Raw genomic sequence first — 144,179 nt, forward strand, 5'->3', positions numbered from 1 at the left:
TCCTTTCTACTTTCAAGGGCAGATGAGCAAAACCTGACTACATGGGGTTAGGTCATGATCTGCAGGCCTCTGGAAGATGGGCTACTCTATTCATCCCCCGAGTGGTAGGTTAAGGGAAGAGCTTTTCTGTACATTCTCATCTTCTTGATGGGGAGCAACCTGAACAGCTGATAAGCATTCAAAGTCTTTCTCTGTGCGAATCTGAGCTTCAGAGGCAGCTCAGGGCATAATGCACCTGCTGCTGAGATGTGCATGAAACCTACCTAAAGGTCATATGGTCCACCTCTATTAAAACGTACCACTTGACTAATGTACTTCCTGCATGCACAGAACCTGTAGTCAAATGTGTGAAATAGTTTGTTAGTTTGAGTAATGGGTTAAGTAGTCAAGGTTACCCATAGAGGATCGAACTAGAGTAGTGCATGGAATGATTTCCTTGAGAGCATAAGACTAATCCCAATAACCAACAACAACCACTGAAATAATGACTAACTTTTGAATCCTAGGCAGTGTGCTACTCATGGTAAAGCACTTCAATTCTATGTGATGGGTACTAATGCATGCATTGCGCCACTTTGTAACACTTTGTGCTACATCATGCCTGCTCTAGGAATAACATATGGAAAGAGGGCATTCCCCCATTAGTGGGGCTGAAAAAATGGCACAAAGAAATCAAAGAGATTTCTTTGCATAATTTTTTTCGGCCCTTTTAATGTGCTAAAAGGAGGCACACCATTGTTTTTAATGGGCCTCAATGGGCTTTGCAGGATTAGCGTCAACATTTTTTACGTTAATCCTGCAAAGCTTCAAACTAGCGTCAAAAATGTTGACACTAGTTTCCCTAACTACCACCATGGTGCACCGAATCTTGGATATGCCGCACACATGGTGGCGTTAGGGGTGAGTGCTAAGGGGCGCAAGGAAAGACACGCTGCACTAGGTGCAGAGCCACTTTCCCTAAATCAGGCCTGTTGTTTGGTTAAATTTCCGCATTCTGCATAAGCTTTTTATTCTTTACAAAAGTTTGTAATGGAAAGTGAGTTTTGGTGAGGGACAATTGTAGCACTAGCATCACCCCAGCAAACCATGGGCCTGATTTAAGAAAAGTGGCGCTGCACCCAGAGCAGCAACACTTTTCTTACACTCCTTAGCGCCCCCTAACTCCACCATGTGTAAGCTCTACCTAAGATACTGCACACCATGGCAGTAGTTAGGGGAAGTAGTGTCAAACTGCTTTACGCTAGTTCGGAGCTTTGAAGGATTAGCGTAAAAAATGTTGATGCTAATCCTGCAATGCTCATTGAGGCCCTTTGTAAACAATGGTGTGCCTCATTTTAATGCCTACTCTGAGCAGGCGTTAAAAGTGCCGGAAAGAATGACGCAAAGAAATCTCTTAGATTTCTGTGCGCCATTTTGTTGGCCCCCCTAAAGGGGGAACGCCTCCTTTGCATACATTACTCCTGGCGCAGGCATAATGTAGCGCAAAGGGTTACAAAGTGCCGCAATGTATGCATTGTGCCACTTTGTACATTTGGAGCAGCGATTTAGGCCTCATTGGACCACATTAGCATAAAAAAATGATGCTAATGTGGGGCAAGGAGGTGCTAGGGGCTCCTAAATCTGCCCCCTTCATTTCTAAAATGTAACCTTTAGCTGTCACATCTACCCAGTCCACTATTGTTTTTTCAAATAAAATGTGAACACCAGATAGAGCATCTCTACTGCCACTATCAATCACAAGCTAAGAGTTTGTATAACTATTGAATAGCACTGCAAAGAATACTCCAGGCAGAGCTGTTTCTCACACCAACACCCACAGTGGACAAGAATAAAATTTGAGATCCACCAGGAGGTAGTGTTAGCAGTTTTACACCATTCCTTTTACCCTCTGCCAATTCCACTTAAGTAGACTCTGACATTCACATCACTCCTCCTATAGGATTCTATTCTAAACAAGTTACACCTCATCATGGTTGCAACCCACACTGCTACCACAACATTGTTCCAGTGTGAGGTGGATCCATATGCTGTGGTGATTAGGAGAGTTTTTCCTCAAAATTCCCTTTTATTAGGGCATAACTATGTAATGTCACTAAAGTAAGGTGTCACAAAAATGCTGCAAAAAATCAATAATATGCAGCAAAACTTCAATTTGTATCCTGGGCGGTCCACCCAATAGCACTTTTTGCTTTATGGCACTATTTTTACTTGGAACTTTGAAATATTTGTAATATTTCCAGGTCTACTTTTTGGATTTCTTTCCTGTTCTCCTTGTTTTATTTAATACATTCAGATATATGTTTCTAAACTGGTGTGGAATCTTTGGTGTGGTGTTTTCACTGTTTTACCTTTTTAAATTGCATAAATACATTACTTATTGCCTCTAACTTAAGCTGGACTGCTTTGTGCCAAGCTATCAGAGGGTATGCACAAATTAATTTAGGATTTGCTTGAGCCTTACCCTTGGAAGGATTGTGATTACTGCTTGAGCAGAGCTCACATCCTAGTCCTTCAACAACCCCAATTTCTAACCAAAATGGAAGATTTCTGGGCTAAGATATCTCTCTTCCCAGCTTCCAGAAATGGATTTAGCTGTAAAAATAAAACCCTTTCTTCAATGCAGTTTATGCAATTTTCTAAGTAGTGCTCAATATTTTCTATTTTTCTGACTTCTACCTACTTGCAGTCTGTGGGAGAAAGAGATTTGAAACCGAGTGGTGAGCCAAGAAAACTATACTTTTCTGAAAGGTAGACAAAATTATGAGTTCAGCAAAGGAACACTTAGCGGTTCACTTATGGTTTTCCCAAAGAATGGTGGAATATAGACAAACGTACAAGTTAGGCTCGAAAAATAAAAATGGTTGAGAATTTTTTCATCTGTAACTTTTGGCACTGAAGGCCGATTTATAAAAGTAATACTGTGTTATATCCATCAGACCATTCTGGTTGCATCAAATGCACAGTGTTTGTCAAGAAAAACATTCAATACTCAGATACTCAAAGTTATCAATCAAGCTATGGCTAAGAATTATTTTCCTTTTGTTTTGGTCATGTAACAATTCATAAGGTACACTGCAATGAATTAAAAATGGGTATTAAGGAAATATAAACCTGCCCAAGAATATGATTTCAGGAATAGGGCTTTTCACACTATTCCTACCTTTGGAATTTAAAAATGTTAAGAAATTCAATGTATAACAAAAAATGTTATACTATTTGGTGTTTCCACACCTGTGCCAATAAAAACAGTACCTAATTTGTGCCTGGGCCTAGTTCATAGGACAAGAACTGCCAAAAACGTCCCTTGGCAACGATACAATTTTACATTTCAATTTCATCAGTTTTTCAAATGAGAGTAGCTGCTGGATTTGGGCTGGAGGTTACCAACACCCAAGGTCGTCTATCAGTCTCAGGAATGTATGAAAACTAAACACCCATTGGAGCCCAATAGGATATGGCTGATGTGGATCGCACTGCATTTTATTACTCAGAATGCTCTGCAAACATCCATGTTTGGCTGAAATCACTGAATTTCCTCACATGTTTGTGCTGGAAATTTTCGGAATCTGTGGGGATCAACAAAACCCCTATCACCTAGCCTTCCAACACTTGTCCTAATAACAACTGTATCCCAGATGTGTGAGTGGGCTTCTTGCATGGGACAAGGAAGGCCCAAAAAACACTGGAAATTTCTCATTTTTTTATTTCAATTTCATCGAGTTTTTGGATGGGAATAAGCTGCAATATTTTGGTCAAGGGTGGAGGTACCAAAGGACACCAACCAATCCCAAACATTTCTGAAAACTAGTCCCCAGGGAAAGTCTCTGGTGGGTTGTGTGTGAGGATGCTACCAAATGTTCACACCGCGAATGCTGTACAAATGCAAAAAAAGGCTAAAAAAACAAACATCTTCTCAACTTCTATGGTAGCCAGTTGCAGTATTTGGGCTTGGTGTTAACAGTATTATAATTATGTGATCCCTGTATTATGGATAAAGTAGCCCCCACCAAAAACCAAAGTGAAAAAATCCAAGAAACCCTCAAATTTGTGTCATAGTGGCATCAACAAGAATTAAAAACACTAAGAGGCTCTTGAAAGGCTTTGGAGAAACAACTGACTCTCACTCCTCCCACATATGCCTAATATTATAAACTCACAATTACCTGAACAAATATATACCCAAGCCCTACACCATGCAAACTTTGTTTTCCTTAAAATTGAAATAGCACCAGATTGATCAAGTGAACACGTTCAGGTCACATAAAACACAAGCCAAAGAATCTGCCCACCAGAGTTCACTGAAGCAAATATAATGCTTTACACGACCGCTTCTTAAACATAAAACATGGGATTGATGTAAAAGGAGCCAAACTCACACCATTGCTGGATACAGAAAGTTGATGGTGTACCCATAGAAAATCCTTTAGTAACTTTGAAGACTTTCAACCCCATTACCTCTAGTACATTATAAAAGTAAGCTTTAACACTAAGGGCCTCATTTACAAGGCCTTTGCACCACTGTTGCATCTTTTTTTTTTACACAGCGGTGGCGCTAGCAGTGCTTTACACCAGTGGTTCCCAACCTTTGACTTTTGTGGACACAAACCTGATCATTATTACCCAGAGATTCCCACTGAATCCTTATTAGAATCCAGGGACCGCCCAATGAGTCGTTACTGAAAGCCAGGGACCTAATCTGTTTATATTATTTAATTTTCTAAGCACTCGTGGACCCCCTGACACAGCTTTGTGGACCCCCATGGGTCCCTGGACCACAGGTTGGGAACCACTGCTTTACACTGCTCAAGATTTACAAACCGACGCATTGGTCTCAGTGCGTCATCTTCTAAACCCTTGTGTCCCATTATAACTGCGTAAGAAAGAGAGAGAGGGCTGCTTACTATAAGGGGATGGGACACCCACGTGAACTAAAGGAAATAAACATTCCTGTTCCAACCCTGGGGTATTGGAATGTGGCATGGCCCATGACTATAAGTTAAAATGAACCTGTAAATGGTTATTATTAGAGAAGGAGAATTGCTTTGATCAAGGCTGTTGGCGCATATTGATTTTTTTCTAGAACTAAAAGAGGTGCACGAATGTTCACGAATAAATGGAGGGCATAGTTAATGACTAAATTAAATGACTGAAATGAGAAAGGAAAATACCCCATGGTTGGAACAGGATTGAAAATGTCCTGGAAAACTATGATTGTGACCGGGAGAATTATTTGGTTGTGTTCTGTAGAACGTGGTGACTATCATTGAATACCACTGAAACGCATTAATTTAAAAATAACACTGAATCCGTTTGGTAGCTTGTTGTTGTAGATAGAAAAAGTTTTTTTCCAATAATGTGCTTAAAAATTGGACTGATCAGTGGTGAAAATATATTTCTGTGTTTGTCTCCTGGCTAGATTGGTTTTGATTAAAAAAGGGGGGATTGCAATTTCCTCTGTGGATGTATGTTTTTTTTCTTAATAGGTTGAGTTAAAAATAATGTTTTATGATGCACTATATCAGTGATATTACCTCTGATTATTAACCACTAAAAAAATGGTTTTGCATATTTTTGAAAATAATTTGTTAGCCTTGTATTGTGGTACTGCATGAAAGTTCATTTTTGTAGAATATGATTTGTGTTGAGTGTGTGATTGAGTGACATTGTGGATTAGCTTTACCTAGGAGAAGATTTATTTCTATTAGTTCACGTTATACCTGTGCCAAGTATAATGTATGCAGGGTAGGTGTTCCTGTGGGAAAAGTCATGCAGAACTGTTGCAGTGAAATTTACATTTCACTGCATCATTCTGCAACTTCACTGCATCAGAACTTTACCACCTGCTCAGAGCAGGCATAAAATTGATGCAGGACTTTTCTCTATGGGGGCTTCCCCGCACTGCTGGTGTAGTGTCATTTTTTTTTATGCTAGCCCAGTAATGCGTGAATTTAGACCCAACAGAATACTCAGAATTTCTGACGCATCTGTGAAAACATGTGCCATGGAGCTCTGCATTGTAAATACTGTGCATCCATGGCATCGTTAGGGGATCATAGGGCAGAACAAAAAACCTGAAGCATCGGGCTGATGCGTCAGATTCTTGTAAATGAGGCCCCAAGCCTTCACACTTCTCATCACGTCCCATCCTATACTGTCTCAACATGGAACACCCCAGATCCTCTTTCTATTGTTACAAATCATAATCTCCTCACTGAGCCAAGGCTCTATCCTAGAATCACTTGTGGTGGACCACGTTCGTCCACTTTTTGAGAAATCTAATGATGCCTAGGACATGCTGGAAAACTACAAGCCCATCACAGGCCCGTCTTGTTCACCAAGATTCTATGAAGATGTGTTACCAGCCACCTAGAAGGGTACACTAGTAAAATTAATCTCAAGGGGACTTACACTCTGGGTTCACTTCTGGCTACAGCATCCAAACCTGAAATCTTAAAATGTTCTATTACACAAGCACAATCATGCTTCCTGGTCCTCTTAGACCTTTAATAGCTTTGAAACCGTCAACCAACAAATACTCTGAAACAAATAGTGTTCGTTTGTGACCTGTCTGAACAAATAGTGTTCATACAGGTCACATTGCATCACAAACCGATGTACTTTTAAAAGCCCTCGAGGGTACCCCCTCAACTCCCTATATTTTCAATCTTTGATCGATGAGACAAAGGAAGGAAATTATTTTCACCAATATGTTCTGTTGCAGCCAACTTTGATTATTTGCCCATAAAATACGTATTATTCAACGGAGGACATTTTAACTTGAAAATATTCCATGCAACGCCATTAGAGCGTTCATTTACCCTCAGTTATGCACACATTTATCCACCCACAATCATCTGGCAACCCACCCTTCTACTCGTACATTCTCACACATGCATCTATCTATTTGACCTTCTTACCACATGTATCCATCCCTCAGCATACATTTACTCACACCTATATAGGCTTCTATACATTCACATGTCAACTATCTACCAGCACTCAAGCACATATCTATCCACCCACATATTCATCCATCATGCCACAACCTTTCATACATTCATCCATACTTTGACCAATTCGGCTGTGCAACTTCACACATTAATCTAACCTCCCATCATTACATGCACCCCGTCATCCAAGCATCTATTCATCACACAGTCAGCAATCATTTCACTCATTTATCAACCATAATCTACCTGTGTCTTTATATGCCCATATATGTGTTGACTGACTGTAAGCGCATCTGTAAGAGCATTGTCTGTGTGAAGCTACTTTAATCTTGGCGTGCACTTTGGGCATGTGGCAACACAGTCGCAAAAGAAGGGCAGCTGGGGTTCCTTTCCCTGTGCTCCACACTGACCTGTGCTTTCATGATGCAAGCAACATGCCCTCATCACAAGGTACATTAAATAATGTGGGCCTGATTTAGAGTTTGGTGGAGAGAGCACTCTGTTACAACTGCGACAGAGTGCCCTCTCTTTCCAACCATCGATCAGGCACCTGATTTACAGGCTGGTAGACCTTCTGTATCTTCAGCTGTGGCGCTGATATAGTGCTCAGAAGGCACGATGGAGTACAGGCCATCAGAGATTAGTCAATTTGACTGCCCACCCAATTAAGTGTGGGTGACTGAGTGGCCAGTTTTCATTGTCTGTCAGTGGCCAGTATGGGTATTTTCTATTTGAGCATTCAAACATATCATTAGCCTCATACAAAATAAGCAAAGAACATACATAGTTTTGGAGATCTCCGGACCATTCTCTCCCTTGGGCCTTGATATTCCAACTTAAATCCCACCCTAAAACCCCACTCTAGCACCTTCACCAACTCTCTGGATAAAAACAACTCATGTGCAAGCATTAGTGCATTAATTGGTAAAAACACACTTTGCTTTAGGTTGCTGCTAACCTCTGCTTTGTCTTTTGGTGCCACTGTCACCCTGTGGCAATCTGGCCAACGCTCTGCATGACCGGATACTTACCTTTGCATTTTGTGCATTTGTATCTAATGTTATAGCACACACTAGCACAATATTTCCTATTGTGCCCCCAGCCAGCCCCTCGATTCTCTTGGCAACTCCACACCCCAATTTGGGTGAGACAGCCCAGAAAAGTCTGGCACTGAATGGGGAACCAATTAGCAATAGGAATGATAGGTGCAGGCTGTGCAGGCACCATCCTTTGTAACCACAGGCTGTTTTATTTTAATTCTACAGTAGGTGCTACGTTTGAATTTGCTGCCAGGGTTGGTAACAAACCTATAAAGCCCCTACTCGAGGTATACAGGCGTAAATGGGTTCCAGTTTTGTTGTATAGGGCCCCACTCTGGGGTTATATAGAAAATAGGACCCCTGTGACTGAGGAAAACCATTTTTGTAGAAGGCTTTTAAGGGTGGGTCAAAATACTTCTGGGTTTTGTTTGCACCTTGAGTTGGATTTGGATTTCATAGAAGACACTATTAAATTAGCTCCTGTTTTATTGTGGATTTCAATATGGACGAATTAATCTGCACACCTAAACAGGGAAATCCTGCGTGATTGTTTGCAATGCGATCCCGCTGAGGAAATTCCCTAGCTGACATATGTAAGAAATGTTGTTAATGCTTTGGGGTGTCCAGACATCTTTGATGCTCCAGAGTGTTTATCTAGAGTGGACAAAAGGTGAGTAATGGAGATTTTTTTTTAAATGGTAATGGCCAAGAGGGATGAGACGGAGCTAAGAAAGAAATCAGTGAGAGATTTTATTATGATAAAGATGGGGGGTGGGCCCAGAGACCTCCCTCTTGGAGATCAAAAATGTATGGGAAAGGACCCTCATCACGCGTTTTTGTTTGGGGGTGATCAGAACTAATCTGTGCTTCCTGTTAGGGCAGTTTGATCAGAACACCGTAAAACTGTGTCCGTGTGATGGTGTTTCCCTGCAGACCCTAATGCACTTTATTATGTTTTGTGAGCTATATGCACCTTTTAGGAAACAATATTTAGTCCCCCTTTTGAGGGACAGGGGTTTTGTGCAATACCCTCCAGCTTTTTTATGGTTATGTATGACTTCGGAGGCGATGGTGTGGCGAGGGATTGGTTCTTTTCTAAAGGGAGCAATAACTTGGTGGAATAGTGTACATTTTTAATTATGGTGTAGTGTCTATACAAATTTTTATTGTAAGCATGGTGCCATCAATTTTAAGTTTTAATATGTTGTCATACTTGGGGGGTTGCAAGGTCTAAGAGACTGTCATGTGTTGTGTATTTTTTGACCCGTTAAATGAGTCTAACAACCGGTAAAGAGCTTTATTGTTAAAATTCAGAGTTGGCACTATATGTTTTATGCTATTTTTTGGTTATGGGATCCTTGGAGGGTGAAGTGTGTTTGTGACAATGTGTCTTCCCAATTCTTTTGTACTTTTTGGTATTTTGTAAGCTGTATGAATCTCTTAGAGTTCAATACTTATTGCCTCTTGTTAAAACTCAAAGTTTTAAACAATGTAAAGCTGTTTTTCGATTTTAGAAATTGTAGTTTTCTTAAAGCAGTTGTATATTATCACAAAAGTTTTTACTTTTAGATCATATTTTTGTATTTATTATTGTTCACCCATATAGTATTTCCTACGTGTCTTTTATACATTGTGTATATTTTTTATTATGATTGTCTTCGACATTTGAATAAAGAAGAAATTGAAATTAACCACAGCTCACTTTTCACCTTACCCACTGCTTCTCTGTATGAACACTCAGCTACATACTAATCTAACGATGCTCCCTTACCAAAATCCAACAGTGCTTTTCATAACACATACATGTTCCTAAAAGTCACCAGACATCTGTTGCTGTGCTTCTCACAGTAGATGAATGCATAAAGTAAAAGGGCAAACATCCATGTCTTGATATACAAAATACACCCAGAGCATGGCCAAGGGCGCTTAACAGTAAACACCAAAATGTTGGTCCATTGATTGACGAAAACAGTGAGATTGAGTAGTAAGGTGTCAAGTATTAATTACACAGATAAAAGGCAGCCAACACGTGTTTCATCTATGACGACTTTTTCGAGGTTGCAAAATCAGTATTGCAAACAAACATTTACTTCATAGATATATCAAACACAACACCATAATAAAAACAACCTGCCCAAGTGTGCAATTGGTGGGAATGAGCACAAAACAATGTATATGCAGCAGAAAGCCAACAGTTTGCTGGCTGTTGTTGCTTCACAAGACGTGCTTCATGCAGAGAGTACAGGGAAACACCAGTTTGAAAACAGCAAAAAACGTGGAAGGATGAACCAGTCCACAAGGAAATGCCAGAAATGAGCAGAGGCAAAAAGACTAATGCCAGATAAGTATTATATTGCCCAGAAGTAGACAAACCAAACAACAATGGTTGGTATATGCAGGGTCAAATATAACTGCCTGGGTAATGCTGAAAATGTAACTCTACAAATGTGTGTTATGGGCTAGGGTCCTAATTGGTAAACGCAAGCTCTTGCCAGGCTATAAACTGGGCATGATGACCAGTGGAAGAAAAAAGTCATTAGTGCGAAGGTAGGTGAGGTATACAGAAACAACTGGAGTGATTTCAGAGTCAAGGGAATGTTCATAAATTATGGGAAAAGTTAGCTGCTTTGGGAAGCAGTCAATGTAGTATAGACAGGGAAACCATGATACGTTACAGAGCTATTTTATAAGTAAAGTTGAAATTAGGTTCGAATATTGTCTAAGTGATGCACCAAGGACTGAGAACAAAAAGGACGATGGCTGGAGTTACCGATAGAATCCATGTGTGCTGTTGGCGGCGAAGGTCTAACCTGCACCAACACTTCGGAACGCTTTAATAGCATGTGGAGTAAACAAAGCCTTTGTCTTAATGCATGTTTTGTGGTTTATCTGCACTCCCTTCTATTAAGGGTATACTTATACTGACAATCATGACTACATTCAACGACGACAAAGATATACGTTTGGAGGAACTGTTCCGGGAAAATAACTGTACGTACTGATCTGGTTTTCATGAATAAAAATGAAGGGTTAAAACAAAAATTCATTAGATGAGAAAAACAAAAAAAAACAAGAGTTGTCACGATGGTTGGATGCTGCTATTCTTAAAAAGTATATAGAGTTAAGACAGGCGCCCAGAGGCCTTAGAATCATCTGCATGCTATTTTCACACAGGTGTTTCCTTGCACTGTCTCAACGAAGCACCTCTTGTGATGCAACAACAACCAGCTAACTGTTGACTTTTTGCCATATATAGGTCGCTTTGTGCTTATTTCCACCAATTGCACACCTGGGTTCAGATTTTTTGTTATATTGTTGTGTTGGAAATACCTATAAACTAAATAAATGTTTGTTTGCAATATTTATTTTGCAGTCTTAAAAAAGTCATCATAGACGAAATACATGTTGGCTGCCTTTCATCTGTGGAATAAATACTTGACATCTTACTACAAAATCTCATTGTTTTTGTCAATCAATGGACCAACTTTTTGGTCTTTACTTTGCCCATGTTCCGGGTGTATTTTGTGTGTTACAGTTGTGTGGGAGTTTCTCTCACATATAATCAACACTATTACATAGTATCTTCACCTGTTGAGCATACTGTATGTACCTTTCTGCATACTTTCCCTACTTCACGGGAAGTGCGGTAATTCTTAGACCACTGCTGCTATACCTTTGTCTTATCCATGTCTTAATGATAACAGGCACTCAGTGGGCCTAGCCATTAGCCACTCTTCCTCTTTGGACCCTGCTTTCACATGAATATCCTTATAAAGTAGCTTAATGTTTATACATTCCCCTTTTCAAATGTTGTCCTGAGATCCCAGTGGATGGCGCAATCTAGATTTCGTCTTTTACACATCATCATTGCCCATAATACGCATTTACATTTGACATTATCTTTATTGTGTGCCTTGATAATATAAACGTAGATGGATGTTAAAACTCATTAATGTAATGTAGTCACTGAAAGATTTAAGTTTTATAACCTGCATACTAATGTCCATATAAGTGCTTACATGTATTCATTATTCAAGTTTTGCATTTATTCTTTAAGATGTGTTTATTGAAGTAAATTGTATTCCTCTTTTCCACATACGGTTATGTTTAACCCCTCCCATGCCCCGGACGAGCTGGTCTCGCCCAGGCACACGGTTGACGTGTGCCTGGGATGAGACCAGCTCATCCTGCACAGGGCCAACAGGGGAAGCGCTAGCGCTCCACCAGTGGGCGCCCCAACCACACCCCTCTGTCAGGAATGAAAGGGGAATCGCTTCCCCTTTCACCCCCGACCTCCCCCCCACAATCCCCCGTGACGCCTGGTGACATCAGCACTCAAATTGCACGCTGACCTCATCAGAGGTCACCTCAGATCGCACTGGAAGCTTGCTTCCAGCCCAATCCCGGAAGAGAAATGCTTTTTCCGGCCTTTCCTTTCCTTACTTGACTCTCACAGCATTTCTGCAGCCCGATCGTGATCGGGCAGCAGAAAAGCCCACTAGACACCAGGGATTTTTTGTTGTTGTAAATTTCAGTAAGGGGAGCTGCCCCTTGGGCAAGGGCCGCTCCTCGGGGGCAAATGATTTCTAGGCCATTTTTGCCCCCTCGAGGGCGATCATTAGGCCGATCTGCCCCCAGGGGGGGCAGAAAACCACTAGACACCAGGGATAATTTTTTTGTGTTTCTTTTTATTTTTTTATGTTTGGGTAGTGACCCCTTAGGCAAGGGTCACTCCCGGGAGGCCAAATTATTATTAGGTCATTTCTGCCCCCCCTGCGGGCAGATCGGCCTTGCGATCTGCCCCCAGGGGGGGGCAGAAACCACTAGACACCTGGGATTATATATTTTATTCATACTTGTCCATAAGGGGAGCGCCCCCTTGGGCAAGGGCCGCTCCCCAGGAGGGCAAATGATTTTTAGGCCATTTCTGCCCCCCTCTGAAGGCAGAAAACCACTAGACACCAGGGATAATTTTTGATGTTGTTTATTTTTTATTTTTTTATGTTTGGGGAGCGACCCCTTAGGCAAGGGTCACTCCCGGGGGGTCAAATTATTATTAGGCCATTTCTCCCCCCTGGGGGGCAGATCGGCCTAATATAATTAGGCCGATCTGCCCCCAGGGGGACAGAAACCACTAGACACCGGGGATTATTTATTTAATTCATACTTGCGCATAGGGGGAGCGGCCCCTTGGGCAAGGGCCGCTCCCCAGGGGGCCAAATTATTTTTAGGCCATTTCAGCCCCCCCCCCCGGGTGCAGATCGGCCAAATATAATTAGGCCGGTCTGCCCCCAGTGGGAGCAGAAAACCACTAGACACCAGGGGTATATTTTTTTGTTTATTTAAAAAATGTTATGTGTGGGGAGCGACACCTTAGACAAGGGTCCCTCCTGGGTGGCCTAATATAATTAGGCCGATCTGCACTAGACACCAGGGATAATTTTTTGCTGTTGTTTATTTTAATTTTTTTATGTTTGGGGAGCGACCCCTTAGTCAAGGGTCGCTCCCGGGGGGTCAAACTATTATTAGGCCATTTCTCCCCCCGCGGGCAAATATACTAGACAGCAGGGATTATTTATTTTAATCATACTTGCACATAAGGGGAGCGGCCCCTTGGGCAAGGGCCGCTCCTCGGGGGCAAATGATTTCTAGGCCATTTTTGCCCCCTCGAGGGCGATCATTAGGCCGATCTGCCCCCAGGGGGGGCAGAAAACCACTAGACACCAGGGATAATTTTTTGTGTTTCTTTTTATTTTTTTATGTTTGGGTAGTGACCCCTTAGGCAAGGGTCACTCCCGGGAGGCCAAATTATTATTAGGTCATTTCTGCCCCCCCCTGCGGGCAGATCGGCCTTGCGATCTGCCCCCAGGGGGGGCAGAAACCACTAGACACCTGGGATTATATATTTTATTCATACTTGTGCATAAGGGGAGCGCCCCCTTGGGCAAGGGCCGCTCCCCAGGAGGGCAAATGATTTTTAGGCCATTTCTGCCCCCCTCTGAAGGCAGAAAACCACTAGACACCAGGGATAATTTTTGATGTTGTTTATTTTATTTTTTTTAATGTTTGGGGAGCGACCCCTTAGGCAAGGGTCACTCCCGGGGGGTCAAATTATTATTAGGCCATTTCTCCCCCCTGGGGGGCAGATCTGCCTAATATAATTAGGCCGATCTGCCCCCAGGGGGACAGAAACCACTAGACACCGTGGATTATTTATTTAATTCATACTTGCGCTTAGGGGGAGCGGCCCCTTGGGCAAGGGCCGCTCCCCAGGGGGCCAAATAATTTTTAGGCCATTTCAGCCCCCCCCCCGGGTGCAGATCGGCCAAATATAATTAGGCCGGTCTGCCCCCAGTGGGAGCAGAAAACCACTAGACACCAGGGGTATATTTTTTTGTTTATTTAAAAAATGTTATGTGTGGGAAGCGACACCTTAGACAAGGGTCCCTCCTGGGTGGCCTAATATAATTAGGCCGATCTGCACTAGACACCAGGGATAATTTTTTGCTGTTGTTTATTTTAATTTTTTTATGTTTGGGGAGCGACCCCTTAGTCAAGGGTCGCTCCCGGGGGGTCAAACTATTATTAGGCCATTTCTCCCCCCGCGGGCAAATATACTAGACAGCAGGGATTATTTATTTTAATCATACTTGCGCATAAGGGGAGCGGCCCCTTGGGCAAGGGCCGCTCCCCAGGGGGCCAAATTATTTTTAGGCCATTTCTGCTCCCCGGGTGCAGAGTGACCTGATATAAATTAGGCCGATCTTCCCCCAGGGGGGCAGAAACTACAAGACACTAAGGATTTTTTTTATTTTTATACTAACACATAAGGGGAGCTGCCCCTATGGCAAGGGCCACTCCCCAAGGGGGGGCAAAATATTTTTAGGCCTTTCCTGGCCCCTCTGAAGGCAGATCAGCCTAATATAATTAGGCGGATCTGCCCCCAGGGGGGGGCAGAAACCTCTAGACACCAGGGATATATCTATATTTGTATTTACTTTATGTTTTTAAGTATGGGGAGCAACCTCTTGGTCGCTCCCCTGGGGGGGAAATTATATTTAGGCCATTTCTGCCCTCCTTGGGGGCAGATCGGCCTATTTTTGTTAGGCCAATCTGCCCTCAAGGGGGGTAAAAACCTCTAGACAGCATGGATTGGTGTGTGTATGTATGTGTTTTGTTTGGGGGGCAGCCCCTTGGGCAAGGGTCGCTCCCCATGGGGCCACATTACTGTTGGCCATAACTGCCCCCCTTGGGGGTAGATTGGCCTATTTCTGGAAGGCCCACCTGCCCCCAATGGGGGCAGAAAACCCACCAGAGACCAGGGAAGATTTTTTTTCAAAATAAGAGGTTGGGGGTATGGCCATACCCCCACCCCAAATAAATGGGACCAAAGTTGTTCTGCCTACCAGTGGGCAGATGGGGCAATTACCCCGGATCCACTCCCCGCGGGGGGGGGCAGAACGCCTACTTGATTTCAAGGAATAAAAAAATTAAAAAAATAGTGGGGGGGTGGTTACCAACCAGTATGGGCCTGGTTATGCCCCCACCCGAACTGAAGGGGTTAACAGTCTTTCAGCTCTCCCCCGCACACTAAAACATCTTATCCCATAGCAAGCAAGAAGACACTTGATTATGTTAGTTTTTTGGTTTACATTTGAGCCATGAGAGCTTGGTAACTCGCAAAATCGTCCCACCTGGAATGATGAGGGCTGCACTTTTTTGGGGGGGACACTGTCATGTAGAAAAATCCACTAGCCCTAGACACATCTGAAAACTAAACATCTGGTTGATTGCAGGGTGGTGTGCTTCACATGCGCCCCGCACCATTTCCTTACCCACAATGCCCTGCAAACCTGCAACTTTCCTGGAAAGCACACATTATTCCCACATTTTTGGGATGGAACCTTCCAAAATCTGCAGGAATCCATAAAATTGCTATCACCCAGCATTGTCTCATCTATACTGATAAAAATTCTGCTGCACTTGTCAGCCTAAAAATGTTTTTTTTCAAACTGTCCTTTTGGACCCACTTTGGTTCACCCTCAATTTCAACATGTTGTTGGCTCTTCCCTGTCACAAGCACTTGGCCCACCTACACGAGTGAGGTATCATCTTTACCGGGACACTGAGGGGAACGTTGGGTGGTAGGAAATTTGTCCCGGTGCAGTGATCCCACAAAGAAATGGGAAAAATTAGATTTTTTGAGCTAAATTTGAGGTTTGCTGAGGATTCTGGGTAAGAAAACATTGGGGCATCCACGCAAGTCACACTTCCCTGGACTTCCTCGGTTGTCTAGTTTTCAGAAATGTCTGGGTTTGGTAGGTTTCCCTAGATGGCTTCTGAGCCCAGGACCAAAAACGCAGGTGCCCCTCCCCCGCAAAAACAGGTACTTTTGTATTTGATAATGTTGATGTGTCCAGATAGTGTTTTGGGGCATTTCCTGTTGCGAGCACAAGACCTACCCACACAAGTGAGGTACTTTTTTTATCAGGAGACTTGGGGGAAGGCTGGGTGGAAGGAAATTTGTGGCTCCTCTCAGATTCCAGAACTTTCCGTCACCGAAATGTGAGGCAAAAGTGTTTATTTAGGCAAATGTTGAGGTTTGCAAAGGATTCTGGGTAATAGAACATGGTGAGAGCCTCACAAATCACCCCATCTTGGATTCCCCTAGGTCTCTAGTTTTAAAAAATGCACAGGTTTGGTAGGTTTCCCTAGGTGCCGGCTGAGCTAGAGGCCAAAATCCACAGGTAGGCACTTTGCAAAAAACACCTCCTTTTTCTTTGGGAAAATGTGATTTGTCCACATTGTGTTTTAGGGAATTTCCTGTGGCGGGCACTAGGCCTACCCACACAAGTGAGGTATAATTTTTATCGGGAGACTTGGAGGAATGCTGGGTGGAAGGAAATTTGTAGCTCCTCTCAGATTCCAGAACTTTCTGTCACCGAAATGTGAGGAAAAAGTGTTTTTTTAGCCACATTTTGAGGTTTGCAAAGGATTCTGGGTAACAAAACCTGATGAGAGCCCCACAAGTCACCCCATCTTGGATTCCCCTAGGTCTCTAGTTTAAAAAAATGCACAGGTTTGGTAGGTTTCCCTAGGTGCCAGCTGAGCTAGAGGCCAAAATCCACAGGTAGGCACTTTGCAAAGAACACCTCTGTTTTCTTTGAAAAAATGTGATGTGTGCACGTTGTGTTTTGGGGTATTTCCTGTCGTGGGCACTAGGCCTACCCACACAAGTGAGGTATCATTTTTATCGGAAGACTTGGGGGAACACTGGGTGGATGGAAATTTGTGGCTCCTCTCAGATTCCAGAACTTTCTTTCACCGAAATGTGAGGAAAAAGTGTTTTTTTAGCCAAATTTTGAGGTTTGCAAAGTATTCTGGGTAACAGAACCTGGTGAGAGCTCCACAAGTCACCCCATCTTGGATTCCCCTAGGTCACTAGTTTTAAAAAATACACAGGTTTGGTAAGTTTCTCTAGGTGCCGGCTGAGCTAGAGGCCAAAATCCACAGGTAGGCACTTTGCAAAAAACACCTATGTTTTCTTTGGAAAAATGTGATGTGTGTAAGTTGTGTTTTGGGGCATTTCCTGTCACGGGCTCTAGGCCTACCCACGCAAGTGAGGTATCTTTTTTATCGGGAGACTTGGGGGAACGCTGGGTGGAAGGAAATTTGTGGCTCCTCTCAGATTCATGAACTTTCTGTCACCGCAATGTGAGGAAAAAGTGTTTTTATAGCCGAATTTTGAGGTTTGCAAAGGATTCTGGGTAACAGAACCTGGTGAGAGCCCCACAAGTCATCCCATCTTGAATTTCCCTAGGTCTCTAGTTTTAAAAAATGCACAGGTTTGCTAGGTTTCCCTAGGTGCCGGCTGAGCAAGAGGCCAAAATCCACAGGTAGGCACTTTTAAAAAAAGACCTCTGTTTTCTTTTGAAAAATGTGATGTGTCCACGTTGTGTTTTGGGGTATTTCCTGTCGCAGGCACTAGGCCTACCCACACAAATGAGGTATCATTTTTATCGGGAGACTGGGGGGAATGCTGAGTGGAAGGAAATTTGTGGCTCCTCTCGGATTCCAGAACTTTCTGTCACCGAAATCTAAGGAAAAGGTGTTTTTTTAGTCAAATGTTAAGGTTTGCAAAGGATTCTGGGTAACAGAACCTGGTGAAAGCCCCACAAGTCACCCTATCTTCAATTCCCCTAGGTCTCTAGTTTTCTAAAATGCACAGGTTTTGTAGGTTTCCCTAGATGCAGGCTTAGCTAGAGGCCAAAATCCATAGGTAGGCACTTTGCAAAAAACACCTCTGTTTTCTTTGGGAAAATGTGATGTGTCTACATTGTGTTTTGGGGCATTTCCTGTCGCAGGCACTAGGCCTACCCACACAAGTGAGGTACCATTTTTATCGGAGGACTTGGGGGAACATAGAATAGCAAAACAAGTGTTATTGCCCCTCGTCTTTCTCTACATTTTTGCCTTCCAAATATAAGACAGTGTGTAAAAATGACATCTATTTGAGAAATGCCCTGTAATTCACATGCTAGTATGGGTACCCTGGAATTCAGAGATGTGCAAATAACCACTGCTCCACAACACCTTATCTTGTGCCCATTTTGGAAATAGAAAGGTTTTCTTGATACCTATTTTTCACTCTTTATGTTTCAGCAAATTAATTGCTATATACTCGGTATGGAATGAAAACCCACTGCAAGGTGCAGCTCATTTATTGGCTCTGGGCACCTAGGGTTCTTCATGAACCTACAAGCCTTATATATCCCTGCAACTAGAAGAGTCCAGCAGACATAACGGTATATTGATTAAAAAAATCGGACATTGCAGGAAAATGTTACAGAGTAAAACATAGAGAAAAATGGCTATTTTGTTCACCTCAATTTCAATATTTTTTCATTTCAGTTGTTATTTTCTGTAGGAAACCCTTGAAGGATCCACACAAATTACACATTGCTGAATTCAGAATAGTCTTCTTTTTAGAAATGTTTAGGTTTCTGGGATCCAGCATTGGTTTCACACCCATTTCTGTCACTGACTGGAAGGAGGCTTAAAGCACAAAAATCATAAAAATGGGGTATGTCCCAGTAAAATGCCAACATTGTGTGTGAAAATTGGGTTTTCAGATTCAAGTCTGCCTTTTCCTGAAAGCTGGGAAGCTGGTAATTTTAACACAGCAAACCCTTTGTTGATGCCATTTTCAGGGGAAAAAACACAAGCCTTCTTCTGCAGCCCTTTTTTCCCATGTTTTAAAAAAAAACTAAATTTTCACTGTATTTTGCCTAATTTCTTGGTCTCCTTCAGGAGAACCGACAAAGTCTGGGTACCTCTAGAATCCCTAGGATGTTGGAAAAAAGGGTGCAAATTTGGCGTGGATAGCTTATGTGGACAAAAAGTTCTGAGGGCCTAAGCGCGCCCTGCCCCAAATAGCCGAAAAAAGGCCTGGCACCTGAGGGGGGAAAGGCCTGGCAGCGAAGGGGTTAATCTAAAAGTTAATGTATGCATATATAACCATGTATTCCAGATGCATCTTAAATTTTTAGTTAAAGTAAGGCTAGCCTAACTGACTGAAACCCTTAATTCTAAGTTGTGTTTTGCCTGGATAGTTTCCAGGTGTGTTTCAAGGCTTTGTTAGGTAGTGAAAAGGAGTATTGTCTTACGTATTAGTTTTGTTGATAGTAATTTCTGAGAGAATAAATCTTGGCAGGAGACTTTAAGAGGTAATGAGCAGCTGAGGCCTCCTATTCATCATGTTCCAGGAATGCAGGATGTCCAAGGTCGTAGTAATTGTCCGAGATCTGTGGGATGAAAAACATAGGTGGTCTTGCAAATGTAGAAGATGGATCTGAAGCCAATTGGCCCTTGAAGGGGAAGAAACCGGTAACTTTCATGTTGAAGTTTCTGTTAGTTCTAATCAATGCGGCTGTTAGAAGTTAGGGCAGACTTCCCTTGTACGTTGAGGGGTACAGATCTCTCTGCTTCCCTTCTTCTTGCAAGTGTGAAGCTTTACTCTAAATACTTAGGCCCTTATTACAAGTATGGTGTGAGCGTACCGCCAAGGTGGAGTAAGCGGACACACCGCCACGGGCCAGGCGATGAAGACCGCCATATCACAAGTACAGGGAAGGCACCTGCAGAACACAGCAAAGTTACTGTTCGTATCGCCACAGCGGATGGGCTGGTCTGGCAGGCAGCAGCCATCTCCAGGCCAGTGGTCAGGCAGTATCCCACGACAATATTACGAGGTTGCACAACCTCACCAAAAGCGTGGCAGAAACTAACAATATAAAAGGGAACAGCTACCTTTGGGAACACAGGCACATCCGTAGACAACATGGCATGCAAAATGAAACTCCTGCCAATACTCTTCGTCGCCATGCAACTCCCAGACCAGCGAAGACAACCAAGACACCAACCGTAAGTACACTAGCCCAGCACACACTATAGGGAACGACGTTACTACACAAACACAACACACACACGACACAGGAAGCCACGCCCACACACACATGCAAACACCCATACCAACACACATACACACATACATACATGCTAATACCCACAACCACCACACATACATGTGGAAGGAAAGCCAGGACTAGGTAGTTACCATCGACATCAACGGTGTTGTGCCGCATATATATTAAAAATAAAAAAATTGGGTAGAAAACTATGAACATACAGGCCCAAGGGCCAGTCCAAAGGTCCAACAGTGCTCCAGTACACTGGGCACAAGATGACACCCCCCAACTTGACTCCTGACTGCAAAGTGCAGGCCTCCACAGGGCAGGGGCATCAATGAGGTATGCAGGCACCTCAGGGGTGGGGTGTGGGGCTTTGGGCTTGGAGGCGGGGTCCTTTGGTCTGGGCTTGGAGGGGGGTCCTTGGGCTTGCGGAGTGAGTGGGCTTTGCCTTAGAAGTGGATGGAGTGGGCTTGGCCTTGGGAGTGGAGGGACGGGGCTTGGCCTTGGAAGTGGAGGCAGTGGCCATGTGCATAGATCTGGCAGGAAGAGCAGTGGACGTGACAGGGGTGGAAGTGGCAGGTGGTGGAGGGGCATGGCCAGCGGTAGTGGTGGACAGGGAGGCGGAAGGCAGGGGCTTTGGAAGGGAACGAGGGCACTTGGGGGAACAGGGACTGGGTTAGTGTTGGGGAACAGGGAAGACTCATGGAGGAAACGTTTTATGGGGACACAAAGGAGATCAAGGTAAGGACGTTTGGGAGTGGAGGGATGGGGTATGGTTGTGAGGTGTGTACGTGTAGGTGCCTTGGGTGCAGGTGCGTTGGTGGATGAAATGTGTGTGCTGGGGGACTGTTGGGTGGGTGAGTCGGGCATTTGGATGTACTGGGAGGAGGTGGGAAGGAGATGGAGGGAGATGGCAGGGGGGACTTGTGAGTGTATGTTGGGATGGTGTCTGCAGGTAGGGTGGATGTGCTGCATGTGAGGGTGTTGACAGTTGTGGTGTCGGTACCAGTGGTGTATGGGGTGCTTGAATGGGGGTTAGACAATGTGGTGATGGTGGCAGTGAGGGCACATGTGGCTGGATCACTGACTGATGTGGTGCTGACTGCAGGTGTGAGGGGTATACTGACTGTGAGGGGGAGGTGGTGGGGGAGTCAATGCAGGGTGTGGATGTTGTCATGTCTGCATGTGTCTGTTGTGTATGTGTATGGTGGTGGTGTTGTTTGTGGTGCATATGTCTGTCCTTGCTACTGTGTCTGTGGTTGTGGATGCACGTGGGTCAGTAGGTATGCCATGGATGGGTGAGGGGAGAGGGATGTGAGTATGGGAACAGTTAGGTGGAGGGGGGAGGAAGTAGAAGGGACACTGGCTAGCATCAACGAGGAGGCTAGGACTTGAAACGATCTCTGTAGGCCAGACAAGGCACCGTGAATGGCATTCAGGATAGTTGTCTGCCCCACAGAGATGGACCACAGGTCATCAATAGCCTCCTAAATGAGGGCAGCAGGGCTGACTTGGACAGGGGCAGAGGTGCCTGCAGCGAAGGAGATGCCTACCCTCTTGGGTGAGCGAGCATGGGCAACTGGGTGGGGAGCTACAGGGAGGGTGGTGCTGGTAAGGGGGGTGGCGGACAAGGATGTTGCTGGGATGGGCCCAGATGGGTCTGCCACCCCCAGGGAGCGTCCATCGGAGGAGGAATCTGAAGATGCAGTCGTCGATCCCGTCTCCCTCATGGCACACCCCTCACCCTCCGTCCCACTGGTCCCCTCGGCTCTACTGGTCTCAGCCTCCTGTGTCCCATGGGCTGCAGCTTCCCCACAAGCCGGTGCCCCTTCTACTTCACCTGATGATTCTGATGCACACAAAGACAGAGAAGGACAGGTAGTGAGGGAGAGAGATAGACAGGGTGCAATCGGTCAATGCCAGCACAACAGTGACAGAGGATAGAACATCAGCATTTGATGCCATGCCACGATACGCTATGCCCATCCCTGCATATCCTACAACTAGGGTACACCATGGGGGCAACCACAACAATGCACATGTCAACCACTGATGGTCTGATTGCATACCAACCACACCTGTCCTGTATCTGCCAACTACCCATGGCCATTGAGACAGGCATGTAAAGGACTGCACATCCAAACGAATCCTGCACGGATAGTTGGCAGGCCTACTTGGCTATTGTCAAGTAGCACTGTGACCACTCGGCGAACCCACTCCACTACACATGCAGTGCCTGCCAGCTGATTGAGGTCCCTAGATCCACCATTGGCACAGTGGTTGGCAAGGACTCACAATGGCCTGACTCCCCAGGTTCAATCATCCTGTTGCCATGAGCTGGCAAGCACTTCTAGCTAGTAGGTGCCCACACAGTTCCAACATTGGAGAAGTCTGCCCCGCTACCACTGACTGCATGGCATTACCCACACCTGTGATGCCAGTCATACCCAGATGGACACTATCCATACTGGACATCATTATCCCAAGCACCCATACCACAGCTACCCAGTGGTGCCAACCCAGAGCCACCATGGCAAGACATGTTGCAAGTGAGAGTGAGTACATACCCCCATGTGGCTGCTGTGCTGCCCTCAAGCACCCATCCACCTCAGGGTAGGCCACTGCCAATATGCAGGCCATTATGGGGGCCAGGTCCGACGGGAACCCCTCCCTCATTGGGAGGACATCCACAGCTGGGCCTCTGCAGTCTTCTGGGCCCAGCATCTCAGGTCCTCCCACTGCTTTCTGCAGTGGGTGCTCCACCGGGCATGGACCCCTAGGGTCTGCACTTGTTTGGCGATGGCACTCCAAATCCCCTTCTTCCGATGGGTGCTGACCTGCACATGTGACACAGACAGAAGGACACAGTCATGTAGAGTAGCATCCCTGGGACAGCAGTGGACAGCACACATCACACTTCCACACCCACATGTCATCACCCAACATAGCTATAGGCCCCTTATCCATGTCCATGTTCCAGACACACTGCCACTTACCAAGGTCCCCATCCCTATGCGCCCAACTCGCATACAGGACAATGACATTGGGCTCACCTGCTGCTCTGGTGCCCCATACAACTGTCCATACAGGGGCAAGACCCAGTCCACGAGTTGCTCCAACTCTTCCTGGCTGAAGGCTGCGGCCCTGTCTCCTGCAGGATGTAGCATCTTGGCAACCAGAAAAAGAACACAGCAGCACCGCAGTGGAGGTCTTCAGTGCACAAGATTCAGGAGTCAAGTGATCATGTGCAAATGAAATGGCGGTCACGGCCGCCGCGGACATCACTGTCACCACCGGCAGCAATCACCATTGGCTCTTGCCTCCCTTGGGCAACAGTGTTGACCGATGCTGAGTTGCACTGTGGTTGTAACCGCCTACCGCCATGATGAGTTACGCCAGCGGGATGATCTCACTTCCACTTGTCCCATGTATGCAGACAGGCGGCCTACATTTTACATGTCCAATGTGTAATGTGTGTGTAAGTTTGTGCGTCGTAGGTGACAAGTTGCTGTACTGTTGCCAAATCAACATCATCAACACAGTCTATGGTGCACGACATAATTCCAACTCTCCCCTGTTCCCAGGTACGATGTAAGGTTGAGGATGAGGAATGCACTGGTGTACAGGCTCCTAGTCGACCTTGCCACCCTGGAGGAGCGTCACATCATCCAGATCTATCGCCTGAACCGTGTGACCATCATGGAACTGGTGGCCCAGTTGGAGCCAGATCTGTTGCCAGCCATTTGTCAACCCAATGCCATCCCTCCCACAGTGCAGGTGTTGTCAGTCCTCCACTACCTTGCATCAGGCTCTTTCCAGGTCACAGTGGGCCTGGCAGCTGGGATGTTAGAGCTCATGTTTCGCAACATCCTGAGGGATATGCTATGTGCCCTGCACAAACATATGTGCAGCTTCATCCGGTTCCCCCAACTTGCAGAATTGCCCACTGTCAAGGCTGCGTTCTATGGTGTGGCACAAGTCCCTCATGTAATTGGGGTCGTTGATAGCACCCACATTGCCCTGGTGCCACCCAGGAGGAATTAACAGGTCTATAGGAGCCGCAAAAACTTCCATTCAGTAAATGTGCAGGTGGTGTGTCTTGCGGACCAGTACATCTCACAGGTGGTGGCCAGGCACCTAGGCTCTGTGCATGATTTCTACATCCTGCAGAACAGCAGTGTCCCACACATTATGGCGCCACTCCAGAGGGACCGGACCTGGCTCATCAGTATGTGCCCCTCAGCTCTCTGCACTCTTGTGCCCCTGCCCTGTAGCATCACCCGTAGTGCTGTTTTGAGTGGGACCATTGGATTGGTATGTGTTGTTTTTGTGTGTTGGCACTAGATATATGGACGTGGACCGGACTGGCAAATCTGCCTTGGATACCTGTTCCTACAGTGAATTTGTGTTGAGTTGGCAACTGTGACTCCTACAGTAATTTTTGTCTCTGTCTTGCTCTACTTTCAGGACATTGTAGTGGTGAACTCTGGTCCCTGCCTTGCCTAGGGACCATATCTCCAGCCACTGGCTGCTCCACGATTGATCTCCCTGCATTTTGCTCCCACCTCTGTCAACCTCCTATGCATGTGCTGGGCGATGGGTTGCCATTTGCACATGCCTTGTCAGTTCCATTCGTACTCATGACAATAAAAAACGTAGGCAGTGACAGTGCTCAATTGGTGTTTATTTGGGATTGACAAGTGAAAGGGATGATGAGTGGGGTTATAGCAGCTGAGATCATCAGAGTGGTGAGGCCAGCTGTGGGTAGCTCAGGTCCAGTCTGCTGGCCATTGGAAAACAGAGATATGAGAGTGGACAGTTGACACAGTGTCTCAGTCACACACAAGGGAGAATGACCAGGAGAGAGTCACTTTCTGGCGGCGGTCTGGGCATCATGTCCGGCTGAATGTCTAGTTGGATGTCCTCGCTTGGGTGGGGGTTCCTCAGCTACAGGGGTAGGGGTGCTGGTGTCATGTGAGTCCTGTGTTGGGGCCTTCTTGCCACTGGCTGCCGCTGACGTAGAGGGCTCTGATGGAATGTGGCCAGTGGAAGGGGCCTGCTGGTTGGTGGTGGACTCACGCTTGCCGGTGGTCAGGTCCTTCAGCACCCCTGCTATGGAGGCCATGGTGCCATTGTGGGCCTGCCACTGCTGCATGGCCTCCTGGTGGTATGCCCCGTGCAGCCTCTGGGTCTTCTGCATGGTAGTGAGGATCTGGGCCACTGTGTCCTGGGTCTGCTGATATACACCCAGGACTAGGTTGAGGGCCTGCTGGGCAGTCAGTTGGTATGGCTGCCCAGAGCCTTGGACCACGGTTCCCCTCCCACTACCCTTGGCCTCCTGTGTCTGTGCCCCTGGCACAGTGTGCCCACTCCCAGTAGCAGCCGGGCCTTCGTTGTCTGGGGTGTGTGCCCTTGACTCTGGCCCCTGTACTATGGGGCACACCTCTGATTGTGATGTCCATGGGGCACTGGTTTGGGGTTCAGGAGCTGGCTGTGGTGTTGCCACATGGGTAGGGGTGTCCGGTGTGTCCAGGGTGGGTCTGCCATCGGTGGACTGTCCAGTGGCCCCAGATGGTCCAGGCAAGTCTTCCTCATCCAGACATCCAGTGGGGCTTTCATCCTGGGGAGGGCTGTCTGCACCTGGCATCCTCTGCAGGGTGGCAGTGGCAAGGGTACCTGAGGATGGAAATGGTAGATATTAGTAGTAAGTGTAGTTGTTATGCCCCTGTTGTGATGCATGCAGTGGCTCGACTTGCTTCCCAGTGATGGCAATGACAGCTGCTGCACTACAGACATTGATTTTGTGTAAGGGTTTGTGGCATGGTTTCCATGTATGGTCTTCCATGCAGTAGTTCCACTGTGCAGTGGATCTCTGGTGTGTTCCTGCGTGGGTTGTGCTGGATTGTGGGAGTTTTAGTTTTTCACATTGTGGTTGTCATCCATGCATTAGGAGTGTGTCGGTACGGATGTTGGGAATGGGGTAGTGTGACATGCAGAGGAGGGTGTGGGGTGTTTGTGATGGGTGCAGTGGGGTGGGTGTGGTGGGTTGGGGAGTGGTGGGTGGTGTGGCAGGGGTGGTTGGTGCTTGGGGTCTATTGATGACTTACCAGTGTCAAGCCCTCCACTGATGCAAGTCAGGCCCTCAGGTTGCATGATGTCCAGTACCGTCTCCTCCCAGGATGTCAACTGGAGGGGAGGAGGTGGGGGCCCACCGCCGGTCTTGTTGATGGCTATTTGATGCCTCGACGCCATGGAATGGACCTACCCCTGAGGTTGTTCCACCTCTTCCTGATGTTCTCCCTTGTGCGTGGGTAGGTGCAGACTGTGTTGACCCTGTCGACGATCTTCTGCCATAACTCCGTCTTCTTGGCTATCAATGTCTGCTGTACCTGGACTCCCATGATCTGTGGCTCTACTCTGACGATCTCATCCACCATGACTGCAACTCATTCTTGGTGAATCGTGGCTGCTTCTGACGTGACATGTTGTGGGGTGGGTATGTGGTATGCGTCTCGGGTGCAATGCAGGGTGTGTGGGGATGTGGGGTGTTTGGCTGTGGGTGCTGGTGTGCTGTGGTGTTGATTCGTGCAATGTGCGCTGTGTGATATGTGTTTGTTGTGTTTGGGGTGTGCTTTGCGCCTAGTGTGTCTGTGGCTGTTCGTAATTGTCACAAGGGATTGTGGGTGTGTGTGTGGGGGTGTTATATAGTGGTGTGTTCAGGTGTGCGTGGTGTGTGTATGAGTTTCAGGTGTAGGATATTCGAACTGCCAATGTGGTGTTGGCTTCTTTCAGCAGTGCCTTGTTCCGCTGCGGTGCAGAAAGCCATCTGTTTCTGCCATGCATGTTCCGCTGTTCTAGAGGTTGCCTCTTAATATGGAGATCGGAATGGTCTCAGCGTGGCGGGCCACCAGTTGCTCAGTCACTCTTTCGCCATGAGTTGGCCTGGCGGTGTTGGTTTTGTTTCTGTTTTTGGGCGGGTTGTGCTTTGTAACTCTTAATGCGGCGGTCGCTATACCGCCGCCACTGGCAGTACAGTGCCGCCATTTTGCACGGCGGTCTTGCCTGAAAGCTGCCAAACTCATAATGAGGACCTTATTCCTTCTTTTGGAGGACTTCTACTGAAGCCTTCGCTATGCTGACACCTTCCCACATTTCCACATTTCTGAACTCCATTCCAGCCATCCTTATCCTTGACTTAGAATTCTGACTAGATGATTTAAAATTATTTCATGTTCAGAAGACAGAGCAGTGATTTATTTATGGAACACCTATTTCTAATTCTATTTCTGTATTGGTGTGTTTGTTATAGCTTTGTATCGTAATTTGATGAGACCACACCAATTGCGATATTTCAGCTTGCCAGCTGTAATTCTGTAACTTTTCAACAGTTCCTAGACTTGCATGTACATTGGATTGATTATTGATTGGAAATAAATTACTTAGCTTCAATTTATGATTGTTGGTCCTTATAGTGTGGCCAAATGGGCTTCACAGAAACCTAAATCATTTAATATTGCTGATTCTCTCATTGTCTCCGCCAATGTAAAAAGATCTGTACGGTGAGAAATTAAAAACACCATTTATGCACGCTCACACCAGTGACATTGAGATACCAATAGACTTCTTGCAGAGGTCCAACCCTCATCCTTACTCCCTTCTAATTTATCTATCCCTTTCCATTTCTCATTTCCTGAATCTTCCTTGGTGTCAGTTCTCTTATCTACAACTTTTTCATCACCCAGCTTTTAACTATGTCCATGCTGTACCACTGCCTGTTTCCTTTGCTATGTCTGAAATCTTACCCTCCCCCATGCCTACTCACATAAATCTCACTGCATCACCTTTAAATTGCTTCCCACCCATATCCCATACAGTCCAACACCTTCCTGCGTGGGTTGTGCTGGATTGTGGGAGTTGTAGTTTTTCACATTGTGGTTGTCATCCATGCATTAGGAGTGTGCCGGTACGGATGATGGGAATGGGGTAGTGTGACATGCAGAGGAGGGTGTGGGGTGTTTGTGATGGGTGCAGTGGGGTGGGTGTGCTGGGTTGGGGAGTGGTGGGTGGTGTGGCAGGGGTGGTTGGTGCTTTGGGTCTATTGATGACTTACCAGTGTCAAGCCCTCCACTAATGCCAGTCAGGCCCTCAGGTCTTATTTGAACTCTGGCCTGCTTGTTTGCAGGCTTCTTCTTCTCATTATCAGCCCTTTCCTACATTGTGTTAATTCAGTCTGTTCCTGAAAGTCAATAAAACATCTCCCTGTTATCCTGTTGTGTGTTGCCACTTTCTTCCAACAACTACCAATTCTTCTGCTCATGCAAGCTTTTCACTCCCTTTTCAGATTATTTCACAATCTCCCATTCCTCCGCACCATTCATCTCTTCCTCATAATCCAACTTCATCCATACCAACCAGATCCCAATCCATGTAATTTCTATTTGGACTAAACATTTCACCATCACCAGCACATCATCATCAACATCCAGAACTTTTGCATTACAAGATGACAATGTCAATGATGGACTGGAACCTGATTCTATCGATGTCAGAAAAGCCACAGAGGATGCTTCCCTGACTTTAGGCCGCAGTCCACAAACCATTCAAAACTCCTCCTGCACCTGGAAGATATCCTGAGTCTTCTCTGCGAGGATCATAAGCCTATTCACCTCTAGGTTACTCCTGCCTCTAGGTTTTTCATTCATGTGGGCGTCACAAGCCTCTCCATATTTATCATTCACAGCTAGCCCACTCTCATCCTCATCTGCAACACATAAACACCTGACCCATTGCCTCAAACATCTCACCTCTGCTCTCTTCCCATACTACATCGGGCCAGCCCCTCTCCAAATACCATCCTCACATGTTCGTCCCTATCCGACACATCAGTGTTAACCCTGGTCTACTTCAGAAAGCAATGCTGAACATCATCCCAATGTTCCTTCAAGCCAGAAAGTGGCAAAAACACACCCTGCACATTTATAATAGTAATACCTTGAGAATCTGTTAGAAATTGGGTCTCTAGTTGAAGAGGCATGTACCCTGTAAAAGTAGGGACCACAATCCAAGCAGGGTAAGCTAGTTACACACCATAAATGAACCTGTGCTCACTCTTTGGTAGCTTGACACAGAGTAGGAAGGCTTAACTTAGATGGGAATGTGTAAAGTATTTGAGCAACACTTAGAAAAGTAAAACAGTATAACAGTAAATACACCAACTGGTGCTTTCTAGTCAACCTAGACTGGGGTAAATCCAAAGTTCAGGCTGTCTGTGTTGGAGCACGGACTGGCTACAGGGACCAACCTTTTCCTGCTGAAACAGTGCCTTATGTGGAAGGTTGCATCGACGTCAAGGATCTGATGCGAGGAGCAGAAGGGATGATGCAAATGTGCTGCATCTGTTCAGAACCACGCAGTCAGAGATGCATCACTGAGGAGCTGTACAGTCATTAATGCGATGTCCTCAAGTAGCTGTGGGGCATCTAAACCTTTGCGATCAAGGTTATGCATCATTGCTGAGACATGCAGGCGTCAATGCAATGTCCTCAAGCATCAATGAGGATTCAAAACCTTTGAGATAAAGGCAATGCATCACAGTCGAGCCACAGAGCTGACAATGCGAAGGAGATGTGCTGATTCCGAGCTGCACAGTTTGTGCTGCGATGGCTTTGTCCTCAGTGGCAGCGAAGATGTGTCGCCCTCAAGGAGAGATGCAGAGGTTCCGATCGCGCAGTGACGGCGATGTGTGGATTTCTGAAAAAGCGAGCTGCGGACCCACTTCCAAGGGTCCACGACTGGCCACGACTGGCTCGGTACCATTTGGCAGGGTAGGACTCACAATTGGCAGAGTCCAGAAAATGTAGCAGAGCTGAATTAAGTTTTTGATGTCCCTGAGGCTTCAGAACAGGAGGCAAGCCAACAAGCCCTTGGAATCACTTTGGCTCTGGGAATGTTGAAATGCAGGTTCAGTCCTTCTCATTCCCAGGCAAGGAGGAAACAGGCAGCAGGGCAGGCACAGCAAAGCAGGAGTCCAGTAAAGCCCAGCAGAGTTCCAGCACAGTGAAAGTCCCTTCAGCAGCACAGCAGTTCTTCTTCCTGGCAAAATGTCCCCAGGTCCAGATGTGTACTGATTTAGTAGGGTCAGAAGTCCAGTTCGTATACCCAGTGGTGCCTTTGAAGTGGGGGAGATTTCAAAGAGAAGCCTTTGAAGTCCACAAAGTCCCTGTCCTTCTTGCCCTGGCTGCAGACACACTTCAGGGGGTTATGCAAACTGTTGAGAAGGCTCTGGACCCAGCTCATTCAGGTGTAAGTGTTAGCTGCCCCCTCTGATCCTGCCCAGAATGCACCATCAACATGCAGATGGCCACTCAGTTGCACTTACGCTCCCTTTGTGTGTGGCTGTCTCGATGAAATGCACAAGAACCCAGCTGTCACCCACCCAGACATGTATTCCGAGACTGGCAGAATGCACTAAGGGCCATATGTACAAACACATTTTCCCACTGACACAGAATGGTAAAAACCCTTTGATACATCTGGCCCTAAATGATTTAAATTAGGAAAATGCCGACTTTCCAAAAGTGGCATTTTCAGAATTACAATTTAAAATCAGACTTCACCATATGTTGTGATTTTAAATTGTGAATCCAGAGACACCAAACTTGGGGTCCCATCTCTTCCCCATTGGAAAGTACCCTTATAAAATGCAATAAGGCAATCCCCATGTTAACCTACTGGAGATATAAGGTTTTCATTACTTGGGCATGTAAAGCTTAAAAGTACATGTCCAACTTATTAAACACACTGCACCCTACCCTTGGGGTGAATTATATGTATTAAAAAGGAAGGTTTGGGCCTAGCAAGTGGGTTGATTTGCCAGGTCGACATGGCAGTTCAAACCTGCACACACAGGCTCTGCTATGCAGACCTGAGTCCTATTTAAAGGGCTACTGAAGTGGGTGGCACAATCAGTGCTGCATGCCCACCAGTAGAATTTAATTTACATGCCCTGGGCACATCTAGTCCACTGTACTAAGGATTTACAAGTAAATTAAATATGCCAATTGTGGATAAGCCAGTTCTATCATGTTATATGGAAAGAGCACATGCACTTTATCAATAGTCAGTTTTGGTCAAGGGCGCAGAGTCCTAAAGCCGGCAAAACCTAACTCAGCAAACAGGAGGTCAGAAGGCAAAAGGTTTAGGGGATACCACTCTAAGGATGCCAGGTCTAAGAGAAGCCAAAAGATTACAGAGTGCTTTACTGCTCACACTCCCTAATCTGCCGATCCATGCCCGCCTTTTATCTTTGGTGGAGGAGCGCCATCCACCACATAAGCAACAAATGCCAACTCCACATCCCTCCACGCTACACCACGCATGCACTCTGGAACCACGCACTGTAACTGTGGCCAAAGAATTTGGAGCTGAGGCATCCCTTCTCAATCACCTGGGCTGTGACCTGCACTTCAGGCTTATTCACACCGCTTCTAACTTCATCTGGGGATACTGCTCTCTTTCCCCTGCCAAACCATTCGGTTCTACTGATGGAGGCACCTGTGGCAAGCCTCAGTGGCCCCCACACTGGCTTTATCTGCCTAGCAAAATATGTAACGGTTTCAGTTCCTGAGACCACAGCCTCTTCAAACCTTCTATAAAAGCCGCACTTTGGGTTTCAACTTAGTAGGCCCGAGGGCAAATTCTCTAACTTTGTCCCTATCTTGTGGGGGCGGGGGGGGGCTAAAGCAGCCACCACAGCTCCATTGGCTTTCTTTTAGGCCTGACGAGTACAAGCCACACTTGTTCTAATTTACCCTGACTGATTTGTGCAAAAACGTGTACGACATGCCACCAGCTCTCCATTGTTAACAGCAATGAAATACAGTATACCACAAAACATGTCACTCAGCCTACCCTAACTAAATAAATAATCTGCCCATCCAGGAGAAGTGAAGAATCCGGCAGAAAAGACCACCCTTCACCCTGACTTTACCCTCAAACACCCTGAGGCTACAGCGAGTCAGCTGGAAGCCCCAGTGTGAGATGCCCTTAAGACTCTACTTCCCCTGGGGGCTCGTTTTTCGAGACAAGACGGTATTTGTTATTATCTGACTTTGTTACAGATAGAATAGAAGGAAACAGAGAAAGCAGGACGGAGTTTGAGACATGAAAACAGTGACAACAGGAGAAAGCATGGATGAAAGAGAATCTTCAGGAATTAAATAAAAAGAGTAAGATGGTGGGAGAAGAGTGAAATGAACGGTAGGAAAGTCTTGATTTTCGACAAATGCAATTCAGCAATTGTATTGACCCATCTGACAAACATAACGCCTCTGTCGACTTTAATGGGGTCACCCGCTTTTATTACCGTCAAAAGATATATTTCTCCAGTCACCCTAATAGGATCACCCTCTTAAACACATGAATTCACCCGCATTTGCGAGTGGGGAGGGATAGTTATGAATTAAGCACTAAACGTATTCTTCACAGTGCGAAGGCATTAAAGAGACAGGAGTCTCCCGGCACTGCGTACTACCCCTCCTTCACATTAAGAAGGGCTCGGAAAGAGACAGAGGACTGCTGTCCTGAATTCTTCGGTTCAATGGGTGTCTAACAGCGAGGGTGTCCCCGAAAGAGAAGAAGGCCTGCAAATGATGCACAGCGCAATCCCCTGTCACTATTACTAATGGCTGCACCACACCATCATGACTTGCGGTCCCCGACATCTTAAAGGACACTGCAGGTTAGTGCTGCCAGTTCTCCAGCTAATCGACCTTCAGACTGATTTAGTTGACATTGAACCGTGAGAAGAATTGTCAGCTAAGGACTCAGACACCAGCAGAATTATAATTCAGTACCCCTATTGTTGGTTTATAATGTTTTATTCAGTAAAAAGAGAGGATCAAAATAAAAAAGTCTTTGTTCATTGGAAGGAATTACTTTTGTAAATAATAACCTGCACAGAATTAACTGCTTTCAGTGCATGCCTACCTGTTTGATACACTCTATAAAAATACACAAAAATGAATTATTACTGCCCTCAGGACAAGCGAACGTGGTACACCGTGTACTGGAAGAATCTATCTATAGCCTCCCTGCACGATTGCTTAGGGACTCATGTTAATTCATTTCGAAAGCGCTGCACATCGCATTTGGACCATTACAGGGCCTACTACATGTACATTCGAGTTCTCCGGATTATTTCCTAATAGGGTTGAAGCATGCTGTTCCTAGCACTATTTAGGTCCTTACTGCAGATTGCCACGGTTTAAGGGCCATAAATACCACACCTGGCGTTACTGAGACTCGTGGTGCTGGTAACGCTGGGTCTCCTCAACACCCTATAGCCAAGTATGCAAGGACAAGAGGGAATCGGTTGTTTCTGTACCAGTTTCAGTTCGTAAATCTGAAATTCGAGACTCTTTTTTGCCAGGCTCAAAGTCGTCCACGTATGACCAGCAACATGTATGTGGGAGATGGGAAACGTGTTAATAATGCACTCGGGAGTTCCGGGTATAGTCACACCGCAAACTTGTGTTACCCAGTTGTGCCAGGAAATGGTGTTACCAGCGCCTTCAGGAATTGTGTGCCACTCATAATGCGGTCCTGTGACTTTAAAGCGGTTTAGTTTGATGTGTTCTGGTCCCACCCAAAGTAGGAACTCAACTGTCACAATAGATTGAGCGCAGCCAGGGGCTGTATTGCAGTTTCATACTTCATTACAAATATTTCAGTATAGGCATCGTGTGATATACACATTATTTGTCACTATGCCACAATAAATAAATACATCTTCGTGCTATATGGCTTCATTGACTCAACTATACCCAATAACCAGCTCCTCATTGCAGCTCAGCCGTTCAACCTGAAAACGTTTGAAAAGATGGTCAGAGTTCGGCGACAGGGCCGCATGTCCATATGCATCCTTGACAAATGTTGCGCTAGCCTCTGCCCACAGCAAGGAACAGGTACTGCACTCATATCTTTGTTGGACAACATAGTTTAGTTTAGTTTATGTGTTTTGTAAGGGACTGCATTCACCCTAAAGAAGTATTAGGTCGCTAAGAAACTAACTCAGACCTCGAAAGACATTACAACCGAGAAGAAACCCTAAAAGAACAGCTAGAAATGAGATCTAAACAACCATCTTCATCTCCTTCCTCAATCTCTAGGAGATCTAAAACTGAGATAGGGCGACCCTCGAAAGATTTAAAGGGGACTTTAGAAAAAAGAAGAGAAATTTGTTCTGTGACCTTTGTGATCTCTTTGGCTTATAAAGACTGAGGGCCTCATTTAGGCCTAAAAGATAAGTTACTCCGTCACAACGGTGACTGATATCCCATCCGCTGAAATAGGAATCCCTTTATATCCTATGGGATTTATATGTCAGCGGACCGGATATCCATCACCGTTGTGACAGAGTAACTCGTCCGCCAGGATCTAAATCAGGCCTTGAGTCAGGAGCTAAAATAGCACCCGATGAACAAAAGATGGCTCTGTGCTCCAGGCACAGAGACTTACAGAGAATGCTGGTATGAACAGACAACAAAAGTAAGGATGTCAGCACTAGAGTTATGTTATCGCTCATATTCAATCTAAACACCAATTTAGCAGCATTATTTTGAATGAATTGCAACGTGAATTAAAAACTCTGGGACACCAAGGTGGATTGCATTATAATAATCAAAATGTAATGAAACAAAGGCAATTATAATCTGGAATGGGAACAGATATAAGATACTCTACCAAGAGCGTAATTGAAAATAGCAACGCTTTGTCACTGCATTTAATTGATCTATCAGAGACTGTTGAATCCATTTTCATGCCTGAGTGTTTTACTCCACTAGACAATATTGTGTCGATGGTCAACACAGAAGACACTGATCCCTCACCTTCCTGGTACTCTTAGACGTATGAGCAGCTTTTGACAAGGTACACCACAATATACTTCTTCATTGCCTGCAGACAATACACAAGGCATCAGTCCCTGCTTTACAATGGTTTCAAATATTTGTGTCAAACCAAGCACAGAGCATGCATGGCAAGATTTATCTCAACCCTCATATTACACTGTGCTGCAACCAAATATGAAAGATGAATATCAAAAACAATGTCAGTCATCAATGTTTTGGAACATCGTATTTGAATCAATAGTGGAGAGGAACAGAGGGGAGATGACAATAAGTCTGCAGGAAGAGGAGCATGATTAGGATAGCAATGGTTTGTGCAGAATTAGTAGTAGTTAGTAGTAGACTAGAGCTGGCAAAAGGTTTGTTGTATCAGTGGGTCTCAGGCAGTAGTAACTGTTTTGTAGCAGACTTGTGGTTTAAGCAGCTTTATTTTAGCAGTAAGCTGAAGATGGAAGTATGTTTGTATGGCAGCAGGCTAGAGGTAGCAGTGGGTTTGTGAAGCAGAAGGCTCGGAGTATCAGTAGCTTTGTTGTAGCTGTAGGCAGCAAGAGCGAAAAAGGAAGTAATTCACTAGACAAACAAGTGGCAGTAGACTTTGGAGCTTCAGGGCTACAGGAAAACAGGTGTGAAGTGACTGTAAAGGCTGGATAACTCTCTTACTCTTGGTGTTCAGGTGCCAGTTTCTGGGAAGAGTGTTTTAAGGACATGGGCAAGTGGGAAGCACTATTCTTTCCATGCACATGGAGTGAAGAAGGTGTACTCTTGACATCACTGCTATTGCATGAAGGGAGATGACCTCGCTGATCCTTCTGCTAGAAGAGAACCAAGATCACTACCTGCAAGGCATAAAAGAGATAGGGATAAATGGGTGGGCCCTCACTGCTGCAGGGTACATCTGCCATTGGTCCTCTTGCTACGATGCAACCACTGGCAATGGTTCTCTTCCTTATGACACTGACACTTAGGGGCAGATAAAAGAGCCCCTTGTGCCCCCTTGTGACACATTAGCTTCATTTATGTTAACCCTAATGTGGCCCAATGAGGCCAAAATCACTACACCAAATTTTCAAAGTGGAGCAAGACATGCTTTGCGCCACTTTGTAACCCTTTGCGCTACATTATGCTTGCGCCAGGCATAATGTATGCAAAGGGGACATTCCCCCTTTAGGGGGGCTGACAAAATGGCACAAAGAAATATATGAGATTTTTTTTTCATAATTTTTTCAGCACTTGTAATGCCTGCTCAGGGCAGGCATTAAAAGAAGTCACATAATTGTTCACAATGGGCCTCAATGGGCTTTGCAGGATTAGTGTCAAACATTTTTGGCGTTAATCCTGCAAAGCTCTGAACTAGCATAAAAAATGTTGTCCCTAGTTCTCTAACTACCGCCATGGTGCGCCCTATCCTATATACAGTGCACACATGGTGGTGTAAGGGGGGGGTAAGGGGCGCAATAAAAGTAGTGCTACACTGGGTGCAGCAACACTTTTCTTAAATCTGGCCCTTAGAGACCTCTTGTTAGAAATGGGGTCTCTAGTTGGCAATCAGCTTACACCCTGTCCAAGTAGGAACCCTCTCTCTAGTCAGGGTAAGGGGGTCACACTCCTAAAATAAGCCCTGCTTATTCCCTTGGTAGCTTGGCAAGAGCAGTCAGGCTTATCCCAGAGGCAATATGTAAAGTGTTTGTACCCACACATACAGTAACAGAGTGAAACCACTACAAATGGACACCACAACAGTTTAGAAAAATAGCCAATATTTATCTAACTAAAACAAGATAAAAATGACAAAAAGCCAACATACAAAAGCAAAAATATGATTTTTTAAAGATTAAGGGGGTTTTTCTAACTTTGGAGGAGTGTTAATCCGTCCCAAAAGTGACGGTAAAGTGACGGATATACCACCAGCCGTATTACGAGTTCCATAGGATATAGGGGGTCATTCAGACCTTGGCGGACGGCGGAGGCCGTCCGCCAAGGTACCGCCGACAAATGACCGCACCGCGGTCAAAAGACCGCGGCGGCCATTCAAACATTTCCGCTGGGCCGGCGGGCGCTCTCCAAAAGAGCGCCCGCCGGCCCAGCGGAAATGCCCCTGCAACGAGGACGCCGGCTCAGAATTGAGCCGGCGTAGTTGCAGGGGTGCGACGGGTGCAGTTGCACCCGTCGCGTATTTCAGTGTCTGCAAAGCAGACACTGAAATACTTTGTGGGGCCCTCTTACGGGGGCCCCTGCAGTGCCCATGCCATTGGCATGGGCACTGCAGGGGCCCCCAGGGGCCCCGCGGCACCCCCTACCGCCATCCTGTTCATGGCGGGTTTCCCGCCATGAACAGGATGGCGGTAGGGGGTGTCTGAATCCACATGGTGGCGGAGCGCGCTCCGCCGCCATGGAGGATTCAATGGGGCAGCGGTAAACCGGCGGGAGACCGCCGGTTTACCCTTTCTGACCGCGGCTGAACCGCAGCGGTCAGAATGCCCTTGGGAGCACCGCCAGCCTGTTGGCGGTGCTCCCGTGGTCGGTGACCCTGGCGGTCACCGGCCGCCAGGGTTAGAATGACCCCCATAATGGACTCGTAATACGGCTGGTGGTAAATCCGTCACTTTTCCGTCACTTTTGGGACGGATTAACACCTCCTCCAAAGTTAGAATAACCCCCTAAATCCCAATAAAGTGCTTAGAAACACAATAGTTTCAACTGGTGCACATCACGGCGTCATGACGGAGTCGTTCCCAACAGTCCGACGCCACTCGTGAGGCAGTACGGTGCCTGTCACAGAGTCGCACTGACCCCAGCTACGGTACTTTAGAAATGAGGCAGAGTCAAAGATGTGGCACGGAGTCGGGTAGGTGAGGCGTCGCTGGAGCCAGTGCAAAGTCAGTTCCATGCTGCTGTTCAGGAGGTGAGGCGTCAGTTCCTTACGGAGGTGAGGCATCGGTTCCTTGTTGGGGCAGTGGAAGTGAGGCTGTGTAGGTGATGAAGCGTTGGTTTCTGACAATCCGGTGGGATTGATGAGTCCAGCGGGTCAAGTCGTAATGAGGTGACTTCACAAGGTCGCGGTCACACCACGGGGCTGCAGGTGCAGCGGCGGAGTCGGGTGTCAAGGACGTAGGTATCACCCACTTGGGACTCAGGATGTCGCAGGACTTCAGAGGTGCTGTGGCGGCATCAAGCAAGCAACACTGGGCAGCTTTGGTCGTCGTCTTTGTAGTTAAGCGGGGACCACGGTTGCAGGAGCAGGCAGCAGCGCAGAGTCGAGCAGCGGTGCTGGTTCTGGAGTCGTACGGAGTCGATGTGCCTGGATCTTCTAATTTTTATGCCAGCTTTCCCTCCCAAGGGCCTAGCAACTGCAGTGAGCACCACCTGGTGAGTCAGGGTCCTCAGCAGGGAAACCCAGAGGCTGGTAGGTGAAAGTTTTGCTGTCCCTGGGACTTCTTAGCAGGAGGCAAGCTCAGTCCAAGCCCTTGGAGAAACGTCACAAGTAGAATGCACAGCAAAGTCCAGTCTTTGTCCTCTCCAAAGAAGAAGCAGCAACTGCAGGCCAGCCCAGCAAGACACACACATCAAAGAGGCAGTACTCCTCCTCAAAGCGTTTCAGCTCTTTTACTTGGCTGAGTCTCCTCCTGATCCAGAAGTGTTCTAAAAGTCTGGGGTTTTGGGTCCAAAAACTATACTCATTTCTGCCTTTGAAGTAGGCAAACTTCAAGGGAAAGTCTTTGTAGTGCACAATACCCTGCCTTTTCTGCCCTTGTCCCAGACACACTCTAGGGGGATGTAGACTGCATTGTGTAAGGACAGGCACAGCCCTATTCAGGTGCAAGTGTCAGCTCCTCCAACCACTGTAGCCCAGGAAAACACACCAGGATATGCAGGGAAACACCTCAGCTTCCTTTGTTTGACTGTCTAAAATGAATTCACAACCAGCCCAACTGTCATCCTGACCCAGATGTGCATTCCACAGCCAGGCAGAGACACAGAATGGTTAAGCAAGAAAATGCCCACTTTCTAAACATGGCATTTTCAAACACACAAGTTAAACTACCTTCACTAAAAGATGTATTTTCAAACTGTGAGTTCAGAGACCCCAAACTCCTCATCTCTATCTGCTCCCAATGGGAAATTACACTTGAGAGCTATTTCAAGGCAATCCCATGTTAACCTATGGGAGGGATAGGCCTTTGCAATAGTGAAAACTGAATTGGCAGTATTTCACTATCAGGACATGTAATACACACCAGTACAAGTCCTGCCTTTTAAATACACTGCACCCTACCCATCGGGCTACCTTGGGCCTACCTTAGGGTGCCTTACATGTACTAAAAGAGAATGTTTGGGCCTGGCAAGTGGGTGGACTTGTTAGCTCGACATGGCAGTCTAAAACTGCACACACATACACTGCAATGGCAGGTCTAAGACATGTTTACAAGGTTATTCATGTGGGTGGCACAATCAGTGCTTCAGGCCCACTAGTAGCATTTGATTTACAGACCCTGGGAACACAGGGTGCACTATATTAGGGACTTACTAGTAAATCAACTATGCCAATCATGAATACCCAATCATAATCACAATTCACACAGGGAGCACTAGCACTTTAGCACTGATCCACAGTGGTTAAGTGTCCAGAGAACCAAAACCAGCGAAAACTTAATCCAGCACACAGTCAAAAGAAAAGGAGGCAGAGGCAAAAAGACAGGGAGAAACCATGCCAAGGTTGCCAGGTCTAACACCTCTTCTCTCCCATACCGTTCAAGCCCCGCCCGGAAACTCTGCAGTCCCGTAAGACTTCAGAATGTCAAAACTTTTGTTCATCTGTTTAACACCTCTGTTCTATAGGTCTGCTCTGGTTTTACCATATTCATATCCACATCTGTGCCATCTGCACCCCAGCTAGCCAGCCTAGCATGTTAACCACTCAACACTGGCATCTTCTGTGACATGCATGCTTTGGCTAAAATTTTATTTTGAATAGAATTAACACATACACGATGCTAAACAGAGCAAGTGTTGATCAACTTTTCTGAGAAAAAGCTATTTTACCCCAAAATATGGTGGAAACACAGCTCCAGAACTGCTTTGCCTCACGTAGCGAAAAATTATCAAGAACATGTACAATGGGTAATTCAGGACGAGAAGAGCAGAGACACCGGTTAACACCAATTTAGCCTTTACCTACTAAAATGATGCGAAGCAGCCTGAATGAGCATCAATGCAAAATAAAAGCAGTGGTAAACACTTTACGTTCTTTAAAAAAAAAAAAAGAATAAAAACATCAGAAAACACATCCTATCACCATAATAAAATCCAAAATATAGGATGTCATATGCAGACGGTGACTCCTGCAAATAGTTTAGGATGCTGACAGTAGAAGGGACACCTCTACAAAATAAGTTCTGAGGCTGAGGAGAATAAAGCAAGTGGCTGCCATGTCGCCGATGAAAGAAATGCTTAAGGTGTCAGAGAAGGAGAATTTTAAAAAACTGTGTTTTCGATGTTAGCAGAATCAAAGGTCCACGCATTATACTCAAAACCAGGCTCCCCTACGAAAGACGTCTGTGTAGTAAAAGTCTGAAGTTGCCCACAGTGATTCATAAATAACTGATTTGCATTTTTCACACGTCAGTTTAATTGTGTAGCTTTACGCATTTACATTGTAGAAGGATACCACATGAAATCATTACAAATTAAACAGGGCTTTTTAAGATGAATATACTAGGAACATAAAACAATTTAACTTTCTGTTGTGACCCTTATATTCCGTGCTTCATTTAGGCTTGATAAGCAGACATGTGGCTCCTCCATGTAATCACTGGCAGCCCCCGGATCCTCCTCTAATATTACATACTGACAATCACCCTAAAGTGCAGTTGTTGGATCACATTATCCGTGGCAGCGGGAGTGCCATATAGTGTGCCAGTGGTGAGCGTGGTAGACAATCTTGGTAATGGTGACAAACAGATCAATATTTATGATCAATACCTAATACCACATTCCTGAGTTGTTCTTCAATGACCTATCAATCAGTTCTCCAACCTGCCTGTCTCTGGGGGGTCAACTCAACACTCAAACCCATTACAATACCAGAGTAGAACTCAAGTGATGTAAAAAAAGAGAAAATCAGGCAACAAGCCACCTTAAACCACACACCAAGCTGTAGTACAATATCGCAAGATTCATTTGTTCACTTATACATTTCATAAAGATGATGAAAACACATTTTTGGAGCATTATTGACCTCTTGGTCCGTACGTGCGCGGGCCAAGCTTGTACCAAACAGCACCACTTGTACATCAAAACAAATATAAAGCCTGAATTAAGGTTTGACAGATGTCAGAATAGCAAAGGACATCCCGATGGTACTCCACCTGTCAAATTTAACGATGACCCCCATCAGGTTCCTTTCAATCCCTGTTTCTCTGAGCGTGTGTGGTTCATTAACATTTTTTTGTAGTCCCTCACAGAAGGTTTGTCCTGACAGTGAGAACAAGAAACAAAGACATTGCACCAACCACTATAAATAGGACAGGGCAGTGTAATGTCCTTCCCCTGATGTCCTCCTAATCCCGGAAGAAGTATTTAATACCTAAGCTCCACCTGTCTATAAATGAGGCAGGCAGACCAAGAATTAGGTGGGATGGGTACTCCAAACATGCACACTAAAATGGAGGGTTCCTAGTTTGATTATTGTGAGAAGTATCAAGGGGTTTTGTACCACAATCAAAGCATATTTTATCATGCTTAGATGCACATTGGTGAAATGAAACATACTTACAGACTTTCCTGGGCACACATTGTAGGAAATTGCCATCTTTCTTGGCATGTTACCCCCATTTTTACCTTTATGTCAGTATGTTTTTGCCTGTCTCACTGGGATCCTGCTGGTCAGGACCCTAGTGCTCATAGTTTGTGGTCTAATGTGTGTGTTGTCAGCAGCTCAATCCCAGGAAGGCAGAACAATGCATCTCCTTTAGGAGAGGGGTGTTACACCCTCTCCCTTTGGAAATAGGTGTTACAGGCATGAGAGGGCTTTCCTCCCAGAGCCTCTGGAAGTGCTTTGAATGGCACAGATGGTGCCTTCCTTGCATAATCCAGTCTACACCAGTTCATGGACCCCCAGTCCCTACTCTGGCACGAAACTGGACAAAGAAAAGGTGAGTGACCACTCCCCTGTCCATCACCACCCCACGAGTGGTGCCCAGAGCTCCTCCAGAGTGTCCCTGGGTTCTTCCATCTTCTTTTCAGGATGGTCAGGGAACTCTGGGAGTATCTGAGGGACCAGTGCCAGCAGGTGACATCAGAAACCCCTCCTGATAAGTCCATACCTGGTTAGGTGACCAATCCCCCTCTGAGGGCTATTTAGGGTCTCTCCTGTGGGTGTTTCCTCAGATTCAGATTGCAAGACTCCAGCAAGACTCCTCTGCAACCTCTGCTTCACCTTCTACAGTCCTATCAACCGCAGAACTGCTCCAGGAACTCTACAACTGCGACAAAGTACCCAAGAAGGCTACTGCAACCCTGTAACTTCAGCTCCTGCCAGCAACTGCAACAGTTTCCAAGTTGTGCATGCTCTGAGAACTGCCTGTCTTCATCCTGCACCAGAAGGACCGAAGGAATCTCCTGTGGAGTGCTTCAGCAGGCACCTCTCTGCAGCGACAACCGGTATTCTGGGACTCCTCTCCTGTCAATAAGCATAATCCCTGCAACACAGGTCATGGACGAAAGTGATCCTGACTGTCCAAAGGTCCAGCTGTTCAAACTTGGTGGAGATAATGGCTTGCCTCCCTGAGCCAGACAGTACCCCTGTGCACCACATGTTTTGCAGCTCCTAGAACTTCGGTGCGCCTCTTTCAGAAATCCTTTGTGCACAGCGTAGCCCAGGTCCCAAGCACTCTGTCCTGTGATGCTCAGCCTCCTGAGTTGTTCTCCGGCGGTGTGGGATCCCTTTGTGTAGTGCTGCAATGGCCGTGTTCTGCAACTCCTTTGTCCCCATGTCCTAGGACTTCTTTAGGTGCTGCCTGCTCTTCTGAGGGCTCTCTACAGTGCTGAGAGCCCCCTCTGTCTCCTCAGTCCAAGCTGAGACCCCCCAGGTCCCTCCTGGGCCCAGGTAGCACCTTTTCCCACCAACCCCAACATTTGCATGAGCCAAGCCTTGTTGGCAGAATCTAACGACGAAAACCAGCCTGCATACAACTCAACGTGGGGCATCTCTTGCATCAAGGAGAAACCCGCAGCTGTCTTCTTTGTTGCATTTCTGACTTTTTCTTCCAACCGGAGGATCCACTTTTGCACCTTCATCCGGGTTAGCAGGAGCTGCTGTTCTTCTTGGACTCTTCATCTGTTCTTGGACTTGGTCTCCTCTCTCCACAGGTCTTCAGGTCCAGGAATCCATCATTGGTGTCTTGCAGTCTTGCTTGGTTTTTGAATACTTCTTTATCATGACTTCTAGTGTGTTCTGAGGAAACACATGTAGGAGGCTGACCTGGCTTATAGTGGGTACCAGATGGCACTTACACCTTGTGTCAGGTCCAGTTATCCCTTATTAGTAGCTATAGCTGAGCAACTTAGGCCGAACTAGGAGACATGCAAAGCTCCTACCGTACCACTTGTATCATATAGCACTCTACCATAAGAATCACAAAACTCAGAGTTACTAAAAATAAAGGCACTTTATTTTATTGACAATGTGCCAAAAATATGTCAGAGGATATACTCCCTTAGGAGGTAAGTAAAATACACAAAATATACACACAAACCAAAATCATGTAAGTAAACAGTTAGAAAAGTAGTGCAAACACTGTAGAATACAATAGGATGCACTAGGCCTAGGGTCAACATAAACCATATACAAAGAAAGTGGAATGCGAACCACTTAGGGACCCCAGGCCTAGTGTAGTGTGTAGAGGGTCACTGGGAGTGTAAGAAAACAGTAAGGGTGTCCAAGATACCCCACCCTAAGACCCTGAAAAGTAGGAGTAAAGTTACCCTACTTCCCCCAAAACACACCAAAATTGTGCTGGGAGATTCTGCAAAGACAACAACTGGCTGCAAAGAACTGAAGATGGATTCCTGGACCTGAGGACCTGTAAAGGAAGGGGACCAAGTCCAAGAGTCATGAAGGTGTCCGGGGAGGAAGGAGCCCACTAAACCCCGGATGAAGGTACAAAAGGGCTGCATCCGAGTGGAAGAAGCTGAAGATTCTGCAACAACGGAAGATGCCAGGATGCCAGGATCTTCTCCTTTGCACAGAAGATGTCCCATGGCGTGCTGCAGGATGTAGAGTTGTTTCCACGCAGAAAGACCGCAAACAAGCCTTGCTAGCTGCAAAGGTCAGGGTTGAAGAAAGAAGAAAACGGGTGCTGCCCGGGCCCAGGAAGGGCCAGGAGGTCGCCCCTTGGAGGAGGAGACAGGGGGGGGTGCTCAGCAGCACAGAGAGCCCACGCAAACGCAGGCAGCACCCACAGAAGCACATGAACCGGCATTCAAGAAATCTGAGCACAGCAGTCGTCTCAACACTACAAAGGAGGGTCCCACGAAGTTGGTGGCCCACTCAGTGAGTTGAGCAATGCAGGACGGAGTGAAAGGGACCTGGGCTATGCTGTGCACGAAGGATTCCTTGCAAAAGTGCACATAAGCCCTAGCAGCTGCAGATCATGCAGTACACAGGATTACTGTCTGGCGTGTGGAAGCAAGGACTTAACTCCACCAAATTTGGACAGAAGGACCACTGGACTGTCGGAGTCACTTGGATCCAGCTCCTGTGTTCCAGGGGCCACGCTCGTCAAGATGAGAGGGGACCCAGAGGACCAGTGATGCAAAAGGTTGGTGCCTGTGTTAGCAGGGGGAAGATTCCGTCGACCCACAGGAGATTTCTTCTTGGCTTCTAGTGCAGGGTGAAGGCAGACAGCCCTCAGAGCATGCACCACCAGGAAACAGTTGAGAAAGTCAGCAGGATAAGGCGCTACAATTTTGCTGGCCGTCATCTTGCAACTTTGTTGCAGTTTTGCAGGCATCCTGGAGCAGTCAGTGATCGATCCTTGGCAGAAGTCGAAGAGGGAGATGCAGAGGAACTCTGGTGAGCTCTTGCATTCGTTATCTGAACAGAAACCCACAGGAGAGACCCTAGCACTGGCCACTCAGAAGCCTCCATTGTGCCCTCACACCTCTGTATTCAAGATGGCAGAGGTCTGAGACACACTGGAGGAGCTCTGGGCACCACCCCTGGGGTGGTGATGGACATGGGAGTGGTCACTCCCCTTTCCTTTGTCCAGTTTTGCGCCAGAGCAGGGGCTGGGGGATCCCTGAACCAGTGTAGACTGGCTTATGCAAGGAGGGCACCATCTGTGCCCTTAAAAGCATTTCCAGAGGCTGAGGGAGGCTACTCCTCCCCAGCCCTTAACACCTATTTCCAAAGGGAGAGGGTGTGCCACCCTTTCTCAGAGGAAATCCTTTGTTCTGCCTTCCTGGGACTGTGTTGCCCAGACCCCAGGAGGACAGAAGCCTGTCTGTGGATTGGCAGCAGTGGTAGCTGCCGTGAAAACCCCAGAGAGCTAGTTTGGCAGTACCCGGGGTCCATGCTGGAGCCCCGGGGATGCATGGGATTGGCACCCCAATACCAGATTTGGCATGGGCGGACAATTCCATGATCTTAGACATGTTACATGACCATATTCGGAGATATCATTGTGAAGCTCCATATAGGTATTGACCTATATGTAGTGCACGTGTGTAATGGTGTCCCCGCACTCACAAAGCCCTGGGAAATGGCCCTGAAATATGTAGGGGCACCTTGGCTAGTACCAGGGTGCCCTCACACTTAGTAACATGGCACCTGACTTTCACTAAGTGACGGTTAGACAAATAGGTGACTTATAAGTTACTGAAGTGCAGTGCAAAATGGCTGTGAAATAACGTGGACGTTATTTCACTCAGGCTGCAGTGGCAGTCCTATGTAAGATTTGTCTGAGTTCCCTGCGGGTGGCAAAAGAAATGCTGCAGCCCATAGGGATCTCCTGGAATCCCAATACCCTGGGTACCTTGGTACCATATACTAGGGAATTATAAGGGTGTTCCAGTGTGCCAATCAGAATTGATAAAAATGGTCACTAGCCTGCAGTGACAATTTTAAAAGCAGAGAGAGCATTAGAACTGAGGTTCTGGTTAGCAGAGCCTCAGTGACACAGTTAGGCACCACACAGGGAACACATTTAGGCCACAAACTATGAGCACTGGGGTCCTGGCTAGCAGGATACCAGTGAGACAGGCAAAAACAAACTGACACACAAGTAAAAATAGGGAGAACATGCCAGGCAAGATGGTACTTTCTTACAACTCTGTACTTTACTCCTGTTTTCCTGGGCTCTGGGGTGGGGTACTCTACTTACCTCTGGTGTTTTCTTACACTCCCAGCACCCCTCTACACACGCGTAAGTGGGAAACTGACTTTCGCATTCCACTATTTTAGTCTTTGGTTTGTGTTGCCCCAGGCCCATTCTAGCCTATGGTGATTTTCACTATTTACACTATTTTGTGACTGTGTACATACCTGATTTTGGTTACTAGTGTATATTTTATGTGTATTACTTACCTCCTAAGGGAGTATAGCCTCTAAGATATGTTGGCCTTGTGTCACTAAAATAAAGTACATTTATTTTTGGTAACACTGAGTATTGTCTTTCTTGTGTATGAGTACTGTGTGACTACAGTGGTACTGCCAGAGCTTTGCATGTCTCTTAGTTCAGCCTTGGCTGCTGTGCCTACAGCTACCTCTAGACAGCCTTGCTTATAGACACTGACTACATTTCACTAATAAGGGATAACTGGACCTGGTACAGGTTTTACGTGCCATAGGTACCCACTACAAACCAGGCTAGCCTCCTACAGGTGGTTATAAGGGGACATTGCATTGGACACACACAGTGGGGATCAGGAAGGAGCTAGAATCAGACCTCACCTGCTTAGAGACTGAGCTGCGTAGGTGGGAGTCAAAACTGGGTACAGACGAAGGGGCCGCATCACGCCTAGCTAAGGCGCTCAAGACCCACACTGAAACCTTAGAATGCCTCCGCTGTCAGGACTACAGGACGTACTGGACCGGCAGCATGCAGAAGGCAGGGCCGGGAGGCTACTGGCATTGCTGGTTAGACCAGAGTGCAGGGCACGCCGATCACCCATTTGACATCTCAAACCGGGACTCCACTATACTCCCCAACAGATATTAACAAAGAGTTTCAATCTTACTACACAAGCCTGTATGGAACACCAGAGTGGAGGGATCCGGACTTACCTGGTGGGCATGCATTTGGTGACGGTCTTGGAACATGATGGGGAGGAAGTGGGGGCACAGTTGGGCAAACAGGAAGTGGGAACTGCCATCTCAGCCCAGGCAATGGGGAAAACTCTGGGTACTGATGGACTCCCACCGGAACTCTATCAGAGGTTTGCCAGGTTTCTGATACCCCGGATGGTAGCGCTATACACAGAGTCTCATGAGATGGGTGAATTACCGTCATCGACCAAGGGTAAGCGGGCGGGTTTGACAGTGGCTGATTACTGCCCCCTCCATGCTCAATACCGATATCAAGGTGCTGACTAGGACCCCTGCAACAAGGCTGCTCCCCCACATGCAGACCCTTATTTACATGAACCGGAATCGGTTTATACCCATGCGTAGCACATCACATAACTTACGAAGACTATATTCTCTCCTTCATGAAGACCCACAGAACTTGGAGCTAAAGGCTACAATAGTGTTGGTGGACCTTGATAAAGCCTTTGACACTGTGTGATGGGACTATCTGGTGGGTGTGATGCTGCGGATGGGGCTGGGCAGCGATAGATGCAATGGGTTAATCTGCTGTACGCTCTGCCTATCCCAACAGTAAAGAAGGGACGCACAATCTCAAGCAGCTATGATATTTCCAGGGGAACCAGACAGGGCTGTCCCCTCTTGCCCCTTTTATTTGCCCTCACGATTGAGCCCCTGGCAGTGAGGTTCCGAGCGAAAGCTGGAGAATTGGGAGAGATCAAACAACGAAAACCACACATCATCTTCCTTTACGCAGACGACCTCCTCATTTATTTATGTGACAGGAACACAGTGCTCCTGAGGGTGCTGCAGACATTGGAGGATTTTGGTCACCTCTCAGGCCTGCGCCTCAACCGGCACAAGACGTGTGTTTTCCCGATGGTGGTGGGGGCACCACGCCTGCTTTCCTGTCCTGAGAATGTCCAGTGGGTTCCCCGTACTTTTAAATACCTGACTATCCAGATCAATCGTGATCTGAATGGCCTGCATGAGGGCAATATGGGAGGGGCATACTGGACTCTGAAGGTTGTGGTAGCCTTCTGGCGATCGCTGAAACTCCCTATCATGGCTCGGATAGCCCTGTCCAAAATGGTGATGCTCCCCAGACTTCTTTACTACTTCGCCAACTTGCCATTGCTCATCCTTGCAGCCTGGTTCCACACCCTGTATAAGCTTTTGCAGGAGCTAATATGGGACAGGGGATGGCAGAGAGTGGCACTGGTGACGTTCCGCTTGCCATGGGAATGAGGGGACTCAGAGTGCCTGACTTCGAACTGTATCACATGGTGGCCCAGCTCCAGTGGCTGGCAGATGGCTCCACGGGCTGGACTCAAGTATGATCTACTTAGACGAAGCCCATATTCAAGAGGCAGTTATACTGGCTGGCCTTTTACAGGGGAGACGTCCTCCCCGGGATTTAACCTATTGGTGGGAGTGGCTCTGGCAGCCTGGCACAGAGCCCTCCACCGAACACACACGACAAATCCATACGCCTCTGCCCTCCCGCTGGTGGGCCTCCTACATGGTGCCCTTTGTACTTCATTTACTGCGTGACAGCTACAACACTGGACAGAGGCCGGGATAGAAACGATGGGGGACCTGTTCCAAGAGGGGATATTGATCCCGTTTGGTGACCTAACAGATCAGATGGACCTGCCTGACGGTCAAGTCCTAAACTATGATGCTATCATACGAGCCCTGAGAGATATGTGGGGGAGGGAAGCGAGGAACCTGCAGCAACAGCGTTCTTACAGTCTATGATGACATTGAGATGCGGTTCCCACCCGGTGACATGGTTCTAAAGTGCTCTGAACAGGACATGGGCCGCTCTTTGGGAGTACTGAGGGGTAGGTGGGAAACGGACCTTGGTAGGCAGTTGATGGTAGCTGAGTGGACTCGGACCCTGGTTTACCCATACAAAATCTCTCTTAACACCCGCTTGTTGTATATACAGTCTAATTACGTACATAGGACGTACCTTACCCCTCACAGTATCAACCAGATATACGGCACGACATCAGGGGCCTGTCCCCGATGCTGACTTTTGCCATATGACTTGGGGATGCCCAGAATTGCAGTGTTTCTGGAGGAGGTGATTGATCGGCTCACTGTGGCCCGTCTGTCTGCTTACTGGGAATCTTTGATAGGCCTCTTCCAAAAAAGGTGGGGAATAGATTTGTTGACCTGGCACTCGGACTGGCACGTAGGAGGGTGGTGATGGCCTGGAAGTCTACCACGGGGACAAGACTGAGCACATGGGTGGCAGATGTTACACGTTGGGCTAGGGCAGAGGAGTGGGCCCTCCAGAGGGATGAGAAAGAGACAGATAGCCCCCCTGTGGGTGGTAGTGGTGGGAATGTGGGAAACGCTTGAGGCCACCCTCCACCAACCTGCAAATGTGATCAGGGAAGCTAGGATCGCGATTTTACCAGACACCTGGGATCCCAGATGAGGGTGCGAGTGGCCCACGGACTGCTGGCCCGTCCGCCCCATGCCTCTTCCTCCCCTCCACCCCCAGCCAGGCCCGCAGACCACGTGATCTGGACATATCACTGGGCAAGTTGTAATGTTTCACTATATAAAGATTGTTCACTTCAGCACTTGAATTAGTTAGGCACCTGAGATCCTCGAGTCGAAGCTGATGGTGTACAGCCACTTGGCCTCCTGAACACACCGCACGAACCAGAGATCCATTGATAACTCACACTGTGCTTGTTTGTTATATATGCAAGAAGCCAGACGAGGGTTACTCAGCAGTGTGGGAAGCAAACTGAAGGACAACAGTGTATGATGATTAAGTAATACCTGCATGAACATGTGACCTATGAGACTTTAACAGTAAAGATGACCTGTGACTTAGATGATGTACCAACCGAAATAGCAATAAATAAATATGTTAAAATAAATACACACAATAGTCAAGAAATGAGACACACGACTCAAAAGGAGATCCACACCAATTTATAAAAATAGCAAGTATTTTTATATATGTTTAGGCATCAGAGAAAAATTGTTCAGGTAAGCACACTTCTAAATAGGAATTCTTTTCACTTTAAAAAGTGGACACAGTGCAAGTTTTTAGTTCTGCAATGTTATCCAATAGGAGGATAAACAAGTTCTGCAAACAGGTAGAGTACAGCGAGTTACAAGACCAATTTCCAGGAGTTAAGGTGGGTAGTGAGCAAGGTCCAAGGCAGCACCATCAGTACACCTCCGGCGGCAGGGGGCAGCCAGGTGCAGGGTGTAAAACAGTGTTGGGTGCCGAATGTGTTTCAATGGAGATCGGTCACTGTGAAAAGAGGCTGCAGGCTCTAGCCAGGAGGCCAGTCAGACTAAGCCAACAGCGAGGCTCGGGCCTCACGATGCTTGGGAACAGGTAGGCACCTTTGCTCCTCTTCTCCACGGCTCAGGGGCAATGGTGCAAAGGTATCCTTAGGTGTCGGGTTCTTCTTACCGGAGCAGTGGCGTTAGAGGGGGATTGTGTGCAGAGGCTGCAGGTGCTTTCCGGGAGTCCAGGAGGGGTGAAACCACAATGTACTCAGACTCTGGAGGGCTGGGGAACCTTATTGGCACAAGTGGTCCACTTCAACTTGGGTCAGAGCTGGCGGGTGAATTGGTGACTTCAGGTGTCCGGTTTGGCGGGTCCAGAGGCTTCACAGTCCATTCTTAGGAGTTTGCTGGAGAACTGGTGCGCTGTTCACGGGAGGTCTTCAGTCTTTTTCAAAGGCAGGCAGTCCTCCCATATTCCGGAGACATAGCTGCAGGACAAGTCAAAGTTGGTGCAGATTTTCCAAGAGGGATGAAGACAGGCCAGTGGGGTTGGTACCAGGTCAGCTGCTTCCTTTCTCCTCTTCGTTTTTTGCAGGTCTTCAGTGTCTTTGGTCTTCTTAGGTCGTCAGGATCTGCTTCTGTAGTGCCAGGAGCAGTCCTAAATACTGAATGTAGGGACGTTTCAGGGAGTGTAGAGTAGAAGCTAATAGGCGACTTAACCTTGGGGTCACTACACCCCCTATGTGACCATTTCCTGTGGTCACATAGGGGGTGCCATCCCCATTCCTAGGTATGCCATCACAAAGATAGCTACCTCTAAAATTCCGTGTCCACCTTGCAGTAGCCCACATTAGGGATGATATTAGCCTAGAGGTGGCACACCAATCTGACTAGCTAATTTTCCTGCCTGCCCAGGTGCCAAGTGAGCTCTGGATGAGGGGGGTGGCATCCTCTCCTGTGAGGGGAGCCCGATATGCATTTCACCGGGAAGGGTAATCAGCAGGTCATCCTGTGCGAAGGAGGGTTACTCCCTCTTCCCAGCCTGGCTCTTTTTCTGGGCCACCTGAGAGCAGAAGGCTCTCACCCTAGAGAGCCAGAACCGTGTCTCGGGTGGCCAGGCTGGCAGAAACCAGTCTCCAAGCACACCAGAGTTTCAGGGGCACCTACAAGGTGCCCTTTGGGTGCATGTATTGATACATCCATCACTAGAATCAGTGTGGGCTTATCAATACGAGGTGTTTGATACCAACCATCCACACCTTCAGTGGGGTCATCATGTAGCTGGGGAACTTGTATTGACCAGTGTCCAGCACATGCTTTAAAAATGGCTTCCCTGGCCACTTACTATGTCAGAGAATTGACAAAAGACATAGCAGGGGCATATCTGCTTGGGCCGATATGCCCTTACATGTAACATAATGGACCCTGCCTTAGGACTGTAAGTCCTGCTGTGGGGGTGATTTGAATTGTATTGTATTGTAATCGTATTTATATAGCGCTTACTACCCCTGACGAGGCGTCGAAGCACTTTTTGGTGAGTTGCACGCTACTCTGGAACCCAACAAGAATTAGTGATGGATTAGTATCGGGAAATAATGAATACAGTTTTAGTATTATTATGAGTTAATTTGAGCCACGGATATGAGAGTTTGTTAGTTAGATTGACTGGAGTAATGGAGGGGTGGAGGAGGAGAGAAATCCAGAAGTGTTAATTGGGAGTATATCCTTCATTTACTCATCCCAAAGGCTTGGGATGAGTAAAGGGGGATGGAGGAGGGAAGAGTATGTGGAAGGGTTAGGGAGAGCATAGTAGCAGGGTGAGATAAATGCGGGAGAATTTAGAAGGGTTGTGTGGGAGGTCACAGTAGTAGAGTGAGGTTTGGTGAGTTAGATGTGGAAGCGGAGGGAAGAGCTGGCAGAGTTATTTAGGAGATGAAAGTAGTAGAAAGGATTTGGGATGAGTCAGAGTGAGAATGGAGGATAGTTTGATAGAGACATGACATATGATGATGGGTAGATAAGTGTGATAAGATGAGAGCAGGAATTCATAGATATCTAGTATAACAACCCACCCAAGAGCCATGCAATGACCCACGAACATGCCAAGCACAGAAACAACATATACACATACAAACATATATATATACACACATACATACTCACACACACATGAATACACACACATATGCACATACAATACATAATTAGAACCATGGGTAAAATATACTTAGTCAAACAGGTTTAAAGAGTGTTTGTGTATTTTATTGTCATGACATAGTAGCGATACATGTTTTCTAAAGAAACTATACATAACTAGAAATATAAACATAATCTGAAAAAAATATTTATCAACATAGGCATATGCAGTTCATAGTTGTTTGAATATGGTGGTTATGAAGTAAAGAGTCAAGTCTTGAGTAGTTTTCTGAAGACAAGAAAGTTATCTGTGTCTCTTATAGTTGGGGGTAATAAATTCCATCGTTTGGCTGCTTGAACGGAGAAGGATGTACCACCTATAGTCTTTTTCTTGTATGGGGGTGTTCTAAGGCAGGGTGCCAATCTTGAGTGGAGGTTTCTTTGTTGGATGTATTTGGTTATTTTGTTTCTGATAAAAAGTGGTCCTGTTCCATGTATAGCTTTGTGGGTGATACAAAGCAGCTTGAAAGTGCATCTTCTGGCAACGGGTAACCAGTGTAGTGCTCTCAAGGCAGGGGAGATGTGGGCTTGCGGCTTTACATGTAATAGTAGCCTGGCTGCAGAATTCTGGATATAGATAGAGATGATCCATGGTAGAGGCCATTGGCATAATCCAGTTTGGATAGTACAAGCGAGATAGTAGCTTGCACCTTGTGTGGAAATCCGAGGTGGGGGAAAGATGCATCGTAAAGTCTTCAAGGTGATGAAGCTTGTTCGTGCTAATTTGTCCACTTGGGCATTCATGGTTAACTTGGAATCCATGGTGATTCCTAGGTTTTTAACTTCCTTGGATAATTGAGGAGGTGGTCCGAGATCGTCAGGCCAGACGCACAGAGGGTCATAATTTTTCCAGTCACCACATATGAGTATTTCTGTTTTGGAGGTATTTAGTTTGAGATAGCTCCAGGTCATCCACTGATCAATTGCTCTGAGGCAACTGAAGATTTGAGAGTTTTCAATGTTTTTGGGGCATTCTAATTTAAGTAGTATTTGTGTGTCATCTGCATAGTTGTAGCATGTGAGATGGAACTCATTGATCAGGTCTGGTAAAGATATCATGTAGATGTTGAAAAGCAAAGGTGAGATGATTGACTCTTGGGGGACCCCTGCTTTTGTGAGGTAGGGTTCGGACGAGAAGGGGGGCGAGTGGATGATATTCGATCTTTTTTTAAGATAGGAAGTAATCCAGTCGTGAGCAATCCCTTGTATGCCGGCTTCATGGAGTCTTTGAAATAGGGTGTCATGGTCAACCGTATCAAAGGCAGCTGAGAGGTCCAAGAGAAGTAGTGCAGCAACTCCATTTCAGTCAACTGTGTTTTTATGATCATCCCAGATTGCTATGAGTGCAGTTTCAGTGTTTCTTCCTGGGCGGAATCCAGTTTGGAAGTCTGAAAGTATAGAATTGTCTTCAATGAATTGTGACATCTGGGCGAATGCTGCTCTTTCTATCAATTTTCCCAGAAAGGTCCATTTGTGATTGGTAGGTAGCTGTTGGGGTCTTGCGGGTCTAGGTTTGTTTTCTTTAATAAAGGTTGTATGTATGCCTTTTTCAGGTCTACAGGAAAAGTTCCTGAAGTTAAAGAGTTGTTGATGATTCTTCTTACAGGTGTGGCAGCAGAAGTAGATAGAAGAATGTTCTTGAAGATTTGAGGTGGGCAAGGGTCAGAAGGGCAACCAGAAGGTCTGCTTGCTTTGACTTTTTTTTTTTTTTTTTTTTAGGTGGGGAGCGACCCCTTAGGCAAGGGTCGCTCCCCTAGGGGGCAAATTATATTTTATTTTGATGAGGCCAATCTGCCCCCAAGGGGGGCAGAAACCACTAGACACCAGGGAGTTTTTTTTGTTTTCGTGAATTTCACGCAAGGGGAGCGACCCCTTAGGCAAGGGTCGCTCCCTGGTGGGGGGCGGGAATTATTTTAGGCCATTTCTGCCCCCCTGGGGGGTAGTTCAGCCTATTTTGATTAGGCCGATCTGCCCCCAGGGGGGGCAGAAACCAGTAGGCACCAGGGATTTTTTTGTTTTACAGATGGGGCGCAACCCCTTGGAAAAGGGTCGCTCCCCTGGAGGGGAAAATTGTATTTAGGCCATTTCTGCCCCCTTTGGGGGCAGATCGGCCGATTTTTGCTACGCCAATCTGCCCCCAAGGGGGGCAGAAACCACTAGGCAACAGGGATTTTTTTTTTGCCGCCAATGTCACACAGGGACAGATCGGCCTATTGTTATTAGGCCGATCTGCCCCCCTTGGGGCCGGCTGAGCTAGAGGCCAAAATCCACAGGTAGGCACTTTGCAAAAAACACCTCTGTTTTCTGTGAAAAAATGTGATGTGTCCACGTTGCGTTTTGGGCCATTTCCTTTCGTGGGCGCTAGGCCTACCCACACAAGTGAGGTACCATTTTTATCGAGAGACTTGAGGGAACGCTGGGTGGAAGGAAATTTGTGGCTCCTCTCAGATTCCAGAACTTTCTGTCACCGAAATGTGAGGAAAATGTGTGTTTTTAGCCACTTTTTGAGGTTTGCAAAGGATTCTGGGTAACAGAACCTGGTCAGAGCCCCATAAGTCACCCCATCTTGGATTCCCCTAGGTCTCTAGTTTTCAAAAATGCACAGGTTTGGTAGGTTTCCCTAGGTGCCTGCTGAGCTAGAGGCCAAAATCTACAGCTAGGCACTTTGCAAAAAACACCTCTGTTTTCTTTAAAAAAAATGTGATGTGTCGACGTTGCGTTTTGGGGCATTTCCTGTCGCGGGCGCTAGGCCTACCCAGACAAGTGATGTATGATTTTTATCGGGAGACTTGGGGGAACGCTGGGTGGAAGGAAATTTGTGGCTCCTCTCTGATTCCAGAACTTTCTGTCACCGAAGTGTGAGGAAAATGTGCTTTTTTAGCCAAATTTTGAGGTTTGCAAAGGATTCTGGGTAACAGAACCTGGTCAGAGCCCCACAAGTCACCCCTTCTTGGATTTCCCTAGGTCTCTAGTTTAAAAAAATGCACAGGTTTGGTAGGTTTCCATAGGTGCCGGCTGAGCTAGAGGCCAAAATCTACAGGTAGGCACTTTGCAAAAAACACCTCTAGTTTTCTTTCAAAAAATGTGATGTGTCCACGTTGCGTTTTGGGCCATTTCCTTTCGTGGGCGCTAGGCCTACCCACACAAGTGAGGTACCATTTTTATCGAGAGACTTGAGGGAACGCTGGGTGGAAGGAAATTTGTGGCTCCTCTCAGATTCCAGAACTTTCTGTCACCGAAATGTGAGGAAAATGTGTGTTTTTAGCCACTTTTTGAGGTTTGCAAAGGATTCTGGGTAACAGAACCTGGTCAGAGCCCCATAAGTCACCCCATCTTGGATTCCCCTAGGTCTCTAGTTTTCAAAAATGCACAGGTTTGGTAGGTTTCCCTAGGTGCCTGCTGAGCTAGAGGCCAAAATCTACAGGTAGGCACTTTGCAAAAAACACCTCTGTTTTCTTTAAAAAAAATGTGATGTGTCGACGTTGCGTTTTGGGGCATTTCCTGTCGCGGGCGCTAGGCCTACCCAGACAAGTGAGGTATCATTTTTATCGGGAGACTTGGGGGAACGCTGGGTGGAAGGAAATTTGTGGCTCCTCTCTGATTCCAGAACTTTCTGTCACCGAAGTGTGAGGAAAATGTGCTTTTTTAGCCAAATTTTGAGGTTTGCAAAGGATTCTGGGTAACAGAACCTGGTCAGAGCCCCACAAGTCACCCCTTCTTGGATTTCCCTAGGTCTCTAGTTTTAAAAAATGCACAGGTTTGGTAGGTTTCCATAGGTGCCGGCTGAGCTAGAGGCCAAAATCTACAGGTAGGCACTTTGCAAAAAACACCTCTAGTTTTCTTTCAAAAAATGTGATGTGTCCATGTTGCGTTTTGGGGCATTTCCTGTCGCGGGCGCTAGGCCTACCCACACAAGTGAGGTATTATTTTTATCGGGAGACTTGGGGGAACACTGGGTGGAAGGAAATTTGAAGCTCCTCTCTGATTCCAGAACTTTCTGTCACCAAAATGTGAGGAAAATGTGTTTTTTTAGCCAAATTTTGAGGTATGCAAAGGATTCTGGGTAACAGAACGTGGTCAGAGCCCCACAAGTCACCCCATCTTGGATTCCCCTAGGTCTCTAGTTTTAAAAAATGCACAGGTTTGGTAGGTTTCCTTAGGTGCCGGGTGAGCTAGAGGCCAAAATCTACAGGTACACACTTTGCAAAAAACACCTTTCTTTAAAACAATTTGATGTGTCCAAGTTACGTTTTGGGGCGTTTCCTGTCACAGGCGCTAGGCCTACCCACACAAGGGAGGTAGCATTTTTATCGGGAGACTTGGGGGAACATAGATTAGCAAAACAAGTGTTGTTGCCCCTTGTCTTTCTCTACATTTGTTCCTTCCAAATATAAGAAAGTGTGTAAAAAAGACATCTATTTGAGAAATGGCCTGTAATTCACATGCTAGTATGGTCACCCCGGAATTCAGAGATGTGCAAATAACTACTGCTCCTCAACACCTTATCTTGTGCCCATTTTGGAAATACAAAGGTTTTCCTGAATTGCTGTATACCCGGTATAGAATGAAAACGCACTGCAGGGTGCAGCTCATTTATTGGCTCTGGGTACCTAGGGTTCTTGATGAAACAACAAGCCCTATATATCCCCACAACCAGAGGAGTCCAGCAGATGTAACAGTATATTGCTTTCAAAAATCTGACATTGCAGGAAAAAGTTACAGAGTAAAACGTAGAGAAAAATTGATGTTTTTTTCACCTCAATTTCAATATTTTTCTTTTTCAGTTGTTATTTTCTGTAGGAAACCCTTGTAGGATCTACACAAATGACCGCTTGCTGAATTTAGAATTTTGTCTACTTTTCAGAAATGTTTAGGTTTCTGGGATCCAGCATTGGTTTCACACCCATTTCTGTCAATGACTGGAAGGAGGCTGAAAGCACAACATTTTTTTAAAATGGGGTATGTCCCATTAAAATGCCAAATTTGTGTTGAAAAATTGGGTCTTCTGATTCAAGTCTGCCTGTTCCTTCCTGAAAGCTGTGAAGCTGGTGATTTTAGCACCGCAAACCCTTTGTTGATGCCATTTTCATGGAAAAAACCACAAGCCTTCTTCTGCAGCAACTTTTTCCCATTTTAAAAAAGAATATGAAATTTTCACTGTATTTTGGCTAATTTCTTGGCCTCCGTCAGGGGAACCCACAAAGTCTGGGTACCTCTAGAATCCCTAGGATGTTGGAAAAAAAGGTCACAAATTTGGCTTGGCTAGCTTATGTGGACAAAAAGTTATGAGGGCCTAAGCGCGAACTGCCCCAAATAGACAAAAAAAGGCCTGGCACAGGAGGGGGAAAAGGCCGGGCAGTGAAGGGGTTAAATAGGAGTCCAATGTGTCTGCCTTGGTTGTGTAGTGAGTTGCCAATTTGTTTGTGAAATCTTGAGTAGTGGTATGACTTCCTACCATGCATGTAGGTTTTCGAAATTCATTGAGAATTTTATAAAATTCCTTGGTTGTAGATTGAGCATTTTGAATTAGTAGCACTTTTTTTTTTAGCTTTTTTGATTGATGATTTGTATATCCTGTTAAGTTTGTGTAGCTTCAGTTTGTCTTGACTGTTGTTTGTTTTGAGCCAGGTCCACTTCAACTTTGTGATTTGTTTCTTTATCTTTTTAAGTTCTGTGTTTCTCCAAGGTGTTGGTTTTCTTTTGTTGTGTTTAGTTTTTCTGAGTGGTATTAGGATATCAAATGCTTCCTGTAGCCACTCATAAAGTTTTGGCACAGAATTAATTGTATCTAGATCTGTGTTGGCTGTTAGTGGTGTTTCTAAGCCATCCAAATTGAGTTTGCTCCATGGTCACACAGTCACGGCAAAACCTAATAAAAAAAAACATCACTTTAAAAGAGGCCAGGCTGCCTGAAACACAGAGAGTCCACAGTAAAACAGACACAGGTAGCTGAAATAAACACTTTTGAACAAATAAAACTATTTACCCAGAAAAAATCTCAGAGCTCCTTACCTAGGTCTTTTTGCAATCCTTGAACACTGGGCTGTATCAGAACACAGGGGAGATGCTCAGAGGCTCACAAAATGGAGGTGGCTGTCTTGGGCTTCCCTCCACAAACTTAAGGGGCCAGAGCAGGTGTGGGGGGCATGTCTCAGGTGCAGCAGGAACTCAGGGAGCCAATCAGCTAAGTCCAGTCCCTGTGGTCAGGGGGAAAGGCAACTGCTGTTCTATTCAGAATCTCCTTGGATACAGACAGGCTGAATCCACACTTCCAAGCTAGCAGAGTCTACTTTCTCCGTAAGGGAGAGATTGTTTAAGAAACAAATACTGGAATACTGCTGGGCGCGCACTCTAAAATCAGGCTTTTTTAAAGGCAAAAATACAGGGGGGCAGACAGTTTTTAAGCACAATTTAAATCACAGAAACAGATTAAAACAGTCTCCTAAAAACACACTCTGCAAGATGTATGGAGCCTTTCTACTTAGAAGAGAAAAAGGGGGGGGGGTGCCACAAACTAGCAAGGCAATTCACACAGTTACTGCAAAAACGAATAAAAAAAAAACACCACTTTAAAAGAGGTCAGGCTGCCTGAAACACAGAGAGTCCACAGTAAAACAGACACAGGTAGCTGAAATAAACACTTTTGAACAAATAATACTATTTACCCAAAAGAAATCTCAGGGCTCCTTACCTAGGTCTTTTTGCAATCCCTGAACACTGGGCTGTATCAGGACACAGGGGAGATGCTCAGAGGCTCACAAAATGGAGGTGGCTGTCTTGGGCTTCCCTCCACAAACTTAAGGGGCTAGAGCAGGTGTGGGGTGCGGGTCTCAGGTGCAGCAGGGACTCAGGGAGCCAATCAGCTAAGTCCTGTCCCTGTGGTCAGGGGGAAAGGCAACTGCTGCTCTATTCAGAATCTCCTTGGATACAGACAGAGCTTGCAGAGTCTACTTTCCAGGTAAGGGAGAGATTGTTTAAGAAACAAACACTGGAATACTGCTGGGTGCGCACTCTGAAATCGGGCTTTTTTAAAGGCAAAAATACATGGGGGAAGACAGTTTTTAAGCACAATTTAAGTCACAGAAACAGATTAAAACAGTCTCCTAAAAACACACTCTGCAAGATGTATGTAGTCTTTCTACTTAGAAGCGAAAAAGGAGGGATGGGGGGTGTGCCACAAACTAGCAAGGCAATTCACACAGTCACGGCAAAAACAAATAAAAAAAAACACCACTTTAAAAGAGGCCAAGCTGCCTTAAACACAGAGAGTCCACAGTAAAAGAGACACAGGTAGCTGAAATAAACACTTTTGAACAAATAATACTATGTACCCAGAAAAAATCTCAGGGCTCCTTACCTAGGTCTTTTTGCAATCCTTGAACACTGGGCTGTATCAGGACACAGGGGAGATGCTCAGAGGCTCACAAAATGGAGGTGGCTGTCTTGGGCTTCCCTCCACAAACTTAAGGGGCCAGAGCAGGTGTGGGGGGGCGGATCTCAGGTGCAGCAGGGACTCAGGGAGCCAATCAGCTAAGTCCAGTCCCTGTGGTCAGGGGGTAAGGCAACTGCTGTTCTATTCAGAATCTCCTTGGATACAGACAGGCTGGATCCACACTTCCAAGCTAGCAGAGACTACTTTCCAGGTAAGGGAGAGATTGTTTAAGAAACAAACACTGGAAAACTGCTGGGCGGGCACTCTGAAATTTGGCTTTTTTAAAGGCAAAAATACAGGGGGGCAGACAGTTTTTAAGCACAATTTAAATCACAGAAACAGATTAAAACAGTCTCCTAAAAACACACTCTGCAAGATGTATGTAGCCTTTCTACTTAGAAGAGAACAAAGGGGGATGGGGGGGAGGGGCTGCACAAACTAGCAGGTAATTCACACAGTCATGGCAAAAAAAAAAAAACAAAAAAAAAACACCACTTTAAAAGAGGCCAGGCTGCCTGAAACACAGAGAGTCCACAGTAAAACAGACACAGGTAGCTGAAATAAACACTTTTGAACAAATAATACTATGTTCCCAGAAAAAATCTCAGGGCTCCTTACCTAGGTCTTATTGCAACCCTTGAACACTGGGCTGTATCGGGACACAGGGGAGATGCTCAGAGGCTCACAAAATGGAGGTGGCTGTCTTGGGCTTCCCTCCACAAACTTAAGGGGCCAGAGCTGGTATGGGGGCGGGTCTCAGGTGCAGCAGGGACTCAGGGAGCCAATCAGCTAAGTCCAGTCCCTGTGGTCAGGGGGAAAGGCAACTGTTGCTCTATTCAGAATATCCTTGGATACAGACAGGCTGAATCCACACTTCCAAGCTAGCAGAGTCTACTTTCCAGGTAAGGGAGAGATTGTTTAAGAAACAAACATTGGAATACTGCTTGGCGCGCACTCTGAAATCGTGCTTTTTTAAAGGCACAAATACAGGGGGGCAGACAGTTTTTAAGCACAATTTAAATCGCAGAAACAGATTAAAGCAGTCTCCTAAAAACACACTCTGCAAGATGTATGTAGCCTTTCTACTTAGAAGAGAAAAAGGGGGGTGAGGGGGTGTGTGCCACAAACTAGCAAGGCAAGTCACACAGTCACGGCAAAAGCGAATTAAACAAAAAAACACCACTTTAAAAGAGGCCAGGCTGCCTGAACCACCGAGAGTCCACAGTAAAACAGACACAGGTAGCTGAAATAAACACTTTTGAACAAATAATACTATTTACCCAGAAAAAATCTCAGGGCTCCTTACCTAGGTCTTTTTGCAATCCTTGAACACTGGGCTGTATCAGGACACAGGGGAGATGCTCAGAGGCTCACAAAATGGAGGTGGCTGTCTTGGGCTTCCCTCCACAAACTTAAGGGGCCAGAGCAGGTGTGGGGGGCGGGTCTCAGGTGCAGCAGGAACTCAGGGAGCCAATCAGCTAAGTCCTGTCCCTGTGGTCAGGGGGAAAGGCAACTGCTGCTCTATTCAGAATTTCCTTGGATACAGACAGGCTGAATCCACACTTCCAAGCTAGCACCGTCTACTTTCCAGGTAAGGGAGGGATTGTTTAAGAAACAAACACTGGAATACTGCTGGGCGTGCACTCTAAAATCAGGCTTTTTTAAAGGCAAAAATACAGGGGGGGCAGACAGTTTTTAAGCACAATTTAAATCACAGAAACAGATTAAAACAGTCTCCTAAAAACACACTCTGCAAGATGTATGGAGCCTTTCTACTTAGAAGAGAAAAAGGGGGGGGGGGGTGCCACAAACTAGCAAGGCAATTCACACAGTTACTGCAAAAACAAATAAAAAAAAAACACCACTTTAAAAGAGGTCAGGCTGCCTGAAACACAGAGAGTCCACAGTAAAACAGACACAGGTAGCTGAAATAAACACTTTTGAACAAATAATACTATTTACCCAAAAGAAGTCTCAGGGCTCCTTACCTAGGTCTTTTTGCAATCCCTGAACACTGGGCTGTATCAGGACACAGGGGAGATGCTCAGAGGCTCACAAAATGGAGGTGGCTGTCTTGGGCTTCCCTCCACAAACTTAAGGGGCTAGAGCAGGTGTGGGGTGCGGGTCTCAGGTGCAGCAGGGACTCAGGGAGCCAATCAGCTAAGTCCTGTCCCTGTGGTCAGGGGGAAAGGCAACTGCTGCTCTATTCAGAATCTCCTTGGATACAGACAGAGCTTGCAGAGTCTACTTTCCAGGTAAGGGAGAGATTGTTTAAGAAACAAACACTGGAATACTGCTGGGTGCGCACTCTGAAATCGGGCTTTTTTAAAGGCAAAAATACATGGGGGAAGACAGTTTTTAAGCACAATTTAAGTCACAGAAACAGATTAAAACAGTCTCCTAAAAACACACTCTGCAAGATGTATGTAGTCTTTCTACTTAGAAGCGAAAAAGGAGGGATGGGGGGTGTGCCACAAACTAGCAAGGCAATTCACACAGTCACGGCAAAAACAAATAAAAAAAAACACCACTTTAAAAGAGGCCAAGCTGCCTTAAACACAGAGAGTCCACAGTAAAAGAGACACAGGTAGCTGAAATAAACACTTTTGAACAAATAATACTATGTACCCAGAAAAAATCTCAGGGCTCCTTACCTAGGTCTTTTTGCAATCCTTGAACACTGGGCTGTATCAGGACACAGGGGAGATGCTCAGAGGCTCACAAAATGGAGGTGGCTGTCTTGGGCTTCCCTCCACAAACTTAAGGGGCCAGAGCAGGTGTGGGGGGGCGGATCTCAGGTGCAGCAGGGACTCAGGGAGCCAATCAGCTAAGTCCAGTCCCTGTGGTCAGGGGGTAAGGCAACTGCTGTTCTATTCAGAATCTCCTTGGATACAGACAGGCTGGATCCACACTTCCAAGCCAGCAGAGACTACTTTCCAGGTAAGGGAGAGATTGTTTAAGAAACAAACACTGGAAAACTGCTGGGCGGGCACTCTGAAATTTGGCTTTTTTAAAGGCAAAAATACAGGGGGGCAGACAGTTTTTAAGCACAATTTAAATCACAGAAACAGATTAAAACAGTCTCCTAAAAACACACTCTGCAAGATGTATGTAGCCTTTCTACTTAGAAGAGAACAAAGGGGGATGGGGAGGAGGGGCTGCACAAACTAGCAGGTAATTCACACAGTCATGGCAAAAAAAAAAAAAAAACACTTTAAAAGAGGCCAGGCTGCCTGAAACAAAGAGAGTCCACAGTAAAACAGACACAGGTAGCTGAAATAAACACTTTTGAACAAATAATACTATGTACCCAGAAAAAATCTCAGGGCTCCTTACCTAGGTCTTATTGCAACCCTTGAACACTGGGCTGTATCGGGACACAGGGGAGATGCTCAGAGGCTCACAAAATGGAGGTGGCTGTCTTGGGCTTCCCTCCACAAACTTAAGGGGCCAGAGCTGGTATGGGGGCGGGTCTCAGGTGCAGCAGGGACTCAGGGAGCCAATCAGCTAAGTCCAGTCCCTGTGGTCAGGGGGAAAGGCAACTGCTGCTCTATTCAGAATATCCTTGGATACAGACAGGCTGAATCCACACTTCCAAGCTAGCAGAGTCTACTTTCCAGGTAAGGGAGAGATTGTTTAAGAAACAAACATTGGAATACTGCTTGTCGCGCACTCTGAAATCGTGCTTTTTTAAAGGCACAAATACAGGGGGGCAGACAGTTTTTAAGCACAATTTAAATCGCAGAAACAGATTAAAGCAGTCTCCTAAAAACACACTCTGCAAGATGTATGTAGCCTTTCTACTTAGAAGAGAAAAAGGGGGGTGAGGGGGTGTGTGCCACAAACTAGCAAGGCAAGTCACACAGTCACGGCAAAAGCGAATTAAACAAAAAAACACCACTTTAAAAGAGGCCAGGCTGCCTGAACCACCGAGAGTCCACAGTAAAACAGACACAGGTAGCTGAAATAAACACTTTTGAACAAATAATACTATTTACCCAGAAAAAATCTCAGGGCTCCTTACCTAGGTCTTTTTGCAATCCTTGAACACTGGGCTGTATCAGGACACAGGGGAGATGCTCAGAGGCTCACAAAATGGAGGTGGCTGTCTTGGGCTTCCCTCCACAAACTTAAGGGGCCAGAGCAGGTGTGGGGGGCGGGTCTCAGGTGCAGCAGGAACTCAGGGAGCCAATCAGCTAAGTCCTGTCCCTGTGGTCAGGGGGAAAGGCAACTGCTGCTCTATTCAGAATTTCCTTGGATACAGACAGGCTGAATCCACACTTCCAAGCTAGCACCGTCTACTTTCCAGTTAAGGGAGGGATTGTTTAAGAAACAAACACTGGAATACTGCTGGGCGTGCACTCTAAAATCAGGCTTTTTTAAAGGCAAAAATACAGGGGGGGCAGACAGTTTTTAAGCACAATTTAAATCACAGAAACAGATTAAAACAGTCTCCTAAAAACACACTCTGCAAGATGTATGTAGCCTTTCTACTTAGAAGAGAAAAGGGGGGGGAGGGGTTGCCACAAACTAGCAAGGCAATTCACACAGTCACCGCAAAAACTAATTTAAAAAAAACACCACTTTAAAAGAGGCCAGGCTGCCTGAAACACAGAGAGTCCACAGTAAAACAGACAAAGGTAGCTGAAATAAACACCTTTGAACAAATAATACTATTTAACCAGAAAAAATCTCAGGTCTCCTTACCTAGGTCTTTTTGCAATCCTTGAACACTGGGCTGTGTCAGGACACAGGGGAGATGCTCAGAGGCTCACAAAATGGAGGTGCAAGCAGTGTTAGGGGACATGGCACACAAGCTGTGTGCCATGACGTGTTTTCACTTTTGTCTGCACCAAGACACAGAGCCTGCAATGGCAGCCTATCATGTGCTTGGTAAGGGGTTCCATAGGGTGGCACAATTTGTGCTGCAGACCTTAGTGACCCTCTTTAGCACCTCAGACCCTAGGTACCAGGGATACAGTTTACTAGGGACTTACAGAGGGTGCTAAAGGATTTGCCAATTGGGGAACTAATTGGAAAGTTTAGGGAAAGAGATCCGCACTGGGGTCCTGGTTAGCAGGAACCCAATGCACTTTAAGTTGAAATCTCATCAGATACCAGGCAAAAGTGAGGAACAACCATGCCAAAATGAGGCACTCTCCTACACTACTTCTCAAAATGAAAAGCTGCGGCTAACCTGGAAAACATTCCCACAAGACAAAGAATCCAACACCCTCAGTCTCATGGCTGGAGTAATCACCCCAAAAAAAAAAATGCTTCTAGGTAAGGAACTGAAAGTACACTGTCTCCAGAAGTTCAATTGGATGGTGCCTTCATGCCTAGATGGGCACAATTAAATTCAAATTTGGGACAAGATCATCCTGTGAGAACAGGACATGTCAAATCTTTTCAGAAGGTGTAAAGCTTAGGGTTCCAAAGCCTCTGCTGCTTCCTAGTTCCTAAAAGATTCATAAGTTAAAACCTTTTTGGAGGAGTAGCATAATGAGAACCTCTTCCCAAGCCTTGGGATCAATTCCTCTCTCAAACATACCACTTCTGGAAAGTATCCAGAAGATGAGAATAAGATAAAAGAGTACATTGTCTTCTAGAAGCCTGCACCGCATTCACCAATTCCCTGGGTAAAGCCTTATCCTATAATTCTATCCTTTCAACCTCCAAATAGACAAGCGGAGGCAAGGCAGAGCTGAAAGAAAGAAGATGGGGAGAGGAGAAGGAAAGGTAGAAATTAACCACTTTGTCACCTCTGTATCAGACAAAAAGAGGAGCTCCGTTTTATTGGGATAAGCTGGAACAATCAAAGTCACTAGGGCTCTCTCCCTCCTAATATTTGTCAGAACCATTGGAATGGGAGGAAAAGAGGGAAGGAATAAGGAAGACTCTTCAGCTTGGAACAGGATAGATCATCTAATCCCAGGTTCCCACCTTTTCAAGCAGGAACAAAGCCAGAGAGGGAAAATGTTCACCTGATTTAAAAGGAAGTCTATCTCTGTTGCACTCTATCAGTTGGACATTTTAAAGAAGACTTCTGGAGTAAGGCAGTGATGTTGGGTTGATGGAAAAACCCTTCTTAGCTTGTCAGATGTTACACTGTGTACCCCTTGATATGAATTTCTCTGAGGGAGATCAAATGCAGTTTGGCCCATCGGAAACCTTGACAACAATGTCTGACAGATCCCAGGAGTGAATTATCCCTGCACTCTGTTGATATATGATATGGCCATCAAATTGTTTGTTCTTACATTCTTACAACATTAATTGAACCTCTGATTAGCTGTGTGAACGCCAGAAGACCTCTCCTGATTACTGCCAATTCCCTCTGGTTTAGAGAGTGTTTAGGAGACTAACTAGCCAGACTAACTAGCCAGGAGAGTTCAGGACCTCATAGTGGCTCCCAACCCAGATCACGTATGTCTGGTGTAATGATCTGAGGAATAGGTGACACAAGAGGAGTTTCAACTTGAAGATGATGGTATAGCATCCACCAGTGAAGGTACTTTTGTATTACTGGATTCCCTTTGTTCATCCAACAAAGTATATTGCAGCATTTGCTCTACACTAAGCAGAACCCTGCAAAGGTAATTTGGAACAAATACAGAAAGGACTGACAGGCATTCTGAGTTAATGACCTTTTTATCTATTTATGGGAAGATGGAAGAGGGATTTGATTTTAAGATAGAAGTAGAGCAGGGAACTGCTTGTCTAGGCTAGGAGGACTTTTGTCCTAGTAATAATTACTGGAACAAGGAAGTGGGACTAGAAGATAATGAAGGTGTGCACTTTTATATCAACTACATAAAGTCTGAAGCATGGGCCCTGATTTTTTCTTTTTTCTTCCATGTGAAAGGAAATGTAAAAGATACACTAATGTAAAGGATTCACTTAACAGTTGTATGTATTTCTCTCTGCCGTCTTCCCATCATCCTTTAATAAACTTCTCTTGTTGAAAAGCTGCCTTCTGTACCTCATCCCTACTAAGTAGCCTTTGCCAGTTTGGCTGGCTATTTCAAACCCATTTTACCTAAAAAGTAATTGGAGGAACATAGTCATTCACATAGCAATGAGGGACAGAGATACATGATGTCATCAGTATTCTGTCACTTACAACCTAGGGGTGTGCCTCTCTCAAATCTATGTGCAGTGTTGAGCATGCGCTACAGGAAAGGTCTGAAACTCTATTGTGTCCTTGTTATTGGCATTTCCTAGGATGTGTTACTTTGGTTAAAGAAAAGGCTCTGCGGCATATGACAGTCGCTTCTCATACAGCAATCAAGCTGCTAGGCTGTCTTCTGTGTTCTTAATTCATGCTGCATTACAGCCCAGAACTTGAAGATGAAACACCATTGATAAAATACGTGCATCTTGTACTCTCATCTATACTTCACCAGACATTGTCAATAATTTTGCTGCACACCTCTATGAACTTGTAAGTGCTGCACAAGGCATGAAGAAACAACTGCATGCAAAGGTGTGCCTCAGCAAGACTCAGACACCTTATGCTTAGGGAGTCAGGCTAAAATACTCATGCTAGGCTACACATTTGAAATATCAACCTTAACGACCTCAAACTTTGAATAATCTTCTGGTAAACACAGAATCAGTGATTTAAATCTCAAGGCCAATCATCCAACTTATGACTCCCACCATCAAGCAGTCTATCTGCACCCACTATGCACCTACCGTACCCTTCCCTAGCGTAGAAGTGTGCCCACACATGGTGAGAAGTTGTACATATCACCCATAATGATCAGACTGGTTTCACCAAAGTATTTAACTATTTAACACCAAATCTTGATCAGGTATCTTACACAGATGCCACAGTGATGAGCAACTCAGTTTCATCCAGTTTGCTTTGTGTGCCAGGATTTCTAGATACTCTTCATGGGTAGCAAAACTGGCGTGAATGGCCCAACTCAAAACGGCTAACATCATTGAAAGAGTCTAAAAACTGCAACCTGTGGCCTCTGTAAACACAGAGGCCAGAGAACCAAAACAACCTGATCAAGTATGTATCTGTGTGCATATGCACCTACCTATCCCATTAAGTGTGAATCCCATTTAACACTCCTAGTTGATGATCAGGTTGGTAAGTTATTGACACCTGCTAGTTCTCAGGCATCTTCTTGGACATCGCCTCAAGATATCATCAGATATGTTTTGAATGTGAGTCGAGCTACAGCACTAAGGGCCAGATGTAGCAAAATTACATTTTGCGAATTGCAAATTGCGAGTACTAGCGACTCGCAATTTGCAAGTCGCAAAATGTCATGCAGAAAGGTGTCTCAGACACCTTCTGCGAGTCGGTATGGGGTCGCAAAGACCCACCTCATTAATATTAATGAGGTGGGTCGCAAATTGCGGCCCCATACCGACTATGGGCACTCGCTAACATGGAGGCCTGCTGTAGTCAGCAGGCCTCCATGTTAGCGACCTGCTTTTAAATAAAGCAGTTTTTTTTTTTTTTTAAATGTAGCCCGTTTTCCCTAAGGGAAAACGAGCTGCATTTCAAAAAATCCGAAACCTTTTGTTTCGGTTTTTTCAGGGCAGGGAGTGGTCCCTTGGACCACTCCCTGCCCTGAAAAAATGTTTTGGGGTCCATTCACAAAGGGAAAGGGGTCCCATGGGGACCCCTTCCCGTTTGCGAATGGGTTACCATCCACTTCAAGTGGATGGTAACTGCGACTCCATTTGCGACCGCATACGCGGTCACAAATGGAATTGCATACCATTGCGAATCGCAAATAGGAAGGGAACACCCCTTCCTATTTGCGATTCGGAAATGCATTTTGCGAGTCGGATCCGACTCGCAAAATGCATTTCAACATAGCAAAGTGGCTTTTGCGAGTCGCAAACGGCGTTTTTCGCCGTTTGCGACTCGCAAAACCCTTGCTACATCTGGCCCATGATTCTCAACACACAGTGGACTTTGAAGTCACAAGACAGTACAATTTGACAACTCCAGTGCTGACAAAGATTTCAAAACTGCATCAGAGAGGTCCTATCATAGCTGCGTGTTTTTATTAATGTCAATTCCTTGTTTAAGCCAAGATCTTTGAAAAACGTAACTCCTACCAGCAGGTCACCCTCCAGTGCCTACCAGACTGCGACCTTACTTTGATCAAGAAAAAACACAGTGTTGATTTCTCCGACTACCATTCCTGTTTAGCCCTTGATTCTATTGAAATGAAATATATTGCTCAATCGTTATTGAAATCTGAAGGATGTAGCTTTCTGGGAATGCTTACATACTAAGGTAACTTAATCAGAAATATCACTGCTGACACCAAACCAAAATCCACATCAGCTTGGTAGTAATGGGTAAGCATGAAAAGGCCGTTTAGGTGACCAAAGGTTTCATTTCAGAAGCTACCATATTGCAATACTTCAGCCCTTACAAAGAAGCAGAACTGTTTGTTGATCTAGTCCTAGAGGGCCTAAAGCCGAGGGGTATTCACCTATTGAGAAAGAGGACACAGTCAAATACTGGCTGTGCAAGCATATGCACCTCTTCCGACTAAGCATATTTTCAAGTACCAAATGATCATAAACCTCTAGCACCCTTATTCTAAGGGTCATCATCTATACTTCCATCACAAATTGAAAAGCAAATCCTGCTTCTTCAGGAATGTTCAGGTACCGTAACCTACCGATCAGAATCTCATTAGACTTTCTGTCTTGGAACTCTCAGCTTGTCACTGAAAAGGACAATGAAACAACAGAAGAAACAGAGGAGTAGATCTGTTTGGTGTTGGAGAGATCATGACCATTGCTGATAATCCTGTTTGACATTGAATTCGATGTCACAGCGAATGACTACATTTAGATTCCAATCCATGCTACAGAAAGCAACTCACTCGTCATTCCTTCGACTTTAAACACTGGAATCATGTGGCTAACGAATGCTGTTAATCAGCTGTGATTAAAACCAAAACAAGAATAAGCAGCAAACAACGTGTTTCTGGAACTGAATGACATAGCTGTGGTCATGATCAGAGAGTGTGGGGTGTGCAAAGCCTCCACACTACCCGAACCTCTGGTCTTTATTGCCACAGAGGCCATCTTTGCTAATTTAAATATCCAAACCACAGCAGACTTTGGTTGTCTTTTCAATGGAAGACCTTGCCTAGTTGTCTTTCATAACTAATCCAAGTGCCCTGAAATGGAGGCGGCATCAACCACACTGGCAGGTGAAGTCATCCCAGAACTCAGGATGGTTCTTGTCATCTCGCAAATTGTTGAAAGAACTACACACTAAAAATGAGCCTCCGTTTGATAGGCAAGAATTTGAAGACTTCCTCAAATCAAAATAAGGCAGACCTCGCTTCCTGGTGCACCAGGCTAATGGTGAAGCCGAAAAATGAGTTCAGAATGTTAACAAGTTCTTTGCATTGCCCATCAACAAGACACAACTCTGAGTGGACCCTGTACTTATTCTTCAGAGAGCACCGACAGACTACCCAACTTAACCACTGACCCCTTCCTGCCCAAATTTGATTTGAAAGGGCTGTGGTTGACACTGTACAACATCATCCTTCATGGATTCCTACGCCTCCAAACAATTAAACTACGTTGTGACACCAACCTAGGAGACCCAGTGCTGTAAGAGATATACATCTAGGGAGCAAATTCAGGCCCCTTTTGAAATTCAACATGGACTATGTCAGTATTTAAAGGAACTCTTGTGACAGTGCAAAGGAAATGTATCCTTCTTCAAAAGGTTTCTTGCACCCAGGGAGCCACTCGATTCGAGAAACTATCAAGTTTAGCTCACTCGTGATGAGCACATTTCCCACACTCATTCAGAAACACTACTGGCCTCTTCTGATCTATTGTAAACAGGCCTGAGCCTCTCTCTTTATACACCAAAGGCTGCTGAGAGAACCTGATTCCCTAAATTTGAGATCCCCTGCGAACTTCAGACTCTAAGCCCATTGCCGCTGTCCATGCCTCATTATTCAGGAAAGCCCAGATACAATCAGGGGTCTCATCTAATGCCTTACCAGAGATATTGTGACTGTATGTGCTAAACTGAGGAACTGTTTTTCAGAGTTATCTTGTGCTTTACTTTTTTCCTCACATTTTTTACTGTAGTGCTTCTCTTTCTTTATATTGAGGAGGGAATTAGCTTTGGTAGGAGGTAGGACACCCTACAGTGTCCTCTTTGTTAGTTTTTGTGATGACAATGATTAAATATAAGGCTCTGGCACATGTGCTAGGCTCTTAGTTCAGAGAGGTCAAAGTGAGACCCTTTCTCTGTTTAATTTGCAAGGCCTGCATCACAGGCCAGACCTTGCAGACACATTTCTAATAGTCCTGGTTTAGTGCCTAACATTCTGTTATTTGCAGTTTTGATTTCACCAAGAGAAATTCAAGGCTTCAAGTATCAAAATACAAAAGAAAAACACAGTAAATGCAGTGGGAATTGGAATAACGTGACACCTCAACTTTCCCTTGAGTTAATCAAAATCATAGAGATCCCCAGCTGTCACATATCAGGCATGAGTAGTTGTATGCATGTATTTGTTAGGGGCGATGCTGACACCTAGAAAGGGTATTCTAGTGTTAGAGAGGGAGCTGGTGTTACACAACAAGCTACAGAGTTTACAAACGTTTAGTGAAAAGCAAGATTGTCTGACCAATCTGTTACAGTCTCCTAAGGGTTTTTGGTATAATGCCCTTTATTAGGGAAAAATGTTCTTCACCATGAACATTCCAGCCTCGTGTATGTTGCTTGGGGTAGCTCAAAGTCCAATGGGTGCCAAGGAAAATGTGGGCGGGTGAGATGGCTACATACTCTTCTTTGATAGGACCATTGACCCAGGCCTCATACAGGAGGACTCAATAGAATACACCTTTAAAAGGGGTTGGGTTGAGAGTGCATGAAAAAAATATTCAATTGACTAGTGACAGGCATCTATTGACTGTATTATTGGAGCAGGGCAGGATCTAGGATTTGTGTGGCCTAGGACAGAATAGAAACAGACAGAGGGGGTGATTCTAACCCTGGCGGTCGGTGTTAAAGCGGCGGCCAACCCGCCAACAGGCTGGCGGTAAAAAATATGGGATTCTGACCCTGGCGGGAACCGCCAACACAGACAGCCACTTTAACACTCCGACCGCACGGCGGTACAAACAAACAGCGCGGCGGTCACCGCCAACAGCCAGGCGGCAGCCAATGTACCGCCCACACTATTCCAACTCACCAATCCGCCACCTTTTCCGGTGCGGGAGCACCGCCGATAAAAACACGGCGGAAACAGACTACGGACGGGAAAACACTCACCACTACGCACTCCAGGAGGAAGGAGGACAGCATGGAACCCGAATTAAACATCCTACCTGCTCTCGTCTACCTTCTCATCTACCACGAGTACGAAGTCCGGCGCAGACGAAAACGGTGAGTACTGCACCTACGACACACGGGAGGGGGAGGACGAAAGGTTACGGGCACACACATACGCGACCCCCCCCCCCCCCCAACTATGTACACACCAATGCAGAGCAACAAGTCACAGTGACACCACCCAAACACCCCTGAAAAATGCTAGGACATAATCAAATTTGGAATAAATATTTATGTACCAAAAAGCTCCAGAAAATTATCGTACAACCATGAAAGATATTCACAACAAAACTAATGACATACACATCAGTGTATAACTGAAGTACCAAGTCCTGCACATCCTACGAATTCATCATGTCCGTGGGCCAAAGTCTTGAGAAATAAGGGCAAAGCCCACACAGGAGACCTGAGTCCTTTGGAGAGAACACTGCAGGGGCATCAGATGTAAAAACTACAGGCACCTCAGGGGGAAGGGAAGGGGGGGGCACCACAGCCACATGAGTCCACGACGCCAGATCCACGAGGAGCCACCATGCCCACTGTACCATCCTGGGGAGTGCAAAGCCACAGTCTCTCAATGTCTCTACAGTGGGTGGGCTGCCCACTGTACCATCCTGGGGAGTGCAAAGCCACAGTCTCTCAATGTCTCTACAGTGGGTGGGCTGCCCACTGTACCATCCTGGGGAGTGCAAAGCCACAGTCTCTCAATGTCTCTACAGTGGGTGGGCTGCCCACTGGACCATCCTGGGGAGTGCAAAGCCACAGTCCATCAGGTGGATGACAGTCTCCACTGGTCAAGGAGGAGGCATGGTGGGCACAGTGAACCATAAACAGTGATTGAGACAGCGGTGCCCAGCGGAGCGGTGCTTGAGAAGAAGGGCCCAGCGGAGCGGTGCTTGAGACGGCGGTGCCCAGCGGAGCGGTGCATGACAGGAAGGGCCCAGCGGAGCGGTGCTTGAGATGAAGGGCCCAGCGGAGCGGTGCTTGAGAAGAAGGGCCCAGCGGAGCGGTGCTTGAGACGGCGGTGCCCAGCGGAGCGGTGCTTGAGATGAAGGGCCCAGCGGAGCGGTGCTTGAGAAGAAGGGCCCAGCGGAGCGGTGCTTGAGACGGCGGTGCCCAGCGGAGCGGTGCATGACAGGAAGGGCCCAGCGGAGCGGTGCTTGAGACGGCGGTGCCCAGCGGAGCGGTGCTTGAGACGGCGGTGCCCAGCGGAGCGGTGCTTGAGATGAAGGGCCCAGCGGAGCGGTGCTTGAGACGCCGGTGCCCAGCGGAGCGGTGGAGAGACAGCGGTGCCCAGCGGAGCGGTGCTTGAGAAGAAGGGCCCAGCGGAGCGGTGCTTGAGAAGAAGGGCCCAGCGGAGCGGTGCTTAAGACGGCGGTGCCCAGCGGAGCGGTGCTTGAGATGAAGGGCCCAGCGGAGCGGTGCTTGAGAAGAAGGGCCCAGCGGAGCGGTGCTTGAGACGGCGGTGCCCAGCGGAGCGGTGCATGACAGGAAGGGCCCAGCGGAGCGGTGCTTGAGACGGCGGTGCCCAGCGGAGCGGTGCTTGAGACGGCGGTGCCCAGCGGAGCGGTGCTTGAGATGAAGGGCCCAGCGGAGCGGTGCTTGAGACGGCGGTGCCCAGCGGAGCGGTGGAGAGACAGCGGTGCCCAGCGGAGCAGTGCTTGAGAAGAAGGGCCCAGCGGAGCGGTGCTTGAGAAGAAGGGCCCAGCGGAGCGGTGCTTGAGACGGCGGTGCCCAGCGGAGCGGTGCTTGAGATGAAGGGCCCAGCGGAGCGGTGCTTGAGAAGAAGGGCCCAGCGGAGCGGTGCTTGAGACGGCGGTGCCCAGCGGAGCGGTGCATGACAGGAAGGGCCCAGCGGAGCGGTGCTTGAGACGGCGGTGCCCAGCGGTGCCCAGCGGAGCGGTGCTTGAGACGGCGGTGCCCAGCGGAGCGGTGCTTGAGATGAAGGGCCCAGCGGAGCGGTGCTTGAGACGGCGGGGCCCTGTTCAGCGGTGCCTATCTCCACGGCGGGGCCCTGTTTAGCGGTGCCCTTCTGCACCGCGGGCCCTGTTCAGCGGTGCCTATCTCCACGGCGGGGCCCTGTTCAGCGGTGCTCATCTGCCCCGCGGGCCCTGTTCAGCGGTGCTCTTCTGCACCGCGGGCCCTGTTCAGCGGTGCCTATCTCCACGGCGGGGCCCTGGTCAGCGGTGCTCTTCTGCACCGCGGGCCCTGTTCAGCGGTGCCTATCTCCACGGCGGGGCCCTGTTCAGCGGTGCTCTTCTGCCCTGCGGGCCCGGTTCAGCGGTGCTCATCCAGCAGGTCAAGGGAGCCAGACCTGGCCTGGACTCCCGGCTCAGTCGCCCTCGGACCGTGACGTTTCTGGACCCTTCGGGGACGGACTCCTGGCCTCCTTAGTGTCCTCCTTCCCAGCTGGGATGTGGCATGTGGGGTCCACCTTCTCCGCGCTCCTGCTGCCCTTCCGCTCCTTTGATGGGGCTCTCGGGCCCTTGCCTCCCCTAGATGGTGTGGGTGGTGAAGTGGCCGCACATTGCTCCTTGGGGGCAGCCCTGTCGGTCCTCGCACGGCGGCCCTTATTTTTGCGGGTCCTCTTGCCGGGGGGGGGGCTGGACGTGTCCTTGCTGCTGATGGATGTGTCACTGCTGGCAAAGGGTGGGCTCCAGAGCCCATGCACAACAGTGACACCCGAAGCTGGGCTGGTGGTGGCTGCGGTGCTCTTGGGACTCTTTGAAGATGGATGGGGGAGCTCATCAGGGGGAAAGAGGTCAATGTTAGCCAGGAAAAGTTTTTTAGGGCCAAGGTAAAAGGTAGGAGAAGTGGAGATGGAAGTGGAGGTAGAGGAGGTGGTTGTAGGAGAGTCAGGTGTGCTGTCATTGGGTGAAGGTGCTGGTGCTGTAGGCTGTCGTGAGGTGGATGGCTGTTGGGTGGGTGGCTGCCTGCGTTTGTGTGTCTTGGAAGAGGGGGTGACAGACACAGTGGGAGAGGACACAGGGGACGTGTAAATGGCAGTGGGGGTGGTGACTGCACGAGTGTGGACTGTACTGGAGGGTTAGGTGGTGATGGAAGCACTGGCTGATGTTGGGGTGCATGCAGGTGTGAGTGTAGACGTCACAGGGAGGGAGGAGGGAGACGAGGAGGAGGGGGACACAGGGGTGGCAGTGGCTGTTGGCATGTCTGCATCTGGGTGTTGCTTGGGTGAGTGTTTGTGGGATCTGTGGTGCTTGTGTTTGGATGAGCTGCTCTTGGGTGTTGAGGTGTGTGCAGGCTGGTCTGATGGTGTGGATGGGATAGGCTGAGGGACAGGAGACAGAGAAAGGCTGGAGGCAGTAAGAAGAGGGAGGCTGGAAACAGGGACAATGGCTGCCGTCAGTGCTGAGGCCAGAGCAGTGAACGCTCGTTGATGGGCAGCCTGACCCGAATGAATGCCCTCCAGGTACGCATTGGTCTGTTGCACCTCCCTTTGCACACCCTGGATGGCATTCAAAAGGTTCGTCTGCCCAACAATGAGCATCCTTACCAGGTCAATGAGCTCCGCACTGAGGGCAGCAGGGGCAACAGGGGCAGGGGCTGAGGTGCCTGGGGCGAAGGAGACGCGCGCCTTCCTGGGCGAACCGGCACGGAGCGAAGACTGAGGGGCTGCTGGGAGGGAGGGGCTGGTGCGCTGGGTGGCGGCTGTACCTGTAGAGGCGGGGGGCACGGATGTTGCCGCCACCGCTAGGGAGCTCCCGTCCGAGGAGGTGTCGCTTTCGCTGCTCTCACCAGCGGTCCCCGTCGTGGTGCTCCCCTCGCCCTCCGGATCACTGGTGCCCTCGGTGTCTGTTCCTGGGTCCACCGGGGCCTTGTGTCCTGCAGCTCCCTCGTGCTCCGATGCCAAATCTCCTCCGCCTGATGATGCTAATGCACACATGCACAAGAAGATGAAGAGAAAGGGTGGGGGGAGAAAAAAGAAGACCAGGTTGAGTGCATGCAATGTCAACACCGTTGGCGGAGAGGACAGACACAGGAGCCTAATGCACTAAGCCGCGCATTCGGGGTACACTACTCAGTACTACTGACTAGGACAACAGGCCAAGAGACGTCAAACGCGCACATGGGAGATGCTGTACCTTCAATGGCTGTACTTGTCACCCTACCGAGGTGGGGGCCGGGGGCACAGGGCCATGCCTAAGGGAGAGGACTACACTACAGAAAGCGCCCTGGCCTAATGTCACCCACAGCCCTCCTCCCCCACCCAGACGCCTTCACTGCGCAGAAAGATAGGAGAATGTGCTGATACTCACCCCCTTGTGTCTGCTGTGATGTCTTAAAGCGCCCATCCAATTCTGGGTAAGCCACCGCCAGGATCCGGGACATCAGGGGGGTCATGGTGCGACTGGCACCCCTCCTAGGTTGGGAGGCCATCCCCAGCAGTGTTTCTGCGGTCTTCCTTGTTCCGCGGCGGATGTCCTCGCACCTCTTGCGGCAGTGGGTGCCCCGTCTGTTGTGGACCCCCAAGTTCCGGACTTCCTTGGCGATGGCACGCCAAATCTCGATCTTCTGATGGGCGCTGACCTATTTGACATGTACAGGGTGGAAAGGAGGAATTCATCAATGACCTGCATGTTAGATGTGATTGGCCCCCCCCACCAACTTTGCCATATGGCACATGCTCTTATCTGTCGGGCGTTGCACTCCTCATTCGCCCCCCACCCCACCAACTTACATCCACCCCAATCCACACAGGCATAGCCCATCCCATGTGCACCCGGTGTACTCACTTGTTGGTCTGGAGGACCGTAGAGTACCGCATACTGGGGGAGGACCCCATCCACGAGCTTCTCCAACTCTTCAGACGTGAAGGCAGGGGCCCTTTCCCCAGTCGCAGCAGCCATTGTATCTTCCAGACCGAGGTCACAGCAGCACTTGCAGTATAGGTCCTCTCCTGTGGATGATCAGGTCTCGAGTGATTAAGCAGAAAGAAAATGGCGGTCACGCCCGGGGCGGTGCGTACCGCGACCGCCGGCGCACTTCGTCATTGCCTCCTGAAACCCATAGGCTTCAATGTTAACCAATGCGGCTTTGCGCCGCGGTCTTCGACCGCCTACCGCCACGGTGTGCCCCGCAAGCGCATTGACCTCACATCCCATAGTCCCACTTCACAGGTCAGGCAGCCGCCATTTCAAGGGCCTACATGGCTTAATTTTGAATGCGACACACAGGCCTAGGCCTTGCATTGCCACACATACACGCCTTTCAACCCATTGCCATTCTTCAACTGTGCAAGCTGTCTGTACGTACCTGTGGTTTGGCTGACTCTGTGCTCCATGTTGTCCTTCCTAGGCACCGTCCGCTGGGACTTGCGATGAGAAGGAGGAATCCTCGCGTGTACCGACCACTGGTGGACCTGTCGACAATGGAAGAACGCCACATCATACTACGATACCGACTTGACCGAGCCACTATCCATGAACTGTGTGCCCAGCTGGAGCCAGCCCTGATGTCCCCCATCCGCCAACCCACAGGGATTCCCCCTCTGGTGCAGGTTTTGTCAGTCCTCCATTTTTTGGCAAGTGGGTCATTCCAGACCACAGTGGCCATGTCATCTGGAATGTCTCAGCCTATGTTTTCAAAGATTTTGAGTAGAGTGTTGTCTGCCCTGATGAAACTCATGCGGAGCTACATCATTTTCCCAGAAGAGGGTGACTTGCCTACAGTGAAGGGTGATTTCTATGCCCTTGGACATATCCCCAACATCATTGGTGCCATTGATGGGACCCATGTGGCCTTGGTACCCCCAAAAGACGATGAGCAGGTGTACCGAAACAGAAAAAGTTATCATTCGATGAATGTCCAGGTGGTCTGTTTGGCTGACCAGTACATCTCCCATGTAAATGCCAAGTTCCCAGGGTCAGTGCATGACACGTATGTGATGCGAAATAGCAGCATCCCCTATGTGATGGAGCAGCTACAGAGACAACGTGTGTGGCTAATAGGTGACTCTGGTTACCCCAACCTGCCTTGGCTACTGACCCCAGTAAGGAATCCCCGGACCAGGGCAGAGGAACGGTACAATGAGGCCCATGGGCGAACTAGGAGGATCATCGAAAGGACCTTTGGCCTCCTGAAGGCCAGGTTTAGGTGCCTGCATATGACTGGGGGATCCCTGATGTACTCACCAAAGAAGGTGTGCCACATCATCGTGGCCTGCTGTATGCTTCACAATCTGGCATTGCGACGTCAGGTCCCTTTCCTGCAGGAGGATGGTGCAGATGGTGGTGTTGAAGTAGCTGTGGAGCCTGCGGAGAGTGAAGAGGAGGAAGACTCAGAGGACGACACAGACAACAGGGACAGAGTAATAGCACAGTATTTCCAGTAGCACACAGGTAATGATCACCCATGCCATTTTACATTTCCTGAAAGCCTCCTGCATCTCAACTTTGTCGGTTTCCCCCCAGACCTATGGACATGATGTTTGAATTTCCCTTCCCTTTTCTGTGCTGTATGAGCCACTGCGTGACCTCGGCTTGGTTGGCCCATGGACTAATGCTAAGTTACCTCGGTATGTGTAATTCACAATGTTCACAATACGTAATTGATATGTAATGTGTCATACATTTGTAAATAAGACAGCCAGAGTCCTGATTGATTTCAGTGCAATGTGTGATTTATTATTAGTGCATAGATATTGGTACATGATGGTGAAACAGTGATGGGTGGGGGTGGAGTAATGTCCATGGCGGAGTCCAGTTCTCAGTCTCACAGGTGCATTGTCCATACGCCTGTGGCAGGATGGAGCAGGGGCAGTTCAAGGTTTGACAGGGTGGCCATGTGGGACAGTGGGAGGACTTCAGGGGGTATGTGATGCTGGCGGGGGACTTGACATCCTACTCTGTCGTTTTTTTTGATCTCAGGCTCCTTTTGCGGGGCGGTTGTTGTTCAGCAGGAGGTGGGGTTCTGGGGGGCTGTCGTTGTGGTGGGGCCTCCTGTCCACTAGCGCCGGCGGAGGTGGTAGGCTGTTCCTGTTCCTGGGTAGTGACAGGGGCCCGGTGTGATGCCACATGGTCCCGAAACGTGTCCTCTATGCGGTTCAGGGCCTGGACTATGCTCCCCATAGCGGTAGAGATGTTGGTTAGTTGGTCGCTGAACCCCATGTAGCGTTGCTCCTGCTGTGCCTGGATCTCCTGGAACCTGGCCAGTACCGTCGCCATCGTCTCTTGTGAGTGGTGGTAGGCAGCCATGATGGTGGTGAGGGCCTCTTGGAGAGTGGGTTCCCTGGGCCTCTCCTCCCCCCCCTGTCGCACAGCAGCCCTCCGAGTTGCCCTGTTTCCCTGGGCCTCTGTCCCCTGGACGGTGTGCCCACTCCCACTGCCCCCAGGTCCCTGTTGTTGTTGGGTTGGTGGGTTACCCTGGGGGCCCTGTAGTGGTAGACACACCGCTGCTTGACCTGTCCTAGAGACAGAGGCATGGGCCCGCTGGGTGGGAGCTGTGCGGTTGTTCCCAGAGGGGGTTGGGTCTGCAGTGGCCTGTGTCTGGGTGAGGGGAACCGACTGCCCAGAGGTCCCCGATGGTCCGGGCTGGTCGTCAGGTTCCAGGTCGACAGAGCTGCTGTCATCACTAGTGGCCTGTTCCGGGGGTGGGATGGACATTTCTGGTCCCTCCTGACCGGTGTGTTGTCGTTCGGGTCCTGCATGGGGTAAGAGGGTATGGTTTTTGGTTCTGTGTGTGCATTAGCTTGCGTTTTATGGGTGCCCTTGTCCCCCAGTGCTGGCATTCCCTTGGGGGAGGTGTTGTGAGGGTGTTTTGTGGGGGGGGTGATGGGTATGTGCAGTGGCCATGCTTAGGTGATGGGTGTCCATAGTTTGGGGGTGGCATGCAGGGGTTGGTGTTGGGTGGGTTGTGCTGGGGAGACATTCTCAGGGAGGATGTGTGCTGGGGGGGTTGGGGGTGAGGGTGGGGGTTAGCATGCTGGGGGTGGGGTGAAGTGGTTGGCCTTGTACTTACCAGAGTCCATTCCTCCGTGTACTCCAGCGAGGCCATCAGGATGCAGGATGTTGAGTACCTCCTGCTCCCATGTTGTGAATTCGGGTGGAGTGGGTGGGGTCCCCCGCCAGTCTTCTGCACTGCGATGTTGTGTCGCGAGACCATCAAGCGCACCTTCCCCCGTAGGTCGTTCCATCGTTTGCGGATGTCCTCTCTATTTCTGGGATGCTGTCCCACCGTGTTGACCCTGTCCACGAAGCGCTGCCAGAGCTCCGCCTTCCTCGCTATGGTGGTGTGCTGGACCTGTGAGCCGAAGAGCTGGGGTTCCACTCTTATGATCTCCTCCACCATGACCCGGAGTTCTTGGTCCGAAAAGCGTGGGTGCCTTTGTGGTGCCATGGGGTGGTGTGTATGAGGTGTGGGGTGGTGTATGTGATGATGTGTGTGTTGGTGTGTGGTGCTTTGTGCTTCTATGTGGTGTGTGTGATGTTGCGGTGTGCCTCTGTGTGTCTGGCTATCTATTCTCTGATGTGTGTCTCTCTCTCCTTCGTCTCTGGTTTTTGTTGGTAGGGGTTTGTGGGTGATGTGGGTGTGTGTTTTATATGGTATTGGATGTGTGGGAGTGGTGTGTGTATGGGTTTCAGGTGTGTGCCTTTCAAATTGTCCAATGTGGTAGGGGTTTGTAAAGGTGTGTGTATTTTGACCGCGGCGGGGTCTACCGCCAATGGAATACCGCGGTTGAATGACCGCCGCGTGGATTTGCGGGTCATAACGGGATGGGCGTATTTCTGTTAGCGTGGCGGTGGAGGTTTGGTCTTCTCCAGTTTACTGCTGGCCGCTGATGTGGCGGACTGCAGTGGAGGGCGGATTTTCGGAGGTTTTGCAGTTGTGGGTCAGAATGTCCGTGGCGGCTGACCGCGGCCGCGGCGGTATTGTGGCGGCCTTCTGACCGGCGGTAAGCGGCTTTTACCGCCGAGGTCAGAATGACCCCCAGAAGAGTCCTTATAAAATGTAACATAATGGGAAGTGACATCACAGGAAGTGACATCAATTGAACATTAATTTTCTGACATTGTTGAAACAGCTTTGCAAGAAGCTACTTGGCTATTGTGGATATCACCAAAATGTCTAAAATTATTGAGAATAATGCTCATAAAATAAGTTAATCAATTTTGGAGCTGTGTTAAGTGGAAATACATTTCACCAATTAAAGTGGCTGAAAAAGAGTAGGTCTTGGTCCCTCTAAAACTGATATGATTAGGTGTGGCCAAAATGGTGGATGAGTGAGTCATGCCTCGTGCTCCTCCACCCACCTGCCGGCCATTAACTGGCATAGCAGGGTCCGAGCTGCCAATTCGAACCTCCCGGGCACTGGGAAGCCTGTGAAACCCCTGGTCCTGTGGCACCCGGGAACTCGGGCACCTGAACGAGCAGTGCACTGTTGGAGTGCGAGCCACGTGGCTGGCAAGATGGCGGACACATACATCAGACGGCCCTGCTGAGATGCCTGGAAGCAACGTAGGCGTAAAGGAGTTGTGAGTGGAGGATCCCTCTCCCCTGAGCTCAAAAGAGTGGAGTGGACAATCTGGCCCACAATGATTGACTGCCAAATGATGTAACAGCGGCCTTGCGGGGAGCTCACACTATACAGGCGGTGGCAATGGCCCAGAGGGGCCTGAGGTGCATTGGCTAGAGCCGCAGTGAGCACATGGCTCAGGTGTTTTGGAGTCAGGATTAGAATGGCGGCTCCCACTGGGGACACTGAATAAGACTGCTTCTGCTCAGAATCAGCCATCGGGGTCTCTTGCCACTGCTCCTAGCACAATCCACACCCAGTGCAGAAATTGGCAGAGAGATGGGTGGCCCCTTCTACTGAGGGGAAGGAGTCCTCGCTGTTAATTTGCAATGCTGCACCAGCAACTGCATTGGCTCAGCTTGGAATGATATCAGCAACCAATGTAAATACCCCCTGGTACGCAACGGGGTTTCAGCCTGGAAGTGGTACAGCTCATGTGGGGGTCATGCAGCGCTTCCTGAGTACCCAGTCTCCATGTCAGCAAGATGGACGGGGGAGGGCAGACATGTGAGAGTTCCTCACTCAGAGGAGGCTAGACCAGCCTCTGCCCACAGCATTACTGCCCTAACTAACCACAACCTCAGTGTAGGGTAGATCACAGAGACCTTGAGGGACCGTTGGAACAGATGGCTGTTAATGACTGCAGCCTGCATTTGCTGTGCAGCATAGGCCCTGAAGCTTGGATACTGATGAGTGCCTGTGCACAATGGCCTCCACTAAGTGCAAAAAAGGATCAGACAGTCTGAGACATTCTTATAAGATCTATGAATGCGCAGGAAAAAAAGGGTCCTTCATCACAAAAGAACCTACCATCTAAGGATCAGAATGATGACCAGGCACCATTAACAGAGTGTTCATGGAATCCCTCTTAGAGTCATTGAGACTGGACCTCCAAGCCATGAAAGGGACCTCTGGTCAGAATTGCGAGAGTTGCAACAAGATCTGAGCACTTTGGGAGATAGGGGTTCCGCCTTGGGGGATGCTAAAATGGCAAGAGGTGAGGAGCTTGAGCATTTACAACAAGAAGTGCTATACCTCCAGGAGCTGCAGGCAGAAATCCAGGTGCACACCGAGGACCCCGGAAACTGTTCGTGCAGTAATAATCAGAGGACACCAGGACCATTCAACTCGATAGAGCTCTCAGAGTTGGCCCCACACTTACATACACAAGCCATGTCATACTGCATAAGGTTGGGACCCAACATGTCTAATAATTTCTTGGACATTAAAATAATCAGCCGAAGCTAAAACCACTCATCTAAATGATTGGTGGTTTTGTCTGTGCTTGAGCAATTTAAGGGTGATATATGCTTCTTACAAGAGATGCACCGCTAACCAAAGGATGAGCATAAAAGGAAATCCAGATGATTCCCTCAGCAGTTTGATCAGAGGGGGCTGCTAAGTGTGAGAGGACAACAATACTTATATCTCAGTCCTTTGGGGGGTAATAGAAAAAAGTTGGGGAAAGCAGGGACTACAGGCTGGCTTACATTGTTAAAATGGGTGACCATTCCCTCATACTAGTGACAATCCATGCCCCCAATGAGCATCAAGGGCTTCCTTCTTCATGTTCTCCAGACGAGGACATCCTGGTGGGTGGGTACCTTAATCTAGTTATAAACAATAACTTAGTCTAAGATTGTCTGCTTATGGATGGATTAAAGAGGACTAGTGGACTCCAGGAGACTTTCCCATCCTGCCTAGAGGGGCTATACCTTCTATTTGGTGGCTCAGAAAACTTATGCATGTATAGATTTCTTCTTGGGTACTCCCACTTCACAATCCCAAACTCATAGCATGGACATTGATCCCATGGCATTGTCTGACCATGCTCAGTCTCCTTGACACTCAGACTAGACTGGAAGGGGAAGACCGAAGGCTTGTGGAGGCTGCAAGGTCACAATATTCATCACCCCACACATGCTCAAGCAATCACTCAGCCCTCGAGGCATACATCCAGAATAATGACACTGGGGAGGTGGAGTTGGCCTCTCTATGGGAAGCCCTAAAGGTGGTGATCAGGGAGGTGCTGATAGCAATATCAGCAAATGATAATCAAATTTGGTGGGACAAAACGGCACAATTAGAAGACAAAAAGTCAACTCCCTCCGACTTCCCTTCGAGCCTGTGAGGGGACTATAACAAACGCTGGCAATCAGTGGGTTGATGAACCCGGGATTATTCCATTTGATAACCTAAAGGAGGGGCCAACTGCATGCAACATCTGCAAGCGTGCCATTGGGTGATGCTTCTCTCTGTTAAGTTGCATGCCCTCCGCACGTTAACACCATTCAAGAAGTAGCTGCTATTGAAGGATAAAGATAACCGCCTAATTTCTGAGCAGTACACCCTGTTAGGACACTTTCCATTTTGGCCCTGGAGCAACAGTCAGGAGTGCTGGGAGGTGGAAATAGGGAGATTCTTATCACACCAAGACTGTGAGGCCATGTTCTATAAAGCACACCATATGCCACGTAATATGGCAAGCACAGAGGCAGCTGTTGAAATACTTGCATACTGATATTGGACACCTGCTAGAATGCAAAAATGGTGTCCAGAGTGTGTTGAGGAGTGCTAGAGAAGGTGCCTCAAACTAACTTGGTTCTGTGGAAAGGTCCTTGAGGATAGAGACTTGGGGCCTCATTACGACCCTGGCGGCTGGCGATAAGCTGGCGGTAACACCGCCAACATGCTGGAGGTGTTCCGCCAGCTATTATGACCGTGGCGCAATAGCCACGGCCATACAGCCAGCACCTCCACTATAACGCCAGGCGAATCACCAGGGCAGCGGTGCAAGCGTTGATTATGAGTCCCCGACCACCAGCCTGGCCACGGCGGTAAACACTGCCATGGAAAGGCTGGCGGTAAGGGGGACTTGAGGTGCCCCTGGGGGCCACTGCACTGCCCATGCTCTTGGCATGGGCAGTGCAGGGCCCCCCAGGCATAGCCCTGCCTCGCATTTCACTGCCCTAATTTCAGGCAGTGAAATGCCTGACGGGTGCTACTGCACCCGCTGCACATCAGCATTGCCGCCGGCTCTATTACGAGCCGGCAGCAATGTTGATGTGACTTTTCCGCTGGGCCAGCAGACTGTAACACTGTTACCGTCCGCTGGCCCAGCGGAAAAGTCATAATAGGGAGCCAGGAATACCGCCGGCACTGGCGGTCTTCTGGCTCCCACAGCCTTGGCGGTCTTTTTATAAGACCGCAGAGGTTGTAATAAGAGCCATGGTCTTCAACACAAAAAATCCCCCCTTTCCAGCACATGTATCTCTCAGGCTGCCTAATCCCCTCACATATCTCTTGAAGTCCATGAGGGGCAAACAAATGGCCCTAGCAATGAGGGTACCACACCACACTATCCTCTCACATCTGGGGTCAGATAGGATTCCAGACTATACATCCTGGCTCCACTAGATGTGGCATCTTTTGGGCATAGGGTAACTGACACTGACAGTGGAGCACAGTTTGGAGTACTATGAAGATCTGTGGGCGCCCTTTAAACGATTATCGCTAAAATTCAACTAGCTAACATGGCCTAAATACCTACAACTGTTGCATTTGGTAACCCTTCCAGAGAGGGACACTGTAGCTGATGCGGAGCAGACCAGGATGGCAGTGATAATGCACATAACTACTCCAATGTTCACTATTGGTTTCCAGGTTAGTGCATAATTAAAATTCCAAGTCAAATTGTTCCAGAGCTATTCAGTGGGACTATTTCTCCCTCCATGATGTACTCTTCTTTTTAATTCCTCCCCAGCCTCTAAACGTATCTTGCAGATCCTACCCCTCTTATATCAATCTTTCTTCTAGCTTTGTCCCTTCTTTTTCTGGTTATGCCCTTCTTATATACACCTCTCTCCTCCATACTTTACACTTCACCTCTGAACTGGTTGTAGCTGTTCTCTTCCTTTACATCCACCTTTCCCCTTCCACCTTCCCACTCCCTGAAAGATTTTTACATTTTTGCATGGATCCTGCCCTCCTAAAATTTCTCCCTTGTGCATGCTATTAGAGGTTGGTGAGTAACTGAAATCTGAAACCAGAGGCCTGACTATGCTTAGCTCAAGGTTCTTGTGAAGCTTCAAGCCTAAAATGATGCCTACTTTCACAGGAGGCGATGTGGCCCAGTAGCCATAGCTGACCACCATGCATCATGGGAAGCCAGGCTAAAATTCCAGCCTCGGATTAGCATCCACTGAATCCAGGCAAACCCCTGTGCCAGAAAAAAAACACTTAACTTAATGCCTCTTGTGAAGTGCTATTATGCCCATGGCAAAGGTTTGCAGTATGTAAAACTGCCAAAACTACAATGTGGACCCCACAGCCACAGGGAATGACATCACCCCCTTCCAAGAACTATGTGACACCCTTGATGACTTCTTCTGCGACAAGATCTCAGCCTTTTATGAGAACTTCAAACCCAACCCTCCACCACTGACAAAATCAGCCTACTCACACCCTTGAACATAAACCCCGAAAACCTGCCCATCTGTTGGGACCCTCTCACATCTCAAACCACAATCTCCATAATGAATTCCGTACACTCGGAGCACCCATGGACCCATGTCCCTACCACATCTTCAACCTCAGTAGCAAGATGATTGACAACAAGCTCAAGAAAGTCCTGAAGGCCTCCATTACCACGGGCTCATTCCCTGAGGACTGTCCCTTCTAGAAGAAACCATCTGTTGACCCATCAGATCAGAAGAACTACTGGCCCACCTCCCTGCTCCCCTTTCCGGCAAAGGTTCTCGAAAAGGCAATCAACCAGCAACTCACCGAACACCTGGAACACTACAACCTTCTAGACCCCTCTCAATCCAGATTCCGAGCCAACCACAGCACCAAGACAGCCAAGATCACAGGTACCGACAATATCAGTGCCCTCCAAGACCACAGCAAAGCAGCATCCCTCATCCTCCTGGACCTTTCAGCCGCCTTCAACACTGTCTCCAAACACAACTTGATTAACAAACTCCACCAAATCGGAATCCAGAAAGATGCCCCCAAATGGATCGCCTCATACCTCACTGGAAGAACCCAGAGAAACTGTCTCCCACCATTCACTTCGGAACCCAAGAAGAGGCATCCCACAAGGATTGTCCTTCAGTCCCACCCTCTTTAACACATACATGAACCCCCTCGCCAACACCGTCAGATCAAACAGACTCAACATCAACTCTTATGCCAATGACATCCTCTCACTGTCAGAAGACCCTTCCACCACCAGAGCCAACTTTCTCAGATGTATTGTAAACATCACTGACAGGATGAAATACAACTGTCTCAAGCTCAACACAGACAACATGGAAGCCCTCATCTTTGAAAACAACACCTCGCCATAGATGGATGCCTGAGTGAAAGGATGAAAGGATGAGTGAAATGGAGGCTGAATGGATCGATGCATAAAACAAGGAATGTAAGGATTGATGAGTGAAAGAATGGACGGAAAAGTGAAAGGGAGAATGAGTGGATAGAGTGAGGGTGGATGGATGGAAGTAGTGAAAGGGTGGATGGATGGATGAGTGAAATGATGGATAGATATGTGAAAGGATGGATGTAAGGATGGATAAAATGGTGGGCATAGGGATGTGTGAGTAGATGGATCAATGGATGAGTTTGGAGATGGATGGTTGGAGGGATGGAAGGATGAAAGGGTGAAAGACTGACTGATGGATGAAAGAATGAATGGATGACATAATGTAAAGGTGAAATGGTGGGTAACAGTGAGTGGATAAAAGGACAAATAGATAGATGCGTGGTTTTAAGAGACAAGAGAGCTCCACTGAAGAGGGCTGCTTCCTCGGTGCTATAGGAGATTTGGTTCAAAGTGGGGGGTATTTAAATTTCCTGGCTACTCCCTTGGCAGTCACTGAAGTCCTATTTCTGTATCAATGGCCTCTGCCTGTTGCTGTTTTTGGTTTTGAAAATCTGGTCTTTAGGTTATGTGGCATAAATGCCTGGATGTATGTGTAAGAATAGTTTTAGCTGTCTTCCAGAAACTGCATCATCAATAGCTTACAGAGATAGGGCCATATGTGAGCTCCGTCAGACATTGCCTGTTGCAAGTGTCATTCAGCCCATATACAACAATTGTTGGGAGTTGCAACTATCATTCATAACGTTTTTCCCTCTTAATCTTCCATTTCATCTGTACAGCAAGTGTATACTCATTGTTTTCATGCTGATTGGACATCAGAGGAGCTCACCTAAAATCACCTACACAGTCATTCCCCCAAGAAGATGTCATGGACTACACCACTTCGGCACTCCATGGGGCTACTTTGTGCAGGGCAAGCAGGGAGGCCAACAAAGCTGTGCCCTACTGCATGATTTTCCATAGAAGGTTGCAGCATCTTTGGCATTCTTTCAATGCCGAGTGCCTCCTGGGCTGCACCCCATCGCCATCTCCAAAGTTCTGCAGCAACCTGGGGCTGTGATGCAATATCAGTGTAATTCTCCCACATGAAGGTCGGATTTGCACACAAAGTGGGGGTGTAGATATCAAGGATTTGCCTCTTAGGCACGACTCGCAAACCTCCATGCAACCTCCCCAACCCACCAGCACTTCAGGTGCTCCACCAGCACCTTTGCCGAGCAAGGAGAAGGACATAGCTGTGCTGGTCATATGATGAGCATGAGGCTTGGTGAGGATGAGGCCACCGGAAGGCTGCTTTGCAAGAGGTATCCACCCTCAATTTGGGAATGTAGCTAGCAGTAGGAGCTGGCATTCAGTGACTCCCCAACTGCCCAAGTAAAGTGAATAGAGCTTTCTGCCTTCCTCGCAGCTCTTGTCATACTAGCCCGATTTTATGTGCTGCAGTGTGCAACCACACAACCAGAGGGTGAGGAAGGAGGACCTGGGCTTTACCAGAGGGAGAAACAAAAGAGGCAATAGTAAGGTAGCTGACAATTATCACATACACACACATTAATCATTCACGCATTTCAAATGCAGCCAACCTGCACCCATTTTTACTGATTCCCTACATTCAAAATCATGCATTGTTACACTCCTTCAAGTACAAACCCTGGCATACATGCATATACCCATGATCAGGCTCATAACTATCATTTATGCAATGCCAGAGCCCATAAGTCAGAATTTAAAGGAAGACATTTATTTTCCACCAGGGGCATAGCTTGGTCACTAAAACTGGAGGGGGGTTGAGCTTCAGATTTCCCAACAATCACGCGGGCACATAGGGGTCTATTTATCAAATTCTTATGCAGTACAGCAGCCAAAAATTCTGGCTGCACTGTGTGAGAATGAGAGTGCAGTAGAGCACCATATTTACAGAGATATGGCATTCTTCTCCCCTCTACCTAGTGGTGGGGAACAATCAGGTAGCTGCGTGCCACCTACACACCTTTGCACGATAGTGCAAGTATGGCTGCATGAGTCTAGCACAGTTTTTGTACTGGAAGGGTAAGCTTCCAGTACAATGCTTAGACTAACTTTAAAATGTTTCCCACTTTGTATGTGTGCTGTACAGTGCAGCACAAAGGCATAGTAGGAAAAGAAAGGAGAAATAAAAGCATTTGTCCTTGATAGTGCCTATTTGAAATGGGTGTTACTTTTCTTATGCAAAACTCTGTCTACATTTTTTAGTAAATAGAATTTTGCATCAAAAACCATGGGTGATTGCATGACAATGCTCATGCATCACCCATGGTATGTCCCCTTGGCGCTAAGTAATGCAAAGCAGCGGTATGCACTTTTTAGGTCGAGCGTTCGACGTGTGGTATACTTAAGTATACTTATACTGTGAAGAAAAGCTATTTGATCTTAGTTGCAGTGTCTTTCAAAAATCCTTGCTTACCAGTGGTCAGTTCTGCCTCTTTGTCCTGACTTTTTAGGGTCGAGTCTGCGTTGCATGCGCTTGCGCATGCGTATCACAGCGAGACGCTCTAGTGTTTAGAAAAGGGCTCGGAGCCCTGTTGACGTCACGTCAGTGTTTTTCATTGGTTCATGGGCTTGCCTAATAAAATCTGATTGCTTTCATTAGTCGAAGGTATGCATACGTCATGCCTTTTCCGGTGGCTAGCCCTCCTCGAGCGCATCGACCAAGTACAGAAAAAACATGTGAGGCTCGCTGTTTTCTGTCCGGCTCGTGGACTATTTTTTCTCTAAGTTACTAGTGCGATTTCGCTTGGTAGAAGTCGAGCGCTTTACATAGTTAATTGCACTTTTTCGGGTTACGTACATAAATGCACTTTTGTCGATAGGTGAAAAGTCGGGTTAGGAGTTTACAACGCTATCAGCTCTAACATGAGCAAAGGCGAGACACTTTGCATTGAAATGCTTGTTTTCTTTGGGAGCAGCACAAAGTACTGTGTAATTGTGCTCTGTCCTGTTTATCTCTTCTGTAAGGGACTTTTTTTGTCATTTGACTGTTTCACCTCAACAGTGTGGGTGCTTTTTGATTCCCTCCTCCCCACCAGCTCCCTCTGTAAACATAATAAAAACAGAGGGGGGCTTTTCCAGGGCCAGCTCCTCTCGCTCTCTTCCTCTTGTTATTTTCAGTCTGTGTCAAGAAAAGTTCAGTCAGTAATTTACAACGCTAAGAGCTTAACTCGAGCAAACACAACACCATTGCATTCAAAATGCTTTTTTTTCATTGTAATTTTTGTGGCAAGAAAAGTCCGGTTAGGAGTTTACAACGCTAATAGCTGTATAACTCGAGCAAATGCGAGACCCGTTGCATTGCGAATGCTTGTTTTTCTACCAGTCACAGGCGCCCCCTCCCACCTCAGTTTACAAGCACCATTTATTCCTGGGCACGTACAGAAAGACTGGGGCTTTGCTTTCTTTTATTGGCCTGCACAGCGAAAGATATGTATCCGATCTAATGAAATAATGAAAAAATTTACAGTATCGATAAATAGTCATTTCACATGAACGATGCGTTGCAGGTAAGGTGCCCATCACTAAATGTGACATTGTGCGTTCTTGGCTTTCACCCTGAGCTAGAAATGCATATTTTAAAGCCATGGGGATGGTAGACTGACAAATAACAAGGTTGCGATTTTAGTTGACAGCCTGCAGCATTGCACTGTCTACCTTTAAGGCTGGATAACTTGTGCACTGTACGTTTGCAGTAGCACCGTTTCTCAGCGTGGCAATGGGTCCGATGCACATTAATTTTAGATTTGTGGAAACCCCGACATAGCTTCAGCTGCAGCGGAGGATTTCCCTTGCCCTCTATCAAAAAACCTAATATTCACAAATCCCGATTCCTTTTCTGGAGTGTGTTTCGGAGGTGGAAGGTCGGAAAATGAAGGAAAAATAAGACACTTAGAAAATGAGTAAGTAGACACGCTGTTTAATCTGCAATTTAAGTAGTGAACACATGTAAATCCATTTGTATTTGTAAGACGGTAAGTTAAAATGGGCGGACACGATCGGGTTGGGTATGATCATGAAGATATCTACTTGATTTTAGAAAAAATATGCTCTCTTCTGACCAGGCAATGGCGCTGCCCCATAGCTCCATGCTGTCATGATACCAGATTATCAGTCGTGGGCTTTCATGTAACAATTTACTGTGTTCTGGGATAAATAGGCATTGATTGCCTTCTTTCAGCCAGTTGGATAAAATACCTGCTAATTACTTACAACAGAAAATCCCAGGGCTGAAGGCATGGTGTCCTGACAACTGAAGTTGGGCGTCAATCCTACCTAGGAAGAGCCTTTTTCATTATTCATTCTGCATAGTGTCTTTTTGCAAATGTGATTCCCTTTTTAAAAAAAAAATCTGGTGTGGATGGGCACCCTAATAATTAAAAAAAACCTTGATCAGATACAGTTACATTTGTGCAGGTAAAAAGTGTCATCACACAAACGAACCTGTAAGGCCTTTAAAAGTAGGTCCCGCTTTGGGCATCCTCCATGATGGAACAGCATAAAACTCAAATTTTCTGAATATTTTTTCACTGTAATTGGCCAAAGCATGATCAGTATGAAAGGTTTCTTCCTTGAACCCATCTTAACCTCCACAGGGCAAATTCTAATTGACATTGCTATATTATTTGTTTTGAGTACTTCAACGAACAATACCATACCATATTTCAAATTGTTTTGAAAAACATAAAACATTTTACACGATTCTGTTTCTGTTTAGCTAACATTCTCAAAGCATCTCATACATTTTTAACATCCAGTCCATTACTTAAAACAAAATGTGGGGCATAATAAAGGGTGTATCCATTTAGATGATGACAAACATATACAATTGAATTTAAATCATGCACATTTCTCCCACATACTTGGTGTTTATGGTCAGTGTATGCTTTAGCTTTCACACCTTCAACTGCTCTAATGAGTAAGTAACCCAGTTTCAATGTTAAATTAAAATATCACACTTGGGTTCATTAAGGTTTGGTAGGGTTGACCGTGGTTGAGCATGGCTTCAACCTGGCAGGAATTACATCCAGAGTCAATGTTACTTGCTCAAAAAGTTCCAGCCAGTAGCTAGTCCATTGCACAAGATCTTTGAAGGTCGCTTTATCAACTGTATTAATATTTAATCTTTCAATTGAGACATATAAGATACATGCAGAAATGTAAATATTTCCAAACACCTAGGGGCGAATACTTAAATATGTATTGTACCTTTAATCAAATATGTTAAAATCCCCTCTTCAAATTCTGAGGAAGCTTCCATTTTCTTTTATTCTGCCAAAATGTTATACATTTTAGGCTTTTGTTGACAAACTCATGTCGTAAGGCATGAATCAAGGAGACTGTTGAACATCTAACAGATTGTTCCAGGTTACACCTGACAGTTTCCCATCATCCTGCTTAGATGTTATGTTATGGTATTTTGATTTGTGTAGCACACTAATCATCCAAAAGGGTATCTGGGTGCTTGGACAGCTATGTAGGTGTGTGGTCCACAAGGAACTTATATGAAGAGTCGGGTCTTTGGCTTCTTGTGGAGGCTCTGATGTGATGAGGGAGGTCTGTCCATGGTTTAAGTGTGATGAAATGAAAACAAATATTCTTAGAGGAACAATATATTAGCATAATGGTCGTATAACTCCATGTCGGTGCAAAGTCTTTGAACCAAGACTAACATATTTCAGAAACATCAGTCTGATAAATGAATGGCCAAGACTGCTCAGCTATTGCCCTACCTTAATGGAGTTATTAACCACATTTGTGTGAAGGACATCTTTCTAGTCTCAGGTCCGAGTCTAACCTAATATATTTTACTTGACTATTGTACATTATTGACATTATTGGAGATACATCATATAACTGCCATGAGATACTCATGTCAAGTTGGTGAGAGCAAAGAAAGTGAAGGTAGTCCACTTTCATGTGGCTCTATCTATTACTTGCACAGCCAAATAATAAAGTGTAACTATTGAGGTGCTGACGAATTCCTATCTAAACATCTAAACATATGGTGCACGTTTTATCATTAGATGGCAACATAAACCTGCAGAATTGAATTGGAGCTAATGAATTTTTGATGGTACAGAACGACCTGCACTTAAATGCAACAAAGCAGTTGTTCTTACAGATTTCTAAAAAGAAATGTGATCTCTTAGTGCAGACATGTGCAAATTAATTTATGCTTGGAGTGTCATCCCCTGCACTGTAAGTATAGTTGACATCTCTGGGTTGTATTCTGGGTATAAGGGGTGAAGTACAAACTTCAACAAGTGCAGGACTTTTAATTTATAAATAGTATCACATAGTTGCCAAGGCATGTGGGCTGTGTAGAACTGATACGTAATGTGTTTTTTTAGCTACTGTTCCCTGTGGTACCTGATTCACCTCTAGTGAACCTAACTGCTCCCAGATAATTCTCACATTAGTACCAGTCCATCTTACTTTCAGGGTTTGTGTGCTTGATTTGTAAGGTGGTTAATTTAAAAACATTTGAGGCTGCAAGAGGTAGCACTTTAACTCTCTGTTCACTGCAGGATTTTTGATAATTCATATATACAGGGGTCGTGTAAAACTAAATTAATTGTTCAATAATTTAATGAATTGTTCATTTCGAACATTTTGTGACCCAAATTAGACAAGGGAGGTTGTGATTTGTGACTTCTTCACCTGGTGTATGTGTGTGGCTATGCATGTAAACACTTTTTTGTGCTGTGCCTCAACACCAAATGGTAGACATCAATAAGATCTCTTCGACACATTCTTACAATGGTTCATCTCGTACTTCACCAGGCAGGACTAGTTTGTACAAATAGGAACCCTAAGATCTCAGAAACGCCCCCACATGCTGTGATGTGCCACAGGGTTCCATTCTCTCCCCATCATCAACCTCCATTGAACCCATTGGGATCCCTTCTTACCACCAATGTCCTCAACATCCATCAGGATGCCAATTATACTCAGCTGTACCCCAGACTCTTGTCTAATCACTGGTATTCAGTGACTGAAATAGTACTTCTAAGTTATCCGGAATTGGATGTGAAATAGTTGGTGAAAGCTTAACCCAACCAAAACTGAATTCCTTTTATTGCCATACACCCCAAGCAACCACAAACCCAAGTCTGACTTTCTGACACAAAACTGATGACTTCATTCCACAGCGAACTGATACTGCTTAAACTCTTTGATTCAGCATGGACTCAGACGCCACTTTCAAAGATCATATCCAGGGCTGGACTGGGAACCCAAAGCAGCCCTGGCAAATTTCTCAGACCAGCCCCCAGCAAGGCGGTGAGGGGATAAATGGGCACTGGGGGTTTGATTGGGGAGAGGACACTGCCGAGCACCTGGGAAACCACTGCCTGGCCCCAGGAGACTGGAAACGCTTGCTTGCTGTTTTTATTACTGGGGCCGATATTGCAGTAATGCTGCAATACCGCTCTGCAATAACAAAACTGGCTCCCACCTATCCAGCCTCCAGTGGAAACACTCAATGCCCGTTACAGCCAGTCCAGCCCTGTTCATGTCACAATGAAAACCAATACACGCTGGTACCAGCTTTTTCTCATGAAGAAAATTAAACCCTTTCTCCTAGAGACTGACTTTGCAACCAGTGTAGACTCTTTGTAATGGTTTCCTGAATACCCAGTTCAGGACACACTGAAGAATCCTGGAGGTGGGGGATGTAAGAGTGTTGAAGGCAATAAGGAATGTGTACTGCTACTTTGAGTTTGCAGTGTAAAAGTCAGCACCAGACGGAAGTTTCTGCAGCACCTTGAAATTGTCAATTTTTAGGTGCTCAACCTGTCTCCTTGTAGTGCTCCGATGCTTGTCCAAGGATAGCAAAGTCTTTCACCACCTGTGGTCTTCTGAAAATACATTTAGCTAATCAGTGTTAAGATAGATTCCTGTTGCTTCATGGAGTCCGGCAGCTGCACAAGATTTGGAAAAGGGATTCAGGAGAGCGAGTAAGTAGAGGATGTGTGCCTCTGACATTCTGCAACTTCACCCTGATTCAGATTTGTGATTCAGGGCTTTGACTAGTCTTCTAGCTCAGGGTGTTCTTATGACCTTTTCAACCCCAAGACATCTGTACCTGAGTGACTTTCAGGATCAATGTCAATCATTCTGGCAAATCTTGCTAGTTGTCTTGGAGTGAAGTAAGAAATCTGTTCGTCGTGCAAGGAGAAGAAGCACATGCCTTCCATAAATTGTTATCTTTTAGAGGGGAAATTGAATGGACACTAGCAGTCCTACTAGGAAACCCAATTTGAAAATATTTGAATTGCATTGAGTTTCCTGAGCTAAATTAACCTTATGCCGTTGAGGCAACACATGATTTTGCAAACAAATTTTGCCGTTGTCTGCTTATCTCTTTGCACTAATATATAAATGTTTGGTATGTAGCTGCACCAGGCAAGATGAAAATGGGGGATTTATTTTGCTGTAAGACTCAATGTCAACAAAGTAAAAGGAAACAAAAGTAAAAAATGCTGTTGATGCTGGAGTATTAATGGGCACATAAAAACGTTTGGGTACGTACATATGAACGTGTCATTTACATTGTTTTTCAGGCTTTCCGATTTTTCATTCAACTCAGGTTTCTGCCTTTTTAATGTGAATCCTGGTTATTAACTGCCAACTCAATGCTACTGGCAAATGTATTGCAGCACCTCTTGCTCTGGTCCATCACAGGCAAGTCTCCCTTTTCAGAAGGCACCATTCCCAGGACCCTTTAGATGACTATATGGGAGACTCTTAATGAAGCCAAAATCAGCTGCTTCTACTTCAAGGCTCTTAAAAGGTCCCAAAAAAAACTACTGCCTTGAAGTGTAAACATTTTGTGATACACAATTGTGGCTACCAAAATCTATCATGAGCACATAAACAGCGTAATTTCAATTGTGCCTCTTGACCTGAAAAATGATCAAATAACTCTGTTATTTATACCATGGAATGTGAATGGAGCTATAGCTAAAATGGCTACACAACAGATGGAGTTATACATGTGGCATTGTCATTTGACCATCTCCACATGCAGACATGGAGATGTCTTGATACAGGTGATGTTGTTGACGGATAGCAAACCATGAAGCCACATCTATTCCTCATGGAAGGTGGGAACTCCACATGTCCACTAGTCTACATACATGTTGCACTTACTACATTGTCACAGAAGCTACAGTGGGGCAGCATACATCATACAACCAGAGCCAAGTACCTGGATACAGTCAGTAGTCACCCCTTTGTAGCTCCTGTGCTGCCCTCAAATGCCCATCCACCTCAGGGTAGGCCACTGCCAAAATGCGGGGCACTCGGAGGTCAGGGTCCGACGGGCACCCCTCCCTCGTTGGGAGGACATCCCCAGCTGTGCCTCTGTGGTCTTCCAGGCTTATTGTCTCAGGTCCTCCCACCGCTTGTGACAATGGGTGCTCCACTGGTTGTGGACCCCCAGGGTCCGCACTTGCTTGGCAATGGCACGCCAGATCCCTTTCTTCTGATGGGCGTTCACCTGCATGGATGACACAGACAAAAGGAGAAAGTCATATACACATGCACCATACCATCAGGAGTGGACACTACACATCTGTCACAGCAAGTGCCCACATATACCCATCCACTCTGCTCACACACCTTCACTATATGGCCTCTGCATGCATATACTCCCTCACCAGTACACATGCCCTAATCAATGCCACACGCAACCCCTATCACACATGGCTGGTCCATTGGACTCACCTGCTCCTCTGGTGCCCCATACAGCTGTTCATACAAGGGTAGAACTTCCTCCACCAGCTTCTCAAGTTCTACCGGGGTGAACGCAGGGGCCCTATCACCTACAGGGTGTGGCATGATGGCTTCCTGAGGCAGTACACAACATCTCACACCATGGAGGTCTTGCTAGCAAGTGTCAGGAGTCAAGAAACCAAGGCTGCAGAAAATGACAGTCACAGCCACCATGTACAGGACTGTCACCGCCAACGGTTATCACCATTGGCCCAAGTCTGCCACAGGCAGCAATGTTAACCAATGTAATTTGCACGGCAGATACAACCACCTACTGCCATGACGACTTCCGCCGACGGACTTAGGCCACTTCCAAATGTCCACTACAGAAGGACAAGTGACTGCCATTTTGTGCACATGTAATCCATGGATGAGCCTAATTCAGTGCACCATACACATACTAGCTCATTTAGTGGTATAATCCTATGTTGTGCCATCATGGTAGTGTTTCAAATTATGACATTATTGACACAATGACGTGTTGAGGCTGTATGAATGTTTATAGCTATATTTAGATACTTGAAGGCATATAGGCGAGGGCTATATATTGGTCAATTCAAATAATATATGTGTCATCAGTGCAGCACAGGTCAGTCAGCCACAGATGTACTATTACACATGTGACATGTGTCCTATACGGCTTACATGTCAACCAATGTGCAGCAATGAGGGTGTAACATGCGCATTACCATGGTCGGTATTGTATATGGCAGCAGTACAACGCATCTCCTATAGTGTTAGGTGTGAGCTAATATACCATGTGGTGCTAAAATGTGGCAATTACTTTACTCATTGTACATTCTCTGCTCTCAAAATAGGTATCCTGCCTTAAGGAGAGTGAGGCAACCACCAGTATACTGTCCACTAGTTGACCTTGCAACCATAGAGGACAGGCATGTAATCCAGATATATCGTCTGGATCATCAGACCATCATGGATCTATGTATACAGTTCAGCCAGATATCTTGCCAGCCATACGCAATCCCTAGTGCATCCCCCCATTGTACAGGTCTTGTCAGCGACACTACCTGGCCACAGGCTCCTTTCAAAATACAGTGGCCTTAACACCAGGGATTTCTCAGCCCATGTTCAGTCTTGTCTTGAAGGATGTACTGTGTGCACTGTTAAAGCACCTTGACAGCTTCATCAGGTTCCCTCAAAGTGCGGACTCAGCCTATTTGAAGGCAGACATTTAAGGTTTGGGATACAATCCTTATGTGGTACGGGCCATTGATGGCACCCATGTAGCCCTGGTCCCTCCCAGTGCCAATCAGCAGGTGCATAGGAACAGGAAGGACTACCACTCCATAAATGTTCAGGTGGGGTGTCTGGCAGACCAGTACATTTCTCAAGTGACAGCCAAGTTTCCAGGATCAGTGCATGACTCCCACATTTTACGGAACAGCAATGTCCCACACATGATGGCATGACTACACACAGAGAGGGCCTGGCTCCTTGGTTTGTATGCATATGTATATGTTTAACTGTTATGGCACCTGCCATCACAATCCGCCGAGTTGCTGTAACTATTATTTAACAAGTCCCACATTTGAGCACGCAGGCGACTCTGGCTATCCAAACCTTCCTTGGTTGTATACCAAATCCTCGTGTCGTAGTTTGGACTCTTGCTCAGGGCAAGACTGCTGGTTAAAGGATGACAGTACTTTTGCTTGTAGGCGACTACGCCTTTCCTACAAGTCACAACTGTCGTCCCAACCTTACCGGCTCACTAACAGCACCTCACCAGAAACACAATAGTAAAAGGTGATTTGTGGCAGCCTTTACGCATGGACTCGAGAATAAGATATCTCAGGGAGTGCCGTGGTTAAACAGAGATTACCCCTTTCTCACAGATATATCATGTCTCATACAAACACAGGCAATGACAAAGATGCAGTAAAGTTTCAAAAGTTTTTATTTAACATAACTGCAATTTGCGATAAGTTGCATGGGCTGCAATGATTAGGATAATGAATAATGCAAGGAACAGAATTGTGAAGACGAGAGTCATTATTACAAAGACCCCAGCATCTTGCAATGCATAGAAAAGACATACGAGATGTAACATACCCTAATCCCCTAATGTGAGAGGCCTAACCCCCTACCTAAAGGAGAGCTGGGTTTGCTAAACCTAATCTGCCAATGTCATGTTCATGAGAGGAGCCCCCAACCCTATTGCATGCCTCACAATCTCACAATCTAGCCCTGAGACATCAGATATCATTGCTAGCTGATGAGGGGGAGGCAGCCGGACCAGTGGCTGGAAATGCTGAAATAGTAAGTGTTGAGGAGCCAAAGGAAGAAGGTGCAGCAGGCTCTAGGACAGAGCTCATCAATCAGTACTTCCAGTGACATACAGGTATGTGTAGAGGGTTTAACAAGTCTTGAATGTCCAAAATCAGAGGTGGATAGGTGACAATAGTCCTCCTGACGTGATTCATCACTGGGAGTATAATGTGATCCTATCCCTATGTGTGAGTTGGGGAAGCTGACTGATAGGTTGTAAGGTGCACTGTAACAGTGGTTGAGCGCTAATATGTGTTGTCACAGTGTCCTTTCCCTGGGTCCAGTATCCAAATGCCGTGGGAAAATGGAGTAATGTCTTAAAACGGTCAACAGGGTGTCTCAGTGGCACACAAGGGAGACAAATCAGGTGAGATTCACTTCCTGGCAGTGGATTTGGCCTTGGCATCTGCTCCAGCCAGATGTCTGAGTGGACTTCCACATTTGCGAGGGGGTTCTTCTGCTACAGAAGGAGGGGTGTCTGAGGCCTCTGGTTCCCCTGGCAGGGCCTCCATCCCACTAGCTGCCGCTGATGTAGGTGGGGCAGATGTAAGGCTGCTAGCCGAAGGGGTCTGCTTGTGGGTCGAGGAAGCACGCAGGGTAGTGTTTATGTCCCTCAACACCTCTGCAATGGAGGCCATGGTGGCATTGTGGGCCTGCCACTGCTACATGACCTCCTGGGGGTATTCCCTCTGCAGTCTTTGGTTTTCCTCCGCCATTGTGATAATCTGGTCCATCCTGTCTTGGGAACAGTATGCTCCTAGGACTTGGGAAATGGTTTCCTGGTCACTCAAGTCGCTTGGAGGTCCCCTCCTCTGGCCCACAGCTTCCCTCCCACTGCCCCAAGGTGCCTGTGCCGCTGGCACAGTGTGCCCACTCCCAGTGTTAGCAGGACATTCATTGTTTGGGGTATTATGGATCGACTTAGGTCCCTGTACTCTGGGGCACACAATAGTTTGAACAGTCCTTGGAACACAGGTTTGGGGACGAAGGGTTGGCTGTGATGTTGCAGCAACAGGCGGGGGGTTGATATGGGCAGGGTGAGGCAGGCAGTCGTAGACTGACAAGGTGTTCCAGATGGGCCAAGTAGGTCATCACTGTCCAGACATCCAGGTGTGTTTTCCTCACTGGGGCCCTCATCCTGAGGAGGGCTGGCAGTCTCTGGTATCCTCTCCATGGTGGCATTGGCAGGGGTACCTGTGGATGGAGTGAGACTCTGAGGTAAATATAGTAAGTGTGTTTGGTTATGTCTTTGTCAGATGCATACAGCATCTTAACATAATTTCCAGCTATGACAATGACAGATGCTGTACAGCATAACTTTGGTGATACATACTAGTCTGTGACATTTGTTCCATACGCCATGTAGGGTGCTGTTATTCAGGTTTTGTAAATATAGCACCTAGATGGATTCAGGTACTGTCTAATACTTCACATGACTGCGTATATTCAGGCTTGCTAGATGTGACACGTATCCTCTCAAAATTGCACCATGGTGTCCCAGTGGGAGGATAGTATGTAAGTATGCAAGGTTCAATGTTGGGTCTGTGCATGTTGTGCATGTGCATGGTGTAAGGAAATGCCTCCTTGGCATGGTTACCCCCTGACTTTTTGCCTTTGCTGATGCCAAGTTATGATTTGAAAGTGTGCTGAGGCCTGCTAACCAGGCCCCAGCACCAGTGTTCTTTCCCTAACCTGTACTTTTGTTTCCACAATTGGCACACCCTGGCATCCAGGTAAGTCCCTTGTAACTGGTACCCCTGGTACCAAGGGCCCTGATGCCAGGGAAGGTCTCTAAGGGCTGCAGCATGTCTTATGCCACCCTGGAGACCCCTCACTCAGCACAGAAACACTGCTTGTCAGCTTGTGTGTGCTGGTGGGGATAAAATGACTAAGTCGACATGGGACTCCCCTCAGGGTGCCATGCCAACCTCACCCTGCCTATGGCATTGATAAGTCACCCCTCTAGTAGGCCTTACAGCCCTAAGGCAGGGTGCACTATACCATAGGTGAGGGCATAAGTGCATGAGCACTATGCCCCTACAGTGTCTAAGCAAAACCTTAGACATTGTAAGTGCAGGGTAGCCATAAGAGTATATGGTCTGGGAGTGTACCATGCACAAACTCCACGGCACCATAATGGCTACACTGAAAACTGGGATGTTTAGTATCAAACTTCTCATCACAATAAATGCACACTGATGCCAGTGAACATTTTATTGTAAAATACACCCCAGAGGGCATCTTAGAGATGACCACAGAACCCATACCCGACTACCAGTGTGGGCTGACTAGTTTTAGCAGCCTCCCACACACCAGACATGTTGCTGGCCACATCGAGAGAGTGCCTTTGTCACTCCATGGCTACTAACAAAGCCTGTACTGGGTGGAGGTGCTTCCCACCTCCCCCTGCAGGAAATGTAACACCTGGCGGTGAGCCTCAAAGGCTCACCCCCTTTGTTACAGCACCCCAGGGCACTCCAGCTAGTGGAGTTGCCCGCCCCCTCCGGCCACGCCCCCACTTTTGGCGGCAAGGCCGGAGGAGATAATGAGAAAAACAAGGAGGAGCCACTGGCCAGTCAGGACAGCCCCTAAGGTGTCCTGAGCTGAGTTGACTCTGACTTTTAGAAATCCTCCATCTTGCAGATGGAGGATTTATCCAATAGGATTAGGGATGTGCCCCCCTCCCCTCAGGGAGGAGGCACAAAGAGGGTGTAGCCACCCTCAGGGCTAGTAGCCATTGGCCACTAACCTCCCAGACCTAAACACACCCCTAAATTGAGTATTTAGGGGCTCCCAGAACCTAGGTAACTAGATTCCTGCAACCTAAGACGAAGTAGGACTGCTGAGCTGAAAAACCTGCAGAGAAGACGGAGACACCAACTGCTTTGGCCCCAGCTCTACCGGCCTGTCTCCCCACTTCAAAAGAACTGCTACAGCGACGAGTTCCTCAGGGTCCAGAGACCTCTGAAGCCTCAGAGGACTACCCTGCATCTAAAAGGACCAAGAACTCCTGAGGACAGCGGCTCTGCTCCAAGAAAGAAGCATCTTTGCAACAAAGAAGCAACTTTGAAAGAACACACGTTACCCGCCGGAAGCGTGAGACTTTGCACTCTGCACCCGACGCCCCCGGCTCGACTTGTGGATAAACAACACTACAGGGAGGACTCCCAAGCGACTGCGAGCCCGTGAGTAGCCAGAGTTGACCCCCCTGAGCCCTCACAGCGACTCCTGCAGAGGGAATCCAGAGGCTCCCCCTGACCGCGACTGCCTGCTTCAAAGACCTGACGCCTGGTAAGGACACTGCACCCGCAGGCCCCAGGACCTGAAGGATCCGACCTCCAGTGCAGGAGCAACCCCCCGGTGGCCCTCTCCCTTACCCAGGTGGTGGCTACCCCAAGGAGCCCCCCCCTTGCCTGCCTGTATCGCTGAAGAGACCCCTTGGTCTCCCATTTAACTCCATTACAAACCCGACGCCTGTTTGCACACTGCCCCCGGCCGCCCCCGTGCCGCTGAGGGTGTACTTTCTGTGCTGACTTGTGTCCCCCCCCCGGTGCCCTACAAAACCCCCCTGGTCTGCCCTCCGAAGACGCGGGTACTTACCTGCTGGCAGACTGGAACCGGGGCACCCCCTTCTCCTTTGAAGCCTATGCGTTTTGGGCACCACTTTGACCTCTGCACGTGACCAGCCCTGAGCTGCTGGTGTGGTAACCTTGGGGTTGCTCTGAACCCCCAACGGTGGGCTACCTTGGACCTAACTTTGAACCCTTTAGGTGGTTTACTTACCTGCAAAACTAACAAACACTTACCTCTCCCAGGAACTGTTGAAAATTGCACTGTCCAGTTTTAAAATAGCTTATTGCCATTTGTGTGAAAACTGTATATGCTATTTTGCTAATTCAAAGTTCCTAAAGTTCCTAAGTGAAATACCTTTCATTTAAAGTATTGCTTGTAAATCTTGAACCTGTGGTTCTTAAAATAAACTAAGAAAATATATTTTTCTATATAAAAACCTATTGGCCTGGAATTGTCTGTGAGTGTGTGTTCCTCATTTATTGCCTGTGTGTGTACAATAAATGCTTAACACTACCCTCTGATAAGCCTACTGCTTGACCACACTACCACAAAAAAGAGCATTAGAATTATCTCTTTTTGTCACTATCTCACCTCTAAGGGGAACCCTTGGACTCTGTGCATGCTATTTCTTACTTTGAAATAGTGCATACAGAGCCAACTTACTACATTGGTGGATCCGCGGTGGGGTACAAGACTTTGCATTTGCTGGACTACTCAGCCAATACCTGATCACACAAATAAATTCCAAAAATTGTCATTAGAAACTGATTTTTGAATTTTGAGCTATTTTTCTAAATTTTTAAAAGTCCTTCTAGGGCCTTGTGTTAGTCCCTGTTAGCATTTCTTTTAGAGTTTAAACGTTCTGTAAAAGTTTGGATTAGGTTCTAGAGATAGTTTTAGATTCTTAAAAAGTATTCCAACTTTTAGAAACATAGGGCCTCATTCTGACCCTGGCGGACGGCGGAGGCCGTCCGCCAGGGTACCGCCGCTGAATGACCGCACCGCGGTCAAAAGACCGCGGCGGCCATTCAGACATTTCCTCTGGGCCGGCGGGCGCTCTCCAAAAGAGCGCCCGCCGGCCCAGAGGAAATGCCCCTGCAACGAGGACGCCGGCTCAGAATTGAGCCGGCGTAGTTGCAGGGGTGCGACGGGTGCAGTTGCACCCGTCGCGTATTTCAGTGTCTGCTTAGCAGACACTGAAATACTTTTCGGGGCCCTCTTACGGAGGCCCCGCGGCACCCCCTACCGCCATCCTGTTCCTGGCGGGCGAACCGCCAGGAACAGGATGGCGGTAGGGGGTGTCAGAATCCCCCATGGCGGCGCAGCAAGCTGCGCCGCCATGGGGGATTGTAAGGGCAGCGGTAAACCGGCGGGAGACCGCCGGTTTGCCTCTTCTGACCGCGGCCGAACCGCCGCGGTCAGAATGCCCTGCGGGGCACCGCCGGCCTGTCGGCGGTGCTCCCGCCGACCCTGGCGGTCTTAGACCGCCGGGGTCAGAATGACCCCCATAATGTCTAGTGCAGAAGAGATTGTGATGGAACTCAACCTCACCCCTTACCTGCATCTTAGGATGTCAGAGTTAAGGTCTCTCTGCAAAATCAAAAAGATTAAAACTGGTTCAACCCCCACCAAAGTACAGCTCCAGGAGCTTTGGCAGAGTTTGCTAAGAACAACCCATCTGAGGATACCTTCCCAGAGGGGGAAGCTAGTGATATGGAGGATTTCCCACCCCCACTCCTAGTTAGGGAGAACAGGGTCCCTCAAACCCTGTCTCCACAAGTGATAGTCAGAGATGCTGCTTCTCTTTCAGGAGAGTCCAGCAACTCTGGAAGCATTGAGGGCAGCCTCAATGAAGATGACCTCCAGTTAGCCAGGATGGTCAAAAGATTGGCTTTGGAAAGACAGATCCTAGCCATAGAAAGGGAAAGACAAGAGATGGGCCAAGTCCCATCAATGGTGGCAGCAACATAAATAGGGTCAGAGATTCTCCTGATATGTTTAAAATGCCAAAAGGGATTGTAACTAAATATGAAGATGATGATGACATCACCAAATGGTTCACAGCTTTTGACAGGGCTTGTTCAACCAGAAAAGTAAACAGATCTCACTGGGGTGCTCTCCTTCGGGAAATGTTCACTGGAAAGTGTAGGGATAGACTCCTCACACTCACTGGAAACGATGCAGAATCCTATGACCTCATGAAGGCTACCCTGATTGAGGGCTTTGGATGCTCAACTGAGGAGTATAGAATTAGGTTCAGGGGGGCTCAAAAATCCTCGAGCCAGACCTGGGTTGAATTTGTAGACTACTCAGTAAAAACACTGGATGGTTGGATTCAAGGCAGTGGTGTAAATGATTATGATGGGCAGTACAATTTATTTGTGAAAGAACACCTGTTAAGTAATTGTTTCAATTATAAACTGCATCAGCATCTGGTAGACCTAGGACCAATTTCTCCCCAAGAATTGGGAAAGAAGGTGGACCATTGGGTCAAGACTAGGGTGACCAAGACTTCCACAGGGGGTGACCAAAATAAAGGGGACACAAAGCCTCCCCAGGGGAAGAGTGTTGAGACATCCAAGGGAAAAAGTAAAGAGTCTTTTATAGGGCCCCAAAAACCTGCTCAGGAGGGAGGGTCCAGAGCCTCTTCACAATCCAATTTTGGGTACAAGGGTAAAAACTTTGATCCCAAAAAGGCCTGGTGTTGTAGCTGTAACCAGCAAGGACACCAAACTGGAGACAAGGCCTGTCCCAAGAAAGGTTCCACTTCTACCTCTACTCCAGCTAACACTGGAATGGCCAGTCTCCAAGTGGGATCAACAGTGTGCCCAGAGCAAATCAGGGTTCACACTGAAGCTACATTAGTCTCTGAGGGTGGGGTGGATTTAGCCACACTGGCTGCCTGGCCCCCTAATATGCAAAAATACAGGCAGCAATTCTTAATTAATGGGACAAGTGTAGAAGGCCTGAGGGATACAGGTGCCAGCGTCACCATGGTGACAGAGAAACTGGTTTCCCCTGGTCAGTACCTGGCTGGACAAACTTATCCAGTCACCAACACTGACAATCAGACTAAAGTACATCCCATGGCTATGGTAACTTTAGAGTGGGGAGGGGTCAATGGCCTGAAACAGGTGGTGGTCTCCTCAAATATCCCTGTAGACTGTTTGCTTGGAAATGACCTGGAGTCCTCAGCATGGGCTGAGGTAGAACTCAAAACCCATGCAGCCATGCTGGGTATCCCTGAACTGGTGTGTGTCAAAACAAGGGCACAGTGCAAGGCTCAGGGTGAAAAAGAGGTGTTGGAGCCTGGAAAAAGGGCCCAACCCTCCATGAGAAAAGGAAAGAAGACTGGGGAACCAGCTTCCACACAACAAGAGAAAGATAACCTCTCTTCTCAGGAAGAAGTTCTGCCCTCTGAGGGAACTGAGCCCATGGAGTTAGAACCTTATCAGGTTGAGCTCCTAGGCCCAGGGGGACCCTCAAGGGAACAGTTGTGTAAGGGGCAAGAAAACTGTCCCTCTCTTGAAGGCCTTAGGCAGCAAGCTGCTGAAGAGTCCAAAGGAAAAATAACAGGAACACATAGAGTCTATTGGGAAGATGGTCTCCTTTACACCGAGGCAAGAGATCCCAAACCTGGTGCCACTAGGAGAGTGGTAGTGCCTCAGGAGTTTAGGGAGTTAATTCTAGCCTTAGCTCATGATATTCCTCTTGCTGGACATTTGGGACAGACCAAGACGTGGGAGAGATTAGTCAACCACTTCTATTGGCCCAACATGTCCCAGAAGGTCAAGGAGTTTTGTGTCTCCTGTGCCACCTGTCAAGCCAGTGGTAATACAGGTGGATACCCAAATGCCCCCCTCATTCCACTTCCAGTGGTGGGGGTCCCCTTTGAAAGAGCGGGTGCTGACATAGTGGGTCCACTTGAACCTCCCACAGCCTCAGGGAACCAATACATACTAGTAGTAGTGGATCATGCTACTAGATACCCTGAAGCAATTCCCCTTAGATCGACTACTGCCCCTGCAGTAGCCGAAGCACTCATTGGTATTTTTACCAGAGTGGGATTTCCTAAGGAGGTGGTGTCTGACAGGGGTACCAACTTCATGTCAGCATACCTGAAGCATATGTGGAATGAGTGTGGGGTGACTTACAAATTCACCATACCATCCACAAACCAATGGTCTTGTAGAAAGATTTCACAAGACATTGAAAGGCATGATCATGGGGCTCCCTGAAAAACTCAAAAGGAGATGGGATGTCCTCTTGCCATGTCTGCTTTTCGCCTACAGAGAGGTGCCTCAGAAGGGAGTAGGGTTTTCCCCCTTTGAACTTCTGTTTGGCCATCCTGTAAGGGGACCACTAGCTCTTGTAAAAGAAGGTTGGGAGAGACCTCTTCATGAGCCTAAACAAGATATAGTGGACTATGTACTAGGCCTACGTTCAAAGATGGCAGAGTATATGGAAAAGGCAAGTAAAAACCTTGAGGCCAGCCAACAACTCCAGAAGATGTTGTATGACCAAAAGGCTGCTATGGTTGAGTTTCCGCCAGGGCAGAAAGTGTGTGTTCTGGAGCCTGTGGCTCCCAGGGCATTTCAGGACAGATGGAGTGGCCCTTACCCAGTGCTAGAGAGGAAGAGTCAGGTCACCTACCGGGTAGACCTAGGCACTAGCAGGACCCCCAAAAGGGTGATCCATATGAACCGCCTCAAACTCTTCTATGACAGGGCAGATGTGAATCTGTTGATGGTAACAGATGAGGACCAGGAAGCTGAGAGCGAACCTCTCCCTGATCTCCTCTCCTCAGACCCAAAAGATGGCTCAGTTGATGGAGTGATCTATTCAGACACCCTCTCTGGCCAACAGCAATCTGACTGTAGGAAGATCCTGCAACAGTTTGCTGAGCTCTTTTCCCTAACCCCTGGTCAGACACACCTGTGTACCCTTGATGTGGACACAGGAGACAGCATGCCTGTCAAAAACTAAATTTTCAGACAGTCTGACCAAGTTAAGGAAAGCATCAAGGTGGAAGTCCACAAGATGCTGGAATTGGGAGTCATTGAGCACTCTGACAGCCCCTGGGCTAGCCCAGTGGTCTTAGACCCCAAACCTCACACCAAAGATAGAAAGAGAGAGATGAGGTTCTGTGTGGACTACAGAGGACTTAATTCTGTCACCAAGACAGATGCCCATCCCATTCCAAGGGCAGATGAATTGATAGACAAACTAGGTGCTGCCAGATACTTAAGTACCTTTGACTTGACAGCAGGGTACTGGCAAATCAAAATGGCACCAGGAGCAAAAGAGAAGACAGCATTCTCCACACCTGATGGGCATTATCAGTTTACTGTTATGCCCTTTGGTTTAAAGAATGCCCCTGCCACCTTCCAAAGGTTGGTGAATCAAGTCCTTGCTGGCTTGGAGTCCTTTAGTGCAGCTTATCTTGACGATATTGCTGTCTTTAGCTCCAGCTGGCAGGATCACCTGGTCCACCTGAAGAAGGTTTTGAAGGCCCTGCAAGCAGAAGGCCTCTCTATCAAGGCATCCAAATGCCAGATAGGGCAGGGAACTGTGGTTTACTTAGGACACATTGTAGGTGGAGGCCAAGTTCAGCCACTCCAGCCTAAGATCCATACTATTCTGGACTGGGCAGCTCCAAAAACCCAGACGCAAGTCAGGGCATTCCTTGGCTTGACTGGGTACTACAGGAGGTTTTTGAAGGGATATGGATCCATAGTGACACCCCTCACAGAACTTACCTCCAAGAAAATGCCCAAGAAGGTAAACTGGACTGTAGAATGCCAACAGGCCTTTGACACCCTAAAACAAGCAATGTGCACAGCACCAGTTCTCAAAGCACCAGATTACTCCAAGCAGTTCATTGTGCAGAGTGATGCCTCTGAACATGGGATAGGGGCAGTTTTGTCCCAAACAAATGATGATGGCCTTGACCAGCCTGTTGCTTTCATTAGCAGGAGGTTACTCCCCAGGGAGCAGCTTGGGAGTGCCATTGAGAGGGAGGCCTTTGCTGTGGTTTGGTCCCTGAAGAAGCTGAGACCATACATCTTTGGTACTCACTTTGTAGTTCAGACTGACCACAGACCTCTCAGATGGCTAATGCAAATGAAAGGTGAAAATCCAAAACTGTTGAGGTGGTCCATCTACCTACAGGGAATGGACTTTATAGTGGAACACAGACCTGGGTCTGCCCATGCCAATGCAGATGGCCTTTCCAGGTTCTTCCACTTAGAAAATGAAGACTCTCTTGGGAAAGGTTAGCCTCATCCTCTTTCGTTTGGGGCGGGGTTGTATAAGGAAATGCCTCATTGGCATGGTTACCACCTGACCTTTTGCCTTTGCTGATGCCAAGTTATGATTTGAAAGTGTGCTGAGGCCTGCTAACCAGGCCCCAGCACCAGTGTTCTTTCCCTAACCTGTACCTTTGTTTCCACAATTGGCACACCCTGGCATCCAGGTAAGTCCCTTGTAACTGGTACCCCTTGTACCAAGGGCCCTGATGCCAGGGAAGGTCTCTAAGGGCTGCAGCATGTCTTATGCCACCCTGGAGACCCCTCACTCAGCACAGACACACTGCTTGTCAGCTTGTGTGTGCTGGTGGGGATAAAATGACTAAGTCGACATGGCACTCCCCTCTGGGTGCCATGCCAACCTCACACTGCCTATGGCATTGATAAGTCACCCCTCTAGTAGGCCTTACAGCCCTAAGGCAGGGTGCACTATACCATAGGTGAGGGCATAAGTGCATGAGCACTATGCCCCTACAGTGTCTAAGCAAAACCTTAGACATTGTAAGTGCAGGGTAGCCATAAGAGTATATGGTCTGGGAGTCTGTCATGCACGAACTCCACAGCACCATGATAGCTACACTGAAAACTGGGAAGTTTAGTATCAAACTTCTCAGCACAATAAATGCACACTGATGCCAGTGTACATTTTATTGTAAAATACACCCAAGAGGGCATCTTAGAGATGCCCCCTGAAACCATACCAGACTACCAGTGTGGGCTAACTAGTTTTAGCAGCCTGCCACACACCAGACATGTTGCTGGCCACATGGGGAGAGTGCCTTTGTCACTCTGTGGCTAGTAACAAAGCCTGTACTGGGTTGAGATGCTTCTCACCTCCCCCTGCAGGAACTGTAACACCTGGCGGTGAGCCTCAAAGGCTCACCCCCTTTTTTTACAGCACCCCAGGGCACTCCAGCTAGTGGAGTTGCCCACCCCCTCCGGCCACGGCCCCACTTTTGGCGGCAAGGCCGGAGGAGAAAATGAGAAAAACAAGGAGGAGTCACTGGCCAGTCAGGACAGCCCCTAAGGTGTCCTGAACTGAGGTGACTCTGACTTTTAGAAATCCTCCATCTTGCAGATGGAGGATTCCCCCAATAGGATTAGCGATGTGCCCCCCTCCCCTCAGGGAGGAGGCACAAAGAGGGTGTGTAGCCACCCTCAGGGCTAGTAGCCATTGGCTACTAACCCCCAGACCTAAACACACCCCTAAATCGAGTATTTAGGGGCTCCCAGAACCTAGGTAACTAGATTCCTGCAACTTAAGACGAAGAAGGACTGCTGAGCTGAAAAACCTGCAGAGAAGACGGAGACATCAACTGCTTTGGCCCCAGCTCTACCGGCCTGTCTCCCCACTTCAAAAGAACTGCTACAGCGACGTGTTCCACAGGGTCCAGCGACCTCTGAAGCCTCAGAGGACTACCCTGCATCTAAAAGGACCAAGAACTCCTGAGGACAGTGGCTCTGCTCCAAGTAAGAAGCATCTTTGCAACAAAGAAGCAACTTTGAAAGAACACACATTTCCCGCCGGAAGCGTGAGACTTTGCACTCTGCAACCGACGCCCCCGGCTCGACTTGTGGATAAACAACACTACAGGGAGGACTCCCCGGCCACTGCGAGTCCGAGAGTGGCCAGAGTTGACCCCCCTGAGCCCCAACAGTGACGCCTGCAGAAGGAATCCAGAGGCTCCCCCTGACCGCGACTGTCTGCTTCAAAGACCCGACACCTGGTAAGGACACTGTACCCGCAACCCCCAGAACCTGAAGGATCTGACCTCCAGTGCAGGAGCGACCCCCAGGTGGCCCTCTCCCTTGCCCAGGTGGTGGCTACCCCGAGGAGCCTCCCCCTTGCCTGCCTGCATCGCTGAAGAGACCCCTTGGTCTCCCATTGAACTCCATTACAAACCCGACGCCTGTTTGCACACTGCACCCGGCCGCCCCGTGCCGCTGAGGGTGTTCTTTCTGTGCTGACTTTTGTCCCCCCCCGGTGCCCTACAAAACCCCCCTGGTCTGCCCTCCGAAGACGCGGGTACTTACCTGCTGGCAGACTAGAATCGGGGAACCCCCTTCTCCTTTGAAGCCTATGCGTTTTGGGCACCACTTTGACCTCTGCACCTGACCGGCCCTGAGCTGCTGGTGTGGTAACTTTGGGGTTGCTCTGAACCCCCAACGGTGGGCTACCTTGGACCCAACTTTGAACCCTGTAGGTGGTTTACTTACCTGCAAAACTAACAAACACTTACCTCCCCCAGGAACTGTTGAAAACTGTCTAGTTTTAAAATAGCTTATTGCCATTTGTGTGAAAACTGTATATGCTATTTTGCTAATTCAAAGTTCCTAAAGTTCCTAAGTGAAATACCTTTCATTTAAAATATTGTTTGTAAATCTTGAACCTGTGCTTCCTAAAATAAACTAAGAAAATATATTTTTCTATATAAAAACCTATAGACCTGGAATTGTCTTTGAGTGTGGGTTCCTCATTTATTGCCTGTGTGTGTACAACAAATGCTTAACACTACCCTCTGATAAGCCTACTAGTCGACCACACTACCACAAAATAGAGCATTAGAATTATCTCTTTTTGCCACTATCTTACCTCTAAGGGGAACTGTAGGAAAGTACCATCTTGCCTGGCATGTTACCCCCATTTTTCACTGTATATATGTTGTTTTAGTTGTATGTGTCACTGGGACCCTGGTAACCCAGGGCCCCAGTGCTCATAAGTGTGCCTGAATGTGTTACCTGTGTAGTGACTAACTGTCTCACTGAGGCTCTGCTAATCAGAACCTCAGTGGTTATGCTCTCTCATTTCTTTCCAAATTGTCACTAACAGGCTAGTGACCATTTTTACCAATTTACATTGGCTTACTGGAACACCCTTATAATTCCCAAGTATATGGTACTGAGGTACCCAGGGTATTGGGGTTCCAGGAGATCCCTATGGGCTGCAGCAATTATTTTGCCACCCATAGGGAGCTCTGACAATTCTTACACAGGCCTGCCACTGCAGCCTGAGTGAAATAACGTCCACGTTATTTCACAGCCATTTTACACTGCACTTAAGTAACTTATAAGTCACCTATATGTCTAACCTTTACCTGGTAAAGGTTAGGTGCAAAGTTGCTTAGTGTGAGGGCACCCTGGCACTAGCCAAGGTGCCCCCACATTGTTCAGAGCCAATTCCCTGAACTTTGTGAGTGCGGGGACACCATTACACACGTGCACTACATATAGGTCCCTACCTATATGTAGCTTCACAATGGTAACTCCGAATATGGCCATGTAACATGTCTAAGATCATGGAATTGCCCCCTCTATGCCATCCTGGCATTGTTGGTACAATTCCATGATCCCAGTGGTCTGTAGCACAGACCCTGGTACTGCCAAACTGCCCTTCCTGGGGTTTCACTGCAGCTGCTGCTGCTGCCAACCCCTCAGACAGGCATCTGCCCTCTTGGGGTCCAGCCAGGCCTGGCCCAGGATGGCAGAACAAAGAACTTCCTCTGAGAGAGGGTGTGACACCCTCTCCCTTTGGAAAATGGTGTGAAGGCAGGGGAGGAGTAGCCTCCCCCAGCCTCTGGAAATGCTTTGTTGGGCACAGATGTGCCCAATTCTGCATAAGCCAGTCTACACCGGTTCAGGGACCCCTTAGCCCCTGCTCTGGCGCGAAACTGGACAAAGGAAAGGGGAGTGACCACTCCCCTGACCTGCACCTCCCCTGGGAGGTGTCCAGAGCTCCTCCAGTGTGCTCCAGACCTCTGCCATCTTGGAAACAGAGGTGCTGCTGGCACACTGGACTGCTCTGAGTGGCCAGTGCCACCAGGTGACGTCAGAGACTCCTTGTGATAGGCTCCTTCAGGTGTTAGTAGCCTATCCTCTCTCCTAGGTAGCCAAACCCTCTTTTCTGGCTATTTAGGGTCTCTGTCTCTGGGGAAACTTCAGATAACGAATGCATGAGCTCAGCCGAGTTCCTCTGCATCTCTCTCTTCACCTTCTGATAAGGAATCGACTGCTGACCGCGCTGGAAGCCTGCAAACCTGCAACATAGTAGCAAAGACGACTACTGCAACTCTGTAACGCTGATCCTGCCGCCTTCTCGACTGTTTTCCTGCTTGTGCATGCTGTGGGGGTAGTCTGCCTCCTCTCTGCACCAGAAGCTCCGAAGAAATCTCCCGTGGGTCGACGGAATCTTCCCCCTGCAACCGCAGGCACCAAAAAGCTGCATTACCGGTCCCTTGGGTCTCCTCTCAGCACGACGAGCGAGGTCCCTCGAATCCAGCGACTCTGTCCAAGTGACCCCCACAGTCCAGTGACTCTTCAGTCCAAGTTTGGTGAAGGTAAGTCCTTGCCTCACCTCGCTGGGCTGCATTGCTGAGAACCGCGACTTTGCAGCTACTCCGGCCCCTGTGCACTTCCGGCGGAAATCCTTTGTGCACAGCCAAGCCTGGGTCCACGGCACTCTAACCTGCATTGCACGACTTTCTAAGTTGGTCTCCGGCGACGTGGGACTCCTTTGTGCAACTTCAGCGAGCACCGTTTCACGCATCCTCGTACTGCCTGTTTCTGGCACTTCTCCGGGAGCTACCTGCTTCAGAGAGGGCTCCTTGTCTTGCTCGATGTCCCCTCTCTCTGCTGGTCTAATTTGCGATCTCCTGGTCCCTCCTGAGCCTCAGCAGCGTCCAAAAACGCTAACCGCACGATTTGCAGCTAGCAAGGCTTGTTGGCGTTCTTTCGGTGGGGAAACACTTCTGCACGACTCTCCACAGCGAAAGGGATCCGTCCACCAAAGGGGAAGTCTCTAGCCCTTTTCGTTCCTGCAGAAACCTCAGCTTCTTCTGTCCAGTAGAAGCTTCTTTGCACCCGCAGCTGGCATTTCCTGGGCATCTGCCCATCTCCGACTTGCTTGTGACTTTTGGACTTGGTCCCCTTGTTCCACAGGTACCCTAGATTGGAAATCCACAGTTGTTGCATTGTTGGTTTGTGTCTTTCCTGCATTATTCCTCTATTACGACTTCTTTGTCTTCTGGGGAACTTTAGTGCACTTTTGCACTCACTTTTCAGGGTCTTGGGGAGGGCTATTTTTCTAACTCTCACTATTTTCTAATAGTCCCAGCGACCCTCTACAAGGTCACATAGGTTTGGGGTCCATTCGTGGTTCGCATTCCACTTTTGGAGTATATGGTTTGTGTTGCCCCTATCCCTATGTTTCCCCATTGCATCCCATTGTAACTATACATTGTTTGCACTGTTTTCTAAGACTATACTGCATATTTTTGCTATTGTGTATATATATCTTGTGTATATTTCCTATCCTCTCACTGAGGGTACACTCTAAGATACTTTGGCATATTGTCATAAAAATAAAGTACCTTTATTTTTAGTATAACTGTGTATTGTGTTTTCTTATGATATTGTGCATATGACACTAGGTGGTACTGTAGTAGCTTCACACGTCTCCTAGTTCAGCCTAAGCTGCTCTGCTAAGCTACCATTATCTATCAGCCTAAGCTGCTAGACACCCTATACACTAATAAGGGATAACTGGGCCTGGTGCAAGGTGCAAGTACCCCTTGGTACTCACTACAAGCCAGTCCAGCCTCCTACATTGGTTGTGCAGCGGTGGGATAAGTGCTTTGAGACTACTTACCACTCTTGTCATTGTACTTTTCATAAGAGAAAAATATACAAAACAAGGTCAGTGTATATACACATAGCCAAAAAGTTTTGCATTTCCTCTTTTCACTCTTTTCTAAGTGCTGAAAAGTACTTCTAACTTTCTAAAAAGTTCTAAAAAGTTTAAAAAGTTTTTTTTCTCTGTCTTTCTAAAAGCTCTGACAAACTTTTTATCTTTTACTATCACTTTAACTCTCTCTAAAAATGTCTGGCACAGGCCAAAATGTTGATCTGTCCAAACTTGCATATGATCACCTTAGCTGGAAAGGAGCAAGGAATCTCTGCATAGAGAGAGGTTTGAGTGTAGGGAAGAATCCTTCCTTAGAACTGTTAATTAACATGCTTAGAGTACAGGATAAGGCCATAAGTGCCCAATCTGTAGAAAAAGTAGCTAATGGTTCTCAATCTGATCCAGGGACTCCCCCAGGAAAATATTCAGGAAAGAAACTTCCTAGCCTGCCCATTACTAGACAGTCTAGCATAGTTGGTAATGATGATGAGCCACACCATATAAATAGTGTTGTCTCACATCATAGCAAAAGCATTTATTCTCACCATACTGGTAGTGATGTTTCTGTTAGCCAAGCTGTTAGGGTGGCTTCTGTAAGGGACAGGTCTCCTTCTGTCCATTCTCACCATACTTCTGTTTCAAGGCATGCCCCTCCCACCCACCCTGATGACAGATTGTTAGAAAGGGAACTCAATAGATTGAGAGTGGAACAAACCAGACTGAAGCTCAAGAAGCAACAGCTGGATTTGGATAGACAGACTTTAGAAGTAGAGAAGGAGAGACAGAAACTGGGTTTAGAAACCCATGGTGGCAGCAGCAGTATTCCCCATAGTCATCCTGCAAAAGAGCATGATTCCAGGAATCTGCACAAAATAGTTCCCCCTTATAAGGAGGGGGATGACATTAACAAGTGGTTTGCTGCACTTGAGAGGGCCTGTGTTGTACAGGATGTCCCTCAAAGGCAGTGGGCTGCTATCCTATGGCTATCATTTAGTGGAAAAGGTAGGGATAGGCTCCTTACTGTGAAAGAAAATGATGCTAATAATTTCCAAGTTCTTAAGAATGCACTCCTGGATGGTTATGGCTTAACCACTGAACAGTACAGGATAAAGTTCAGAGAGACCAAAAAGGAGTCTTCACAAGACTGGGTTGATTTCATTGACCATTCAGTGAAGGCCTTGGAGGGGTGGTTACATGGCAGTAAGGTTACTGACTTTGAAAGCCTGTATAACTTGATCCTGAGAGAGCATATTCTTAATAATTGTGTGTCTGATTTGTTGCACCAGTACTTGGTGGACTCTGATCTGACCTCTCCCCAAGAATTGGGAAAGAAGGCAGACAAATGGGTCAGAACAAGAGTGAACAGAAAAGTTCATACAGGGGGTGACAAAGATGGCAACAAAAAGAAGGATGGTAAGTCTTCTGACAAGGGTGGGGACAAATCTAAAAATGAGTCTTCATCAGGCCCACAAAAACTCTCTGGTGGGGGTGGTGGGACCAAATCCTCTTTTAATCAGAACAAGGAAAAGAAACCATGGTGCTATTTATGTAAAATAAAAGGCCATTGGACAACAGATCCCAGTTGTCCAAAGAAAGGCACCAAGCCTCCTACCACTACAACCCCTACTGCTACACCTAGTGTCCCTACTAATAGCAGTGGTGGTGGGAGCAAACCTACTAATAGCCAATCCAAGGGAGTAGCTGGGCTCACTATTGGTAACTTAGTTGGGGTTGGCCTTGTTAGGGAGGCCACAGAGGCTGTGTTAGTCTCTGAGGGGGCTATTGATTTAGCCACCTTAGTTGCTTGTCCCCTTAATATGGATAAGTACAAGCAACTACCCCTAATAAATGGTGTTGAGGTTCAGGCCTACAGGGACACTGGTGCCAGTGTGACTATGGTCATATAAAAACTGGTCCACCCTGAACAACACCTACTTGGTCACCAGTACCAAGTAACAAATGCTCACAACAACACACTTAGCCACCCCATGGCTGTTGTTAATCTCAACTGGGGGAGGGGGGGTTACTGGTCCAAAGAAAGTTGTGGTAGGTTCAGATGTACCTGTAGACTGTCTATTAGGGAATGATTTGGAGACATCAGCTTGGTCAGATGTGGAGTTGGAGGCCCATGCAGCAATGCTGGGCATCCCAGGGCATATTTTTGCTTTGACAAGGGCTCAGGCCAAAATGCAAAAAGGACAGGGAAGCTTGGATCCTGGAACAATGGACCAGGTGCTCCCTAAAGCTAGGGCTAGTAGAAGCAAACCACTTCCTACTATCCCTCCCTCTACAGTGGATTCAACTTCTGAGGAAGAAGAATTCCCTCCCTGTGCAGAACCTACACCAGAGGAGCTGGAAGCAGACACTGCGGAGCTTTTGGGTGAAGGGGGGCCTGCCAGAGAGGAGCTGAGTGTGGCACAGCAAACCTGTCCCACATTAGAGGGTCTCAGACAGCCAGCTGTCAAACAGGCTAATGGGGATGTCAGTGACTCTCACAGAGTTTACTGGGAGGACAACCTCTTGTACACTGAGCATAGGGATCCTAAACCTGGAGCTGCCAGGAGATTAGTGATTCCTCAGGAGTACAGGAAGTTCCTCCTAACCCTGGCACATGACATTCCCCTAGCTGGGCACCTGGGTCAAATGAAAACTTGGGACAGACTGGTTCCATTGTTTCATTGGCCTAGGATGTCTGAGGACAGAAAGGAATTTTGTAAGTCCTGTGAAACTTGTCAAGCCAGTGGCAAGACAGGTGGCACCCCAAAGGCACCCCTTATTCCACTGCCTGTGGTTGGGGTTCCCTTTGAAAGGGTAGGGGTTGACATAGTTGGCCCCCTTGACCCTCCTACTGCTTCAGGCAATAGATTTATCTTGGTGGTAGTGGACCATGCCACAAGATATCCTGAAGCTATTCCTTTAAGGACCACTACAGCACCTGCAGTGGCAAAGGCCCTCCTGGGAATATTTTCCAGGGTGGGCTTCCCAAAGGAAGTAGTATCAGACAGGGGAAGCAATTTCATGTCTGCATACTTAAAGGCCATGTGGAAGGAGTGTGGTGTAACGTACAAGTTCACAACACCCTATCATCCACAAACAAATGGACTGGTGGAGAGATTTAATAAAACTCTCAAAGGCATGATTATGGGTCTCCCTGAAAAACTCCGCAGGAGATGGGATATCCTTCTACCATGCCTCCTTTTTGCCTACAGGGAGGTACCCCAGAAAGGAGTGGGCTTCAGCCCCTTTGAACTTCTTTTTGGACACCCTGTTAGGGGTCCACTCACACTTGTAAAGGAGGGTTGGGAACAACCTTTAAAAGCTCCTAAGCAGGATATTGTGGATTATGTACTTGGCCTCAGATCAAGGATGGCTGAGTACATGAAAAAGGCCAGTAAAAACCTTCAGGCCAGCCAAGAGCTCCAGAAGCAATGGCATGATCAGAAGGCTGTTTTGGTTCAGTACCAACCAGGGCAGAAAGTGTGGGTCTTGGAGCCTGTGGCCCCAAGAGCACTCCAAGATAAATGGAGTGGACCCCACACAATTGTTGAAAAAAAGGGAGAAGTCACCTATTTAGTTGACTTAGGCACTGCCAGGAGTCCCCTTAGGGTGCTCCATGTCAACCGCCTAAAACCCTACTATGACAGGGCTGATCTCACCCTGCTCATGGCAACTGATGAGGGACAGGAAGAAGACAGTGATCCTCTACCTGATCTCTTCTCTTCCACAGAACAAGATGCTCTTGTGGAAGGTGTAGTTTTGGCTGATTGTCTTACTGCTGAGCAGAAAGATAATTGCATAAATCTCCTAGATCAATTCTCTGAACTCTTCTCTACTGTGCCAGGTACCACTTCTTGGTGTGAGCACACTATAGATACTGGAGACAGTTTACCTGTCAAAAGTAAGATCTATAGGCAGCCTGACCATGTCAGGGACTGCATAAAGCAAGAGGTCCAGAAAATGTTAGAACTAGGAGTGGTTGAGCACTCTGACAGTCCATGGGCTTCTCCTGTGGTACTGGTACCAAAACCCCATTCCAAAGATGGAAAGAAGGAAATGCGGTTTTGTGTAGACTATAGAGGTCTCAACTTGGTAACCAAAACTGATGCTCACCCTATACCCAGGGCAGATGAGCTCATAGATACACTGGCATCTGCCAAGTATCTAAGCACTTTTGATTTGACTGCAGGGTATTGGCAGATCAAATTATCAGAAGATGCTAAACCTAAGACTGCATTTTCTACCATTGGAGGACATTACCAGTTTACTGTAATGCCTTTTGGTTTGAAAAATGCACCTGCCACTTTTCAGAGGTTGGTGAACACAGTCCTGCAAGGGCTGGAAGCTTTCAGTGCAGCATATTTGGACGATATAGCTGTCTTTAGCTCCAGCTGGGATGATCACCTGGTCCACCTATGGAAAGTTTTGGAGGCCCTGCAAAAGGCAGGCCTCACTATCAAGGCTTCAAAGTGCCAGATAGGGCAGGGTAAGGTGGTTTATCTGGGACACCTTGTTGGTGGGGAACAGATTGCACCACTTAAGGGGAAAATCCAAACAATTATTGATTGGGTTCCCCCTACCACTCAGACTCAGGTGAGAGCCTTCCTAGGCCTCACTGGGTATTACAGGAGGTTCATTAAGAACTATGGCTCCATTGCAGCCCCTCTTAATGACCTCACATCCAAGAAAATGCCTAAAAAGGTATTATGGACAGCAAACTGTCAGAAAGCTTTTGAGGAGCTGAAGCAGGCCATGTGCTCTGCACCTGTCCTGAAAAGCCCTTGTTACTCTAAAAAATTCTATGTCCAAACTGATGCATCTGAATTAGGAGTAGGGGCAGTCCTATCACAACTTAATTCTGAGGGCCAGGATCAACCTGTTGCTTTTATTAGTAGGAGGTTGACCCCTAGAGAAAAGCGTTGGTCTGCCATTGAGAGGGAGGCCTTTGCTGTGGTCTGGGCACTGAAGAAGTGGAGGCCATACCTGTTTGGCACTCACTTCATTGTTCAGACAGACCACAAACCTCTACTTTGGCTAAAACAAATGAAAGGTGAAAATCCTAAATTGTTGAGGTCGTCCATATCCCTACAGGGAATGGACTATACAGTGGAACATAGACCTGGGAGTAGCCACTCCAATGCAGATGGACTCTCCATATATTTCCACTTAGACAATGAAGACTCATCAGGTCATGGCTAGTCTTATTGTCCTTCGTTTGGAGGGGGGTTGTGTAGGAAAGTACCATCTTGCCTGGCATGTTACCCCCATTTTTCACTGTATATATGTTGTTTTAGTTGTATGTGTCACTGGGACCCTGGTAACCCAGGGCCCCAGTGCTCATAAGTGTGCCTGAATGTGTTACCTGTGTAGTGACTAACTGTCTCACTGAGGCTCTGCTAATCAGAACCTCAGTGGTTATGCTCTCTCATTTCTTTCCAAATTGTCACTAACAGGCTAGTGACCATTTTTACCAATTTACATTGGCTTACTGGATGACCCTTATAATTCCCTAGTATATGGTACTGAGGTACTCAGGGTATTGGGGTTCCAGGAGATCCCTATGGGCTGCAGCAATTCTTTTGCCACCCATAGGGAGCTCTGACAATTCTTACACAGGCCTGCCACTGCAGCCTGAGTGAAATAACGTCCACGTTATTTCACAGCCATTTTACACTGCACTTAAGTAACTTATAAGTCACCTATATGTCTAACCTTTACCTGGTAAAGGTTAGGTGCAAAGTTACTTAGTGTGAGGGCACCCTGGCACTAGCCAAGGTGCCCCCACATTGTTCAGAGCCAATTCCCTGAACTTTGTGAGTGCGGGGACACCATTACACGCGTGCACTACATATAGGTCACTACCTATATGTAGCTTCACAATGGTAACTCCGAATATGGCCATGTAACATGTCTAAGATCATGGAATTGCCCCCTCTATGCCATCCTGACATTGTTGGTACAATTCCATGATCCCAGTGGTCTGTAGCACAGACCCTGGTACTGCCAAACTGCCCTTCCTGGGGTTTCACTGCAGCTGCTGCTGCTGCCAACCCCTCAGACAGGCATCTGCCCTCCTGGGGTCCAGCCAGGCCTGGCCCAGGATGGCAGAACAAAGAACTTCCTCTGAGAGAGGGTGTGACACCCTCTCCCTTTGGAAAATGGTGTGAAGGCAGGGGAGGAGTAGCCTCCCCCAGCCTCTGGAAATGCTTTGTTGGGCACAGATGTGCCCAATTCTGCATAAGCCAGTCTACACCGGTTCAGGGACCCCTTAGCCCCTGCTCTGGCGCGAAACTGGACAAAGGAAAGGGGAGTGACCACTCCCCTGACCTGCACCTCCCCTGGGAGGTGTCCAGAGCTCCTCCAGTGTGCTCCAGACCTCTGCCATCTTGGAAACAGAGGTGCTGCTGGCACACTGGACTGCTCTGAGTGGCCAGTGCCACCAGGTGACGTCAGAGACTCCTTGTGATAGGCTCCTTCAGGTGTTAGTAGCCTATCCTCTCTCCTAGGTAGCCAAACCCTCTTTTCTGGCTATTTAGGGTCTCTGTCTCTGGGGAAACTTCAGATAACGAATGCATGAGCTCAGCCGAGTTCCTCTGCATCTCTCTCTTCACCTTCTGATAAGGAATCGACTGCTGACCGCGCTGGAAGCCTGCAAACCTGCAACATAGTAGCAAAGACGACTACTGCAACTCTGTAACGCTGATCCTGCCGCCTTCTCGACTGTTTTCCTGCTTGTGCATGCTGTGGGGGTAGTCTGCCTCCTCTCTGCACCAGAAGCTCCGAAGAAATCTCCCGTGGGTCGACGGAATCTTCCCCCTGCAACCGCAGGCACCAAAAAGCTGCATTACTGGTCCCTTGGGTCTCCTCTCAGCACGACGAGCGAGGTCCCTCGAATCCAGCGACTCTGTCCAAGTGACCCCCACAGTCCAGTGACTCTTCAGTCCAAGTTTGGTGGAGGTAAGTCCTTGCCTCACCTCGCTGGGCTGCATTGCTGAGAACCGCGACTTTGCAGCTACTCCGGCCCCTGTGCACTTCCGGTGGAAATCCTTTGTGCACAGCCAAGCCTGGGTCCACGGCACTCTAACCTCCATTGCACGACTTTCTAAGTTGGTCTCCGGCGACGTGGGACTCCTTTGTGCAACTTCGGCGAGCACCGTTTCACGCATCCTCGTAGTGCCTGTTTCTGGCACTTCTCCGGGTGCTACCTGCTTCAGAGAGGGCTCCTTGTCTTGCTCTACGTCCCCTCTCTCTGCTGGTTCAATTTGCGATCTCCTGGTCCCTCCTGGGCCTCAGCAGCGTCCAAAAACGCTAACTGCACGATTTGCAGCTAGCAAGGCTTGTTGGCGTTCTTTCGGTGGGAAACACTTCTGCACGACTCTCCACAGCGAGAGGGATCCGTCCACCAAAGGGGAAGTCTCTAGCCCTTTTCGTTCCTACAGAAACCTCAGCTTCTTCTGTCCAGTAGAAGCTTCTTTGCACCCGCAGCTGGCATTTCCTGGGCATCTGCCCATCTCCGACTTGCTTGTGACTTTTGGACTTGGTCCCCTTGTTCCACAGGTACCCTAGATTGGAAATCCACAGTTGTTGCATTGTTGGTTTGTGTCTTTCCTGCATTATTCCTCTATTACGACTTCTTTGTCTTCTGGGGAACTTTAGTGCACTTTTGCACTCACTTTTCAGGGTCTTGGGGAGGGTTATTTTTCTAACTCTCACTATTTTCTAATAGTCCCAGCGACCCTCTACAAGGTCACATAGGTTTGGGGTCCATTCGTGGTTCGCATTCCACTTTTGGAGTATATGGTTTGTGTTGCCCCTATCCCTATGTTTCCCCATTGCATCCCATTGTAACTATACATTGTTTGCACTGTTTTCTAAGACTATACTGCATATTTTTGCTATTGTGTATATATATCTTGTGTATATTTCCTATCCTCTCACTGAGGGTACACTCTAAGATACTTTGGCATATTGTCATAAAAATAAAGTACCTTTATTTTTAGTATAACTGTGTATTGTGTTTTCTTATGATATTGTGCATATGACACTAGGAGGTACTGTAGTAGCTTCACACGTCTCCTAGTTCAGCCTAAGCTGCTCTGCTAAGCTACCATTATCTATCAGCCTAAGCTGCTAGACACCCTATACACTAATAAGGGATAACTGGGCCTGGTGCAAGGTGCAAGTACCCCTTGGTACTCACTACAAGCCAGTCCAGCCTCCTACATTGGTTGTGCAGCGGTGGGATAAGTGCTTTGAGACTACTTACCACTCTTGTCATTGTACTTTTCATAAGAGAAAAATATACAAAACAAGGTCAGTGTATATACACATAGCCAAAAAGTTTTGCATTTCCTCTTTTCACTCTTTTCTAAGTGCTGAAAAGTACTTCTAACTTTCTAAAAAGTTCTAAAAAATTTAAAACGTTTTTTTTCTCTGTCTTTCTAAAAGTTCTGACAAACTTTTTATCTTTTACTATCACTTTAACTCTCTCTAAAAATGTCTGGCACAGGCCAAAATGTTGATCTGTCCAAACTTGCATATGATCACCTTAGCTGGAAAGGAGCAAGGAATCTCTGCATAGAGAGAGGTTTGAGTGTAGGGAAGAATCCTTCCTTAGAACTGTTAATTAACATGCTTAGAGTACAGGATAAGGCCATAAGGGCCCAATCTGTAGAAAAAGTAGCTAATGGTTCTCAATCTGATCCAGGGACTCCCCCAGGAAAATATTCAGGAAAGAAACTTCCTAGCCTGCCCATTACTAGACAGTCTAGCATAGTTGGTAATGATGATGAGCCACACCATATAAATAGTGTTGTCTCACATCATAGCAAAAGCATTTATTCTCACCATACTGGTAGTGATGTTTCTGTTAGCCAAGCTGTTAGGGTGGCTTCTGTAAGGGACAGGTCTCCTTCTGTCCATTCTCACCATACTTCTGTTTCAAGGCATGTCCCTCCCACCCACCCTGATGACAGATTGTTAGAAAGGGAACTCAATAGATTGAGAGTGGAACAAACCAGACTGAAGCTCAAGAAGCAACAGCTGGATTTGGATAGACAGACTTTAGAAGTAGAGAAGGAGAGACAGAAACTGGGTTTAGAAACCCATGGTGGCAGCAGCAGTATTCCCCATAGTCATCCTGCAAAAGAGCATGATTCCAGGAATCTGCACAAGATAGTTCCCCCTTATAAGGAGGGGGATGACATTAACAAGTGGTTTGCTGCACTTGAGAGGGCCTGTGTTGTACAGGATGTCCCTCAAAGGCAGTGGGCTACTATCCTATGGCTATCATTTAGTGGAAAAGGTAGGGATAGGCTCCTTACTGTGAAAGAAAATGATGCTAATAATTTCCAAGTTCTTAAGAATGCACTCCTGGATGGTTATGGCTTAACCACTGAACAGTACAGGATAAAGTTCAGAGAGACCAAAAAGGAGTCTTCACAAGACTGGGTTGATTTCATTGACCATTCAGTGAAGGCCTTGGAGGGGTGGTTACATGGCAGTAAGGTTACTGACTTTGAAAGCCTGTATAACTTGATCCTGAGAGAGCATATTCTTAATAATTGTGTGTCTGATTTGTTGCACCAGTACTTGGTGGACTCTGATCTGACCTCTCCCCAAGAATTGGGAAAGAAGGCAGACAAATGGGTCAGAACAAGAGTGAACAGAAAAGTTCATACAGGGGGTGACAAAGATGGCAACAAAAAGAAGGATGGTAAGTCTTCTGACAAGGGTGGGGACAAATCTAAAAATGAGTCTTCATCAGGCCCACAAAAACTCTCTGGTGGGGGTGGTGGGCCCAAATCCTCTTTTAATCAGAACAAGGAAAAGAAACCATGGTGCTATTTATGTAAAATAAAAGGCCATTGGACAACAGATCCCAGTTGTCCAAAGAAAGGCACCAAGCCTCCTACCACTACAACCCCTACTGCTACACCTAGTGTCCCTACTAATAGCAGTGGTGGTGGGAGCAAACCTACTAATAGCCAATCCAAGGGAGTAGCTGGGCTCACTATTGGTAACTTCGTTGGGGTTGGCCTTGTTAGGGAGGCCACAGAGGCTGTGTTAGTCTCTGAGGGGGCTATTGATTTAGCCACCTTAGTTGCTTGTCCCCTTAATATGGATAAGTACAAGCAACTACCCCTAATAAATGGTGTTGAGGTTCTAGCCTACAGGGACACTGGTGCCAGTGTGACTATGGTCATAGAAAAACTGGTCCACCCTGAACAACACCTACTTGGTCACCAGTACCAAGTAACCAATGCTCACAACAACACACTTAGCCACCCCATGGCTGTTGTTAATCTCAACTGGGGGGGGGGTTACTGGTCCAAAGAAAGTTGTGGTAGCTTCAGATTTACCTGTAGACTGTCTATTAGGGAATGATTTGGAGACATCAGCTTGTTCAGATGTGGAGTTGGAGGCCCATGCAGCAATGCTGGGCATCCCTGGGCATATTTTTGCTTTGACAAGGGCTCAGGCCAAAATGCAAAAAGGACAGGGAAGCTTGGATCCTGGAACAATGGACCAAGTGCTCCCTAAAGCTAGGGCTAGTAGAAGCAAACCACTTCCTACTATCCCTCCCTCTACAGTGGATTCAACTTCTGAGGAAGAAGAATTCCCTCCCTGTGCAGAACCTACACCAGAGGAGCTGGAAGCAGACACTGCTGAGCTTTTGGGTGAAGGGGGGCCTGCCAGAGAGGAGCTGAGTGTGGCACAGCAAACCTGTCCCACATTAGAGGGTCTCAGACAGCAAGCTGTCAAACAGGCTAATGGGGATGTCAGTGACTCTCACAGAGTTTACTGGGAGGACAACCTCTTGTACACTGAGCATAGGGATCCTAAACCTGGAGCTGCCAGGAGATTAGTGATTCCTCAGGAGTACAGAAAGTTCCTCCTAACCCTGGCACATGACATTCCCCTAGCTGGGCACCTGGGTCAAATGAAAACTTGGGACAGACTGGTTCCATTGTTTCATTGGCCTAGGATGTCTGAGGACACAAAGGAATTTTGTAAGTCCTGTGAAACCTGTCAAGCCAGTGGCAAGACAGGTGGCACCCCAAAGGCACCCCTTATTCCACTGCCTGTGGTTGGGGTTCCCTTTGAAAGGGTAGGGGTTGACATAGTTGGCCCCCTTGACCCTCCTACTGCTTCAGGCAATAGATTTATCTTGGTGGTAGTGGACCATGCCACAAGTTATCCTGAAGCTATTCCTTTAAGGACCACTACAGCACCTGCAGTGGCAAAGGCCCTCCTGGGAATATTTTCCAGGGTGGGCTTCCCAAAGGAAGTAGTATCAGACAGGGGAAGCAATTTCATGTCTGCATACTTAAAGGCCATGTGGAAGGAGTGTGGTGTAACGTACAAGTTCACAACACCCTATCATCCACAAACAAATGGACTGGTGGAGAGATTTAATAAAACTCTCAAAGGCATGATTATGGGTCTCCCTGAAAAACTCCACAGGAGATGGGATATCCTTCTACCTTGCCTCCTTTTTGCCTACAGGGAGGTACCCCAGAAAGGAGTGGGCTTCAGCCCCTTTGAACTTCTTTTTGGACACTCTGTTAGGGGTCCACTCACACTTGTAAAGGAGGGTTGGGAACAACCTTTAAAAGCTCCTAAGCAGGATATTGTGGATTATGTACTTGGCCTCAGATCAAGGATGGCTGAGTACATGAAAAAGGCCAGTAAAAACCTTCAGGCCAGCCAAGAGCTCCAGAAGCAATGGCATGATCAGAAGGCTGTTTTGGTTCAGTACCAACCAGGGCAGAAAGTGTGGGTCTTGGAGCCTGTGGCCCCAAGAGCACTCCAAGATAAATGGAGTGGACCCCACACAATTGTTGAAAAAAAGGGAGAAGTCACCTATTTAGTTGACTTAGGCACTGCCAGGAGTCCCCTTAGGGTGCTCCATGTCAACCGCCTAAAACCCTACTATGACAGGGCTGATCTCACCCTGCTCATGGCAACTGATGAGGGACAGGAAGAAGACAGTGATCCTCTACCTGATCTCTTCTCTTCCACAGAACAAGATGCTCTTGTGGAAGGTGTAGTTTTGGCTGATTGTCTTACTGCTGAGCAGAAAGATAATTGCATAAATCTCCTAGATCAATTCTCTGAACTCTTCTCTACTGTGCCAGGTACCACTTCTTGGTGTGAGCACACTATAGATACTGGAGACAGTTTACCTGTCAAAAGTAAGATCTATAGGCAGCCTGACCATGTCTGGGACTGCATAAAGCAAGAGGTCCAGAAAATGTTAGAACTAGGAGTGGTTGAGCACTCTGACAGTCCATGGGCTTCTCCTGTGGTACTGTTACCAAAACCCCATTCCAAAGATGGAAAGAAGGAAATGCAGTTTTGTGTAGACTATAGAGGTCTCAACTTGGTAACCAAAACTGATGCTCACCCTATACCCAGGGCAGATGAGCTCATAGATACACTGGCATCTGCCAAGTATCTAAGCACTTTTGATTTGACTGCAGGGTATTGGCAGATCAAATTATCAGAAGATGCTAAACCTAAGACTGCATTTTCTACCATTGGAGGACATTACCAGTTTACTGTAATGCCTTTTGGTTTGAAAAATGCACCTGCCACTTTTCAGAGGTTGGTGAACACAGTCCTGCAAGGGCTGGAAGCTTTCAGTGCAGCATATTTGGACAATATAGCTGTCTTTAGCTCCAGCTGGGATGATCACCTGGTCCACCTATGGAAAGTTTTGGAGGCCCTGCAAAAGGCAGGCCTCACTATCAAGGCTTCAAAGTGCCAGATATGGCAGGGTAAGGTGGTTTATCTGGGACACCTTGTTGGTGGGGAACAGATTGCACCACTTCAGGGGAAAATCCAAACAATTATTGATTGGGTTCCCCCTACCACTCAGACTCAGGTGAGAGCCTTCCTAGGCCTCACTGGGTATTACAGGAGGTTCATTAAGAACTATGGCTCCATTGCAGCCCCTCTTAATGACCTCACATCCAAGAAAATGCCTAAAAAGGTATTATGGACAGCAAACTGTCAGAAAGCTTTTGAGGAGCTGAAGCAGGCCATGTGCTCTGCACCTGTCCTGAAAAGCCCTTGTTACTCTAAAAAATTCTATGTCCAAACTGATGCATCTGAATTAGGAGTAGGGGCAGTCCTATCACAACTTAATTCTGAGGGCCAGGATCAACCTGTTGCTTTTATTAGTAGGAGGTTGACCCCTAGAGAAAAGCGTTGGTCTGCCATTGAGAGGGAGGCCTTTGCTGTGGTCTGGGCACTGAAGAAGTTGAGGCCATACCTGTTTGGCACTCACTTCATTGTTCAGACAGACCACAAACCTCTACTTTGGCTAAAACAAATGAAAGGTGAAAATCCTAAATTGTTGAGGTGGTCCATATCCCTACAGGGAATGGACTATACAGTGGAACATAGACCTGGGAGTAGCCACTCCAATGCAGATGGACTCTCCAGATATTTCCACTTAGACAATGAAGACTCATCAGGTCATGGCTAGTCTTATTGTCCTTCGTTTGGGGGGGGGGTTGTGTAGGAAAGTACCATCTTGCCTGGCATGTTACCCCCATTTTTCACTGTATATATGTTGTTTTAGTTGTATGTGTCACTGGGACCCTGGTAAGCCAGGGCCCCAGTGCTCATAAGTGTGCCTGAATGTGTTACCTGTGTAGTGACTAACTGTCTCACTGAGGCTCTGCTAATCAGAACCTCAGTGGTTATGCTCTCTCATTTCTTTCCAAATTGTCACTAACAGGCTAGTGACCATTTTTACCAATTTACATTGGCTTACTGGAACATCCTTATAATTCCCTAGTATATGGTACTGAGGTACCCAGGGTATTGGGGTTCCAGGAGATCCCTATGGGCTGCAGCAATTATTTTGCCACCCATAGGGAGCTCTGACAATTCTTACACAGGCCTGCCACTGCAGCCTGAGTGAAATAACGTCCACGTTATTTCACAGCCGTTTTACACTGCACTTAAGTAACTTATAAGTCACCTATATGTCTAACCTTTACCTGGTAAAGGTTAGGTGCAAAGTTACTTAGTGTGAGGGCACCCTGGCACTAGCCAAGGTGCCCCCACATTGTTCAGAGCCAATTCCCTGAACTTTGTGAGTGCGGGGACACCATTACACGCGTGCACTACATATAGGTCACTACCTATATGTAGCTTCACAATGGTAACTCCGAATATGGCCATGTAACATGTCTAAGATCATGGAATTGCCCCCTCTATGCCATCCTGGCATTGTTGGTACAATTCTATGATCCCAGTGGTCTGTAGCACAGACCCTGGTACTGCCAAACTGCCCTTCCTGGGGTTTCACTGCAGCTGCTGCTGCTGCCAACCCCTCATACAGGCATCTGCCCTCCTGGGGTCCAGCCAGGCCTGGCCCAGGATGGCAGAACAAAGAACTTCCTCTGAGAAAGGGTGTGACACCCTCTCCCTTTGGAAAATGGTGTGAAGGCAGGGGAGGAGTAGCCTCCCCCAGCCTCTGGAAATGCTTTGTTGGGCACAGATGTGCCCAATTCTGCATAAGCCAGTCTACACCGGTTCAGGGACCCCTTAGCCCCTGCTCTGGCGCGAAACTGGACAAAGGAAAGGGGAGTGACCACTCCCCTGACCTGCACCTCCCCTGGGAGGTGTCCAGAGCTCCTCCAGTGTGCTCCAGACCTCTGCCATCTTGGAAACAGAGGTGCTGCTGGCACACTGGACTGCTCTGAGTGGCCAGTGCCACCAGGTGACGTCAGAGACTCCTTGTGATAGGCTCCTTCAGGTGTTAGTAGCCTATCCTCTCTCCTAGGTAGCCAAACCCTCTTTTCTGGCTATTTAGGGTCTCTGTCTCTGGGGAAACTTCAGATAACGAATGCATGAGCTCAGCCGAGTTCCTCTGCATCTCTCTCTTCACCTTCTGATAAGGAATCGACTGCTGACCACGCTGGAAGCCTGCAAACCTGCAACATAGTAGCAAAGACGACTACTGCAACTCTGTAACGCTGATCCTGCCGCCTTCTCGACTGTTTTCCTGCTTGTGCATGCTGTGGGGGTAGTCTGCCTCCTCTCTGCACCAGAAGCTCCGAAGAAATCTCCCGTGGGTCGACGCAATCTTCCCCCTGCAACCGCAGGCACCAAAAAGCTGCATTACCGGTCCCTTGGGTCTCCTCTCAGCACGACGAGCGAGGTCCCTCGAATCCAGCGACTCTGTCCAAGTGACCCCCACAGTCCAGTGACTCTTCAGTCCAAGTTTGGTGGAGGTAAGTCCTTGCCTCACCTCGCTGGGCTGCATTGCTGAGAACCGCGACTTTGCAGCTACTCCGGCCCCTGTGCACTTCCGGTGGAAATCCTTTGTGCACAGCCAAGCCTGGGTCCACGGCACTCTAACCTCCATTGCACGACTTTCTAAGTTGGTCTCCGGCGACGTGGGACTCCTTTGTGCAACTTCGGCGAGCACCGTTTCACGCATCCTCGTAGTGCCTGTTTCTGGCACTTCTCCGGGTGCTACCTGCTTCAGAGAGGGCTCCTTGTCTTGCTCGACGTCCCCTCTCTCTGCTGGTCCAATTTGCGACCTCCTGGTCCCTCCTGGGCCTCAGCAGCGTCCAAAAACGCTAACTGCACGATTTGCAGCTAGCAAGGCTTGTTGGCGTTTTTTCGGCGGGAAACACTTCTGCACGACTCTCCACAGCAAGAGGGATCCGTCCACCAAAGGGGAAGTCTCTAGCCCTTTTCGTTCCAGCAGAAACCTCAGCTTCTTCTGTCCAGTAGAAGCTTCTTTGCACCCGCAGCTGGCATTTCCTGGGCATCTGCCCATCTCCGACTTGCTTGTGACTTTTGAACTTGGTCCCCTTGTTCCACAGGTACCCTAGATTGGAAATCCACAGTTGTTGCATTGTTGGTTTGTGTCTTTCCTGCATTATTCCTCTATTACGACTTCTTTGTCTTCTGGGGAACTTTAGTGCACTTTTGCACTCACTTTTCAGGGTCTTGGGGAGGGTTATTTTTCTAACTCTCACTATTTTCTAATAGTCCCAGCGACCCTCTACAAGGTCACATAGGTTTGGGGTCCATTCGTGGTTCGCATTCCACTTTTGGAGTATATGGTTTGTGTTGCCCCTATCCCTATGTTTCCCCATTGCATCCCATTGTAACTATACATTGTTTGCACTGTTTTCTAAGACTATACTGCATATTTTTGCTATTGTGTATATATATCTTGTGTATATTTCCTATCCTCTCACTGAGGGTACACTCTAAGATACTTTGGCATATTGTCATAAAAATAAAGTACCTTTATTTTTAGTATAACTGTGTATTGTGTTTTCTTATGATATTGTGCATATGACACTAGGTGGTACTGTAGTAGCTTCACACGTCTCCTAGTTCAGCCTAAGCTGCTCTGATAAGCTACCATTATCTATCAGCCTAAGCTGCTAGACACCCTATACACTAATAAGGGATAACTGGGCCTGGTGCAAGGTGCAAGTACCCCTTGGTACTCACTACAAGCCAGTCCAGCCTCCTACAGGAACCCCTGGAATCTGTGCATGCTATTTCTTACTTTGAAATAGTACATACAGAGCCAACTTCCTACACATGGAGTCTGCCATCTTAATTTACATACCATGCTCTGTGCATTTCAGGGTTGGAGATCTAACTGAGTGGCCATTTGGATTTGTCACAGTGCCGCAGCAGTGTTTAGGCTTGGTTGCCACTGTGTTGTGCCATTGCATTGCTGTCATTGCATGTAGCGGTCCTCAGTCGTACTTTCTAGTGGTGTAACTCATACAATAGTTATACATGCAAGATTTATGATGTGATATGCACATTCCTGGTTTTCACGTAGATGGGCTAGTGGATTGTAGGAGTTGTAGTGATAGTATTAGCTACTGCTGTCCGTGGCTTTGGAAAGGGGTGTGTGGGCATTTGGTTTGGGTGGGGGTGGAGGTGTGGCATGCAGGAGAGGGACACTAGGTGATTAGGTGGGAGGTGTAGTGAGACATACAGTGAAAAGGGGTGTATATGGGTGTTAAAGAAACATATAGGACTCAACAGATTTGTGACATGGAAACCAGAGTCCAGTCCTCCAGGTATTCCAGTCAGGCCCTCAGGATGCAGGATGTCCAAGACCTTTTCCTCCCAGGTTGTGAACTTTGGGGGAGCAGGCGGGGGCCCACCGCCAGTCTTGTGCACGAAGATCTGGTGTCATGATGCCATGGAACGTACCTACCCCCTGAGGTTGCTCCACCTCTTCCTGATGTCCTCCCATGTGCGTGGATGGTTGCCTAATGAGTTGACCCTCTCAATGATTTTTTGCCACAACTCCATTTTCCTGGCAATCAAAGTTTGTTGGACCTGTGCTCCAAACAGTTGTGGCTCTACCCTGATAATTTCATCCACCATGACCCTCCATGACCCTCCACTCGTCGTCTGTGAACCGTGGGTGCTTTTGTAGGGAAATGGTTGTGGTTGTGTTGACGGAGGGGTGTCGAATGTGTGTAAGGGTGCAGTGTTGGGTGATTGATGGGGTGTGGGTGGCGCGTTGTATGTGATGGACGCTTGTCGTGATTTGTGTTGTGTGTTAGTTGTGCTAGTGTGTGGTGTGTAATGTGTGTGCGCCTATGGTGTGATGTGCTCTTTCTCTGTGGTTGCCCTCTCTTGGGGTATGTGTAAGTCATTTTTGTTGCAAAGGGTTGTGGGTTGTATCAGGATGTGTTATATAGTGCTATGAGTAGGTGTGTCAGGTGTGTGGATGTGTGTCAGGTGTGGGGTATTCAAACTGTTCAATGTGGTGTTGTGTTCTGACAGTGGTGGGTTCTGACCACAGCACTTTGCACCACCAATGGTTTTCAGCCATGGAAGAACCACTGTGGTGATTTGTGGCTCGTAATCTGGTGGGTAGATTTGTGTCAGGCAGGCAGTGCTGGTGGCGGAACTGCTTCTTTGCCGCCCCACTGTGTCCTGGGGGTCTCTATTTTTTGGGGGGTGTTTTTGGCGGTCTTCAGTGTGTGACTCTTTATACGGTGGTCGGATGACTGCCAACATGGCAGTCTTTTGGCAGCCGCCACAGTGCTGGGCTTACCAAAAGACCGCCAAAGTCGTAATGAGGCCCAAAGTGTCCCAAGCAAAATTACAGTACTGTCAGAAAGAACTGAAACATTTGGGACACCAAATAGAAAAAGGTGCAAGGAACGTTTCCAGAGAAAGAGTCACAGCTATTTTGCAAATGAATCCTCCAGTTACACAAAGAGATGTCAGGATGTTTTCTGGAATGGTGAGTTACTGTCACCAATGGATTCCCAATGTTTCAGTTATTTCAAAGCCATTACAGAGAATGACCCACAAAGACCCTGTGTCCTTTGATGACGTTTGTATGAAAGCTTTTACTGAATTGAGAGAGAGTTTGTGCAGACCCCCAACTTTGAGAATGCCTGACTACATGAAACCATTTTTACTGTTTTGTCATGAACGTGATTATTGTGCTCTTTCGGTCTTTGTACAGGTACGTGGTGGTATGAATCGCCCTGTAGCATATTTTTCTGCTACTTTGGACCCAGTCGCAGCAGCTTTATCAGGCTGTTTGCAGACTGTGGCTGCGGTTGGTTTGTCACTCACTCAGTGTGAGAGTATTGTGATTGGACATCCTTTAACTGTTCTTGTCCCACATTCTGTTGAGGTTATGCTTACCTGAACAAAGACCCGATATTTGACAAATGCACGGCTCACAAAGTATGAGCTGTTAATTTTAGGCTCTCCAAATGTTACCCTGAAGAGGTGCACAGTGCTTAACCTAGCAACCTTGCTCCCATTAGCCAATAGTGAAACTGAGAAACTGAAAGAAGTTGAACATGACTGTCTGGAGGTTATTGAATTGTTCATGAAACCCAGACATGATATTCAGGATACTCTGTTAGAGGAAAATGATCAAATTATTTTTGTTGATGGTTCCTGTCTAAGAGATAATGTGGGAACAATGAAATCTGGATATGCTGTGTGCACAATTTTTGGTATACTCAAAACTTCATGGCTTCAAAGAGTATTTTCTGCACAAGTGGCTGAATTAGTAGCTCTTACTAGAGCATGCTATATTGCTGCACAGCTTGAAGTTACAATATTCACAGAGTCAATATGGATTTGGTGTAGTGCATGTCTTTGGGCAGTTGTGGTCACAGAGAGGATTCATGACTTCTTTTAGCCCATCTATTAGAAATGGTGATATAATTCATGAGTTGTTACAAGTCCTACAATGACCTGAGAGGATTGTTGTGGTTAAATGAAATGCGCACCAGAAATCAAATGATTTTGTTTCAACAGGAAATGCTTATGCAGATCAAGTTGCAAGGTTTTGTGCACTGAACTGCATTTCTTTTAATCAGGAATGGAAAAATGTAATTGGAAAAACAAATGCTGATGAGGTAAACCCAAGTTACAAGTTAACAGTGATTGATACATGGGAGGAGATCAAAAATTAGCAGGAAAATGTTTCTGAAGAGGAAAAGAAAGGTTGGATAAAATTGAAATGGTTTCAAGGAGACATTGATGAAATCTGGGTTTCAAATGAAGGGCAGGTGGTTTTGCCAAAGCGTCTACTGACACAAATGGCAAGATATTATCATGGTCAAGCACACATTGGTAGAGATGCAATGATTGGCACATTTAAACAGTCCTGATTCAAACCAAAGTTTAGACAGGTTGCTGAAACAATTTGTCACAAATGTGTTACATGCCAACAAATGAATGTGGGGAAATGAACAATTGTCAATTTGAGTCACATTTGAAGAGCAGGAGGTCTATTCAACAGAAAGCAAATGGATTTCATTGAGATGCCTGTGCGTTGTGGTTTGAGGTACGTGTTGGTGATTGCATGTATTTTTAGTCACTGATTGAAGCTTACCCCACACGTATAAATGATAATCTCACAGTTGCAAAGCTTTTACTTAGTGAGTTATTTCCTCGCTTCAGGTTTTCGGCCTCTTTAGAATCAGACAGAGGAAGTCACTACAATATCGATGTGATACAATTACTATGTTCAGCCTTAAACATTGAGCAGAAGTTGCACTGTAGCTATTGACCTGAAGCTTCTGGATAGGGGGAGCAGACACAACTTGAAAAAATATGTGCATCTACAAATCTGAAGTGGCCAGATGCTTTGTCTTTGGTTTTGATGAGAATGCGAAACACACCTGACAGAAAGACTTGACTCTCTCTCCATGAAATCCTCATGGGCAGATCAATGAGATTGCCAGGTGTTCCTACAAATGCTCTTGTGAATATAACAGATAATATGCTTCTGGATTACTGCAAGAATCTGGCTGATGTGGTTCGCTCTTTGTCTCACCATGTGTAAGCTATAGCTGTGCTGCCATCTCAAGAACAATGTCACAGTCTGCAAGCTGGTGATTGGGTGATTGTCAAGAAACATGTGTGGAAGACTAGTCTGGAACCTAGGTGGAAGGGCCAGCACCAGTTCGTACTTGTTACGGTGTCTGCTGTGAAGTGTGCTGGGATTCTGAACTTAATTCATGCCAGCCAAACTCAAAAAGTGCCCTATCCTCTGGATGATGAAGAAGAGTTGTTGACAGCACCAACAACTACGATACAGTCTCAAGAGCAGGAAGAAAGACTGTGGAGACAGAAACAGACAGTGCAAACTGGTGAAGATCCAGGTATGTCTCTAAGAGATTAAATAGAGGAACCTTGATATCCTGAAGATGCCCAAGCATCAGTAAATATAGCAGGAGAGTCAAGTCAGAGGAGGACTCTTCCAGAAGCAAATGATTAGGAAGATCAGTTGCAACAAATCACGTTTCCTGAAGCAGATGAGGATGGAATTGAGTTGAATCAAAGTTATGCAGATTTGACTCCTCCTGAATTAAATAATGTTGCAGGTATATCAAAGTCAAAATCCTGCTGAACCAAGAAGAGTTGTGAGTCCAGTTTTGCAAACAACACTGTCACAGAAAGTTGTGAAATAAGACAAGTGGCCTAAATTTCAAATGAATAAAAAGGTTCCAGATGTACTTTCAATATAGATGAAGGGCCAGACACAGCAACAAGAGCAGATACAGATGAAGTTCTGAGTGAAGGAGAAATAAGTGTAAGTTGGAGATCAAAGAGAAAAAGAGCTGCAAGTCAAAGATACTCAGGTCCTGAATGGGTGTATTTTACAACAGATGGGTGGCAATATGAATTTTTGTCTTTTTGTTTTGATCGTGAATTTCCAGTTCAATATTTTGTAACTGGAGATAGGTTTTGAACTGAAATTTGAAACTACATTGCCAACTGACAAAAGGAGCCATTACATGCTACGAGTCATAATTACTGAACAATAGAATATGATCTACTGCAAGAGACTTTGAAAACTGATTTTCTGACAAGCTGCTAAACCGATATTTGACAAAGTTCTGGAAAAGTCCAGAAGCTGCTGTAAATAACTGCAAAGAGGATTGAAGATTATTTTTGTTTTCGATTTTTGGCTGCATAGTTAAATATTTTTATTTTTCTTCCACTTTCTGATTCTTTACAGGTCATGGATAACAATCACAATTGTGTGAAAAAATAGGTGTTGCAAATGTATGTGTATTGGTTTGGGAATCGTACGTGTACTAGTAAGTTTGTTACTGATTGTGAGTATGTGTTTATAGCAAGGTTGAAACTAATTATACACCTTCTTCAAAGACTACTACACTTTCAAACTTAGAACAGTTTAATAGGGATGAGAAATATTTGCACCTAGACAACTCACAGGGATATCTTTCTTCTAATGTTTTCTATTGTTGTATGACTACGTTGAAACGATGAATGTGAGAGAATGTTATGTTTGCAAGCAGATTCCTTCATCAGTGCAGGAAGGAATTACTTACCACAACTTGCCATTAACATATGGAATCACTTGCAGTCTTTTACTAATAAGGCTTTATAACCAAGTGTACATATAATAGTTCTATTCTAATTGTGATCTACTGTTTTCTTTTGTTCTGATTAATCAACATTTGCGTAACATAGCTATAGAGAGAAATATTGATATTGTGGGAGGTTTCTTTGAGCATACTCTAACATTTGGTACTGTTATGTACACAGCAATAACCTCACATGCTTGCTTTCGCCAGTAGAGAAATCTTTTTTAAATCAAACTGATGACAGGAAAAAAGCATTGAAGGAGAAAATAGAGAAAGGGTTGGGGAAGAGGGCATTTAGAAATGATGATGCATTTAGTGAGACTCAAAGACAAGGGACGCTTGCTTTAGATTTTCAATATGTACGAAAGCTTTGTACGTACAGACCTCAATCCAGAACTGAAATTAAGGTGTGTATTTAAGAGCCCCTAGGGCCACCGGAGCGTCATAATTTAGTGACACTCCGGTGGCGCTATGCACTGCACCATATTTAGAAGGTGGCGTTAACTCACTTTTTGTGGATTAACTCCACTTTGTAAATACGGCCCCTTCAAACGCAGCACTTTGTGCGGAAGGGGCGTGCAAAAGGTGTTGCTGTGGGCATGCCACAGCAACACCCATTACATTTTGACACTGCCTCCGATTTATGAGTTTTCATACACCTGAGGCAGTGCCAAAATCTAACGCCACCCCACGGGTGGCGTTAGAGTGCCACAACGAGGAGAAATGCTTTCATTTCTCCTTGTTTTCTGCTCTTTCTATGTGAGCTGAGTTTTGCAGCACACTTAGAAAGTGCAAATCGCCATTTAAATTTGTTTTTGTGCAAAAAGGTGTTCCTTCCTGCACAAAAACAATCTCCCAGTCGATGCAACCATCCTTGCACTATGGTGCAAGGGTGGCTGCGTTGGCGCATGGCAGCAAATTTAGCACCGGTGGAGGGGGAAACACAGCAGTGCGCCGCATTCTAGTAAATACGGTGCATCCCTGAGTTTTGAAAATGATGGTGCACGATGCAGCCAAATTTGGTACAGCGGCGTGCACTGTCATTTTCTATTAAATCTGGCCCTAAGTTTATGGGAACAAGTGAGTGCAGACATGTACTGTTTTTTAAGAATACATGGGACTTTATATTAAATAGACAAGATCCTGTGATTCCTGGGGTATATTACATCTGTGGAAAGAATGCTTATAAACATCTCCCAAAGGGATGGTTTGGGACTTGTTATTTGGGAGTGATCTTCCCAAAGATTTACTAGACTGGCAATATAGATGAAATGCATTACACATATGAATTGCCAATACCAAGATCAAAAATAGCAATTTATTCTGAAATAATTGGGAATATATTTGGAGCTATTATTCCTTCTGAAGGAGTTGTTCTGAATGCTTTGAAAATTAGGGTTGTCTACAATTGTGGATAACTTTTTATGGTCTGCTGTGGAGGTTTTTATAGCTAATTTCCTGGACATTAAAACAAACATTCTCTGATTGATTAACTAATGTGGGCCAGTTTTATTTTGGTGCCCGGGGCCCATTGTCTTTCAAAGTTCGACCCTGTTCAAATTCTGCAGCTTGTCACAATGTGTGCCACAGTCAGATTAACCAGGATTATAAAGCCACCTCTTGTTAATCCTCTAAAACTCTTAATGGTAATGAAGCTGTTAAACCGGGCACTCTCAGTATCATTTGTGAGTGCAAAGCAAGAGGGATTTCTGATCGCAAGTGCATCTTTCTGACACTGAGGTAAAGATACATTTACGGTTTAGGGATGGGTAGTGGTAAAGGGAGGTAAAGTTAATTTTAGGTTTTAGGGTGTGTAGTAAAGTCATCCTGAAGGTAACTATAACTCGTGCCCCCGCAATGCATGGTTTTCTCATCAATCATTTAATTGCAAATGTTGCAGAGTTATCACCAATTACAGCATATAAGATGTCATGAGTGATGGAATATGTCGGGTAATTAGCAGTGAATGGCTAGGGCACACCTTATAGTTACCTTAGGACATGAGTTGTAGTATAACTATACCTGATGAATGAATTTCTGTGGGTTTTATTTAGTTTAAAATGTTATGTTGTTACCTAACATTTCACCTATTATGTTACTTTAACCTTTGTTTTTTCAGTGAATTGCTATAGTTTTTATATAGTTTACTTTTAACATAAAGTAATATGTTGTTACCATATGCAAAGGTAACTGCCGGCTTCGCACAGCTTATAGTCATGTGTGGTGGAGGGGTTGTTACAGGCCCTTGGCTGCAGCTAGGTCCTGCTTCCAAACCCCCGCAGGTAGGCCATGAAGTCAACCCACCCATGGGCAACCAGCTCCATACTGCAGCTGGCTTTTGGCCATGCACAGCGAGAAGTTTGGCTGCAGTTCCAATCCTACTGCTGGCAGCCTTCAGCTGTGCACAGCAGAGGGCTGGCCATAGGGTCTGGCCTGTGGCCAGGCCCTCTGGCACACCCACCCAAAGGCAGCCAACATCCCCCCCACTCCCGTAGGCTGCCAACCCCACTTCACTCACAGCTTTTGGTCTGTGTCACATAGAGTTGGCCCTTGGGCCCCAGGAACCCCATCCCCCAGGGCCAAAACATATATATTAAGGGGAGGGGGAATACAGACCCCTCCCCAAGCCCTCAGTAGGCCCTGGAGGGCTGAATTCCACTAAAAAGGGGAAAGGGATGCATGGTCCTCCTCCCATAGCTTATTGTGGATCTGGGGACCCCATTCCCAGGGTCTCTCTAAATTATAGTTGGGTGCCTTGGTGCCCACATGGCATGCAAACCTACCAACACTTACATTGAGGGAAGCAAAGCGGCACAACACCTGTCCCTCAGCCTCATTAGGCCCCAGGGACCCGATCTCTAGGGCTAAATTCAAACAGTAGGAGGGGGGCCATGTGGCCTACACCCAAGTACCATTAGGGCCCGAAAACCCCATGCCCTTGGGTTAAACTCAATTTAAAGAGGGGAGGGGCCTTGTGGCCCAACTCCATGTCTCATTAGGCCCCAGGGACACAATTCTCTAGGGTCAAAGTTAACAAAAAGGAGAGGGGTTACACAGCCTCCCGATCTAAGCCTAAAGATGCCCTTGGGAACCTCATCCACAGGAGCAGTATGTTATTTCAAAGGTGAGGGGCATGCAACCCCCCCTCCCTGAGCCCTTTTAAGCCCCCTGGGACACCCTACCCTGTGGCCGTACTTTATTTAGAAGGAGAGGGGAACCACATGCCCCCCTTCCACGAGCTTTCTCAGGCCCCAGGGACAACATCTCCCAGGGCCATATTTTATTAGAAATGGGAGGGGGACCATGTGGCCACCTTCCTGAGCCTTCTCTGGGCCTAGTGACTCCCTCTCTTTATAATAGGTGGGTGCCCCTGTGCCCAATAGGGGCACCCACACGCAACACATTGGGGGCCAAAGGGGAGAGTGTCAGGACCCCCCAGGCCCCAGCCACATCCTTGCATGATGTGGAGCTGATAATGCTCCTGCCCGGAGAGAGCAGCTGTTTTCTGCTTGCTCCCTCCAGGCAGGAGCAATATGTTTTCTGTTTCCCTGTCCAAAAGAGAACACAAGTGTACTCCCAGCCTGCGGGAGCATGTGAAACCCCTCCGCCGGGTGGGAGCAGACTTCCATGTTTGCTCCCGTTTGGTGGGGATTTGAAAATTCTGCCACCACACAGGAACAGACGTAAGTTTTCCGGCCCGTGCTGGTTCAGGCAGGAAAAATACTGTGTCCAGGGATGGACTCTCTGGGACACAGTCACTGAGATGGCTCCAGGGGATGAGATCCCAGAGCCAATAAAAGGCTCAGGGAGGGAGGTTGCTTGGCCCCTATCCCTTTTAGTAAGTGTGAGGCCCCAGAGAGTGGGGTCCCTGGGGCCTTTTTAAGGCTCAGGGATTGGTGTGCCACTTTCCCATTTTGGCCCCATGGGATGGAGTCCCGCAGCCTAATTAGGCTCAGGGAGGGGGGCGAATGCCCCTCCCTCCATTAATTACTTGGCCTATGGGGATGGGACTCCAGGGGCCTTTTTAAGCTTGCAGAGGAGGGCACTGAGTCTGCAGTCCCAATATGGCTGCCACCACTTCCTGGTTGATGTGGTGGCAGCCAATAAGGCTCAGCGGATCCTCCGCAGGATGAAATATACAACGTTTTTGAGCATTAATAGGTCAAAAACTACTGAACGGATTCATACCAAATCACAAAAAGGGCTCGTTCTGGACCAAGATCTAGCTATCCACCAAATTCCCAGACCATCTTCTGCTGTGGAAGAGGAGGGACAATTAAGGGCCAGATGTAGCAAATGGTTTTTCCCATTCTGTGTCAATGGGAAAATGTGTTTGTGCATATAGCCCTAAGACCATACCTTGTGAAGAGTCAAGAAGTGGACAATACACCAAGTACACAGATGTGTGGTAGTTCTTCATAATGCCATGTGGGACAAAAAGATCAATGATGGGAGGGTCACTTCCAAGCTATGTCACCAAAAGCTTAGCAGGGGCCAAGAAGACTCTACTCCTTTGGGACATCAACAAAGCAGCAATAGGCTGACAGGCCACATGAAGTCCCTGTTGGAGCAGAAGTAAAACAAGCAGGACATCCAGAATCAGGGAGATCACAGAATTCTCTGCAACAGGTGCTGCAGGAAGTGAAACAAAACAATCCCCACTTAACCATCTTTGCACTCTACTGAATAGAGTGCAAAACTAGCATCTGGTGCACAAACAAAATGCAGGTTTGGGAATTAAATCATGGAACGTCAATACACCAAAATCCATCTATAAGTTAAAAAATAGTCAAACAGTTTGTAAGCATCTGTTTGCCATCATACTGGCAACAAAGAAACAACATAATAAAAGAACCCATAACACAATATCCCCCCTCAACCTGGAAAAGGCCATGGGCAGCTGAGAATGGATGCCCAAGGCAAGAAGAGCACAGGTCTTGGCAAAGGTCTTGCTCTGTCACCAACCTCCATTGCGCATGACTGACTGTAGGAAGATATAAAGTATATATTTGGATGCACAGAATGTAATTTGAAATTTATAAATGACCATAAGGAGGAGCCATGACTCATGAGTGGCAGAGCTTTGAGGGTGTCATGATACCCCTCTGCTTGCTCAATAATGCTGATATAAAATATATTATAATCTATGGCTTATCTATGCTGTTTTTTTCTTGAACATTCTGTGTATCTGGCAAAGACCACGGAAATCCTAAAACATACCATTAACTATTAAATACCAACGAATGGAATATAAAACCTCAAATAAGGGAATCAACTTCAGGCACCTCACTATCTTCATAGACCACAGCAAAATACAAACAAACTCTACCGTAAAACAACAGCAGAAAATTCCATACTACAGGCCAGTAATTGGCCAGTAGTTGTCACCCAACTTCCATAATTCATAACATTCCAAAGGGGAAAATATTAAACACAAGAAACTATTTTTCCTAGAATGAGAATTTCAAAGAACAAACTAATCAGTAGATTGAAACAGAAGGTCTGCAAGAAGTCTATGCTAAACAAAATAGCAGTAGAAACTGACAAGATATCTCACAGCACCCTAATCACTGAAGCAAGATGACATCCAAAAACTAGAATAATTTGAGATTCGCAACATGATACCATAATGCCACCACCAGATTTGCTGAGTTTTACAGAAACACTGGCATCTATTAACAAAGTATCCCTCCATCCGACAACATTCCTTCAAAACCTTTAGGGAGCTTCCTGGAGAGCAACTTACCTCAAACAGATACGCTGCCAATCAGCATTTGTTGATAAAAGGACATTGACACCATCTTTTCTTGAGAAAATTAATCTGTGGTTCACATATCATGACTCCTTGATTTTTAATTTTAGACAGAACAAACTAATTTTTTTTTCATCAAATGAGAATATGCGAATGCCATTCAAGCAAAGGATTAACTGACTAGTACCTATGTAGTGTATACTATCCTCTGCCCAGCTTCTAAAATCTATGTGGGTAGCACAACATACCGATGAAAGTAACATTTCAAGAGCACTACTACAAAAAGTACAGAAAACAGATCTAGGATTCCTACTACATGGACACTTTCTCAAATTTCATGAGCATAATCCGCAGTTTACTCATTTTACCTAGAAAACATTGTGCAACGACCATAGGAACGAAACTATGAACTGCGAATGAGACAACATGAAAGCAAATATTGACGCCAGATGGATCCAGTCCAACATGGGCTCAATAATGATGCCGAGATGCATCTTTGGCTAAAATAAAGTAAACGACAGGACTAGCTGACCATGGTCCAAATCCTTATGGACTTAAATGTTAGACCAGGCCAATTATATTGTTTAAAAATCTATTGAATATCTTATTCTCTCTACACTTTTTCCCCCTCCCACGTTCTGGCTCTTATCAATCCCCACAGACGATCTACAGGAATGCATGAATCAAGAGATTAATATGATAGTCATCACCTTACTTTAACCAAAACCTACCTATAAGATCCACTTAACTGATGACCATAATCTGATTTTACTGTCACTTTCACTTGGCTTTACAGTATATTTGGACACTTCGACTCTCCATACTACAATATTTGTACATACTATAATCATACCTATATATATGTATGCAACTTCCTAGGGTTCAACCTCAAGGTTTTCTATGCAACTTTGTAAAATATCAGTATGTACCTAAAATGTCTACCAAAAACATGACTTATACTCTGTGTATGAGAATTTTGACTCCCCGTACTTGCAAGTTGTTTATATACATTACATAGATGTCACATGTATGTATG

Source organism: Pleurodeles waltl, chromosome 9, assembly GCF_031143425.1.
Source record: "Pleurodeles waltl isolate 20211129_DDA chromosome 9, aPleWal1.hap1.20221129, whole genome shotgun sequence".
Lineage (NCBI taxonomy): Eukaryota > Metazoa > Chordata > Amphibia > Caudata > Salamandridae > Pleurodeles > Pleurodeles waltl.